The following is a 144,179-nucleotide window of genomic DNA, read 5'->3' on the forward strand; positions in this document are numbered from 1 at the left end:
CAAAACGTTCTCGTGGACAAGTTGTGACCTTCTTAGAGGAGCTTCATAATCAACTTGTTGCCGTGAGGTCAAAGGTCAAGAAATACAACATTTGTTTTTGTGTGGGATACTAATCAACCCCATATACAAACAGGACATACAGTAGGAGGGATGTGTGTCACATTCAAAAGTGTAATTTCTCATTAAATTGTGACATATTTCTTGATTCTAGGTTCTAAATGAATACTGTTAAGCCTCAGTCTATGGAGGGACACACACAGTCTGGATTCAGAACTTGGTGGAGCCAGTTAGCAAACAAAATGTGGAGCTGCAGTCTTGGGTAATTTCAACTTTTCTCATAATCCCATCTGAGGTTGTTGGTTTCTTTCAAACTTGAGGAACATGTGAAGCCAACTGTGAGGACTTCCGTGTTGTTGTTGTTGTTGTTCTGCTCGTGTTACATACAGTGGGAGCTCGTCACCTCTGTTCAAAGAGACTTGAACATGAGATCTCTATGATTTTTGGGGGATAGAAGTCTCTTTCTCAATGTGCACACAAGGCGTTGTCACATCAACAGGTCCTCATTCCTGAAACTTTTTTCCCGTAAGTAAGTGAAACATGAAATTCCTCATTTAAAAGGGAACAAAAATGCCATATTTGTGTATTGTGTCCACTTATGTTCAGGACAGCGCCTTCTTCAACTTGTTTATCAGTCACATACTCAGACACTGGTCTGAGTGATTTTCATGGGTTGTTTGTCTTTTGCAGACTGTCAACTTAGGCTCCTCAACACAGACATCGTTTCTGCTCTGAAGACATGGGAGAAACTTCCAAGTTATATTTTTCACTAGTAGAAGCAGCGGTGCAAACCTAGTGTATGGCAGATGGACTGTATGTGATCAGATCCAGATTCTAATGATGTCATCTGACAGAATCTCACTGGGATTTCAGCTGGACTTATAGAATGATCACTCAGAAAGAGAACTTAGAGGATTCAAGTTCATATTTTTCTCTCTCACACAACAGCCGCTGTATGAAATCCATAAAAGGTCCAAATTGCTGTATTTCCTTCAGAAGTGACCTTTGTTAAAGCAAACTGCCAAAGTTAACAAGTCAAATCAGGTGTTTTACTCTTGTGCTGTATGTCCTTTTTCCCCCTATACTGTAGTTGATGTTTCTGTTTCTGTTCATTCAGATCTGCTCTTTTCTTTTGTCAGTCTGTGGGGTGCAATGGTCTGGAGAATGAGCTCAAAAATAGCACAAACATAAAACTGTTTAAAAAATTATATAAAAACATGTTTCTAAAAATATATGAGAATGAGGAAAAGTAGATTGGAATATCATCTTGACTACATACTGTACTGTAGGTGATGATGAAACTGAGAGTGAGTCTGTGACTGTGTCTTCTTGTATTCTGTTTATCTGGTCTTATTGATTATGGGATGATGGAGCAGTGGTAAAGGGCTGGGAGCTGAAAAGCTCGGCTTCGTCCTGTTCCTTTTCGAGCATTCTTTGTTTATTGACTTAAACATGGGACTTGTATTATTTTATATGACTTTTTTCCCTTTCTTTATCTTTTTAATATATTCAAAATAAAGACTAATCAATCAAAAAAATAGCTTTCTGTCCTTTGCTTTGTCCTGCTCTCTCTATTCTTTGTCTGTAGTTGTTCCTCTGTCTCTTTGAGTAATAATGAAACACGTAAAGAGAAGTTTATTATTTTCCAGGTTTATGCTTGTTTGAAAAAGGAAAAAGTCTCTAATTTTAGCATCAATGTGCACACAGTAAGTCACAGTAAGCTATGGTTGATATGAGAGGGAGGGAGCAGTGTGGAGGAAACTCAGGGATATTTGCCTCTATAGGACTGACTTTGCTGTTGTAATTAATATCTTTAGTTTATTCGTTTATTAAGGGACAGTGTGCAACGACATTAATCATTTGCAGAAAATGAAGAGATGGTTGCACCAGATTTAGCTCACTGCTCATTTCCATCTGCAGTCGCAACATATAACGTACAAAAATACACAGAAAACACAGAGCATAAACTACTATACAAGGCTAATACATAGAACGACACAAATAGACAGTATAACACATAGACAACAAGTCAAGTGCAATACATCTGACAAAGGTGTATCCTATGTGATCAATGGAAAAAAAAGCTAAGTCATAAATGATACAAAATACGATAAAACATTTTAAAATACCCCAATTCCTACTTCACAAGATTTTAAGATAATGCCATAGATTGAATGCGTTAAGAGGTACTAAAATACATTTTTTTAAGAGACTAACTGAGTAACAAGTGCCTTGCCTTGAAGTGTACTGGCAACTTTGGTTATCCAGTAGCCACTGTTTAAAATTATGAGAGAAATTTAAAAAGTTTATTCTACTTTTCAGGGTTTCAGGCAGCTTGTTCCATTCTTTGATGCTGTCCATCTCCACTGATCCACTCCATCATCTTGCTCATTACTTTGTTGTCTCTCCCTTGTCTCCCCCTGTATGTCTCTACCCTGTTTCTTTGTAAGCATCTTTGGGTTATTGAAAAGCGCTATATAAATTAAATGAATTATTATTATTATTAAAGGGCAGATTGTGCAAATGAGGAGTGTCGCATGGGAATAATGCAGTCACTCCTGGAAACTGATCTTGAGACTCTTGTTCTCAATTCGGAACAGAGCTGTACAAATTTTTTTAAAGGGGGAGGGGCTGTGTTGAATATTATCTTGTGAACCAGACTCAAAAACATATATTTAGAGAGTATGTTGCAGTGATGGCGCAGTTTCCTGTCCAAGATCTTCAGGGCTTGCCCGTAGAGTGATCTTACAGGGTTTAATACAGTTCTATTTCTACTGTATGTCTTAGCAGCATCCGTTGTCAACGAGTGTCTAATATGACGAAAATCTGCAATAATTATAATGTTTCATGGATAAACATTATAAACATGGATGACTTGTAAGACTAAAACACAACTCAATCTAACAACATCCACTTCCTGCTTTGCTGGCCAGTTGTGGCCTTTTGATAAATCAACAGATCCTCAGGTTCTTCCTCCACTGAACCAGTGGCAGCCTCCGTGTGTGTGTGTGTGTGTGTGTGTGTGTGTGTGTGTGTGTGTGTGTGTGTGTGTGTGTGTGTGTGTGTGAAACCCCCAAATATCACTTAACAGCCCTCACATGCCTCCACGTGCACACAGAACAAACAGCCATCGATTAGTGGATTCAGGTGCACTAATTCAAGCGTAGAACAATGTGGGCACTCGACAGATAATAGCCGCTGATCTTCAAAGTGGCTCGACAGTTTGATTCCTTAGTCTGCACTTTGCCTGTGTCACAACACAGAGACAAAGTGAGGACTCCCAGCTGGATCTGACAACCTGTGGAATCAGGACCGAAGAAGGGGATGAAAGAGGGTTTAATCCCCTCCACTGAACGTTCATTCACAACACGTACGAGGGTCTGAAGTGAGTGTCAGATGTGGGTAATGAGGGTGGGTCATTACTTTGCCATCAATCTGGGTCGTTCCTCACACCGTTCACAGCTCGCTGTTTGGACTGGGGACGGAGAGGACACACACACACACACACACACACACACACACACACACACACACATGAGAGCTCTGTGGAGTAAGATCTGGATATTACACACATCTCAAGATAATGTGTAAAATAAGCGAAAATATGAATACTTAATTTTCAAATTTAAAATAAAGCATTCACAGAATTTACTGTTACAGCCGACACTACCCTGGTTAATGGTCAGTGCAACACTGTGTCTCCACATTTAGTTGTAATACGCTGTCATTTTGGAGCAAAAAACAAAACAAAAAAAAAAAAACATTTGGTTTCAGCTTCTCAGATGAAAACAAAACAAAACAAAAGACACTTACTCACTTATCATTATTATTAATAACAGTTATGGTTATACAATCATAACGATATTAACAGTATAATACTGTATGACACAGTAACAACAATTGGGCTACTATTTATTTATTTATTGGGTATTTTTTATATAGATTTTATTATAGATTCTATCTATCTATCTATCTATCCGTCCGTCCGTCCGTCCGTCTGTCTGTATATGCGTTAACGCAACATGCTTTTAACGGCACTATTTTTTTTAATGCGCGATTAACGCAGTGACATTTGAACCTCGGGCCACTCCGTAGCTCGGAAAATCAGGAAGCAATGCACCAAGGTCGATGCCGCCAACAAACTACAACCCTGTGAGCAGTAATGGGAAAAGATAGTATTTTGAATGGCAAGTTCAGCTACAAAGTCTTGCCAGATGGCTCTCTTGACAGGACAAAAGTCATTTGTATTGAGTCTCAAATACCACTTGTCGGCCAAGCACACAGCGATTGGGCTATTTATTTATTGGATATTTTATTATAGATTCTATCTATCTATCTATCTATCTATCTATCTATCTATCTATCTATCTATCTATCTATCTATCTATCTATCTATCTATCTATCTATCTATCTATCTATCTATCTATCTATCTATCTATCTATCTATCTATCTATTACACAGCTCTATTGAATGCTGCTCTCTGATTGGTCCATCGCTGCGTTCTGCGGTCCGTTATTTCTGTATAATGACCGCTTCAGGATGTATGAAACCATACAACCTGTCGGGGTTTACTTCTCCATAACAACCTCATAAACATTATACATTATCCCTTACATATATACTGTATATGTATGATAGTTTCATTAAAATGTATTATTATGTTATTCTCTCTATAACCTGACACCCTGAAAGAGATACCAAAAATATGATCATTGTTACATTACATTTCCATTGTTCTACCATCATCTTTATGTGATCCTTTATTCTCAGTCTTTGTGTCTTTGTAGATGTTGTGTGTCTGTGATGGGCTTCATAGTCACTTTGTGTCTGCTTCTTTGCAGTCACTTGTCCTCCTGGTTTTTTTGTGTGTCTTTGTGGTTGTTTTGCTGTGGTCTAGTTTTGTCTTTGTGAACATCTGACGCCTCTGCGGTTGTCTTCAAGGATGTTTTCTGTAAAAATTTTCATCGTTGGGATCCATTCACATGTCTTATCATCTTTGCAAGTCTTTGTTGTTGTTTTTTTCATCTCTGTGGTCAGTTTTTTCTCCTTTTACATCCCGCTGTGGACATTTTGTATGTCTTTGTGGTTGTTCTGCAGCTTTTTGTGATCATTCTGAGTTCATCTGGAGCCGTTTCATTAACTTCCAGCAGCAGTCACATACAGAGGGCTGAAGAACTGTTTCTGGAAAAGTGCTTTGGCTTTAACACAAATTGTTGAAATTTCACTGCTATCTTAGAAATAACCCCATACATATCTATCCACTCGGAATCCCAAAGATATGAAAACAGAGTTTAGACTGAAATATTGAAATTGATATTACTCTGAGACACTCAAGACATGAGACCAAAAATGCAAATATCGGTTGTAATGTTTGGCTGCACATCCAGCTCATTCAGGCTTAAAAAAAAAACACTTGTGTTTTTCAAGCTATCACTGGCTGAACAGGCAGCAATCCTTCCTTTCATATGAAGGCCAGGAAACCTCAGCAAACACACGCTTGATTGATGATCTGCTCTTATTGATACAGTCCCTCACATGTGGTTTGGCCATTGTAACACATGTGGTTAACCAATAAAGACCAGATCTAGGTTAGATGCAAAGAGGACATGTAGATTACAGGCTTTGGTTTCTGCTCTAATTCAACTCTCTGCATTGTCATTGGCTGGTAAAATGAGTCCAAAGGACAGTTATATTTTTTCAACCAGTCATTATTGTACCCCAGAGGTTTATTAATAGGTTCTGTGTTCATGCTTCATGTTTCCATAATAGCAGGAGCTATATGTGTTTCCACATACAGCAAGTGCACGTGGACAGTAAGAGTGTTGATAAAATGAATATATTACACATATTTTATTTAGGTCCTATTGGTAATACTAAGACGGGAAACATTTTGACTTGTCATAACAGGAAAAGAACATAAAAGTACAGGCGTGCTTCATGACAGTGGTGATGGCTGCATTTCAGTCAGAGAAGGTCAGGGTACTGTGTGTGCTCACTGGAAGAACTCAGTGAGACACTTACTGGAACTCCTCCATGACGTTTTCTGGTGTGATGAGATTCATTTGGTGAGATCTGGGAGCATAGCAACAGTGAAAGAAGTCAGACATGACAAGGAACAACTGTTCACACTTCCACTCTCACAGTTTATACCTGTGTCTGTTTGAAGGACTGGATACCATGTTCCGCAATGGACACCAAGTCAAACCCAGAGGAAGCTGCTTGATGCATGCTCAATGCAGAAAGTGACAGTCAGGTTTCCTGGAGCACAGAACTTGACTGGTCATTTCAGTTTTCCTGTTGTAACAGCTGGGTGAAGGGACAGGTCTGGACCAGTTTATGTTCTGTCACACAATAGAAACTGTGGCCACTAGGGTAAAATCAACTCACAGCCAAGTGGCATTTGAAAAATGTGGGTGAAAAAATGAAGCCAGTACAGAAATGGAGTCAGGCTTCACTAGATTCCCATGTTAAAATGTCTAACTATAGTTAGACAAGCAGACATCTCGTACAAAAAATATGGCCCAACTTGCCATACGTATTTATGCGCATAAAGTTATATTGAATCTAAGTCCATTTGAACCTAAAGCTCTTAGTTTGGTTTGTTTTCGTTGGTGTGAAAGCATCAATCGCACTCGGGTGCGCACTAAGGGTCGGATTTACTAAGATCCCAGATAGCGGGCACTATATTGTTTGCGTCCGCTATAATATTGCGAGTTTGGTTAGTGCACGCAAAACAGGTGATCTACTAAGAGTAACACGCTAAATGAAAACATGTGCAAACCACAATATGTAAATGAGGGTTTTGCGCGTGGTAATCGTTTCCGCCATGGAGAGACTGGACAGAGAGCTGGATGGACGAAGGGACAGAATGACATTTGATCCGATGCAGACAAAGACAGCATGTGTGTTCATCTCTCTCGCGCTCACAGATAAATAAACACAAATCGCTACAGGGCCCAACTCGTCATATAGTGACGAACAGGCAGCAGCTGCAGCGACAATCACACACCTATGTGTGTGTGTGTGTGTGTGTGTGTGCCGCCCATGATCCAGTGGATTAATAGAGAGCCCAGGTGGGACACACGGATCTAAACGCTCTGACCATTGACCAGAGGGATCAAAGACGGGTGAAGGCAGCGGTGACGTCTCTCAGTCCCGGTCGGAGCTGAGCAGCCAGGTGAGAGGAGAGGAAAGGAAAGGAGAGGAGAGGAGAGCACTGCAGGACAGACGTGCCCCGTGCGTAACGGCGCGTAAATTACTTTTAACACGGCTGAAAAACTGTTACAGAATTACCCAGACGTGAGGAAATGCAGAGATGTAAGATCACAGGTATCAAATCAATAAACGCATACGTTTTGGCAAAGTTGTATCAGTTAGTACATGGTTTTCAGACGTGGTGAATAAAGACGCAAAAACAGCCGTCGCAATCTCTTCCTGGTTTGGTAAATCACATTGCACGCGCTAAATAAATCTATTTGCATCTACTCCTCCCAGTATTCTGCACGTTCTGGCTGAAACGCCCATATTTTCATATGCATCAAGGCAAACACGATAAATGGATCGCACGTGCTATTCTGCCCGTGTGAGAGACGCAATCCTCGGTGCGTCCGGTTGGTAAATCAGGTTCCACATGTGTTTGCGCGTGCAATCACGTTTGCACACGTTTTAATACACGCAAACCTTTAGTAAATCCGGCCCTTGATCAAGCGGACCGAGACCTCTGAGAAGGGGGGGTCTCGGTGTGCTTCATTCCACACCAAATGCCGACCTCTGGTGCGGTCCCTCCGGTGAGAACGCGAACCTGGACCAACTCAGGTCTACCGGTGTATTTTCAATGAAAAGTGGGGTGTGTTTGGGCCCGCCACATTCTCTCACGGGAAAAAAGAAACTGCGTTTCACCATCTATCATCTCTGCCAGTCTGCACCTCCACCTGCCGTCTCTCTCGCGTGCGGTCACACACACTCACACACACAACCACACAGGGGGAGAGAGAGAGAGAGAGACGCATGTATAGGTTGCGCTTGGCCACTAATAAACAGTACATCTATGAGCTGTATCGCGCTATTTGTACAGTATTCTACAGTGTTCTCCATTGTGAAAGTCCAAATTGGCGCTTATTTCTACCGGAAGATGACGAAACGTCATTCAGACCAGTTTTGGTTCGTTTGCATGTGTGAACGCGGACCACTCCGCAGTCCGCAGTCATACAATGTAACAATTTTACTGTCTGGTGCGGACCAAATAATCGAACTAGCAGTGTGAAAGCGCCCTAAAACGCCTCATGGAAACAGTAAAATTTGATGAAATGTCATGAATATGGACAAAACGTTTTCAATGTCAATCTCATTGGATTTTCTCTTTATCAATAAAAGGCTTATACGACAATGCTGATGGAAACAGTTCTTTGTTTTACATCAATTGTCCTACATTTATGTCAAATTCTGGCTTGGTCATCCTAAAATGCTTCAACCACAGGCTTTCCATGAAGTGTCTTTCAACCATGAACTCCCAGATCAGTTTGGAGCGCTGGCGCTCCTAAACCACAGGTCGGCTCCAGTGTTGTGTAGCATTTAGCAAACGCTATGTGTATCTGCATCTTCATCAAAACGTCTCCTGTCTTCTGATGATAGCTTGGTATGTTGCAGTTAGTTGGCACATACCGTAAGCACTATTATAACTTGTGCAATCTTTACGATTGGTTGGTAGATGCGGTCCATGTTTGCTAAAAGCTAACTTAACTCAGTTGGTGTTGGTATCACTCAGTGGTTTCCAGGCAACGACCCCAGCGGCTTGTAACACTTGGTTTGTGCACATTCATGGAAACACCTTAAAATGCAAGAAATGTATTTGATACACCAATGTGATTGCAAGGCAGCATGCGACAAGTGGATGGATGTAAACATAGGGTGCTGGTTATCTGCTGTGCTGTGAATGTGACCACTTGGCCTTGTTTGTGGTAGAAAGTGCATTTTCCATGCAAATATCAGATAAACATGACTTAAGTGGTGAATGAATTCTTATTTATATAATAACACAAGTTTTCAGGTGTTGGTGTCAGGGCTGAGAATAAATGGTTTGTGAGATTAGCTTGTTTAGATTGGCCTAATGTTTCTAAAAAAACACAGCATGGAAAGATCCATCACAACAATAAAGAAGCTCAAGACTTAAGGTAATTGCTGTTATTACTGATGTAATGTAACATTTCTGTTGACACAGATCATGGTGACATCAACATTATGATGGAGGTGTAATTGTGATTTAAAGCTTTGCTGCCTCTGGACCTGGACTTCCAATGTTTTCCCTGTTAAGAATTTTCTTGGGAGTTTTTCCTCAGTGGATGTGATGTTGTTATGATGCTATGTAAAGTCCTTTGAGACAAACTGATTGTAAAATTGGGCTATACAAATAAAATTGCCTTTCCTTGACTAGGAAAATAAATCCAAATTCATCGTGAGCATTGAGCAGCTCTGATCAGAAGCTACTGGAAGAGTTGTTCAAAGGTTTTTGATCACTTTGCTTTAACACTGAGAATGTTTAATGGCTGTGTTCAATTAAGATACAAAAGATGAGGACTGTCTGTGTGATACTGTCTGAGGAACAGTTTGTTGCAACAGAAAAGAAGCTTCATCACCAAACCAGTGCAGGAAAGCAAATACTCACTGACTCCTTCCTCCCTCTGGGTATGCTGTATAAATCAGTCAAGTTCCACTAATGAGCAGAGCCGCACTTTGTTCTGTCTCATTCGGTGGAGACACTGTCACTGACATATTGATTTCAAAGGAAGAGCCTTTGTGTCACTGAGGACCCATTATTATGAATCCACGATGACAGACACATCATTACTGTCTAATTTGAACAGTTTGAGTCGCTCCACCCACACGCCGACTTTATAGACTTGGTAACTATCAGCTAAGACAGGAAAAACAAGATATTACAATCCTAGAGGACGCCAGCGGTTTGACAGGCGCACTGATATGTCTTGTTTTAACGCAATTAACTTATCACATATCACTCTGAAACAATTATCCTGCTACATGCAACCATGACACATGCGTTTTCAATTCACACGGGGTCCAAGCTGATAGTGTTTGTGCAAGGCCGGTCCTCCACTCTCAGCCTGTTTGTACAGTATATGGCTCAACTTCAATCAAAGACTTTTTTTTAATCCATTTTGAATTCTGTTTGACATTGTGTTCATGTTTGGGAATATTGTTCTTTTAACCAGCCACTGTAGAGAATGACATAAACATAAATACACCTTCCGATAGGTCCCAAATGTACAGACAATCAAACTTTCATGTTGTTTTTGTGTCTCCTCTCTGTGGTTAAAGATGGTGGTTACAGTTCAGAGGTGTGAAGCCAATAAAGGTTTGTTGGTGTGTGCATGGACATGACCCCAAACCCCAGATCCTTCCCAACAGGCAGTCAGGTATAGAAATTACCCATAAAGACGAAGTTGTCTTTATGGGTAAGGAAGAATGATTTTGCCATTAAATGCGTCCACAGTTTTGGAATCATCTGCTGATCAATTCAAATTTAGAAATTTGATTTGTGCCCATGGTACAATTTGGAATTCAAAATAAACAATAATACATGTTATAATGATAAAAAATAAAGAAATGTAAGAATAAAGAAGTACGGTATAGGTGTATATTTGACATGAATGAGTGGGAAAGTGAGTGGATGCATTGCAATCATGACTCAGCTGTTGACTGCTGTAGCTTGGGCCTGCTGCTGACTCATCACTGACATTAACTTTCCACTCTAAATTATTTGTAACAGTTGTCTGGATGATTGATGATGTTAAACATGTGCAGAGTCATACTAGGGACACTAATAGCTGAGATTATTTATATGACCGGAGGCTAAAGTGTTGGACAACTTTTCTTTTCATTAAATATTGATTACACATTATTGCATGAGTAATACCTTTTTTTTTTTAGGGTGCGAAAACGAAGTTTTTAATTTGCTTGTTGTTCAACAAGTTCCGTTGTAGTGACTTTTAGGTTCTGGCAGCTTTTTTTTTTTTTAAACAGTGTCTGATTCAGGTAACAAGAATGGTTAACTTGCCCTGAGAGGAGAAACACCCTCTGTCTGCACATGATGGGACATAGTTACAGTAACTAGACTTTATTTCTAGTAATGTCCTGGTGATGTTCCAGACAGCAGGTCAGAGCCAGGTGCCTGGTGCCTGGTGCCTGCAGGACCAGGATGGGCAGTGACCAGGCCAGGCCTGGCTGCTGCGTGAGAGTGTGTGTGCGCGTGCGGGCCTGTGTGTGTGTGTGTGTGTGTTTGAACTTGATGTATTACTGACAGCACCGGGCCCTGGTGCAGCAGTGAGCCATTGTTTTCCTTGGCAGAGATTAGAGGCCCCCAAGGGCCCATGCCACAAAGGGGTCTCTGTTACCCACTCGAGTGTTTTATTGTGTCCCAAATTACCCCCATGGAGAGGGGAATAAACAGCATGGCAAATATCAAGCATGCATAATGTCAACGTGCAAAGTGACAGCTGCTTAGTCCAGAGAGGTTTGCTGCAGGCTTCCTCAGTGCGTGTGGAGATGTGTCAGCTATAAATCCAGGAAATTTAATCTAAATGTGTCGAGAATCATTTTTTTTTGTTTAACACGTTCATTGATGCTTGTCAAATCGTAATCACATACTTTGTCTCCAATTTGGTTCTTGTTAAGGCATCCCATTTCATCAAAGCGTTGTAAAGAAACCATGTGGCTTTGCTCCCTCTTAAAAGCATGCTCTTTTACATCTAAAAACATGGGTAGAACATTACATCTCCAAATTCCTCTAAGACAGCTCAAACCTCTCCAAAAGACAAATGGGGTCACGTCTACAAAGAGCAATAATCTTCTTTTCTCCGCAGCCGACAACCAGGCCTGTCAATTGGCTTCATTGTCAACATCCTTAGAGGACTGTTTTTTTAAAGTGTCAAGATCAAAAGGCTTGACAGACAAAGCACGCTTTTTATTATTGCAGAGGCAACCCATAAGCTTTTAATGTTAGAAATTACAGTAATTAAGTACAAGCTGTACAAGCCTTGGATCTTGACGGAGGCTTTGAGGAGTTAACCACAAATAATAAAAAAAAAAAGAAACACACACACACACAAGCCCATAGCTGAGATAAAGAGGGTTGTGTGTAAATATGAGCCCTTTGTACTGGTGAACAGCGAGGAGCTCGCCTGCGGTGTCTCTTATCATTCCAAGCAGCATGGGACTGATCAAATTTAAAGAGATGGTTTCTTTGGTTTAGAATAAAGGGAAAGGAGGAAACGAGATGAGTAAAAAAAAGAAAAAGAAAAGAAAGAAATGACAATGAACGAGTGAGCGAGCGAGAGATTTTCAGTAGCACAGTGATAGTGGGAGGAATAAAAGTGAAACAGGACAATAGCAGATGAAACATTCTAATAACATGGTTGAATTTTGTTCATCTTTAATGACTTATTGTCTCAGGTTGTATCTGGTGAGATGAGCTGAGCAGCCACAGAGCACCCAAAGGTGCTGCTAACACAAAAAATACAAGGTTGTACTAAGGATCATACTGGGATTGCAGCTAATGTAAAGCAAAAGTAATGATCTTTGTATAAACAATATTATAATCAATCAATCAATACACAATAATGAGCCATTATCGCTGCTTCTAATGGTGGAATACAATTCATATGTCAAATCTTTGCAGTGTATCCAGTGTAAATATTTAGAATTTTATACATATTAAGGGGAGACACTGCAGGTGAATAGGGTAAAAAAAAACTTAACTAACAGATATCACCATGAAACTTCCCAAGTTTAACTTACATTAAGACAAATATGTTTTGTGTTACAAGTTGTGTCCAACCTTATGTTTAAATATGTAAATGGGGCAATATCTAATGAAATATGTGCTAATTTGCATGCATTTCCAGAACCAAAATCTGAACAATGGATAAAGCCCCATTTTGTTGACATATTAGAGTCAGAAGTTTCTACAGAGGGGATTTTGGATTTTTTTTTTATCACTCTGTAAATGAGAAAATACTGTCACCAGCCCTAAAAAAAAAAATCAAATTTTGCCATGTTTTTATGAATAAAATGTTGTATAAATCAGACTGTGAATGATATATCAACAATCCCCTCTGTAAAAACCTTCAGAATATAGACAGGAATAAAACTGGAAGGTTTGGTGTCTCTAAGTGCTGCTGAAGTGGAGATTTCAGGCCCAAAGTCTGAGGATGATACCTGACATGGGTCAGACAACAGGCACAGCACAGTGTGTCACAGTTGCATTCTAACGTTTGGTGAATTTAGGAGAAATCTAGAGACAAAAGAAACAAAATGAAGTTACATAACCATTAACAAGGTTTTTATACCATTTTTATTTTTCAACTTTTCTGAAAGAATACATGTTAAGGAAGAAAAATAGCCCAAAATCTCGAAATTGATCAGTGCATGAAAAAACAGTGTTTTTGCCTGTAGTGTCTCACCCTTGTTTAAAATGTTATAAAGTCCAGGGTTATGTTCAGTTATAGTATAGTTCTTGACCAAGTCTTTCATCAAGGCTTGGTCAAATTCCAGTGACCCTAAAAAGGTGAACTCATTCATGTGGCACTCAGTCCACTGTTGCAACCCCAATATTGCTTGAAACACATCACTGGCTGTGTGCCATGGCTGACATCTTAATAAGCAGTTGCCAACCCAATGATCTGGCGGACATGGAGCAACATTAGCATTCATATACTGTAAAGCTGCATTCCTTGTAGTAAAAGATAGAAAATACAACAATGTTCACAAGCAGCTTTGTTTTGTCAACTCTCTGAGCACAGTTACATGTTCTTTCCTCTTCCCTTTTAGTTAGTATCAGACTTGTTGAGCTAAAATCAGAAGCTAAATATTGTTTATCATCACATCGAATCTGCCCTACAAAGGCAAAGTGCAGTATCTGCATTTACATTTTTTTTTTTTTTTGACCAATCAAAAGTGTGGCATATTCTCGTCAATCTGGTAGAATTTGATATTGGTACTGCTAATATTAGAGTTATTGATCTTTTTATTTTGCTGTCCATCCAAAAAAGCACTGTGAAACCAAGACAAAGTGCAGTATCTGCAATGTAACTGTACAATTTACTCTATGATTCCATTGGAGTAAAACCAAGGCAAAGTGCCGTATCTGTAGCTAATACCAAGCCAAAGTGTTGTATCTGCACCAAAACCAAGGCATAAAACTGTCAAAATTGGTCAGAAAGACAAAGTCCAAAATACATTGAATTCAGTCCACCTTTATCTAATCAATTATAGACTTGGTAGTTATTCATAATTTGATGCTTAAACCTGACAATGAAAAACACAAAAAGCTGTTTTTCTCAGTTTGGCATTTTTTTTTTACAGATACTGCACTTTGCCTTTGTAGGGCAGAAATGCTGTTAACAAAAACATTGTTTAATAATCCAGGTTTACCTTTCTCTCTGTGGCGGAGCTTTCGGGAGCAGTGGTGAGAAAGACAGACTGGTTTTGCAGTGCAGTGTTGGTGGTGGTGGTGGTGGTGGCCCTTTGAGCGGCCAGTGCGGTGAAAGGCTGGTGAGCAGGGGTGACTCGGCCCTCTCCTCATTGTTCCCACAGTTGGTATTCCTCTCATAGCATGCCCCAGGCTCTAGAGGATGTGCTTTTAAAGATCCCAGGCCCTCCTAATGGCCCCGCTCACCTCTCCACTAGCACACACTGTTGGACAAACACACACCTTGAATTCAAGTTCCTTTATCCCTCACCTCTGAACAGAAGGTGAGTTTATTCACGGAAATGATGAAGCAATAAAAAAAAACCCACAGAGGTCCTCCCTGATTATTTCTATATGAGTTTGAATGGCACCCCACCTCCACCTTCTCTATACATCCCACTCTTCCCCTCTCTCTTTCACCCTTCCTCTCTCAGACCTCTGTCTCTGTCTCTCCTTCCTTTCTGCTGAGTGTCCCGCTCAGCTGGCCAGCGCCTTTTCACTCTTTGCCGAGGGAATTGTCCCCTGCATGTCAAGTGTAGCCATTAGAAGGAAGGGTTTGGATGAGAGGTGCTTTTCAGGTCCCCGTCCCCCTCACCTTTGAATGGAGACAATAGAGCTGTTGTTTAGGTCCAGATGACCACACACATATACACCCACTGCCAGGAAACTTTCTAGTGTCCTTCAGCTGTAAGGGCCCCGTACGCTAAAACTCACATTTCAAGGAATTGATATACTATGTAGCAAAGCAGTCGCTGCTGTTTTTGACCGTATTAACCACTGCTATATCCATGGCAACTATTCTTTTTGAAGCTAATTTCATCATAAGGTTTTACAGTAGCTGAGTTTTTGAATCAGGACCGAGGTCAGACTGTCCTGACGCAGAAAGACCATGGGTTTGGTCTGGACCTTCAAAATCCAGAAATAATCAAACAAATCAGCTGAACTAAAGGACGAACTCAAGCAGCAAACTCCTGGGACATGAATGAAGCCAATACTCAAGTGCTATAAGAACTGCAGATGCTCAAATGACCTTTACAGTCCCGCTCCAACAGTGAGTCAGTCCCCGTAGACTGCCATTTAAAATGTTCTTGAATGTCCGGCAGAAATAAACATGTTTACAGAGCGGTACAACAAACAGTTCTGGTCGCTACGGCTGATTTCCTGACAACTGTATAGTGTGTGAATATTTACACAGCTCACCTGGCTTCCAGTCAGGTATTACTGAGAGCATGGCCTCTTTAAATATGCCACACTGCACATCTGGATAACCCAAGAGTTAGGTCAAAACAGCTCCTCAGAAACATCTGGGGGATATCATGGAAGCTAAATCCATCTTTTTATACGGTTAAGTTAAGTTTAAGTTTAAGTTAAGTTAAGTTATGTGAAATCTTTCAATGTTTTATTGTCTTTGTTGTTGTTGGAGTGTGGTTTGATCTGCTTGTCTTTTGTTGTTGGGTTTGTCAGGTTTTTTTTTATTTATATGTACAAGTATGAATATTATGTTAAGTAAAGTAAAGTCAAGTTTGGGGTTCAGTAAAGTTAGATAAAGTTAGTAAACTTAGTAATGTAAAGTTAAGTTAAGTTAGGTTAAGCTAAGCTAAGCTAAACTAAACTAAACTAAGCTAAGTTAAGTTAATAGTGTTGTGTTAAGCCACAGGACTTTGACTCTTAAACATGAACTATTTCCGGGGTCTTGCTGAGATGAGTGAGGCTGTTGTTCTTCTGGGGAGTCAGAAAAACCTGGAACAACCTCAGATCACTTCAAACATCATGTTTGGCCATGCATATGATGGCTTTGGCTTCTCTGGTTGGATGGGTAACCTTTGTCACCTTGACACAGAAGCTGGTTCTTCAGATGTATTCCGTCTGGAACATCAACATTGGTTTCTTTCTTGTCTGAATCTATGCTAGGCAGTTCTTATTTTACACAGAAGTTCCTTATACAAGTAGGTTTCCTGCAATACCCAGGCCAAATCCTGTTGCAAATTTCAAGGCAGTAACGAACAATTTTAATGAAATTATACATTTTTTCTGGGATGGAAAATCAAATTAATCTCAGTCCTCAAGTGGTTTTGTACCATCCAACATTCAGTGCAAAGGAAATTATAATGAATTAATGCATGGAAAAGTTGAGACATTGCATAGAAAATGATTGGAAATAATGTAAAACATATTTGATAACCGGTACAGGTTGATTTAGATGTGGGTGACACGGGCAGCTGCGGGTGGCCAGAGCAGACGGTCACTTTCAGAGGTGGTGGGAGATGGAAGCAGCTGGGAAGTGGTTTGACCTCAGGAATCTATCTGCTGTCTCCGTACAGAACTAATGCAATTAGTAAAAAATCAACCACACCGGGGAAGGCTGCCAAGTATTTCATTCCATTCATTCATAACACTGTGAATGAGAATTTCTTTTTTTCTGGGAGTGAATTCCAAACTATAGTCTGAATGCAAGAATCTGCTCTGCCAGTTATCAGAATGGACATGTTCTAGTTCAAACAGATAAATGATAAGAGCTGTTCAAATTAATTTTGCGTTAGTTTTGTCACAGTTCAACATGACTGCTACAAATCAAGTGAAAATGGAAATCAAAAACAAACAAATCTAAGACTCCACTGACATATACTTTTTAGCTTATAGCTTTCATGGAATCAGACTTTAGTAAAGATTAATATATGACTTTTTTCTTTTTATTATATGTTAATGGATTTCATATTTTTTCCGCATTGATTCTATAGCACTGCATGTATATCACATTCAGTTGGACATGCCACAGTGAGGGGGATAATAGGATCAGGGTCCAGACATCATGTTTGGCAATCTTAAGCCCAGAAACTATGAGGAAGGCTCTGGCCTCTGGAAACTTAAAGCACACTCTCTTAAAGGATGCAACGCAAACTTGGCATTCACCGCATTCTCCACCAGCTCCTTTTAAGCCACGGGTGTCAGGACATGTTAGTCCGTCTGCAAACTTTTTCACAAGATGTGGCAGCGTGCTTTTTTTTACTGAAGAGCGGACCTTAACAGCCTTATCTAAAAAGGTCCCTTAAGTGGCCGGCTTTGGAAAGAGTGACTTATAGGAAGAAAACGAGCTGGAGGGGGATCAGAGAATGGAAGGGGGCCGGTCGTTGGAACCGTTACGACGACGGCGGCATTCCCGTTCCCACCACCACGGGTTTGCGTAAGCCCCTTAATGATAATGCGCCGTACAGTCTGCCCTCCATGTTTGCCTCCTTGACTGACAAAGTCACTCATACCAGCGGATTAGCAGGCTGCGCAGGGGCCCTGCTCCTCCAAATGGTTATGTGCCCGTGATGGACATGCTGTGGCCTGTTAGTGGCCATCTCCCCCTGTCCCCCACCTCCTATCATCCTTCCCTCCATCCTTTCTCCACCTTGCTCCTATACATCTGCGTTTTCTAGTAAAACCTTCGTCTTGTGTCAGCTTTCTGCTACCATCTATGGTGTTCAGGTCAGTTTTGACCCATGTTTTAAATCAGCTGTAAAATACACTAAAAACTTTTTTTTTTCATCCAATTTGTTTTTCTTCTCTTGGTTACATTGTTAGGCTTCCTTATCCATGAAAATATTGGTCCATTTTGTCAATACCCCTTGGCTTCAGTTGAACCTTCCTCTTGTCAGCTTTCTGCTACCACCTATGGTGTTAGGGCAGTGTTTTTCAACCTTGAAGTCGAAACCCCATGTGGGGTCACCTGGAGTTCAATTTGGGTCGCCTGAAATGTCCAGTAATTGATAAAAAAAAAAATTACTGATAAAAATATTCTCTTAACTAATTATTATTATTTTAAAAAATTATGATTAAAAACACCACACACAATCTTAAACAACTGTATTCTATACTTTCACTTTCTCAAATATAAATCAAGTCCAAATAAAATTCAGCATATAAAATATCTGAGCTGCCACATCTTGATTGATGGCCGCAATCACGATCATCACGGGATCGCCAGAAATTTGTGATGTTAAAATGGGGTCACAAGCCAAAAAAGGTTGGGAACCACTGGGTCAGTTTTGACCCGAGTCTTAAAGCAGAAGTAAGTGGAATGTTTGTGTTAATATAAGTCTTAAATAGTTCTATCTTCCGACAGCAATCACTTATATAGAGTGTTTGGTCTGAAACACGGGTCTGTCAGTCACTCTGCTCTGCTGTAAGCCGAGGATAAAACTTTCCTTGTATCCTAACCTTTATCCAATGAGGAGAGAGAACGGCATAAAGGGGCGGTCCTCTCTGTGTGTTCAGCCAAGGGATGCGCATGAATGTGGTGACGTAGGGACGAGGGCGGGGACTGCTAACTCCATCTGCTGACAAGAAGTTAGCCAAAATCACCGGATCGCTTACTTCTGCTTTAAATCAGCTGTAAAACACACCAAAACATTTATTTATCATCCCATTTGTTTCTCATCTCTTGGTTACATTGTTAGAATTCCTTATCCATGACAAGATTGGTTTTGCACTTATGATTTCAGTTTTAACTCTTATTATTGTTCTTAGCGTTATAACCGGGTCATAATTGACCCAAACACCACAAACCACATAATTTTAACCAGAGCATTTTAAAATTTTGTGAAAAAAAAAAAAGAATTTTTATTAGTTATTAGTTTTATTTTGTTTAAATAGAAGTTCCTGACAAAGTTAAAAAGCCTTGATGCTATGGTAGGCTACTTTTGAAACCTGAAAAGGGGTCAGTGGTGAGAAAGGATAACCGAGGTGGGCCCCTCCCTGGCCGGCTGCAGCTGTATGAATGTATACAGATAATCTTCAGGTGGCTGGTACACACATCAACTCAACTCTCAGTGCTGGCTGCTGACCTCTCCGGCTAATACATGCAGGGTTAAGAAAACACAGCTCCCGAGGAAACCTAATGCAACCTTAGAAAAACTCTAAAGGCTTTTTAGTGGACCCCACTGTGAAGGCACAAACAAGCCCCGCTGCTTACACGCATTCCAACCGCACATAAACACAGAACTTAGGCTTTTGCCCCGTTAACCCCATCTCCTCCTCCAAGTATTTGCCGATCATGTGTTGTCAAATGGATGAAAGCCTTTTCTGAATGTGTTTTGTATTTTGTTCCTTTTGCATGCCGACTATTAATAGCCTCCGATTTTGTGTGTATCTGTAGTGATGCAGTTAGTATGCGATGCAGCGCCCGACAGCAGAGATACACAGTCAGCAGCTGTTGAGCATGAGAAGCATTTTGTAGAGACCAAACTAAGAGGGATTGTGAGTATTAGACCTATATCTGCCAAGTGCCAAGAGACACAAGTCCAGATGAATTCTGCCTGGCTTGACTGAGAATATTCTGACAATGTAACATGTTCACCATATGTGAACAATATCCCACATACGAACTTTATTTTGTTCAGTCATGGTTGATTTCATCTCTTTCCTCTCACAGGTCCAAATAATAAGTCCAGTCCCCCAGGAGACAAAAAATACAGTTTTATCTTTTACATTTTCAAAATGACAGAAAAGGAAAAGAATCTGCAGCAAAGGTTTGTCCACCCTGTATAGTTAGTAGCTAGTAGCCCCCGCTTTGGAAACTATCAGAGTGTGAATAGTAAATATCTTGTCTGATACCTTGGTCAAAGTTATCTGAGAGCTCAAGTCTCATTTCCATTCTTTTGCTGCTGCTTTCCCTTTTTTTCACTCTATCACTGCATCCTGACATACAGCGAAATCTATCGCGAAGGTGTCCTGATATGCACCGTGATGATTTTGTCGCGAGTATATTCTATTGGTTCAGAATCCAAACCAATCAAATTATCGAGGGATGTAAACAAACGTCTATTTTTTAGATTCCTGACATTTCCCGGTTGCCGTTTTTGACATCTTTTTCTCATATTCTCCTCTCTCTGCTGACTTCTAACATCTTCCAATTGCTGAACTATTCACATTGACAGAATTTTTGACCAAACTTTTGCATGACACTGTAGCTGAGGTGGTCAAGGACACTTACGGCTTCAATCCTGGTCCATCAACTAAGAATAGAATAGAGAATACTTTATTAATCCCTAGGAGGGAAATTCAGATTGTCTTGCAGCTTACATAACAATGATATGATATAAATGACATAAAATGATATAATATAATATAAAATGATATTAAAAGTAAACGTGTATATCCTAACAAAAGAATGAATCCTTTTAAAGGGATAGTTCACCCAAAATTGAAATTTCACTCATTATCTACTCACCCTCATGTCGACTAAGGGCTGGGAGAAGTTTCAGAGTCCTCCGTGGCTTCTCTGAGTTACAGGGGGCTCGACGTAGCAGTGCATGTCCATATAACGGTTGCAAATGGATACCAACTGTCTTTGTAACAAAAGACACACCAAAAAACATCCAAATACCTCCATGCTGCTCGTATGTAATGTCCAAAAATTAAATAAGTCTATATTTCAAGCTTGTTTGTAGCAGAAGCTTCTCGAAGCTCCTCTTCCTGGTTCGTCCAATTTGGACGAACCAGGGTCTGTCCTCTTCCCAGTTCGTCCAAATTTGACGAACCGGGAAGAGGAGCTTCGAGAAGCTTCCGCTACAAACAAGCTTGAAATATAGACTTATTAAATTTTTTTCGGGACAATTTCGCATTTCGGGGCTTCAATACAAGATGGACATTACATACAAGCAGCATGGAGGTATTTGGATGTTTTTTGGTGTGTCTTTTTGTTACAAAGACAGTTGGTATCCATTTGCAACCGTTATATGGACATGCACTGCTACGCCGAGACCCCCTGTAACTCAGAGAAGCCATGGAGGACTCTGAAACTTCTCCCAGCCCTTAGTCCACATGAGGGTGAGTAGATAATGAGTGAAATTTCAAGTTTGGGTGAACTATCCTTTTAACCAATATGCTGTTTCCTGTTTAAACAATCATTTATGGAAAGTTCATATGGCTTTAAAATGTTCCACCTTGGCCTGCGGGGCAAGACATGCCCCCATCCTGACAATGCAAACTTTCCACTCCTCACAGAAAATGACATCAGATCATATACAGTCAGTGAAGTGGTGAATCCAACTGATGAAGCCGTGTCCTACAGCCGTGATGAAGCAGCTGTCTGGGTTAAACATCCTGCTTAACGCCAAACGCGGCACACCTGTGCCTTGTGTCAGGCGTGTGTCAGTCCTGTGTGTGTTTCGCAGTCATCACCTTATAAGGACTGCGCCCCCCCCCTTCGTTGGTGAGATGCAAGGCCCCGTCGACCGCCCACATCATGTATGAGTTATGAAATGACTGTCTGTGAGTTGTGAGTTGTCAGTGCAGCTTTAATTGTTCCAAACCCCTCCCTTTCCCCTCTGGTGACTTTCTGATAAAGTAGTAGTTTCCACGTTACAGCCTCATCTGCTGTGTGTGTGTGTGTGTGTGTGTGTGTGTGTGTGTGTGTGTGTGTGTGTGTGTGTGTGTGTGTGTGTGTGTGTGTGTGTGTGTGTGTGTGTGTGTGTGTGTGCGTGTGTGCGTGTGTGTGTGTGTGGAGCCAGACAAACGTCTGAGGACTTGCCTCAGCCAGCTGATGAGGTGGAGCACCTGTACAGCGCACTGACTCATTCAATCAAACACACAAAGACTTACACATATATACGCACAGTGGATTGTCTGGGTTTGGGATTACAAGTGGCTGTCAGATCATCAGGAGCATCGGAGTCATGGCGTGGGTGTTGCAGTGATAGAAATCCATAAATCACAAGTCTCTTTTGTGATATTCCATTTGTCTGATTCCATGACTGATGTGTTGCTTGTGGGTTCAACCCAGTGAAATCTGGAACAATCTGGTTCAACCCTGCTCCCTGTTCCTGTTCCTGTTCCTGCATGGGTCAGCTCACCTTCAGCCTCCCACTGCCCAAAGGCTTACAGTTAATTCTAATGTGAATAATGGTGACCATAAGATATAGTTAATGAATGCATTACAATATAGGCCTATAAAAATATATAATAAAAGATTGACATTTTTTCAAATTTCATGTCACTTCCATGGTCAGCATTCACAGGGGAGACTGAAAAGTATAAGCCCATGTATTTTCTGCACAAGCAGCTGATAACAACCAGTGCTTATATTTTATTGTTAGTTTATTTTATTGTTAAGCAAAGAAGGAAGTCAGGTGATGTGTACAGAGCACTTATTTTTGTCCTTATCAGATTACGGTTGAGCTGAATGAATGGGCCGACCAAACACGAGAAAAACAAAGTCATTGCTCTTTCTTTTACTGATGGATTCATACATGGTATTGTTGTAAACCTTAAAGGGATAGTTCAACATTTTGGCAAATTGGCCCATTGCCATAATCCCTATAGTCTTAGGAGCGGGTTTGTTACCTTTAATTGTCGGTGCAAGCTATTTTTAGAACGGTGGAGCAGAGCCGCGAGCTGCTCAGAGCTACACTACATAGGCTAATGGAATTTCTTGGTTTCCCTCATCAAACTCATCAAATACACAATCCAATATGCCAAAATGTTGAACTATCCCTTTAAATCTAACCAAACATATACAGTACTATATATATATTGTGGATATAGAATGGTCGGTGGGGGACGTACTGTGTAGGTATATGTATGTATGTGTGTGGCGTGTATGTATATGCGCCATTCCGATCAGACTGCTTATGGTTTTTTATAATGAAATGAGAAATGAGGGTGCGGCAGCTATAAGCTTTGCTTCAGCTGCAACCCTTTTCGACCAGCTATATAGTATTGTTACTATCTTGAATTTGTTTTGTTGAAATTTTGATGCTGTGATTGAAATAAACACTCATTCATTCATTCATTCATTCATTCATTCATTCATTCATTCATTCATTCATTCATTCATTCAGTACATTGTTACCAGGGTGCACTCCTACAGGTCATATCCATTGTTAGTGACAGATGACCTACATAGTTTTTGATGTTGGCTAAACCTGCTACAAGGACTTGACATGGAAAGACTCACCTTTGTCACTTGCAAGTCAAATGTCTACAGATTGTTTTGGATCAATAGACAATATTGACATTTGGCAGAACTGAAGCATAGATGATTAAAATCTCATTCTGTTACTCAGAGCTGATTCTTCACCAGATGTGAGCAACTAGAAACTTGAGCTGTGGGTATTTTCCCTCATTGACTTTGTGGTCAAAAAGTCTCACAGCCTTGACATTTGTTTTGATTTTACTTTTAATTCCATTGACTTAAAGATGAATTTGAGATGATTATAACTTGTTCTGATGGCCTCAGAATAGTCTCTCCTTCAATAACTTCAGTGACTTGTGATTTAGATGCTTTGAGACTTGACGCTTAATAAATCAAGTGACTTGAAACTAAACCTGGATTGACCGGGTTCGTGACTTTTTTTTACTTTGACCTTGCAGTGGCCTTTATTTTTTCCTCAAAATTTTATTAAAAATTACAACATCAGTATAGTGCAATGTAATTCAATACAACAACAACCGCTGCCAGGGGTTGCAGTGGCCTTTAATGGCTTCATATTAGATTTGAGACCTGATCCAAGCAATGGGTGACGTGTTACAACTCTTGACATAACTTGGATAACATGGTTTCCTGTGACCTGATGCTCAAATGTCTAGATGCTCAATTACGATGACTTTAGATTCAAATAAGTTGACACATGACTTGATTTAAAAGTATCTCTAGTAGTACGCTCTGGACTTGACTTGTTCTCGCCCTCAGTGACCTCAGATTCGACTGACTTGACCTGAGACTAGACTTGAACTTGCTTTAAAATATTTTAAAACAGTTCCCTATTGTGCTGCATGCGAGTTTGAGAATTGTGTCAGTCCATTGGTGGTTAGTGGGACACATTCTCCACGGTGAAAGAAAACCCATCAGTACCAAGTGACAGATCTGCACCGGAGAGGGTGTCAACTTACAACTAGTGCTTAATATGTTGACGATACCCCTTGTGGGGATTTTCTGTTGAATCCCTGTGGCTTTACTACCGCTTGGTTAGACTTAAACACAACCCCTTCCCTGTTATTGTAAGGGATTCTCAATGAAGCCGACCCAGCTAGAGCTACAGTTACCATTGATCCCGCTGGTGTTGGGAAAGCATGCAAAGCATCTGGGCCTGTCCCAGTGAGAGCCCTATTACTCATGGTCAATAATCCTGCTGGTCCTATAAGGACCATTTGCACGAAACACACCCAGAAAAGAGAAGAGGGGGGGGGGACATTTGGACAAGAAGGGACAGGACAGGAAAGGACATTATTAAGGAAAGGGTATAGGCCGGAGGAAGGAAAGGTATAAAAGTAAAAAAAAAAAAAAAATAGAGGTGAGATTAAAGGGATAGTTCAACATTTTGGCAAATTGTCCCATTGCCATAATCGCTATAGTCATAGCAGTAGGTTCGTTACCTTTATTTGTCAGTGCAAGCTATTTTTAGAACGGCGGGGCAGAGCCGCGAGCTGCTCAGAGCTACGCTACAGAGGCTAATGGGATTTCTTGGTTTCCCTCATCAAACTCATCAAATACACAATCCAACAACTCCAAAAAGCTCTGGTGGACAAGTTGTGACCTGCACATTCACCACACTATGAGATAATAACATAACGTTATGAGACAGAGTTGTTGTCGAGCTGAATTCATGCAAAACCGCTGATGCGCGTTGCCTTCAAGCAGTCTCTGTATTTACCTCGAAAACAACTCTGTCTGGTAACGTTCTGTTATTATCTCATAGCGTGGTGAATGTGCAGGTCACAACTTGTCCACCAGAGCGTTTTGGAGTTGTTGGATTGTGTATTTGATGAGTTTGATGAGGGAAACCAAGAAATCCCATTAGCCTCCGTAGCATAGCTGTGAGCAGCTCACGGCTCTGCTAGCTTGCACCGACAAATAAAGGTAAAAAACCTACTGCTAAGACTATACGGATTATGGCAATGGGCCAATTTGCCAAAATGTTGAACTATATGTATATGTAACTATAAGTATTGCAATTTCTGAGTCAGTAGGTGAGGAGTGGTTATGTGTGTTGTTAAGCATGTTGTGTTGTAAGTGATTGGAGACAGACCTGTTAGCATTAGCCAAAAGCAACACCATGGAACTCATCCTTATTTTTTTTCTTCACCCAGGACATCACAGCACTGCACCGTCTTATATAAGGACTTTATGATAGGGACCAACTGAGCGTATTACTATTAAAATAGAATGTCAACTCTGCACATGTGATATCCACTTTACCCCCCACCCACCCCTCTCCACTCCCCTCCACTGGTGCCACCTGACTCTAGAGGCCCAATCTAATCAGGTCACTACAGCCGGCCCTCCGCTCCAGGACCCGGGCCACGCCATCCTTACCTCAGCTGATATGCATGTGGTCAAGAGAAGGAAGTGTCTGAGATAACTGAGGCGTTTTCAGTTAGACAGGCATGAGGTAAGCCGTCAGGAATCTCTCTCAGGGCATTACCTCAGTCTGCAGGCCTACAAGTGGCTGTTGTGGTGGCCGTGTAGAAAAACACACACGCATACGCATAGAGGTTGGTACCTATTTTAGGCACCAGGCTTCGTTTCATTGGTATTATGGATGTCTGCTCTGGTAGAAGTAAATACCTTGACTCATAATTTTCACATTATGAGGTTTGTGTGTAATTAAAGGCCGTGTCTGCTCTTGTTCAGGCTTAGAGGCTGTCAGTCTGTTAAGTGATTTCACACATTGTTTCTGGTGACTGAAATAGGTCGCAGATTTGTTTTGTGGGGGCGTGTTGCAAACTGAGGTAAATGTGATGCAGGCAGCGTTGGTTTTTTTTTTTGAGTCCTTGTCTCATCTTGTCGTATCTTCAACAGCAGTTCTTGTTCGTCGTCTCCAACGGTAACCTATAACCTGCTCCGCTTCCTGGCACGGCCACAAGGAATGTTCAGAATGTACCTGGAAAAAAAGTCAACAATAAAAGTATTTAGGAGACATTAAATTGCGCACAATGACTGCTTAGTACAACAGATGCCTTTGTTGTGTGTACTGCACAGGCGGGGATCTTATTCCACCGCTGTAATCTGAGATTTAAAAAAGCAGAAGCGGAGAAGAGGGGGGGAGAGACTTTACAGGGTGGGTAACTTCAGATGGTATCTCCCCCCTTCTGCATCATCCAAGCCATCAGAGACAATCAAAGACTGTGTGTGGCACTGATCCAAGGCGCCGCAAAATTAATTCTGATCTAAGAGATACGTGCAAAAGAAGCCATGTGTCCACGCCCCGCACCATCAAGCCATCTAGATCCATTTACCTCTTGTCCTTTTATTGTGTGCCCTCGACAAGGCAGCCATTTCAACAAGAATGTCAATATGTCAAGCTCTGCCTCTATGTGAACTTGTCCCATCTGATAACGCAACGAAACGTAAACGCTCCTCTGTCAGTGTCCATCGCTCAGAGATACCACCATCTGTTTTCATCTTCGTAAAGCGATAAAAGAAGTTTGCAATATTATGAGAAATCATTAAAAAAAAAGAAGTATTTTCAAGGGGAGACACTACAGGTGAATAGGGTAAACATTTTAACTAACATATATCATCATGAAACTTCCCAAGTTTATCACTTACATTAAGACAAATAGTTTTTGTATTACAAGTTTTGTCCAATTGTATGTTTAAATATGTAAATGAGGCAATATCTGATGAAATATGCGCTAATCTGCATACATTTCCAGAACTGAAATCTGAACAATGGTTAAAGCCCCTTTCAAAATTCTTGTTTTATTTTGTTGACATATTAGAGTCAGAAAGTTTTACAGAGGGGATTTTGGATATCTCTTTTTATCACACTGTAAATGAGAAAATACTGTCACCAGCCATAGAAAATCCAATTTCGCCCTGTTTTTAGGAATAAAATGTTTTATAAATCAGGCTGTGAATGATATATCAACAATTCCCTCTGTAACAACCACCTTCAGAATATAGACAGGAATGAAACTGGAAGGTTTGGTGTCTGTAAGTGCTGCTGAAGTTGAGATTTCAGACTCAGAGTCTAAGGAAAAACTCATTTTGAGAAAATGGCCTATAAAGACTTGTACTGTAAAATTCCATTGATTGTTAATGTAAATTATACTTTTATGATTGGTTGTGGATACGGAGGAAATTACAATTTCTGGAGCCTACATCATTGTTCAGGAGAGAGAGAGCTTTACAATGATACCTGACATGACATGGGTCAGACAACAGGCACAGCACAGTCTGTCACAGTAGCTGTTAACTTTTGGTGAATTTAAGAGAAATCTACTGACGAAAGAGACAAAATGAAGTAAAATAAAAAAAACACCTTGATGTGGATTCTCTACCATTTATTTTGATTTTTCTGAAAGAATACATGTTAAGGAAGAAAACTATCTCAAAATCGAACAGTGCATGAAAAAACTGTGTTTTTGCCTGTGGTTAAAATTAAGGAAAGTATTTCATTATTCATTATCGTAGAAAAAAAAAGTTATAATGCAATTAAATACGTCCTTTTCTCTACATATGACATATTTTTGCACCCTGTAAGGACAGTTGTTCAGTCACATTAGATCAAAAGTCTATAATCCTTTGTGTATATATCTTTAAGATGCTGTTGAGACACAACTAAGACTCTCTCTCACACACATACACACATACACACAGATTAAAACACAAGAGCATCAGTTGTTTTTCTATTATAGAAACATCTGTCAACAGCTCCTTTGTTGTATTTATTCCAGACCAAAAGGACTTTCCCATGAGGTCATACAAAGACACACACACAGCCTCTCACACACAGCAGGGGTTGTTAGTGCCTTAACAACATTGTCATTTCTTCAACCACAACCCACCGACGACAACACAGGATGAAATTCATCGGTAATTACACGGAGAGACAACAAGAATACAGTCAAGTGGAGGGCAACAGGGTACGTGAACTACAAGTAGTTTGTCTCAACATGTTGTTTTTTTTCACAGTAACTTTTCCTGTGAATTTGTTTCCTTTGTAGTGGCCACTATCACCACATCCCACCGCTCTAACCCCCAAACATCTAAACCTATTCTTCTTCAGCTGGCTCTCTCTCTCTCTCTCTCAACAAAGGTTCCTCTCTTCTTTTGATGCCGCTGCGTCTCCTTCACTTTGACTCAGGCCACCACCACCACCACCACCACCACCCCCTGCTCCCTCCTCCTCCCCCTCCTCCTCCTCCTCCTCCTCCTCCTCCCTCCTCCCTGCATATTTTGGTGTTGTGTTTTTGGTATGCTCATGAAAAGGCCCGCAAAAGACGGTACAATAGGGCACCTGCCAGAATAATGAGCCCTCAGAGAGAAATGCAGCTGCAGGGCTGAGAGTCACATAGAGAGACGCTGATGATGGCCCCGCTTTTAAGTGGTCAGAGATGATCCTCAGCCACACCTTGTACCTACCAGGCCACCCCCCACCCCCTCCTCCACCACCCCATACCTCCCTCCTCCACCTCTAAGCTGGAATTTCCCCTCTGACACACACAGAAACTCAGAAGGTGACAGCAAAACAATCCCCGCTGCAGCAGCTGCTGCTGCTCGCAGGCTGCATCTTGGTATACAAGAACGAGAAGTGAAGGAAATGTTCTACACCAGAGGTCTTCAACAGGGGGTCCGTGACCCTTCGGGGGGTCCACGGAGCTGCTGCATGGGGGTCGTCGTGGAATTTTTGGTTAATTAGACAATTTTTTATATCTTTAGCAGGCCGTTGTATAGGGGAGAAAGGTGATGATAATTCTAGGGGCCCAGCACCCAGTAGGGCCCACAAAAAACCCAATAACTCTAATCTCTGTACTGATTTATTCTGCATAAGACAACTAATGACTCATAGTAATGCTGCATTAGCATCAAAACACAGTAGGCTAAATAAAAAATGATAATACATACGTAGTCTTAGAAAAAAAAAGTGGAAAGGTCTGGGGGTAGGGGCCCACTTTAGTATTCTTTCAGGGGGCCCAGAATTCCTAGCAACGGCCCTGATCTTTAGTTTCCACATTTATGTTTCAAATAAAAACGTCAATTTGAATAGCTTGTCTGCATGATTATCAGATGTAGTCAAATTCATAATCATTCTACTAGATCAGCAGATGATGGTCAAATAACATTACCATGCCCAAGATCTAACGCTTTGAAAAGGACAGTTATCTTTCGTGCCATCAAGCTTTGGAATAACTGCCCCCTCCATATACGACAATCCAACAGCAAGTCATCATTCAAATACCTAACTTTTATATTTTTACCATCTTCAAGATGTCTTGTTGATGATCCCAAAAAGAAATATTATCCCATGTATGTTTATTTTGGCTATTTTGGCTGCCACTACCTGGATTTCCTAACATGATTTTTGAACATTCCGAAATGTTTAATTTGGCCTTAAGCAGCTTGTGAGGGGTCAAACAAGGGGTTTTTCACGATTCTGAGTTGATTGCAAGCATTAGTTTTTCAACCAAAACACTCCTTACAGCCATGCCCACATTTCCCACACCTCCCACCACCAATAGAATGTATTACAGAGAACCTAGTCCTTAGCATGGCAGAGGTTATCTTTAAGGTTGTCACATGTACTGTATATTACTACTAAATACTCAATATGATAACTTATCTGTAGGCTACAATGTGTGTCAAATGAGTCAAAATCTCGAGGACAACAATATTCTATTGATCTATTGATCCTCGTCTTCTTCTTCACCCTCCATCTTCTCAATTGTTTCCTCCAGCAAGTGGATGAGTGAAGGGGGGAGGACAGGGTTCAAGGCTACCCTCAGTCTTCTCCCAGCCTTGGCCAGCATCATAGGGCTTGGGGCACCAGCATATTACCAAGCCTTTAGACATTTCTCCATTGTCTGTCTGCCCCCCTGGACTTGTTGATGAGCTAAATTTAGCTCCCTGATGGTATTCTGGGCTGATGCTGGAATTTTTTTTTTTTTTTTACAAGCTTTAAAAGGGAAAGGAATCCTGTGACTAATGTCCCCTGTGCTCTTTGGTAGAACCAGTATGTAAACAGTCTGGCTTTTGTCTCAGAGGAGCAGAGTTTCTGTCCACATTCAAGTGACATAGTGAATGTGATAGCGGGCTCACTGATAGGCCGGGCCGCCGCTGTGTGAATGAACCTAGTCACACACTCAGGAGGAAAGACAAACATGAATACTCATTTGTAACAAACATGACAAGAGGGGAAAATAATTACTCAGCGCTTTTTTTCTTTTTTTTTTCATCTCCGGTGTTGTTTCCTTGTGCGGGGGAGTGTGTGTAGGTGCGTTTCAACATTACTGGTTTCTGTCTCTCTACGTGTGTGTGTGTGTGGGTGAGATCATGTCACAATGTGCTGCTAGAGACACCTACTGTATCAGGACTGTAGCAGGTGTTTGTCCCTGTGTAGACACAGTTTGTATCATAACCTGCAAAACACACAGTCATGGAACCTGACATGCTATAGGCTCCCCTTAGCAGAAAGTAGTTTATTAAAGTGTAAGTCATTTTATACTAAAACTGAGGCAGTATACTTGGAAATGTACTTTTGTAAACTTAAAATGACCTATAAGGTATACTTTTATCAACTTAAAATGTTCCAATTTAGTCCTATAAGAAGTATTAAATTCACTTCAGTTCACATGGGTGTGGCTCAGAGTATGCACTCATGTTATACAATGCAGCAATAACCACTGTGTACTTGTGGGTCAGATTGTCAAGGTGTTGATTGACTCTTGTTTTCATTATTTCCTGTTTTTTTTATTTTAGTGACATGATATTAGAGCATCAGTTGATCTGATCAGAAACAGATCAACAACTTTGGTGACTGTTCAGCTGCTGAAGCACAAACTGTAACCTGATTGTGAAGATCGGTTGGCCGCTGAAGAATCATCTCAGACTTTGTCATGATTCATACTCCCATTCCCTAGACCATTGGTTCTCAAAGTGGGGTCCGGGGACCCCCAGGGGTCCTTGAGAGGGTTCAAGGGGATCCCCAAATTTTTCTCGAAATTGTACCAATTTTTTCTTTTCAGAAATTTTACATTTTTTCTAGAAGTTTCTTGAAATTCTTCCAAAATTCACGCCATTGGCTGTAATTTAAACTAAAAAAGTAATGTCCTTCAGTGTCCAAATTTTGTCCAATAGGAGTCCGTGGTCTAATTTGTGTCAGTTTAGGGGTCCTTGATGTAAAAAAGTTTGCCCTATGTCAAACTCATGGCTCGCGGGCCAAAACCGTTCCGCGATGGAATTATCTTTGGTTCGCATGGTATATTGCATGCACCACTAATACACTACGAGTCCTTGCCGCACTTGTTAATCAGCATCCTTACGGAGCCAGTCAAGTGGACTTTAAAAACAAAGGTTTTCAAGGCAGGTGGGAGGCAGAATGTATGTCCGCAGATATAAAGGGCAAAGCTGTTTGTCTTCTGTGTGGAGACGGTGTGGCTGTAGCAAAATGATAGAATATAACATGAGAAGACACTATGAAACAAAACACCAGGACACCAGAAAATGTTTTCCTTAGAAATGACTATGGAAAGCTACAGATAGAGCCATAAGAAATGAATGCAACTGATTTTTATTTATGTAATAATTAATGTTGTTTTATATGCAATAACTTACAGGCTTTGTTAGATTTCAGGTTCAATATTTCAGGTCATTTCAATAAGTTCTCTATAAACATTGGACCAGTCCGGCCTTCGACTTGGCCCACTGTGTATTTGAGTTTGGCACCACTGCCTTAGACTGTGTCAGCCATTGGAACAGATCTGCTGCTTTGCTCCCTGGCTGAAAAAGTATTGAATGAATGAAAGAACCCGTCACGGGAGGCAAATTTGCAAAAAAAAAAAAAAAAAAAAGAAGAAGAGGAAATATATCTATATATAACCTATTTTTTTATGCAAATCAGTTTAGGGAATACAGGAAGTGCAACTTGGATTGGGCCTTCAGCTTTTCTCTTTAATTTCTGTGCAGTTATAGAAGAATTTGACAGAAACAAACAGTAGATGAGATGAATCTCCACCTCCATGTGTTCCCAGCGTCTGGCTCCCACACAGCCCGGACCCTGTTGCTTTATTTCACCACTAAAAGCTGAGTGGAGGTGATTCTTAAACTAGCACACAGCCACAAGAGACAACACAAAATGAGGGCTTTGTGGCCCCTAAGTGTGCCGTCTGTACTCTGGGAGTCAGGAGGTCAGGATGGTGGAAGGTGGAGGTGAGGAGGTGAGAAGGTTTACAGGCTGACGGGGGAGATATAGGAAGGGAGGAGGGGGGGGGGAGGGAGATTTTGGTGACAAGGCTTCAGTTGTTGTTTTTTTCTAAACTGGGGAGGAACAACCCTGACATTATGACATTGTGGACTCACAAAAAAAAACACACACACACAGACACGCTGTGCCACTTTGACCCCGTCACCTCCTTCACTGAGGCATTCAGGAGAGAGAAAATATCATTACTGATCTGGTAACGAGCCTGAGAGGCAGCATTAATGCTGTTAGAAAACCAAAAGTCAGTGTCATTCAACTTGAATCTGTCGTCTGTGCCAACTCCCGGCACACTGCCTCCCAGTTCCCTTTGACTCAATCTGAATGGAGGATTATTCCCATGTGGTGAAGTCAATAACAAAGCCAATGGTTCAGTATGATGTTAGTAAACTGATTAGGGAAGCAGCAGAGTGAAATCTAACTCTCTCTCTGTTTCACTGCTCTTTATTTGTGGCCCGAGCTGAAAGAGCGAAGAACGAAGTGAGAAAACATTAAGGCGGCGATGCAGAGTGTGGTTATAAAGAATGTTTGGATTAATGAAGTTTTCTGCTCATTAGGGTTCAAAAATATGCTTTCAAGTTGTAAAGCCCCTTTTTTCTCCTCCAGTAATCCGCCTGAGAGAGAGAGCTTGCAGGGACCACAGTCCATGTTGCTCCAAAGGTCAAAATGTCACTTTGGCTTGTAGGAGGGAGTAAACAGGGGTGGAATAAGCCTCCTGTCTTAGGGGGCCCACACCATAAATCCTCAGAATAAAGAGTGCCTTTACATGATCTCTAGAAGCTAAAACAAAGGGTCAGGCTTTAATCACCGGTAATAGAACTCATGTTATGTTAGCTCAGTGAACAGCTGTCAGTCCAGTGTGCAGATGATTATTAAAAAATCATTTTAAAGATCCCATATTGTAGCTAGTGGGACTTTCATGTCTTTCTTGATCATAAATTGTATCTTATCCATCTGTCATACATCATATTCCATATCTGGTGTTGTATTTGAAGTGTTCCTCATCAGAAAATATATTTGTGCTTGTCGTAGAAGTCTTAACCTGAAATCTTACTGCATTTTCATTGGATCATTCACAGTCACCAACACCAACAACAACATGAACCAAATCCTGCAAGGTTAGATCATGGGTCAAGGTAGGCGGGGCTTGGAGCATGGCTGTGAGTGGTGACCGTTATGTTGTGACATCACAAAGTTACAGAAGTTCTGACGGCTGGTTTTAAACGGACAACGAGGAGGTTTTTTTTTTGGTTCTAAAAGAGTCTCATATTAATGTGGATGAATCTCCGTTACCCACACTTGTTAATGGGTCAATTTTCGATAAATATATAGTTTTGTCTTTATAGTTATTTTGTTATTATTATTTAGTGGTCTGCTCCCCCAGCATTTCCTAGTTTCAGTTTCCCGGACGCTGCCCGGCAGGTCATGGGAATAACGCCGCCGGATCGCCGCTTATGGTCGGAACTACAACGGTATCTGATCGTCTTCTAACCTCCGACTTTCATTCTTGATTAATGAAAACATTCTTGTGCCGGTCCAAGAATTTCAGCATGTGAGTGGAGGCTCATGGGAAATGTAGTGTGAAAACACTTTGCTTTCCAAAACTCCTTGTTGTCCCTTTAAGGCTTAGTGTTTGAATTCAGGCTGTGTGCATTTCTCTGTGGGCTGAGGTGTTAATACTCTGCCAGTGCTAATGTAAAACCTTACTGTAGATCTGCTTTATTACCAAAGAGGATTGGGTCCATATAGGACCTTTAATACTGTGAAAGTTTTCAGTCACCAGAGAAACGCTGAGACAAGTCCCAGAGTCCTCTCTTCTGATTGGTTGACACTTAGTTGTTATCACTCAAGCTCTGAGAGAGCAGATGTGAGACAACTTTGTGTTTGTTTCTCCTTACCAAAAAGATATCTTCTTATGGATCACAATATTATATAAGGGGCCTTCAATAGCGTTGGATGCTCATACCTGAAGAACTCTACTGGCGGAGTGATAAGAAAAATTCATTATCAACACCTCCAGGCCACTGAGCCCAAACACAAGCTGCGTGGAGCAGAGGAATGCCTGGCCCCGGGCGATGAATAGCCATAAATTCATTAGAGAGTGCCGTCCAGGCCGATTTGGAAGAACGAATGCTATTGCAGCGATAAACCAGTTGACCCCGTCAACTTGGCAGCTGTCATGACCTCAACCTGTGGCGGTATTAGATGTGGAAGGGCAGAAGAAGGGACAATATTTGTTTAAGCTGATAACGAGAGGTTGCAGAGGTTGCATGCACGCCTCTCTGTGTGTGTGTGGTGTGTGTGTGCGTGTACATATTTGTGTTTAGTATCTTGTTTATAGCTCATGTGTGTGAGCGTGACTTTAGGGAAAGAGCACATGTGTGGTTATGTATACAAGTTTGCATGAGAGTACGCTGAGCCGAAGATTTCCACCTACAACTGAGTGATTATTGACACAAAGAGTGTTGATGCAAACACACGCCACACACACACACACACACACACACACACACACACACACCTATGATGTGATTTTGTACAAGCCGGGGTGTGTGGCCCCGGCTGAACAGCGAGCGAGCTTAATGGCCTACAGCTCTCGCTCTGCACCATTAACATTCCAGCTGTGGAGATTCTGGCATGCATTGGGAAGCATGACAAGACAGCTACACATCTCTCTGCCTGCTGTCAGCACAGACCACCGTTTGTCTGCAGAGCCGCTCGCTCGCTCGCTCAAAAAAAAAAACCCAGAGAGGGGATTAAAAAACAGCCTCAGATCACTTGTGACAGATCATTTCTCTTCCCGTCAGTCACACACACTCTTATATTGATTTGTTTTCTCTCCTCTCTCTGCTGCTGCTGCTCCCTCTGCTGCTGCTGACTCATCCATCCAGCAACAGGTAAAGGAGTTATTTATACTGATCCCTCCCTAACATGCTATTTGCCCAGCAGGCAAACAAATCTCATTGCGCTCCTTGGCAGATCCACTTGGTTACATTTAAAGTAATTATCTGGCCGATATTTTACAGGGGTTACACGTGACGTTGAGTGTTTTGATGGAGAAATACGACATGAGACCGAGTCGTTGGTAGGTGTTGGCACAGGCGAGGCAGGCAGGCAGGCAGGCTGTCCGCCGGGCCCGGAGCGGTTGCACAAAGTGTTGACATGCTGCATGATATTACGCCAACCGAGGTGTTTGCAAGGGGGAAAAACCGCTCTGATGTAACAGATAAACGCCCGGAGGAGCTCTATTAACTCCTTAATACGCACACAAAAGAGACAAACTAATACACAATTACCTACATACACATGCAAACAAAAGGCCAGCAGCCAGGGAGGCATCAGGCAGGTATGAGACACTGCTTGTTGGCAGCCACTATGGATGCCAGTAAGGCTGTTAAATCATAGTTGTAATTACTGTTCTGCAGCTCCAGCTTATGAGACACTCCTGACAGACAGCAGGAGTCAGGAGAGGCAAGGTTGAACCGGTATAGACCGAATTGCCTTGTTGTGTTGTTGTATTTATTCAGTTTGGGGGAATCACAGTGTCTAGAACAGTGGTTTTCAAAGTGGGGGCCAGGGCCCCCCGGGGGGCCGCCAGGGGTTCCTAGGAGGTCCTCAGCAAATTGGTGGGAAAATGAGAACAAATGCAAATAACAAATTGTATTTGGGAGATTATTATAAAATCTAATTTATGATAATATAACATATCAAAACCTTATGCTCATCTTTCTAATTGCCTGCCAGACAAATTATCATTAAAGCAGAAGTAAGCGATCCGGTCGTTTTGGCTAACTTCTTGTCAGCTGATGGAGTTAGCAGCCCCCGCCCTCGTCATGGGTCTATTGGTCCTCGTCCCTACGTCACCACATTCACGCGCATCCCTTGGCTGCACACACAGCCCTTCATGCCGTTCTCTCTCCTCATTGGATAAAGCTTGTAGGATAAAAGAAAGTATACAAGAAGTTTTCTCCTCGGCTTACAGCAGAGCAGAGTGACTGACAGACCCGTGTTTCGGACCAAACACTCTATATAAGTGATTGCCGTCGGAAGATATTTTATTTAAGACTTATATTAACACAAATACTCCGCTTACTTCTACTTTAATGACACCATGACCAACTGTTAACTTGTTTCAAAACTCATGGAAAAGTTTGGGAACCATCAGTGGCTCGGCTGACAGGGATAGCTAACGGCGGTAGCTAAGCTACAGTAAAGGTTGTAGCTAAGCTAACATCAGGACGTCCCTCCCGTTGTCGGACACAACATGAAACTACTCCAGTTAGCTCAGTCATGTTGTAACTAAGATATCCGCTGGAGAAAATATTTGTTCATGGACCGTTTATTGAGTCACTGAGTTATTCAAATTAAACAGGTAGGCTAACCGTTAGCCCGGCTAATCTAATGACTAAAAATGTGCACACAAAAACCCAAATGTTTGTCCAATCATTGGTTTTATAAACTCCACAAACATCAGATTAGTCTAAACGGCGATATAGTGACATGAAAAATGAGATATCGAAACTCTTGTCCGTCACTATTGATGCTGGTTTTCTACCCAGAAGTGGGCTAGTTGTAAACAGCAAGGCAATTCAGTTTAGGCTATAGATGGAATCTCCAGTGTTGATGTGTCTTCCCCTGCAGCACTCTCTGTTGCTATTTCAGCCCCACCTTTTCTGACCAGGTCACAGGAAGAAAAAGGCCCCCATGATTTTTGCCTTTCTGTGTGTATGGGATTCTGATTTGAATTGTCAGCTGAATCACCTTTTCTGTCTCATGACCCCATTTTGACATCACAAATTTCTGGTGATCCCGTCAAATGAGATGCGCCAGCTCAGATATTTCTATATGCTGCAATTTATTTAAACTTGATTTAAATTCGAGAAAGTGAAAGTATAGAATACAGTTCTTCAGGATTATGTGTGGTGTTTTTAATCATATTTTCATCAATTAGGCTACTGGACCTTTCAGGTGACCCCATTTGAATTCCAGGAGACCCCACATGGGGTCCCGACCACAAGGTTGAAAATCACTGCTTTAAAGCCTCAAGCTTTTGTGGAAAAAAGTTATGTTTTTAATAGTGTGCAATATATTATTATCATGATATTATGTTAAAGGTGAGCACAGCTGATGACGGAAAGCAGACCACACCATCTTGTTTCAGTTTGGCCACACCTCCTCATACAGGACACAGTTCCTACTTCCTAAAGTTAAAAAAACATGACACTCAAAAATAATTTAAAGTTGCAAAAATATTTAAGAAAACATTTTATTTTACATAAACTGTACAGATGAAATTTATTTGACTAAATGATTCTTATACAGGAACTAAAAATAACTTTCTTATTAAATAGAAAACTGAAACAAAAATAGAATTAAAGATGAAAAAATGAAAAGTGTTGCTTATTGTACAAAACAGAGAATGAAAATAGAGCTAAGAAATGAAAATCTTATATCGTACCCTGATACAATGGTAGGCCTTTTTCGCAAATCACAAAAAAAAAAGAAAAGAAAAAACAACAGTATTGTACACAGTAACGGCCTTTGCCATCTTAGTACAGCTCAAATCTTGGCCTCTTTGGTTCCATTAATTAAAATACATTTGAAACAAAATTCAATTTTACTTCTATAAAAATAACATTTCAATGGCAGTTTTTGTTTCACTAATCCTGCAACTTTTCAGTGCAAACGTCACAACAATCATTCGCTTTGGAAAAGGAAGCGAAAGATCACATTTCAAGTATTGATAAAGAGTTGAGGACTGAAGAGGGAGAGAGAGAGAGGAGGAGAGACAGGAAGAGTAAAGAATTCAGTCTAATAGACAATGTTGAGTGTGGGTATAGATTACTATACATTGCATAGCTCGTGTGGCACTTATTTAGTGATGGGACAGGACACTCAGTACCCCTTGGAAGGCATTTCTTTATACAAGTGCTATTCAGGGTGTGCATTTTCAGTTTCTGCAAGTGCTGCACTGCACCGTGGCGACGCACTGGGCCCCCACTCTGTGTCCGTGGCCCCCACAAGCTTCCACGGAGCACTCTGGGGTCAAAGCAGTTCTCTCTGTCTCTCTCTCTCTCTTTTTCTCTCTCTGACGTTCCCAGCGCACAAGTGAAGTGCACTTATGAGATCTATCTTCACCTGGTTGTCATGGTAGCAGGAGCCTGCAGCATTCTCAACAGGCAGGACAGCCGGCGGGGGCTGAGGGCCGCGGTCAACAGTAAGGACGACGACAACAGAGACATTTTTTGCAATTTGCTGCTGCTGCCGAGTGTTTAATCCTGCAAGGCATTAAGAGCTACTGGTCTAATTCCACCAGAGAGGACAGTCAGACTGAGTCTGTCGGCATAGTAGCGAAGTGCTGGTGTTCTGAATTGTATAAGCTGATGAATTGTCAGTGCTTTATAAAAACAAAAGTCTGTCATGTGCTTAAAAAGTACTTAGGAGGAGCAGTGTGGGAGCATGTGTGTGTGTGTGTGGAAAAGGGGACGAAGGGCGGGAGGAGGAAGCCAATCATGTCGCTGGCTGATCCTGTCACGTTCCTTAAGCGCTTTTCTTTTTTCTTTTTTTTTTATCTTCATTCAAGAGGAGATGATGAGCCATTATTTTTTGACTAGAAATGGCAAAACTAGAGCAAAGTATCATTTGGTGATAGTAATCGTTCCCTTCTCATCCCAGCGCCGGCCGGATGCCGGACCCTGCATGGGCGGCGGCGGCGGCGGCGAGCTCGTCGCTGCAGTCCGACATAATAACACGCTGCTCGCACGATCGAGGCACGTGCAAGCGGGCGCGACACTGACACTTGCGTTTGCTAGATTGCGCCAGTGTGTGTGTTTGTATGTATGTATGCACATACAGTAGGTATAGTTATATTGTATATGTGTACCGTACAATAACGTCCTGTTTGTACAAAAAGGCCTTTTTTTTCTGACTGGTTGGTAGTTCAGATGATGGGAAGCGGCGGTCGGCGCCGGATCAAGCGCAGCCGCACTCCTCCACGATCATGTTGGGCACGTCCCTCTTGACGATGTTGTACTCATCGTCGAAGTAGAGCATGGACATAGTACTGAGCTTGGTGGGGATGCAGCAGGAGTTGACCGAGCCCGGGCTCATCCCTCTCATGCGGTACTGGTTGACCACCGCGGTGTGGAAGGACGACGCCGACCCCGGCACTCCGGCCATGTACGCCGGGCAGCTCCCCTCGCAGTAGTTGCCGTAGTAACCGGCCGGCGCGATGATCCAGTCGTTCCAGCCGATGAGGCGGAAGTCTATGTAAAACTGCTGCCGGCAGCACAGGCCCCCGCTGGTGCCGTCGCACTCCAGTCCCCGCTTACGGATGCGGTGCTTCCCGTCCACCTGCCGGGCGCGCACCACCAGGAAGGGCCGGTGGGACGGGTCGCCGGGGTCGACCAGCACCGGAGACACGCCGGACGAGTCGCAGCCGTCGCAGTGGACCTCCAGGTCCTGCCTCCGGCCGCCTTTCCCGAACACGGCCCGCACCGCCTCGGAGAGGGGGAAGGTGTGCCAGCCGCTGCGTTTCAGATCAACGCGCTTCTCCACCAGGGTCCAGCGAGCCGTTCCTCCCCCGCCACCGCCGCCACCACCACCGCCTCCTCCCGGGCCTCCCTCCGCGGTGCCTGAAGCCCCAGGCTCCTGGTAATGGATCTTGACCGTCACCTTCCTCCGGAGGCCCTTCTCCGGTCCCGGCAGCACGCGGAAGTAGAGCCACAGGTTGGCCTGGGACACGTACAGGTTCTGGTTCCCCTCGTTGGAAATGAGGAAGTAGATGCCGGTCTTGGAGGAGTGTCCATCTGTAAGAGACAGGACAAACACAGTACGGTTTATTATCAGTCTGATAATATAATAAACACAGAGGAAAAACACTTTTTTTGTCTCAGTTGTTATGTGCCAAAAGTATGACATCTGAGCAACGTGATATCAGATCTGGTGCCAGAAACAGGACAGTTCAGGCAGAGTTCACCACAGGTCAACGGACACTTTTAACCACATCAATGACATCATCTGCTGAAGACCATGAGACGTGACTAAAAGCACTGGAACCTGTCCAGTAAGTGGACCGTGTGTTTGATATCAAACGCATTTCTGTTATTTCAAGAGAGGGTGGTTGGCGCACACACACACAAACACACACACACACACACAGCATATGCTCAGAAAGTAGAATTCCCTCCCTCCCCTTGCCATCACCCACCGACCCCACCACCCCCTCCCTCCAAGAAGGGCACGGCTTTGTCTTTAAAGATCTGTTTTCCCCCCTTGTTTTCTCTGTTCTCCCTCAATCACTTTGTCAGGTGACCTCTGCGGGAGCTCCTGATAGGCCAGCTGTGACAGGCCAGTTCTGGGATCAGACCCAGTTGGCCCTAAGAACCAGCTTTGTAAGTGACAGGGCCAAAAAGGGAGGGGGAGGGGGGGGGAAGTGAGAGAGGGAGGAGAACAGAGAGGAAGAAGACGAAGCAGCGGAGGAGGAAGGATGCGAGGGGAAAAGGTGGGGAGAGGCGGACGGACGTGGCCAAGCGCTCCCAGCGGAGTTCACCGAGTTCGCCGCTGGTGGTGCCCAACCTGAACCCCACCCCCCCACCCCTCTCCCCCCCCCCCCCCCCCCCCTCCCACCCCCCCACCCCCCCCCCCCCCCCTCCTTCCAAGTGTAAGCACCCCTGAGAGTGACAGCACAAAGCCCCCTGTGAGGCACTGGGAGACAGCCGCGCTGCAGCCCGGCATTGAAACACGTGGCTTTGTGGCAAAAAAAAAAAGCATGTGGCAAAAAAAAAAAAAAAAGCATGATGAGGCAAAAAAATAAAAGCCATTTACATGACACTGGCCACTTTTCCACAGTGCCACAATGAAGAGATCCCGGGTGTCTAAAAGGTGGCAATGGGCTCTCCCCTAGTGCTATTTCTTTTTTCTTAAGCCCTAATGATGTCTTCCAAATTACCCTGAGGTAACTTGAAAGGTTTCTATTTCTGGAGATTTTGGGTACAATGTTGCTCAAGCGGGAGCAGCGCCCCTTTGAAAGCGGCCAAATTACTTTGTTTGCCGACTGATTAGTGTGTGTCAGTGTCAACAGGTGGCCACCAAAGACGGGTCCCCCCACCCCCCCTTTCCTCCTCCTCCTCCTCCTCTTTAAGGGCGCCTCACACCCTCTTCCTCCTGTAAACCGCGGCTTTACATTCACACAGGGACCTGTTGAGACCGGCTCTCTGTCAGCTGGCTTGCATCCACCTATGCATCGACACACGCCCATGCCCTCGGTGAGCAATACATCAAATATCAGCCTTCCGTATGCACCGAAGCCCATGGGTTGAAGTATTTACAAAAGTTTTCTTTTTACAAAAAAAAAAAAAAAAAGCTGCTGCAGCTCTTACCGGCAACTGTTGTAAAGGCCCCTCAGGGCTACAAGTAACTAACCTCACCTTCATTCAGCGAGTGTGTCTGTGTGTTCCTACTTGCCTCAACAGCTCCGAGCTTAGAAAAAAAAAGAGGCATCGCGCAGCAACGGGGCCGACACCGGCGTCACCGTGATAAACAACGCAGGGAGAATAAGACTGACCATGAATCTCAGAGCTCAGCTGCTTGTTTGTGTCCTTCTGGTTTTAGTTTCCCCCAAAGAGCTGCAGTGTAGGATGTTTGGTGATGTTATCATAATAGTATCTGCTCTCCATTTAAAGTAATGGTAACACTTTACAATAAGGGTCCATTAATTAACGTTAGTTAGTACATTATTAAGCATTAATTAACTGTTTACAATCAGTATTATGTATAACTTAGGGTTAGGAAACACATTAATTAATATAACCTATTAGTAAGCAGTTGATTAATGTTTACTACTCAAAGTTAGTTAATCAATTAAAAGTTAAATAATGTAATTAGTTATAATTATGTATGCATTACTCAGCATTAATTAACACATTAGTTTAATGCTTAATAATGTACTAACTAACGTTAATTAAGGGACCCTTATTGTAAAGAGTTACCAAAGTAGTTCATTTCAATACTGATTAATTAGTCTTTCAAATCCCTGGAAATCATGAAAGATTTCCAACTCGCTGTCATATTAAACAAACGAGGGCAGATCCTCGACTGAGAAGCTGGCACACTGAGATGTCTGGCACATGTCCTTGAAATTTAAAAAAAAAAAAATGAACAGCTGACTGCTTGATTGAACTAATTGATTGATTAATTGGTTGATTGTTTCAGCTCCAATACACCGTCACACTTGACAGGTTTTCCATGAAGCCGGGAGCAGAGAGCGGAACGGCACACGAAGCAGCGAAGTAACAAAGATGTGACGGCTTCGTAGCTAACTGGCCCTGAATGCAAAGAGAGGAGGGACATGATATATTTTGGAATTAAGGAAAGATAAGTTTCAAGTATGTTACAGCTACAGCTGATGATCTGATGTCATCTCAGCATCACTTTGGAGCTGGTTGAAAAAACACATACTATAACACTATACACCATCACATGCTGCTACTTGTGCGTATATGACACGTGCGCTTCCAGCATCACCTCTGTATGGTTTTGTAACACGTTTAATCACAAGGGCGAGTTCAGGGGGCCGAGGCCGTACATATACGTACATCAGCAACTTATTCCCAGATCCTTTTAAGGAGGGAATTGTTCTGCTCATCCAGTGTTAGCTGGCCCCGACACGCCTCGCCTGACCCCGCAGTGGAAAGGTTGCCTGTTGAGTATCAGCAGGCGAGACACCTGGGTGGGCTCGGGGAGGATAAAGAGCTGCTTCAGCGTGTCTCCACCTGCGCCACCGAGTCGGGGAAGAGGCCGTGGAAGCAGGCAGGCAGGCAGGGCAGGCAGGCAGGGCAGCTCCTCCTTTAGAGCTCATTACTCAAAGCTTCTGTCGACAAAGACCACACGGCGCGGAAAAGGACAAGGGCTCGGCGCTGAGCGTTTGTGGCTCTGGCGTGCGCACGTAACCGGCTGGGGGGGGGGGGAGAGCGGGGGCCAGCTCTTCAAGAATTCCACCGAGGGGCGATGAGGTGGAGAGGATGGGAGGGCGGAGCTGATGGAGATGATGGGAGTTTTCGGGGGGGGGCTATTGTCGTTGAGCTTTGCTACAGAGACACTTTAAAGAGACCCCAGGAGTTTGCTTTTGCTATCTACATTACCTACACGTGTTAATGGATCCATTTTCAATGAATATATTGTCTTGTCTTTATCGTTATTTTGATATTATTATTTAGTGGTTGGCTCGACCAGCATTTCCTGGACGCTGCCCGGCGGGTCATAGACCAGAGCGCCATCTTCATGCAAATGAGAATGACTGAGGCATCCTGGGTAATTTAGGGGCAGCACCTGGCATTTTTAAATTCCCTAAGGTCTGCACTCAGTGGCTTTGTGTGTTTTGATGGAGCGTAGACTAACTAACAATCAATTTGAATGTTTTATTTTTTGTTTCTTTTGTAGCACTATGTCTCATAACTATTCTGACACCCTCCTTGAAACCGACCGTTCACGCTATCCTGAAATATTACAATTAATTAATCTACGGTAAAACGGTATGCCCATTTAGCCTCCCACAGTCTAACTGGATCAGTGATCCCACACAGTGGCCAGAAGTTTCTTACCCGGACATCTACACGTATTTGGTCCAATCACCAGGTAGGTTTTGGCTAAGTGTTGTCTGTAAGTAGCCTGTTAATAGCCAACTTTTTGTTAGTTAGTTTGTCAAGCCAGTTAGACTGAACTTTTCAATGGAGGGATGCTGGGCGCTGCCCCTAAATTACCCAGGATGCCTCAGTCACTCTCATTTGCATTTAAGATGCCCCTCTGGTCTATGGGAATAACGTCGCCGAATCGCTAGTTGGCATCGTTTATGGTCGGAACTACGACGGTATCTGATTGTCTTCCAACCTCCAACTTTCGTTCTTGATTTGAAAACATTCTTGGCAAATGTTTTCGCTTTCGTCCGTCCGTCTTGCGCCAGTTCAAGAATTTCACCATGCGCGCAGAGGCTCATAGGAGATGTAGTGTGAAAACACTTCCGCCTTCCGAAACTCCTCGTTGTCCCTTTAAATGAATCATTTCTAGTATCATAAGCTACGGAGAGGAGGCAGCCAGGGCTCAGTGGGTGAAACACACACTTGTGAGTGAATGTGGGATCTGTCTGGACCCGGTCCAGCAGCACCATGACTGACAGCTCTTCATGAAAGAGTCGTGTCCTGAAGTAAACCTGCCAACCGATCCTCCGGGGGGGAACCGGGCCGGAGTTAATGACCTCCCATAATGAAGTCTTAATTCCACGTCTTGGACCACTCGCCACGGGTTCACTGGGTCCACACGGCCACGCCGAGCAATCAAGAAGCGCCCGATCTAAACTTCTCCATCGACCCCACCCCTCCTCTCTTTCTCTTTCTCTCTTTCTCTTTCTCTCTCCACCCTCCTTTCCCTTTGCCTGTGTCACCCGCTCCGCTCCTGTGGATACGGGACACCAAATCCCTCAGCGGGTACCCGTGGGACCATGTCAGGGGAGAAGGGAGATTGGCATCGACTCCCTCACCTGCCCCCGCAGCCACTTGGCAGACCGCGTACCTTTGTGGCACCGCAACCGGAGATAAGAAACCGTGGGTGCAGAAGAGGGGAGGCGGGGAGCGATGGGGGGGGGCCCGAACTGACCTCCCCGTTCATCACATACAAAAACACCTATTGGTTTGGCCCACTGTTGGCTAAACATATGCCAACCTCAACCCCCCCTCTCCCCAACCCAGCCTTGTCCTAAACTGACAACAACAATCCGAGCTCCCCATGCTTTTTTTTATATTAAGGGGGGTGGCAGCAGGGGGGGACAAGCTCCCCTGGCTTCGGAGCTTTCTGGAGACCTTGCCTCTGAGCCGTGCCCCGGCTGGCAGCATCTGATCTGGGGGGCGTGAGCCAGCTGGCCAGGAGGCAGACGGGGTCTAGGGAGCAGGGACCAGAGCCAGCTCCGTGGTACAATGCCACACAAATGCTCAAAGGTGTGAGGAAGAATGGAACTAGAGAAAGAAGAGGACGACGAAGAAGACGAAGAAGCAAAAAGGAGCCCAGCGAACCTTTAGAGCGACAAAAGCATTCTTTACAACATTGCAATATGGGCACACATACACACAAACACACACATGCATACACACAATATCAACCCCCCCTCCCCTCCTCATCCTCCTCCTCCCTCCCCTCTGCCATCGCCGGTGCCATACCCCTCCACCCACACTCCCCCCCCCCACCCCCAATCCAACCCTGCACAGACTCAAATGTCTCATGCATTATTCTGAGCAATATCTTTTGTTTTCTCTGCGTCTTTTTTGTCCTTTCTTTTTTTTCTTCTTTAACGTTGACATGTTGTGTTCAGCAGGAACACATAGTGCTCTTATAATAATTGCCTGGCTTTTGTTCCCTTTTCATGAGGGTGCTCAGATCATTCCCATTGGAAGGCAGGACCCAGCAGTCCATTCAGGCTAATTGTACCAGCAGGGCCAATGGGAAAAGACAGGATGGTGTGTATGTGTTTGTGTGTGTTTGTGCGTGCGTGCGTGTGTTTTAAGACATCCTATTTTTGGTGTCTTTAATTGTATGTTTTCTTTTTGTTAAAACTAACAGTTTGTGTCAGGGACGCGGTTCTCACAGCTCTAACTGACAATTATTGGATTCTGTCAGGCACAGATGATTTCAGGCTTGTGTTGTGTGAGTATGCGCTTGTGTTTAAGCTTGTGTATGCGTAGCGGGTGTGGGTGTGTGTGTGGAAAAGAGAGAGGAAAGGGTGTTCTCTTTGGACTTCTGAGAATTAGTTAGATACACATTCTTAGAGGAAGGGATAAATGGCCAATTGAGGGACTTTGTCCGTATTTAAAAGAGCTGCTTTATACATTGGAGTATTGAGTGTGAGCACAGCTTTAGTGATGAAATTGGATTCAGAGGTTCTTTTTATCCCCTAGACAACACATGGGGTAATTTAAGGACTCTTTCTTTGGTTTCATTTCTTTTTGATTTGCAGGAGGTTTTAACACCGACCACTGGCTGCAGATGTAGGAGCTGGGATGTAATAAAATGATGGAAATGATGATTATGGCTCCGATTAGTTTAAAATAATGTTTTCTGCCATACTGTAGGTTATCAAAGGATACGCTTAAAAAATAACTAAATAAATACAAGTCAGAGTGCAGTGAATGAATGAGACTGCTGTTTCTAACAGCGCAGTCAAAAGGTGAACGGGTTCACCCAGGGGTCGGTTTAGATGTGTGCAATTGAATTATTGATCACTACCTGATTCGGCGAAGCTGATAATCTCCGAGGTCTCCGCGTGCACCTCGTTGTTGAGGGCGGCCTGTCCGTCAAAGCTGGGGATCTCCACCCGGCCGTCCTCCCGCACTTTGCCGGCGTGCAGCCTCCGCAGCGCCGTCACCATCGCCGCCTTCGGGATGGGATGAGTGATGTTGGGTCTGTCCCTCATCTGCAACCTGTTCAGTATGTGTCTCTTCACCGCCTCCAGAAAGTCTATGTTCACCCGCTCCGACTGATCCGGCGCCCTGAGGCCGCAGGACGCGCACGACTCCTGGGGAGAGGAAGCCTGAGCCTGAGCCTGAGCCTCGGTCCCGGTCACCGAGCCGCAGCGCACGGAAGAGGAGAGGAAGCAATAAGCGACTAGACTAAAAGACAACAACCGGCTGGAGAAGCTCATGTTTGCAGTTAGAAGTTAACGTCACAGCCCAGGTGCTGTTCAGGATCGGGATGAAAACATGAAACACACTCTCTTGAAAGGTTAAAGCTACTTTTTTCTTTCAATTAAAACATGTGAAAGTTCCGGGAGGACATCCACCGGTGTTCCACCAAGTCAAACGCCTACTTACAAAAGAAAATCCACAGAAAGGCCAAGGAAAAAAGAAAAAAAGCTTTGTATTCCGCAAGTCATACAAGAGGCTAACTATCTGTGGTCATTTCACTTCATCCAGCGATGCTCTGCGCAAAACCCCCCCAAAAAAGTTCATGTCTCTGGATTGCGAGGCGCAACTCGGGAGTTTGGAATCATTGACGCGCTTCTGTCACAGCACGTTTAGCTCAGACGTGTAATCGACCAAAACAAACGAGGCGACACTGTTTTCACCGATGAGTTGAAATTAAAAAAAAAAAAAAAAAGGAAAAAAAAAAGCTGTCGGTGTGTCCAGACGCGTTCAGTCCTCCCATTCAAAAAAAAAGAAAAAAAAAAAAAGAATCACCACACACAGAGAATGAGTCCACTTGCGCACAGCTGCGGTCCCAGAGAGAGTAACAACGCTCGGTCAGGTCCCGTGGATTTATTTAGTGTGTGTGTATGTGTGGGTGCGTGTGCGTGTGTGTGTGTGTTCAGCTCGGTTACCGTGTCGCCCCCCACCACCCTCTCTCTGTGTGTCTGGCTATAAGGTGCGTCCTGCAAAGATGCTGCTCGCTGACTGAGACCCTCTTCTCTCTGTGCAATCACGACAACAGGGGCTCCGCTCACCCAAAGTTTTTATACACGAGTCGAAACCACGTGGGGATTTCCACCAACTGGACGCATCGGATTATTAGGGACTACTACGTTAACACAGCCACGACTCCACTGATGGAGCAGCAAGGTTTTATTATGGTAACGCGCGGAGAAGGGAGAAGGTTGCATAATTTACCCAATTTTTGGCTTTTTTTTTGTTTGTTTGTTTTTGCCAACATAGTGAAACAATATCATGATCGATATACTACTAATAATAACACAAGTCTAACACAACTCAGGTTCAGTGTGGATGCTGCCTGACTCAGTGGAGATCAGGTTCCATTCAAAATTCACACTTTCACAGTGTAAAAAACATAATCTAGAAAAATATTAAAGCCTCATAATCACCTCATCAAGTCAGTTGTTCAGGTTGTAACCTGATACATAATAATGTTATCAATTGCATTTAAATAAGTTATTTAATGTGTAATTACAAATATAAATGCAATATTCTATGGTTTTTTATTTTGGTTTATTTTAGTTTAATAATCTGGATGAAGTTAGAAATAAAAAACTGCAATTCCAGTTGAGAGTTCATGGCGGGTTATCATCCACATTAACAGAGCAATAGCACCATCTACAGACTGGGACCTGCCATTACATAACCAAATGGGATATTAACTTTGATAATTACTTAGCAAAGTATTTTACTGTATTGAATTCAACAAGTTGGTAAATTTTACTGTAGTCTATATGAAGGTGTAAGGCTGTTAAACTTGTACCACCACCGCCGTCATTACCTCCCTTTTACCCTGCTGTTAAACCAGCCTGCTCTCCCTGCTCATGAACCAGTGTTCCCACCAATACTCCCATTAAGCTGACCTGCTCTCCCTGTTTTCCCTGTATATGACCCAGCCTGCCCACTGGAAGCTGCCTCCAGATCCTTTTGACTCAACTATCCTATCTTCCATATTATTCCACATTACATGTTATAAACTGTTTGGTAACACTTTACAATAAGGGTCCCTTAATTAACGTTAGTTATTAAATATATAAACTAATGTGTTAATTAATGCTGAGTATAATGATAACTAATTACATTATTCAACCTTCATTATTACCTAATAATTGATTTACTAACTTTGAGTAGTAAACATTAATTAACTGCTTACTAATAGGCTACATTAATGAATGTGTTTCCTAATCCTAAAACATAATAATGATTGTTAATATATCTGTAAATTGCTTAATAATTTACTAACTAATGTTAATTAAGGGACCCTTATTGTAGTAAGTGTTACCAACTGTTTTCTTGTCTGTATACAACACCTACCGGTCCATTCTGGGTGAGGGATCCCTCCTCTGTCTCTCATCCTGAGGTTTCTCCTGTTATTTCTTTCAGTTGTTCCTCAGTGGATGAGAGGGTCTAAGGCCAGAGGATGTTGTTATGATGCTGTGTAAAGCTCTTTGAGACAAACTGCTTGTAAAAATGGGCTAATTGCCTTGCCTTATGCATATATTGATAATGGATATGTTGCTGTGTTTTGAAGAGATTGATCAATAAAGTTTTGAGAAGATAATGCTTTTTCTATCAATAATGCATCAAATTATCACAATAATTTTATGAGAAGAGGTAAAAAAAAAAAAAAAAAAACTTTATTTCAACTTTATGGGTAACAGTGTACATGTAATTATAATAACTAACTTTATGCATCTATATGCACAATGCCCAGTGGATCTGATACTAGTGTGAAGGAAGAAAAAAAGCCTAACCCTTGTCTGTTTCTTTCACAGCTGAATTCCTAATAATTCTGTTTTTTATTTTGTGCAAACAGACTGAAACAAACAAGTAGAAGTATATGATGTGGCCGAGCAGTGACAACATAAGAGAAGCCACCATTGGCTTAATTAATAATAAAAGTGTTTGTGTGCATGTGAAGCTTACAGTGTCTGCTCTCACATGAATTGCGCCTGGTTGGACTGAAACAGATCACTGTGTGGAAACACAGGGCAGCAGTTCTGTGTGGAGCGGCTGCGTGTGGTGGGACACAGCTCCATTTTTCACTTGGTCTGTCACAAGCATATGAGTCACTGCGCCTGATTTATCTCACTGCCTCTGTTGGGTGGTGAGCAGCTACTGGTGAGGTAACAGAGAGCCAACAGACCGCTCAGCTCTGCTGCCACCATGTGTTACTCTGGTCACATTACAGACAGTGATCGTCTACTTCAACTATGGAGATTAGTTCATATACAGTTCTGGAAAAAAAATAGAAAATGTTCTTAATAAATCAGCTTCTCTACATGTATGGCAGCCATCGATTCCAATGTCTATTTAACTCCAACACAAGCACACCTCACTCTACTTAGCTGATCACCTGAACCAAATCATATTTAATAAGGAAGAAAGATTATAAATAAATACATAAAAACACTGCTGCGATTAAAAATTGAGATTATTCCACCAATTTTGATTTCTAAACTCTTCCTAAGTTTAAAAAGTAGTGTTGTGTTGTTTTAAAATGAATATGAACTTGTTTTCTTTGCATTATACAAGGTCTGAAAACACCTGATTTTATTTTGTTATTTTGACCTGTTGCCATTTTCTGCAAATAAATGCTCTAAATGACAATATTTTTTATTTCCAATTTGTGAAAAACTTTGTCAGTAGGTTATAGAATGAAACAAAAGTGTTCATTTTACTCAAACGCATACCTATGAATAGTAACACCAGAGGAACTGATCATTTTGAAGTGGTCTCTTAATTTTTTCCAGAGCTATATATCAAGTCATGTAAACCATTGTCATTATTTTGTCTATTATATTGAACTGCTTACCAAATTGTCAATGACTTCACAGCGTTTCTTTTAAATCATTTATTTGAGTTTAAAAATATATGTGTAAAAATTCACAGCAAGTAAAAATGATATAAATATCTCAAGTTATTTTCTTATGTACACAGTGTCAGAAAACCATCCATCCATCTTCTCCCGCTTATCCAAGGCAGTCTGAGCAGGGATGCCCAGACTCCCCTCTCCAGCTCTTCTGGGAGGATCTCAAGGTGTTCCCAGTCACTCTAGCGTGTCATGCTATGAGATAATAACAGAACGTTACGAGACAGAGTTGTTTTTGTGGTACATTCATGCAAAACCACTGATGCGCGTTCCCGTCGGCGGCAAGGTTTTCTGCGAGCAGTCTCTGTATTTACCTTGAAAACAACTCCATCTCGTCATATATCATCACAGAGACACCCAACCTGATGTTGTTATCACATAATTTTCAAAATAAAACTCTCAAATATCTCAAACATTAATTTTGAGGCTATTTAAAACTATAGTCCCCAAAACTGAAAAGGAAACTCTGTAACACTTTATAATATGTACACACTATTAAGCATTAATAAATGCTGAATTATTCATTTATAATGCATGAATACTCATTAGTATGTAGTTTATAAATACAGTTAGTGCTCATCAATGATGAGTAAAACATTTTTAACTGTGTAAGCTACATACTAATGAGTATTCATGTCTCTGAATTTGCCTCTAAAACAACTCTGTCTGGTAACGTTGTGTTATTATCTCATAGCATGGTGAATGTGCAGGTCACAACTTGTCCACTAGAGCGTTTTGGAGTTGTTGGATTGTGTATTTGATGAGTTTGATGAGGGAAACCAAGAAATCCCATTAGCCTCCGTAGCGTAGTTCTTAGCAGCTCACGGCTCTGCTCCGCCGTTCATTGCACCGACATTTAAAGGTAACGAACCTACTTCTAAGACTATAGCGATTATGGCAATGGGCTAATTTGCCAAAATGTTGAACTATCCCTTTAAACTTTAAACTCCTCCACTTCAGGCAGGAGTTCTCCTCCCACCTGGAGGGGGCAAGCCACATTTTTCCGGTCGAGAGCTGAAAACCCTGAACTACCCCCACCACCACCTGGATGCACTACTCTCACTTTGATGCAGCTGATGGGTGGATGTTTATTTCATTTTCTTACATGACAAAAGCTTTATCCGGGCCAGTTTGTTTCTCAGAGGTGGTTACGAGTCGGTCAGAGTCATTTGCCACATGGACATGTGGCTGTGGACGGAGCAGGGTCTTCCTCCGAGGACCAGCAGCAGATCGGGCAGGTGCTGCATTATGTCTCCGTCCTCTCCGTCCTCCCCGTGCAGCAGGTCTTCCTCTGTGCAGCTCCAATGTGTTCGGAACGCTTTGTTCTCGAAAGTCAAACAGTTTCCCACCCGCTGCGCCTCCTTCCCCGGCACACCCTCCGTGCTGCTGTTGAGTTCTGACGAGTCTGTGGTTTCTCTGCTGCTGTAGCACTTGTCCGGGCTGAACGTCTCCAGCTCGATGGCTCCCTCTGAGCCCAGGAAGGTGAGGGGCGCAGGGAAACACTTGTTCTTGAAGGGCCTGGGTTTGTCGTCCGGGCCCTTGGGTCCTGAGCTGGAGTGCGGGCTGCCGCTGACGTCGGACTCGTAGCTGGGACCCAGTCCAGCGCAGCAGTGGTGAATCCTGTCTGGGGGGCTGGAGCCCGGGAGCGTGGCCACCTGCCCCCAGGTCTGAGTGGTGAAGCTGAACCTCCACAGGCAGTTGTTTGGAGAGTTCTGGCTCTCGCCTCCTCCAAAGAGAAGCATGGTGTCCTTGTAGGCCACGGCTGAGTGGCCCATCAGTCTGGAGGGGCCCGACCTGAGCAGACAAAGCAGAGGTGGTGTTGGCAGGAAGGAACACAAACTATATTTAGTCTGTCTCTCCCCTCTTCCCTACTAGTCCAGTCATTTTATGAGAAAAGGTTAAACAAATTGCAACAGAAGCAACCACAACTGATTTTGTATCCTCAACATGTCCTGAGTGAGGGAAAAAAAGCCCCGAAGAATCCCATTAGGGGAACATTTCGAAAAACACCCAAACATATCCCATTTATACGCATGTAAACATTTTTTTTCACGTGAATAGGGTAAAAATTTTAACCTTTAGATATCTCCATGAAAATTACTGAGTTGATTACTTACATTAAGACAAACAAAAAATGTATTACAAGTTTTTTTTAATTCTTTGTTAAAGGGATAGTTCAACATTTTTGAAAATTGGCCCATCGCCATGATCCCCCTAGTAATAGCAGTAGGTTCGTTACCTTTAATTGTTGGTCCAAGCTGCTTTTAGATCGGGGGAGAAGAATACCGAGCGGCGCAGCTACACTACGGAGGCTAATGGAATTTCTTGGTTTTGCTCATCAAACTCAGCAAATACACAACCAAAAAACTCAAAAACGCTGTGGTGGACAAGTTGTGACCTGCACATTCACCACGCTATGAGATAATAGCGGAAAGTTGCGAGATGGAGTTGTTTTAGAGGCAAAGTCGGACTTTACACTCTAGACGGCTGCTCGGCGGAGTGATTTCAAAAGCGCCTGTTTACTGCAGATACGTCCGGCACTGGCTGAGGTGCGCACACTGTGTCCCTCCGACCAGTGGTTCACTGAAGAAAGTAGTTCCGAGTATTTGCTTCACTTCTCTTAACTTTCCGCTATTATCTCATAGCGTGGTAAATGTGCAGGTCACAACTTGTCCACCACAGCGTTTTTGAGTTTTTTGGTTGTGTATTTGCTGAGTTTGATGAGCAAAACCAAGAAATTCCATTAGCCTCTGTAGTGTAGCTGCGCCGCTCGGTATTCTTCTCCCCCGATCTAAAAGCAGCTTGGACCAACAATTAAAGGTAACGAACCTACTGCTATTACTAGGGGGATCATGGCGATGGGCCAATTTTCAAAAATGTTGAACTATCCCTTTAACATGAGCAAATGTGCATACATTTGCATAAATCTGCATAAATTGTACCGTTTTGACGGCACATGTATATATGAAGTTGCTGTGGTGGTACCGGCATGAAAATTGGAGTGAGTTGACTCCATCGGTCAACCAACAAGTTGACCACTTTAAATTTCAAGATGACTGTAAAATCCCCTTATTTGCACAAACTGAAATACGCTGCTATGGCCGGGTTTTGGTTGTTTTTTCAAGACAGCCACATCCTTAGTAGAGCAGGTATGACATGAGCCAACAGTGCATAATCCAATAATGTATGGCTAATTTGCATACATACAGCACCTGATCTAAACATTGGGTAGAGCAGGTGAAAATGTCTTGTTCAATCTTGTTAACATATTACAGTTAAAAAACTTAAGGAATGGAACCAATTTAGGCCCATGAGCATTAATAGAGACATTTTACCTGCTCTACTAAGGATGTGGCTGTCTTGAAAAATTACAGTCATCTTGAAATTTAAAGTGGTCAACTTGTCGGTTGACCGATGGAGTCAACTAATTCCAATTTTCATGCCGGTACCACCACAGCAACTTCATATATACATGTGCCGTCAAAACGGTGCGATTTATGCAAATGTATGCAGATTTATGCAAATTTGCTCATGTTAACAAATGATTTAAAAAAACTTGTAATACATTTTTTGTTTGTCTTAATGTAAGTAATCAACTCAGTAATTTTCATGAAGATATCTAAAGGTTAAAATTTTTACCCTATTCACGTGAAATTTTTTTTTTATATTCGTATTAATGGGATATGTTTGGGTGTTTTTCGAAACTTTCCCCTAATGGGATTCTTCGGGGCTTTTTTTCCCTCACTCAGGACATGCTGAGGATACAAAATCAGTTGAGTTTGCTTCTGTTGCAATTTGTTTAACGTTGACCCCTTTTTTGGCCTAAAATTACTGGACTATACTGTGACAGAGAAAAGCTGGAAATCCTCACATTATACAAACAGAACAAACACCACAGATTGATTCAAGTATCTGCGTTCATTTAGGAACATATGGAGGGATGCAAAAGTCTGGGCAGTGGGCACCCACGGTCAAAATGTCTGTTAATGTGAACAGACTATAATAATAATAATATGTGACCTGATCCAGCAAAATGAGTCACAGTGACCTAAATTTCAAAATTGAGATTTTGGTATAAATGGAAAGAGGAGAAAATAAGCTTTAAAATGATACCATAGTCAAAGTCATACACTGGATGGTTTTCAAGACAAGGCCATTTGAATTATGGTCTTCCACTCTCTTTTTCTGATTGAAAACTGTGTTTAAACATTATAGAACGTCTCTGGTTTAAAGGCCAGCGTGATCACACGCACCCCCTTGTTGTCATAGAGGCACCGTTTACTGACCCTCGGAAAGCAGATAATCTAACAATTCACATTCATAAATTGTAATGGTTTGTTTATGTTTTACAACATATGTTGAAAAACGTGTGCAAACATTGAATCGATGCTACGCTCGGTTAAGCATCGATGCTGCGCTCAGTTTAGGATCTGTTCCCGTACTACGTGATTACATGTGGACCCTGTCCTTTGTTGTCATAAATGCACCCTTCATGGACGCTCGGAAAGCAGAGAATCCAGCGATTCAGATACAGCTCGTCTCTATCATAAACGGTTCAAAAGTTGTTTAATGTTGTGCTCGTCTGGAGGGTTAAAAGTTCCAAGTCAACTTTAAACGTCATTTACATACCTTTTCTCAATTATCTGGACTATGAAATGTTGGGAGATTGTTTTTGAATGTCATTTCTTTGAAATTAGCAAAACAATTTTTTTTTTAATTTTTATTGGTTTTCCATGTTATCAGCTGATTATCTAAAAATAGAATATTGCGACTTCAGACTTTATTTCGCCAGAGCGGGTCACATATAGCTCCTTTCAAAAACGAGTTACAAGGTGCTGTACAACAGAAATAAAAACATATCAGATAGAATTGCATGACAACAACATAATAAAACCACCAAGAGAAGTAAAATTAAAATATAATAGAATACAATAAAAAAAAAAAAATTGGACTTCACCTTGGACTAAAATTAAAATCACCAGATAAGCGAGTGGAAGATGTCACAGTGGGAGTTCTCTGGGATCAGCATCACCATACTCACCTGGTTTTAAGTAGAGTCCATGTGTGGCTGCTGCAGCTCCACTTCCAGAAGTCCTTCTGCTCCCGCAGGCCTTTCAGCCCCCCAAACAGGTACATGCAGTCCTGGTAGGCCATGGCTGAGTGACTGTGTCTGGGGCCGGGGCCTGATGAGCCCTGCTGAGAACCAGTCAGCAAGGACCAGGCCATGGTGTCTGTCACACACAAACACACACAATTTTTTCTTTTATTTATTTATTTCTATGTTCCATAAAACTTTCCGATTTTTCTTGAAGCTCTTTCTCTCTGTTTTAGTTTATGGCGATGAGACTGCATTACAATATCTGTCCTTAAAGGGATAGTTTTGGCAAACTATTCCCTATAGTCTCAGGAGTAGGTTCCTTACCTTTAATTGTCGGTGCAAGCTATTTTTAGACTGGCTGCTCGGAGCTACGCTACAAGATGTGACCTGCACATTCACCACGCTATGAGACAGAGTGTTGCTTTCGAGGCAAATGCATGGGTAAATGCAAAGCCACCGATGCACGTTCCCGCTGGGGCAGTCGTTTTTCAGCAAGGAGTCTCTTTTTGGCACAACACCAGCTTTGCATTTGGCTCAAAAACAAGTCCATCTCATAATGTTCCATTATTATTTCATAATGAGAGTGTTTTGGGGTTGTTGGACTCTGTATTTGATGAGTTTTGAGGGAAAGTCCGGAAATACCATTAGCCTCCGTAGTGTCAGCTGAGCAGCTTGCGGCTCTGCCTGGTTGGACTCAAAACAGCTTGCACCGACAATTAAAGGTAATGAACCTACTCTAAAACTATAGGGATTATGGCAATGGGCCAATTTGCCAAAACGTTGAACTGTCCCTTTAAACCTCTAGACACTGTTTACCACTCTGCTAAATGCAAAGCCCATACAAGGTAACTATGTTTATCACATCCCTCCTGGGTCATCTGGATCGTATCAGTGTGTGTCACTGCAGGTTCCTTGAGTTCCTACCAAGGGGGCAGTTGTGGGTCTGAGAAGTGAAGCTCACTTCCGCGTTCAAAAAACTGCAATCCCCCCGGCTTCCTCTGGGGGCTGGTGTCAGAAGGGAGCATTCCCCATAGACCCCCATGTTAAAATCGCCGATTTTACATCCTAAATAAACATGTTAAAAGCCTGGTGTCAGAACGTTTTTTTTTCTCAATCGATAGTTTCTACCCCCGCACACACTCTGAGGGGGGTGAATTTTTTTTTAACTCTACTGTTTTACTGTTATTAGGTTAAAACTCTGGCCAATTAGGGCGCGGAAACGTTGAGTGACAGGTCCGAGCAGCTCCGTGGACAGCTGCTTCGAGGCCAGTGGGCGGGTTCTCGGCCGGCCAATCCAACATGGCGCTGTTCAGGCCGCCATATTTGAGTCACAAAAACGACTCCCCAAAACCAATGGGTGACGTCACGGACGCTACGTCCATTCTTTTTACAGTCTATGGTTCCTACTGAATCTGAGAGTTTAGTTTCAATGCACCATCCACCATCAGAGTTAGAACTCACCAAAATCCAACCTCCAGAAGTCCTGCGAAGATCCTTTTATGTCCACTAAACCTCCATACAGCAGCATGGCCGAGTCCACCACCACAGCACTGTGTCCCTTTCTGTTGGTCGGCATCTGCGTCTACACACGCACACACACACAAGAGTGGAGAGTAAGAGTGGATCACTTACAACTTGACCTGTGCAGCTTGTGCTATGTTTCCAAAATAAATTCCTAAGTTTCTTTTTGTCCTATAACTTGACATTCAATACTTGTTTATAACATAATAAAATCCAAGTCCAGCAAAAAATCCTTTGCAAAAGGTCATTGTTTTGGTATTTCTCCTTGAGTCTGTTCTTATCATCATTATATTCAAATAAGTGAATGTTTGGAAGCAGACTGGACAGTTAGATCAGAGTGTTTTTCTAACATCTGTTGCTGTCAGATCCGTTGCTCTGTACCTGACGGGAGCTCGTCTTCCCCTGCCACTGCACCCACTTCTGCTTTGCTGAAACACACAGAGGAAAGCAAAGTGGTGTTTGGGTTGAAAATGAAGCCAGAAACAATGGGAGAAAGTTCAAGTCATAAATTTAAAAGGATAATATGTATCAGGTCACTTCAGGATACGGCTATTATCAGCTTCCCTCACACACACACACTGGACGTGCTATCTCTACATGTGTGTAGTGAGCAGGCTTATCACGAGGAAAGTCTTTCCATTTAAAAACAAACATGGAAAAGGAAAACAACTGAACGGGCGGAATATTTCCTGAACAAACTGATATAGAAGGTACAACATTTTTGTTTGCACATATGAAACAACTTAGAGTCAGCATGCAAGAACAAGTTCTATCTGTCTAGTGTGAGATTGTGTTGAGAATGGGTTTCATTCATGAAACGTTAGTAAATCTGTGTGTAGATTTGCACATACATAAAGTCCATACTACTAAAACTCTATTCCGGATTCATGAACGCTGAGGGAATATCAGATTTGATCGTAAGCACGTTTTTGTAAGATCATGAACGCCAACCCATCGTAAAATAACAGTGGGCCCCCAGTGATCAGCAATTAGCTGATCCGCCCATGAATATCCATATAAGGAGACCCCTGACCACCATATAAGGAGGTAGATACATCCTGTTCACCTGCGGCTATGACACAAAAAAGGAGAGAGGGAGAGAGAGAAAAAAGAGAGAGATAGGGGATTAAAGGGATAGTTCACCCAAAATTCTAATTTCACTCATTATCTACTCACCTACTATCGCCGTTCACTAGCAACTGACAGTGATAACAGTAAAGATGCTAAAAGTTTTAATATTCTTTAATGCGAGAAAGTCGCCGTTAAATCCCCAGCCTGTTGTCAGTTTATCCAGATATTGCCTGTTAGGAAATTTGCTTGTTTTGGGAGAAATGCAAAGGGAGCAGCGACCGGGGGCTAGTAGGCATATGCTCGTAGCTACATCCAAGTAACTTTATCCACAGGTTTTTAGAGGTTTACCGCGCTGACTGGTTAAACTCTTTTTAGGAGAATAATGTTAGTCTCATTGATGAAATCTAACAACTGTGGCAGTCTAGTTTGTTTGAATGAAAAGTGTCGCCACTCTGTCAATCGCTCTAGCCGCAGCTGACCGGACCGGATGTAGATTTACCCTGTGTGATGTCACTTCAGAATCTTGTGAAATAGGCCTATCGCGTGAGATTTGCACAGACACCGGCAGAGCAGTGAACTGAGACACTGGGAGCTTCCGCTACAAACAAGCTTACACGTAAAATATAGACTTATTTAATTTTTTTCGGAACAATTTTTCATGTCGGGGCTTCAATACAAGAGGGACATTACAGACGAGCACTATGGAGGTATTTGGATGTTTTTTGGTGTCTTTTTGTATGAAGAAAGTGAGCCCCGTTCGCAACCGTCATATGGACATGCAGTGCTGCGCCGAGCCCCCCTGTAACTCAGAGAAGCACTGATGGCTCTGAAACTTCTCCCAAACCTTAGTTGACATGAGAGTGAGTAGATAATGAGTGAAATTTGAATTTTGGGTGAACTATCCCTTTAAAGTAATTTTGGTTGAAGTGGAGTCCAGAAAAGGACAGGGTAAGGACAGGTAAATCAAAGGCCTGGAAGGAGGTAATAGATAAGTGAATAAAGAGTCCTCAGTTTTAAGAAAAAAAAGAGCCACACACTTTGCATCACATATCAGCTGCACACTTATGTAATGAAAGTTTTCCGGTTAATATGCAAACACATCATTAGATGGAGCTTTGATGCGCACATTGGTGTCCGATAAACCTCTCTCTCTCTCTCTCCAAATATTTTTAATCGTTGTTATGAAAAGATCTCAACAACTAAAAGATCGATGAATCCACAGAAATCCCATCTACACACAGTTTACACACAAATCCATGAATGAGTGCCTCTGTAGTCAAACTCACCAACGTCGAACACCCAAAGGGCACATCTAGACTTTGTGTACGGAGATTCCAACATTCCTCCAAACACGTACAGGAAGCCCTGGAAAGGTCACAGCTGTTAAAGCCCTTCTTAAAGGGATGGTTCAACATTTTGGCAAACTGAACCATATCATAACCCCTATAGTTTTAGGAGTAGGTTCGTTACCTTTAATTGTCGGTGCACGCTGTTTTTAGAATGGCAGAGCTACGCTACGGAGGCTAATGGAATTTCTTGGTTTCCCTCATCAAATACACAATCCAACAACTGGACAAGTTGTGACCTGCACATTCATCATGCTATCAGATAATAACGGAACGTTACGAGACGGAGAAGTTTTCGAGGTAAATGCAGAGACTGCTTGCCGAAAAACTGCCCCGACGGGATCATGCCATCAGCGGTTTTGCATGAATTTACCTCTAAAACAACTCCATCTCGTAACGTTCTGTTATTATCTCATAGCGTGGTGAATGTGCAGGTCACAACTTGTCCACCAGAGCGTTTTGGAGTTGTTGGATTGTGTATTTGATGAGTTTGATGAAGGAAACCAAGAAATCCCATGAGCCTCTGTAGCGTAGCTCTGAGCAGCTCATGGCTCTGCTCTGGCGTTCTAAAAATAGCTTGCACCGACAATTAAAGGTAACAAACCTACTGCTAAAACTATAGGGATTATGGCAATGGGCCAATTTGCCAAAATGTTGAACCATCCCTTTAACACACTGATGGAATGAAGGCTGAGATTAGCAGCATTTCAATGATTGTGTTTTTATACAGTTTAAAGTTTTGACAGTGAGTTTAAAAAAAGTGCATCAACAAAGTTTAGATAGGTTTGTACCTCGTGAGCCACCATAGTATGTTCCTCCAGCTCCTCCGGTGCAGCTTCTCCACTGCAGCTCAACTCTGTCCACTCGTTACACACTGACACATTGGACACAACTGTTTGTTTGATTTACGTCTCTGCAACACACCTTTAATCACATCACACATAGCGCTGTATACTCTCCATTTTATTCACCACACACACTTACCTACGCTGTACCTCCAGAAGTCCCTCAGACCGCCGCTGCCTCGGCCTCCCAGGATGTAGACGCTGCCATCGTAGCTGCAGCAGGCGTGTTTGTAGCGGTCGCATGGGGACCGGCTGCTCTGGGGGAGCTGAGTCCACAGACAGGGACTATTCTGACTCATCACTGGCAGCTCCTGTCCTACTGGACCATTTTCTAAAAGAGGAAACATGAGGAGTGTAAAGAAATGTTTCACATACAGCACACATGCCCGTAGCTTTTTCACAAGTCAGGAGGGTGGGGCGGGGGGGGGTGATGAAGCAAGTTAAGATTGTTGGTTAAAGAGTGCAATGATTATTAAAGCAGAAGTAAGTGGTCCGGTCGTTTTGGCTAATGCTGCGTTCCAGGCAGGCTTTTGAAATCGTAAATTACAGCTTCAAGTCACAACTTACGACTTTGTAGGGTTCCAGGCAACCCACTCGTGTTTTTCCGACCTGTTTTACCGGTGAAAGTCACTATAAAGGCCACTCGTAACTTCCGACCGGTGAACTCGTACCAGATCGAACTGGTACGACTTCACGGTCGGAAAAATACGAGTTTCCTTGAACGCACCATAACAGTCCTCGTCCCTACGTCACCACATTCACGGCGTCCCTTGGCTGCACACACAGCCCTGCATGCCGTTCTCTCTCCTCATTGGATAAAAACTGTAGGATACGATAAATGTTTTCTCTTCGGCTCAGAGCAGAGCAGAGTGACTGATAGACCCGTGTTTCAGACCAAACACTCTATGTAAGTGATTGCTGTCGGAAGATATAACTATTTAAGACTTATATTAACACAAATATATCACTTACTTCTGCTTTAATGCAGCAGACTGAGACACTGATTTTTATCGTTTTAATTCTTAACTTATAATGATCGTGATCAATGTATGTTTTTATTGTACTGTTGCAACGTTGTTTTTATTCTGTCTTTTATGTACTTCCAGTCACTACGGACCTCTGGTTTGTGTCCGTAATAAAGTCTTAATTTAAAGGGATAACGAGGAGTTTGTATTTAGTTATAAAAAAGTCTCAGATATGAATGTGGATGAATCTACGTTACCCACACTTGTTGGGTCCATTTTTGATAGATAGCTATATCGTTCGACTCGCCCAGCATTTCTACTTTCGGTTTTGTGGGAGTAACGCCGCCGAATCGCCGTTTATGGTCGGAACTACGGCGGTATCTGATCGTCTTCAAACCTCCGACTTTCATTCTTGATCAATGAAAACATTCTTGGCAAATGTTTTGGCTTTCGCCCGTCTTGTGCCGGTCCAGGAATTTCACCGTGCGTGCAGAGGCTCATGGGAAATGTAGTGTGAAAACAATTCGCTTTCCAAAACTCCTTGTTGTCCCTTTAACTTTTTATTCTTTTTTTCCAACCATCTTTTACTGGCTTATTACTCTCTTTTTTAAATGTACTTTAATTGTTTATAATTTGAATGTGTTTCTAAGCCTCTGTAAAGCTTTGAATTTCCTGATGTAGCCTAATAAAAATACAATTGTACCATACTATTGCCTTGTCTTGCCTAATGTGATACATGTTTCAAATCAGATTATAGCAGTGTGTGTCTGATGTCACTTGTTGAGTCAGATGAAATGTAACCTCAATTATTTATGTTACTTTGAATAAATACTATCAATTCAATATGTTTAGGCTAATATGGAATTATCTGACAGTTCATTTTGTTCCTCGCACTGCTGATATCAGCCTCAAAAAAGCTACTACTTTGCATCGCTCACTCTGAACTATGTCATCAGCGAAACAACTCCAGAGGAAAAAAAAACCCTGCACACTGTACCACAGGTAGAGTAAGACCTGATGAGTCACTGTGTGTTATAGCAGGACAGAGCTGGTTGTTATGGTTGTGGCTGTGTTCAGCTGGGTGTCAGGGGAGACCCACGCTGCTATAGAGAGAGTCAAGGTCTGCTCTGGGGAGAAACCTCCTGATAAAAAAAAAAAAAAAAACCTTTTCACATGACTGGTCACATGACGATTACAAAAAAAACAAAATAAAAGAAGAATAAATAAACAAAACTAACAAAGATAAGATGACCCAATAACTTGAGGAAACTTTTGAGGATAATTGAAGTATTAAACATTTAACACTACTGTATGACTGTAATTTGATCCAGGATTGTGACAAGGTTCTATAACAGGCTCCATTATTTATTATTGATGTCCAATTGACCTTTTCTGTTGATCAAGAACAGGCAGCAAATTCTCATATCTGACTATATTTACATCAAATGCTGAAAACTCTTTCCACTTGAGACGGATTAACCAGGGTTGATTTGGCCTCTGGAAAAATATTGGGAATGTGATGACTCACTTCAATGAGCTTTTACAATCTTGATGAACACAAGGCATCCGGCAGCTAAGAGGAATATTTCAGTCTGTAATTTTCCAGGATGCAGCAGGATCAATGAGCAGCTTTTCCACAGTGACAATAAGTTCACCTCCCTTTTCACCCCTCACAACAATCCACCACATCTTATCAGGCTGTCACATGAGCAAACAGCTCAGAGGTCATGTGACACCGCTAGCTTTACCTTGTCAACACACCTGAGGAGCAGTCATGTCTTGTTGATCATAGAAGACGTAGTACTTCACTGATAAGAGACGGGTTTAGTAACACTTAAAGTAAAACGAAGAACATATAAACAAGCACTTGACTTGGAAAACTCACATTTCCCACGGAACATAAACAGCCACAATAAGGATGGATGGTAGATTAAACACTAATAAGCTCAGTAATGATATGAACACTAAAGGTCATTAACATCAAATTCTCTGTAGCATAAAGAATTGAATGATGTCAGCTCATCAGCGTGCTCTGTGAGGCAGCAGCTCTACATTATAAGAAAACTGAAGCAATGAAACATGCAACCTCTGTGCAGGCAGCTTAGAGTTTGTGACTGTTTATTAACTTGACACATTGTGAAACTCCAAAGTATCTGTCAACAAAATTAATCTGACGAATCATAGCAACTGTCTTCTTTCAAGTCTGTTTGTCGGTGACTGCAGCAGAACTTGCGCAACAGAGCTAACAGAGGAGAGGCTGTGAGCACAATGTAATGAAAAGCTGTGGCTTCACAAAGAGCTGAATGAAAAACGGCTTGGTGAAGTCACTTTTTACCGGATTCAGAACTTTTACTTCACTTTTTTATTTTGATGTTAAAGGACAATTCCGGGCAAATTCAACCCAGGGCTGTATTTTCCTAACATTTTAGGTCTAAAAGAAGGAATCTGAAGATTTTCAGTGTAATTACTCCTGTTTAGCGGTGTTTACATCTGTTTACATTGCTCAAAGCCGCATTTTTGTTCCACAGGCAGCATCAGATGGCTCCTCAAACATGCACTGAGAAGTTTATTTACTTCAAGCAAGCCGACATGTTCTTTCTAATTCAAAGTCTCGCGCGAGACCCAAGTTGACGCTGCCGTGACGATGCGGGGACAGACACAACTACCGCAAAACAGGAGCAATTAAACTGAAAATCTTCAGATTCCTTCTTTTAGACCTAAAATGTTAGGAAAATACAGCCCTGGCTTGAATTTGGTCAGAATTGTCCTTTAACGAGGAACTTTGCAGGATTTGTAGCTTAGCTACATTTTTACCTTAATCACAGTTTTGGAGTAATTGTGATGGTTTAATAAATGGCTTAAAGGGATACTTCACCAATTTTCAACTCACCGTTATACCAAGGATTTGGTTTGGAGAACTTTCAGACTCATCAAAACGCTTTAGGAGTTCCAGGGGGGGTCCGGCTGGCAACAGATTTTCATATATTGGCGGTGTCCTGAAGCCGCCACATGAAAAAGTTGTTCAAAAATTCTTTTTTTTGATCTCTGTTTTTTAGCCTTGTTGTAGCAGTAGCTCCCAGTGGCTCTGTTGATGTTTGTGCGCGAGATTTTGCTGCAAATCTGTTGCCAGCCGGACCCCCCCTGAAACTCCAAAAGCGTTTTGATAACTGCGGAAGTTCTTCAAACCCTTCCTTGGCATGACGGTGAGTAGACAATTGGTGAATTATGGATTTTGGGTGAAGTATCCCTTCCCTTTAACTTGTTGCGAGGGAGAATGGAGGCTCTCTGCCTTGCACGTATATGTCACTTATTGTGTCTCTTGGCTGAAAAACAACTTTGCAAGATTGAGGGAGCCCCCCCTGGTGTCCCAGTCTCAGTCTCTGCGCACTGCGACACAAACGCGCCCCGTAACCTTTAATCTCTTGTTCATGACAGATTAAACTACACAAATGTGACGTCATAACATTGCATATGATGATACCCCTCTATTGATTGATTTAGCAAAACAGTGGAAAGGCGACCGGTCACTAGCAAAGGTCCTGCTTCTCATTTGCCCTGTTCACCCCTCAGCTTTCTTTTGGACAAGATGCATAATTATTTAAGCAATATCACAGGAGAGGGAGTGCTGTTGTACTGTATATCAGCACGGCTGTGATTCGGTCGTAGGCACGAGGCCGCAGGCCGAGTGCCGCAGATAATCACACCGTGCTGATATACAGTACAACAGCACGACCTCGAGTGTGATATTGCTTTTATACAACAGTGCTACCAGCGCATTTTAGAACAGTAATAAACTACAAGAGATTATGATTTGTTTGTTTATTTAATCATTTATTTGGCTCCGCCAACAGAAATAGTTCTGCAACTGGAAGGGAGACAAGGCTGTTGCCAGGCAACATATAAACATTTCATACTAGCTTGCTACTAGCTACAAGCTTCTCCACCGAGCTGCTTCCAGTGCTGGTTCTGGTTCTGAGCCCGTGTCTGATTAGCACCGGAGCAACAGGACCAGCGTGAAGACACAGAGACGTTATCGATACCGTATTACATTTGTTTATCTGCTATGTAATCAATATAAACACAGTTGAAGCTAAGTAGCTGAGCTACGTGGCTAACAACAGCTAACGCTAATATCAAAACACATCACCGTCGAAACGTAGTTGCCCACGGCGATTTTTTTCCAGCCGTGTTTAGTAGAGATGTATCGCCAAGTAGATGGACCAGGTCAGGTCCAGGTTTTAATGTTCAGGTCCGTTTATAACTGTAGTAGCAGCAGCAGCAGCAGTAGCAGCAGCAGCAGAGAGATGGGGCAGCTCCTGTATGGGGAGCCTGGCTCTGACTTAGCTTCTGTCCAGCTGAACAGCGGAGTGATTATGTCTGTGAAAAGTCCCAGTGCTGTTATACTGTATATCAGCACTATGGAATGTCTCGTTGTCCAATCAAATTGCTCGGTTGGGACCGGTCGGAACTAACTGTTGTATAAATGACAACAAAGTTGGTTGCAGCAACAACATCATTTGTATTTCCATGACTTGTTCCTCTCCAGGAGGGAGGAGGGGATCAATTTACCTGGATTATTTCTCTGCACTTTAAAGTGCTGAGAAATAATCCAGGTAGGCTAAATTCACAGGAGTTGATCTGAATATTGATTCAGATCAACTCCTGTGAACTCTGATACACATATGTGTGACCAACATTCACATTTTGAACATAAACAGGGCACTTTACGCATCATGCACTTTATAAGGGATAGCCTAATGTATAGTTCAGAGGTTGTTATGAAGAAATAAACAGGATGTAGGCTACTGTAGCTGGTTTTTACAGAGGGATTTGTCAGCATTCACAGCCTGATTTATATAACATTTATAGAACATGCATAGCAAAAAGATTTTTTTTTTTTTTTTTTTCAGGGCTGGTGACTGTAGGTGACAGTAAAAAGAGATCCAAAATCCCCTCTGTAAAAACTGACTCTGGACTACTAAAGTTGACTCTAATGTCAACAAAATAAAACAAGAATTTTGAAAGTACCTTTATCCATTGTTCAGATTTATGTTGTAGGCTATGCAAATTAGCGCACATTTAATTAGCCTAGATATTGCCTCATTTACAAATTTTAACATATAATTTGACAAAAGATACAACAAACAAAACATAATTGTCCTAATGCAAGTAGGCTAATGGCGATATCTTTAAACTTTGTAGGCCTACACCTGTAGTGTGTCACGTCAACTAGCTCCAGTTCATCATACCGTTGAGGATAAGATGAGGAGCAGCTGGACTGAGGGTTAGCTAAAGACGCAGCTTCTCCTGACGTCGCTGTCATGACGACCACTGAAGAAGAATGCGGCCCGTTACTTTACATTACGGTTAACTTTCCCACTTTGTTTACGTTCCCACACGATAAAACTAACACGGTTGAGTAAGTTGATCGATTCAACGTAACACATGCCAGTGAGTCATTCCTTCAGACACATTAGACAACCCGCAGCTCAGTTCAGCTCAATGCGGGTAACGTAACGGTTAAGTTGAAAAAGAGGAAATGAGGATAACTGTTAGACTTTTTCAGCTTCTTTATCGACAGCAACGTTATTCGATGCAAATTAGGCAAAGATAGATAATGTCTTAGTGTCGGCTTGTATTAACACTTCAATATAATGTATCAAGTATTTCATTACGAATAAAAACAGTTTAAAAGAATGAGTTGTTACTTACGTGATTCACGTTGCTCCTCTTCTTCGGATAGTTGACTCCCCCCGCTCAGAGTGAACGGAATGGTGTTGCATTCAGGGACACCTCGGAAACGGCAATGGCTAAGTTTGGAAGTCATAAACTGAAACTTGTTGCAAAAGCTCTAGGCAAGCCTACTATACTAAGTAATGTTTTGTTGTTGTTGTTGTTGTTGTTTGTTTGTTTGTTGTTTGTATTGTACTGATTATTTATAGGCTAAAACGTGAGCTTGGCAGCATCTGCTTTCTGTAAAGAAGAAAAAAAAAGATCCCTCTGGACAGTGGACACACTGAGGTGTAGCCTAGATCATTACGATTTGTCAATTTGTTAAAGCACAAATTTAGGCTACTACTGTAACCTGTTTATGTTCTAAATTAAAAGTTAACATCAGTTGTTTCAGATTCCCATGAAGATCTCAATATCACCTGAAAACCACAGTAGAAAAAGTAAGTCTTTACCTTTTAAACAGAAATCACCTAGCCTACAGTATTTGGCTTGTTGACCTTTTCGTCTTCTGCATAGGACAGTTCCCTTACCTTTACTAAGGCCCAGAGCGATTATATCTATCGCTCTGCTAGGGCCTAATGCCTGCACGGTGTTTGAAGCACTGTGATTTATACCAACAGTAGGCTAGCCTGCTCTCCTTTTAATCAGCAGCATGAAGAGGATGCTTTAATAAAAAGATGGTAGGCCTAGCTAATATTTCTGATTGAGTTATCAACATTTGGTCCATAAGTCATTTATACTTCATATTATGTCTGTATGATCTGTAGCCTACCATTTCAGACCATGCTCTTCTTGTCCTGTCCACTAGTCGTCCTCAGCTTCACCTGCTCACACAGTAGACCTGCTGTGTTTCTCTGGTTTTCCCTGTTCCCTGTGGCTGGCTTTCCTTCTCTACCTCCTTTACTTCTTTTCCCCCTCTCTTCCTGTTCCTTGTCACTTTGTCCTCTTTTTGTAGAAAACACAGAGCAGATTGAAGTCCTATCTCCTTTTCTTAAAACAATTAAATAAAATAAAGACAATGAAAAACTATAGGCTACATCTGTCTTCACAATTAGAATTAAGGTTTTATGAATATGACAATTCATCTGAAGTCTGTTTTCTGGGACAAGATTCACTCATAATGAATTCTGCGAACTTTTGTGAGACATATAGGCTATAGGCCAATATCTTATCTTACAAGGAATTATCATGTAAATATGTGCTAATCTGCATCATATTATTGACATAACTGTAAATGTGTCAGAGTTACCTATGAAATAATAATGTAACATTACGAGACAGAGTTGTTTTCGATGCAAATGCATAGCCGGAACTACATTCCAGGCATGGTAGCTTGGCGGAGTGATTTCAGAGCGCTTGTAGTTCAGAGTAGGCCTATTTGTTTCATATGTAATGTTACATAATTATACATGATTATTTCATAGCGAGGCGAATGTGTAGGCCGCAATTTCTCGGCAAGAGTTTTGAAGTTGCTGGATTGTGTATTTGATGAGTTTGATCAGGGACAGGAGACCTGTACCAACATGCACCGATAATAAATGGTAACAAACCTATGCCTATGACTATAGGGAGCATGGCAATAGGCAAATTTGTCAAACATGTTGAACTATTCCTTTAAGTCTCTGGGCTGCAAAGCTACATTTTACTGAAACTGATATAGTATCTAACAAAGTTATTAAAATAAGATTCACTTCATCTGCTGTTGCATTTAATTGTTGCATAACAGCTGTAGTAAACTAATTAAATGTTGACATCTTTATGAGGATTATTAAAAAAGAGATAAAGATAGTTGACACCACATTATCTGAGCCATACAAACACCATCATTCACAGTGTGTAGATAGTCCAGTCAAAGAATAAAGGAGTTAGATGAATGTATAGTAATTGTGCAGTTATATGATATGTTGCCTACCACATGCAGTTCACATGTTGGATCTCCATTTGCACACAGGGTGTTTCTAAATCTGATTAAATAGACAGCAGGTGGAGAAAACAGATCTTATGAGTAGTAATAATGATAGCAGACTTGTAAACTTGTGAATTCCCACTATCTGCAGCAGTAAGTGAAGGCAGCTTCAGGGAAGGAGGGGCAAGCGTGTGAAAGGAAGGGGGTGGGTGGGGCACACTGGAGAGAATCTCTGCTCAGCACTCTGAAGTGTGGAGTTATTACAGGGACGTGCAGAGCGGTGCAGACACAGCTGAACGTGTTATCACATGACAGCACTCTGTACAGGCCTGTCGCTCTGTCACGGTGGACGTGCTTTTACTGTCACTATTGCACACTGTACAACTGCAAAAGTAATTATTTTACAGTTTGGAAACAATATGTTGACCTTGGACTTGGACTACCGGACCTGTAAATGTTAACATTTTACTACATTATAGGGGACTGTGTGATTTTCAGGGTCATCACCATTCCACTTTTACGGTATATTATCTTTATTTTCTTTTGCTTTTGCATGCAAGAAAAGCAGTGAAAATAAAAGCATTAACTTACATGAATTCACATTAATATAAAACATAATAGACAAGAAAAATGTTAAAGTGTAAATTAAATACATACAGACATATTGCAATATGTACACACAGCCATTAAGAGACACATACATTGGGAAATAGGCTGAAAGTATAGGAAGCACTCACAATGAAATATACCTTTATAGCACACACTCTGAAGTGCAACACAATTGGTAATATTCAAAGTTTTAATATGTGCTATACTACAGTTATTCCAAATGGTAAGAACCAGAAACAGCTGATAGATTCTAACAACCTTACATCTCTTTGTTAGCATGAGGTATACAATGAATAAGGACCAGACAACACACACATTTTTAAGAAGTCTAAAATGCCAACATATATCTGCTACATAAGAAATAGAGATAAAGAAAAAAAGTACAGAACTTTTAAACATAAAAAACGTTCCACAGTAAAGAGGGTTTAACAACTCAATGCTCATATAATACAAATCTCTACCTTCTACACTTGAAGGCCCAAACCTTTGACTGGAACTGTACTATGTATATATAGAACAACAGTATTCCTGACAGGATGTACAAAGTTTCCTTAAATAATTATATATATACAAATGAATAAATTAATGAATAAATTAAGAGGGGTCTTATATCTTAAATGGTATAATTCAACATGAAACAAAGCAATGTGATAGTCATTGCCCCTCCTTTAAGTTAACTGCTGGTTGCACTATTGAAAATGAGGAACACATTTTTGTGTGAAACTACTTGGAGTTTGAGAGGAAGAGGAGTTGCAGTGCACTCCTCCAGCCTGCAGGGGACAGTGTGTCTTCACTGTTCATCTAACAGCTCTCTGTCCTCAGTAGTAATGCTGTGGCCTCGATGGCCACACTCAGTGTTTAAAGTCTTTGGCAGGGTTGAACTGATCACAGCTGGGTGTTCTTGTCAATGTTCCTCCCTTTCTCTCCGCCGTTGGCGTTCTCATCCAGCTCGAAGGCTCCGTTCTCCACACCGTAGCGCTTCTCTTTACCTAGTTCAGCCTCGTCGTCGTCGGCCTCAATAGCCGGAGCCTCGCTGTCCTCATCAGATGGGACACGGGCACATCTCTTTACATATAACCGATAGGCTGTGGATGGAGAAAAAGACAAAAAACACATGGCGTCAGACACAATGATCAGTCTCTGAACAAGTTTCATTTTGTTTGGCATGTTCTTGTTCATCCAGTTTTGATTTGGTCTTGCTTGTACTTGTTGTATTGCCCACTATGTTTCCCTCAACATGGGTATCATTTGCTTATCTTAGGTGTTTGGGGTATTTACTGGGCACCTACGTTTTCTCTTCTTTATTATTTATTTACTTACTGTGCTTTATACTGTACTTTGTTGTATATTTATGTGTTTTTGTTTACTGTTCCTCCTTGGCTTACTAACTGGGAGTATTACTGCCAACACTTATATCTTAAAAGAATGTATAGACTTGATATGGATTATCATGGACAGGGCCGGTCCAAGGATTTTGGTGGCCCTAAAAAAGATTTTGTTTGTGGCCCCCAAAACACTCCAAGCGCAAACAACAAATCTCACACACTGCTTACAACACATACACTCATGTTTATGTGTTAAATGGACTGAATTGAAACCTGGTCAGCACCTTTCTGATCATGTGCCCCCCATTCATTCATTCATCTTCTGCTCAGCACTACATATAAATAAGCTGGTTTTGTTGTTGAGCGATGCAGCAAAAGGCTTTTCTCCAGGTGAAAGAGGCAGATTTGTATAGATGGTATGTTAACTACCCCCCTCTGTCCTGAGACAACTGTTATTGCAAATCAATACTAAAGCCATGTTTGTCCATAAATGAGCTGTAACATGACGTTGTTATCCCCAGCACTGATCGAATCGTGCAATAAGACATGACATTTTTAACGAATGCTGATGCACTGTGGTATGTGATATGACGAATGAAGAATAAAACACAGGGTGAACGTCTGGTCTCTTCAATGTGGTTACATAGTCAGTGCTAGCAGCTAATGGGTAACAATAGCATCACACAAGGTAAAAACTACATTGTCTTATCACAGCTTGGTCACTGTCCTTGAACAAGGAGCCAGGATGCCTCTGTGCTGCTGATGTCATTTCCCCAGGCAGTTAAACAATTAGGGGAATCACAACCGCTCTCTATCTCTCTAACTGGCTGGACACTGGTGCATTGCAGGTTTGTGTGTCAAAGGTTGATCACAATCAGAAGGAAACCTCTTGTCTGCACCCTGTGGAATGATGCACACCTGTTCTAGCAGCGGCGACACAGACAGACCGGATGCAGACCTTTGTATCATAATGCACAAAGAACCGCAAAACCGGAACATAACTGCGCCCTGCCGGTTGTAAAAGTTGCATAATGAACTAACTTTATTGTTTTAGTTGGATAATTTAACACAGACTACATTGTGATTATCCAAAGAAATGCACACTGGGTTGACTGGTGACTCTAAAATTGCCTTTTTAACCTTCTACAGTATGGTGTTAGGGTCGGTTTTGACCCGTGTTTTAAATCAGCTGTAAAACACACTAAAAACAATTATTTATCATCCCATTTGTTTCCCATCATTGTTAGGCTTCCTTATCGATGAAAAGGTTGGTTTTGCTCTTATGATTTAACTCTAATTATTGTTCTTATCGTTATAACACCACAAATGTCATAATTTCAACCAGAGCCTTTTAGAATTTTGTGATTTTTTTGGTTTGTTTGTTTGTTTAAATAAAGGTTCCTGACAAAGCCAAAACGCTTTGATGCAATAAACAAATGTATGTGGTAGTTTTATGCATTAAAAACCTGAAAACGGGTCACAAGGGGGAGGTTAACTCTTACCTCCCACTGACATGACTGCCACCACCAGCTGGAAGATACTGTAGATGAGGGGGAATGCAAACATGACTTCCAGCTCGGCCGGACTGAAGGACAGCTGCACAATGGTGCTGCACAACTGGGAGTTCTGGAAACCCGTCTCTAGCGCAATGGTTCGGCATCTGAAACGGTTAGTTCAAGTCAGTTTAATGTGTTTCCATGTACTGTGTGTTTAAGGACGATGTAAAATTAAAAATGTATATATTTTGTCAGTATCAAAAAGTGAAAAGTTCATCCTACCTGGACCAGGACTGACCCGTAAAGCGGGCCAGGAGGAAACCGAGGCCGAAACCAATAAAGGGGTAGATGGTGCCGATGATCCACAGAGAGGGAGCAATGGTCCAGGAGGATTGGTAGAGGATTCCTCCAACCACAGCTATGATGATAATGAGAGCAAACCCTGCAATGGAGCCCACCTGTGCATAATGGACACATCATTAAAACTTAGAAAAAAAAGCAGAACTATCACAGTTTTAACAGTATTAGAAGCTGCAGAGGACTCCCACCTTGAGGATCTTTTTGGCAAACTTTGGCCACCTGCGTTTAACGTACATCCCCACGGTGATCGGGATGAGAAGGGCCACGAGGGTGATACCTGTGGATACATAACGACTTATGTCATCACAGTTCATTTTTATGGTCAGAGGATCAGGATATACTTTCAGTATGACTGTGGTGTTAAAGAAACCACGAGGTGATTATACAACACTATAAAACAATATGCCGTAAAATAAACTGTTGATAAGATGGACAATTCTGAAACAGCCTTACCACTATTCATATAACACTATAGCACCAGTCACATTATATGAATTTTAGGAGGTCTATGTTGTCTGCTTACCAATGCTGTCATATGGGATCTGGATGGTTTCGGCGGACGTCCAGACGGACGTGTAAATGAGCAGACAGAGCGGCATCATCCCCAAGGCCAGGATAGAGGAGCAAGCTGTCATACTGATACTGAGGAGGGAGGAACATGAGTGTGGTCAGGTCAAATGATCATTGAAATATGCATACAAGTCTGGCCCAGTGATTATGGATAAATATACAGACCAGTCCCCTATGAAGACACAAGGAGGAACCCATGAGGGTCCAAAAAGGGACCATTAGCACATGGGCATACTAATATTTGTATGCATGTGGAGCTATTCAATAAATATTGTATTATTATAATGTTACTCTATTTCAAAAAATAAAATAAAATATACTTTATTGAACATAATTAGAACTTGCATTATACATTGAGAGAAATACCACCCGACTCTCTAGAAATGTGGTTATGTGGGTGGCTATACATTATGGTAGTTTCTGTCATGCCAGACATTAAGTCAATTAACAACACAATTCCTCCAGAGTGTCAGATGGTTCTGTTTTGGACCGGACAGGAACAGATTGACTGCGTTCAATCACCCAGCATCCAACAACACATCATTATCATACATCACATTATCCAGTGAGACTGCAAACCAAATTGGTTTCTCACCTAAGGTCCATGTCTCCGTCCAGCCAGTAGCAGATGATGTTGGAGCCGGAGCCCCCGGGACAGCAGCCCATAATGATGATGACGACGGCCTGCACGGGCAGCACGCCGAAGGCCAGCGACAAGGCGAAGGCCGTGAAGGGCATGATGCCGAACTGGCACAGGAAGCCGATGACGATGCCCCAGGGCCTCTTGATGTGGCCCCACAGCTTTTCCGAGTCCACGGTGCAGCCCATGGAGAACATGACCATAGCCAGCATTATGGTGAGCACCGTGCTCAACACCAAGCTGAGGATGGCGTTGAAGTCGCTCTCGGGGACCAGGCAGTTGGAGCCGGAGCAGACGGTGGCGAAGGAGCCACAGGCAGGAGGGACCATGGTTGCATTCGGAGTGGACATTGTGGACGACTTGATGGAAGAAGAATAAACTCGAGAGAGAAGACTGGAGGTGAGGTTGGGATTCTTAAGATTCCAGGAGACTTCTCCAGTCCGTCCTGCTCCGGTATCCAAGACGACAATCACCACAATGAGAACATGCCCTCTTTTATACCTCCGCCAAATCAAACTGGGCGGGAAATCAAAAATTAACCAATACTCAATGTTTTATGGGGTCAGTGTTCAGAAGCACATGCATATAAAAAGAGAATCATTCTGAAATGTGAATGTGATTGCACCATTGCACCATCTTTTATTGCTCTTTAGCCTCTTAAAACTTTATTGGACAGCTACGCTATACAGCATCATCATCATCCTACGATGTGGGTAAGGGGAGGAAGATGCATGCATTTCTCAGACAGGGCACACCCTGCATGCACAAGGTAGTCATGCCTGTAAAAGTTAAATATATAAGACCAAATAAATGATTGTTAAAGTAAAACGTGATTTTAACATGGCTGTAGAAAAGTACATGAGAACTCCCACGGCACTGTAGCCTAATACCCATCAGACAGGTCAATCAGGGCAAAGCTTTAAATATGTATAATTGTATTAGTGTCACAGGTCACAGCTTACCGACATGGAAGACACTGAGAAAACACATGCAACAGCTGTGAAAATGGAACTTTACACATTGTTTTTTATTGGAAAACCAGTGTTAATGTCTTAGAAAGGACCAGTGAATGAGTCCATAATGCAGTCCTTCAACTGGGTTACACTGGGACTTGTACTTCTTGGTTTATAAAGGTTTTCAAAATTCCACCTTCACCTTGACTACATGTTGGAGTCTAAAACTACAAACCTAAATAAATCAAATAATCAAATTGAGCACTTTGCATTAACTCACAACACATGCCAATAAAACAAATCAATCCTAAATATGTGTCAATATGCAATGTTGCCATAATGCAAAGGTCAACATATTGGCTGCCTTTGAGATAGATAGAATATTTGTTAGGATACATACAGCCTTTGGCGTATGGCGTAGACAAGACAATAAAGGAAAATTTCACAAAAAGGATTTACATTTCTATATGTATACATATATTACATTTGTGTCTTTTTCTTAAATTTTCACCTAGAATTAATTTCTACGGTCCAAAAAAAGCTAAAGTTTTCAGGTTCTTACCTGCTCAGGGTTCTACTGAGGAGTTTACAACTAGTCTACGTCTGTGTGTGTCTCCATCTGGGGGGAATAATGCTAAACTTGGAAGTTAAAGGACAACCAACACTGACTTAATTATGTCTCATAGTCTATTCAAAACAAAAGCTATGCAGCACTTATACTATATGAAATAGTACAGTGAGCAGTCTATTATTAAGAATACGGTAAAGGTAAGGCGCTACACACCCATACACATTCTGAGCCTTAAACATGTGCAATAAAATGCCGGTGAGACAATAAAAACAGTAATATAATCTGTACAATTGAATGCAATCCTACATTACACCCTGCAAGAAGCAGGATTTTGATGACTCATAAAATGTTTTGAAGGTGCAACATAAGCTGTGGTTCAAATTTGAATCTTGTGATCAGAATTGTTCATGAGTTTTAACTGGAACCTTCAGCTAGAAAAACAACAACAACATTCAGCTATGTTGCATGAGCTACAATAAGAAACAAGATCAGGCTTTGCAACTGCACCAGAGGACTGATCACTAACTTGTTTGTGTTTTCCTCACTGGAGCCACAAAAAAAAATTGTGTTTTTAGTATCTAGTATCTAAAAACACTGTCAATACAACAAGTGCCTAGTATGTTTTTCTAACAAATTGAAATGAACTCTGTCAAATAAATTATAAAAATATTATCGATATTGATCTGATTCAAAAATGCTTGAAAACCATCTTGAAGATCTAGAGACCCAACCTTGGAGGTCTCCAACAGGTTGGCTTTTGGAACACATTCATGTGCTCTATATTTAATTCAAAGGTGCTTTATTAAAGGGACACTTCACCCAAAATCGATAATTCACCAATTTTCTACTCACCGTCATTCCAAGGAAGGGTTGGGAGAACTTTCAGAGTTATCAAAACGCTTTTGGAGTTCCAGGGGGAGTCCGGCTGGACATTTGGGTCATTACAGACGAGCAGTATGGAGGTATTTGGATGTTTCATAGTGTGTGTTTTGTACGATTCAAAAGTGAACTCTATCCACCGCCATTATATGAAATCCGTTGCCAGTTGGACCCCCCCTGGAACTCCTAAAGCATTTTGACGACTCTGAAAGTTCTCCAAACCCTTCCTTGGCATGATGGTGAGTAGAAAATTGGTGAATTATCGATTTTGGGTGAAGTATCCCTTTAATGCAATGGTTTGAGGGAAAATCAGAGTTAATCTGTAACACTTGTCATTCATACACCAATCCAAACATCCAGTTCATGAAACTGCAGAATGCATAGACTTGTATAGAACTCCATCTGTGGATCAGCTACCTTTGTCTCAAATCTTTGATAGACAGACTGCACTTTAAATGAGCTAGATGTGACCCTAACCCCCTTTACATTTGAAGTGAAGCAAAGTGCACAAAGGTCTGAGTTTATTAGTCAATTAACATTCTTAACGGAGAGTCCTGAATTTTTTTTCTTTATTGCCAATATAATTGCCACAGATAATACAGGTTTTTTCCAGCATTCACAGCTCACACACTGCAGATGCAGCAAACTCTTAGTGATCATATTTGGTAGAATTATAATGACAATATTGTCACATTGCCAAATCAAACTTGTATCCGACGCCATGCGGTGACATCTCTGTAGACTCATAATCTAGTTATTTCTGTATAGCAGGACTGTGGTATGAGGAAGGGGGCCATGAAACACTTCTGGTGGATCTTTAGAGGAAGTCTTATCAGTCTTTATCTGTTATCCTTTGATCTTAACCATCCCATCAGAATTGTCCTTCATTCAAGCTGCAGTAAATTTTAAGGATCTTTTTGCAACATCGTGTGAATAAGTGTGTGAAGGTTTGTGTCATGTCACGGCCATTATCTTAGGCGATCTGATTTCAGATAACCATCTAATCTGATTTTACACTTTGTTCCCGCTCCACTGTACAATAAGGAAACGATGATAAGACAAATTGACACTGGCTGGTTTTATTTTTCTTTTATGTAACTTGACAGAAAAAAAGTGTAAAAGAATGCAATGTGATTTTCAGATTCTGACCTTGACCCCTTCCTGCATAGCCTCCATAAAAAAAGTTTATGAGTGCTTGTCTGCTCATTTTAACCTTCAAGCATCGTCCTATGCAGAGGAGATGTTTCCCATCACATTCCCCTCAGTGTTTCTCAACAGGTGTATCTACAGCTACCATACAGCTTCTCAACATCTGGTTACCACCACATGTAACTCTCCCATGTTAAAAGTCAAGAACTGACAATTGCTTTTTTTTTTTTTGCATTTCTTTCTGTTACCACCCCCCTTACTTTTTTCTAAACCAACCACAAATGCACGCGTCCAAACACCACAGACCAGCCAACCGTGCCCGTCTTATAGGAACAAGAAGGGCACCTACACTCAGGGTGCAGTTATTTATGCACCAGCAGGCCTTCACTTGGGACATCCAATATGGCCGCTGTCAGTCAGTGACGCAAATGTGTTTTCTCATGGATATTTTTGCCAATTTGAAAAAGTTAATTTTTGTTAGTGAAACTTCAATAGGAATAGTTACTGCATTGATGCAAAGTAAAACTACTTAATATTTCATAACTTAGAACTGTGTTGAAAATGTGTGTATCAAAATATCTATGCAAATCTCATATTAAAAAAAAAAAAAAAAAAAAATTCTGACAATTATTTCATGGTTCAGGCCATAAAAAAGATTACATTAATCTATCCTTTGCTTTTTGTCTCACGAACATAAATCTTCTGAATTAGTGCAACATTTTACAAGAATAATATGTTTTATCTAATATTTACACAGTAGCCAATTTATGACACTTCCATACTTCATAAATCAGTCTGTAGCGGAAGCAGCAGTGAATCAGTGGGGAGTTTTGTTTTCCTGGTGGGTCCTGAAGAAGGTCACAGTGACTGAAAGCTTGCAATAAATTGACAGTGTTTTGAGTGTGTGGTTGCTATTTTGTTGTTTTGTAAGTTTCAAAGTTCTTTTCAAAGTATTTTGCCTACAGATGAGCACTGGCCTTTTTCACTGTCTTCCTGGTGGAGGAAAGCTTGTTTCCGATTGGAGGGATAATATAAGGTGTGTAGCATCACCTGTTGCAACCATCCCCAGTCTCCTTCACAGCTGATATTTACAACAGGTGACTTGTGGGAACCAAGTGGTAATTCTTATGAGTCATAGTGATAGTAATGTGGAGAAATGTGCACAGAAAGAAACTTTGCAGGCATGGTTAAGGTGCAAACTAACGCCTGTACACCTGCAGTGACCTGATTCCGTGAGGGGCTTTATTCAATGTTTTAGAAAAAGGGTAAAGTCTGCACACTGTTGTAGCTCCTCAAATTTAATTGTTTATTGTAGGCTATAATACTGTATAAACCTTTGGATCACATAGATCTTCATCAGGATAAAGACACCTTGCTCATATAAGTAATTGGTCCCACCCCCCAATCAAGCCAGGGATGAAGCTCAGGTGAGGCGAGGTGAACCCAAAAGACATACAAATCAATAAGAATCAATACAACCTGAGGCTGTTGCTGGGAAATAAAAAGGAAGGGCACTGAGCAGATAGAAAAACAATAAACATATGAATACAGATAAATAGATAAATAGAAGTGTTCAACAAATTTTCCCAAGATGAGTTTTTAAAGAATACCGGTATTTAGAATTTTTGAAAAAAGTCACAGTCACAATAGATGGCCAATATGCACATGGATTAAATACACTGGGTCCATCAGGTACAAAAAAATAATCAGATTAAACTGTTTGTTAGTCCATGCACCTTTGGATGTGTGTGCGCTATCCTACTACTTTAAATGTTAAAGGTACATTGTGTAGAAATTACTCCCATCTAGCGTTGAGGTTGTAGATCGCAAGCAACTCAATCGTATTTTTCATGCTGCATTCACCTGAAATTGGGCAGACGGCAGACGGACGGCAGCTGCTGCACGTAACGGCATCAACAAGCCTCTATGTAAAGAAGTGGTCCGTCAGCACGAGGCAAAACAATACACGTACCAATATGTTGTCATGGTGATGTCGTATTGTTTACCTGACCCACGTTTTACCGGCTTTCTCCCGACTTCTGTGACTAAAATGACATCTGGTTTGTTACCGACGGCCGTCTGCCCGACTGCAGGTGAATGCAGCATCAGTGTAACGCTCCGTTCCTCCTCACTGCGTTACAGCGGTGACTTTTCACAGACGCCACCTCCACCTGAGCCGACAGCTCCGGTCGATTTTTGTGAATAGATAACAGGAGAAGTTACACAATGTCCCTTTAACATCAAAATGAGGATATAAATCTCTGGCTGTGAGCCCTGTATAGCTGATTGGGTTGAGCAGGTTCCCCTAGACTTATTATGGCAATAGGCAATTTGCCTATCCCTTTAACTTTATATATTTTAGGTGAATGAAAGGTTCTCCTGTGTCTGTCAGTGTTGGAGAAAGCCAAACCTTCACCGGGTCAGTTTGTCGTGGGAAGGAGGAGACTGTGCTGGAACACCAATGCTCCTAAACCAATCACACTGAACAAGCCCTACAACCAGAGGAAACAATGGTGAAGACAAATCCTTCTATTTCCCCATGCTTCATTTAGCACTGCATGTTTTTATTGTTCTGACTGAGGGACTGGAAGCAGCAGAAGTTGCACCGTGTGCATTTAAACTGACACGTTTCTGCTGTTAGAGGTGGTGGCTGTGTCTGCCACTTGTAAAAATATGAAATTGTGACCCACACCCTCAGACTTTGGGTTCTTTGTGCGAGTCATCACATCCCACAGTTGTTTAGTTCAAGTTCAAGACACTTAATTTGTCCCCAGGGAGCAATTTAAAAGAACATAGTAGCTTAAAAAAATAAAACAGCCACTGAAACTCAGAAAATAAAATGTGAGTGGGGTCTTTCAAAACCCTGTGAGCTGATTTCAGCGTCAGTTGATCACATAAGGTGGTGAGAGTGTGAATAGGCTGCTCAATGATCTTTGAGCAAACTTTGACTGCATGTGTTTAACAGGCGGTTTCTGTTTTGCAGAGTAATAGGATGAAACCAGCAACCGAAGGATTTCCTCTTTGATAGAGGAAAACTTGAGCAGGTTGTCAAAAACTGTTCCCAGGTACTGGTACTTATTGACAACCTCTATGACTGTGTGTCCAGTTGGAGCGGGCGTAAAGACCTTTGCCTTCAGACGTGGTTTGTTTGAAGCAGACTGACCACTTTGGGGTTGATTGTCAGAGACAAGTCACATGTCCAACGCTGTCTCCTGTCCCAATAAACTATACAACAGGAATATGTCACACCCAAGTTTTTGACAAACTTAATTATAACGCAATGTCCATTTACACTTAGCTTGTAAGGTGCATTTTATTATGAAAATGACATTAAATGGTGTAATGAAAGAGGGCAAGAAGAGATAAATGTGATAAAACCTGGATTCAAAGACTCTTCTCACTTCTCCCTCTGCAGATGCCAAAAGCCATAATCTTATGTAATATTTCAAAAAAGGTAAAAGGTCTGTATTGTATAACGGTAGATGTCCATGTGTGATTATGAAGCAGGTCTAGGTTTTTCTGAGTGTTTACTTGAAACCTGCACTCAGAAAACAGACACTCAGTTTATTAGCTTGCTTGAGACATGCTGAGGCAAGTTTAAAAATCTTAGAGCAGAGGAATGAATGCCTGTGGGAGTGTTGTAATGTCCACAAGCCATCACCATATAGTGCACCTGAACATCTGTCCAGGGGCGTTCCTAGACACTCTGGAGGCCCCAGGCAAGAGGTAACTTGGAGGGCCCCCAGCCCCAACTGGGACCACAAACATTTACTGTTAATGAATCAAAAAATCCCAAACTATCGATGATTCAATTCTGCATACTATGCCAACCCCGTCTCATATAAAACGTACCTTGGCTATGTTGGTCCAAAGTGCAAAAGGGTTTACAATAACGGCTCTTAAATTGTATGACTGCTACATTTTTTCTGACTATTTCTTTTCCTATTGTTTTGCGTCCAAGTCACGTGACTCTCACGTTTCCGGCCGTGGGAACAAAAAACATTGCAAATATTTCTATAGTTTTTTGTGGAAAAATCTATATTTTGAAGTAGTTTCTGCATAAAAATGCCCTTTAATTACATTTCTAGCGAGAAATATATATTTTATTTTCATATTCGCTCAGTGAATGTACATAATCATTCGCTTGCTTGTTGTTTTTTCAGATCTAGCCAGAATAATTCGAAACGGCAATGTTTTCTGGTTACATTTTTATATATGATACTGGGTTGACTATGCACAACATTTGATGTACACAGCCAATGACAACATCAGGTTGTCACCGATATGGACCAATGCCAGCCATCCCTGGGGGCCCCCTTCCAGCATAGGGCCCTATAGGCAATTGCCTGGGCTGCTTGCCCTGTTGCAACGCCTCTGCATCTGTCTACACTTTGGAAGTAGCAATGTGATGTAGGCTATAACTGAGAAGTTAAAGGACAACCAGTCAGACAAGAGTGGCCTTTACATTTTATTCAAAAACAAATCTTCCAATAAATATCTACAGAAGCTCTTTATGGTCAATATCCCATTATCAGACACACATGTCATCAATGAGGCATAAATATAAATTTTGAATCTCGTTGGCCTCCCGTCATCTTTGCGAGGTGTCTGTCAACCTGATTCTGCCTGTGACGTGGGTGATGAAGCACCTCAGGAGGTAGACCCCCCAGAAGTGAAGGGAGCTGCCACACACACAAACAAAGACGATAAAGAAGGGGATTAGTCTATTTAGAATGCAAAGCTTGTAACACAGATGAGAAACAGTAATGTCGATCAGGCCTAGAGTTAACCAGTAAAGAAAAACACGTCTGTTAACTCTGAGTGGAAAAGAACAAATATACTGTAAAATGAACATTTTAAATACATAAAATACAGGAAACTTAAAGGTATTTTAAAGATAATGCTGTTTTTTATCTTGTCTTTATTTCTTTCAACATCAACAAATCCACAGGGGTCCTGTAGAGATTTTGGCCATTTTAAATGTAATAAAGCCAAAAATGTAATTCCATTTTTGAGCCATGTAATAATGTTACTGTACTTTACTACTGTATTTTTGATGAGCATGCTGTACAAAAACTGCAAAAAAAACCTACTATTTCTTAGAAATGTAGACTCTTATCCATGTATTATTACATTATGGGTACCGGTAATTATTACATTTCCGAAGTATTTTTTAATTCTAGGCCAGTAACATAATAAACAGCCAATAATGTAATAACTTTTTACATTGGCAAAACGTTATTGCGTCATTGGGTCAAACGTTTTATTACATTATTGGCAAGTTATTACATTATGGGCTTTATTACACTTAAGACGGACAGCCGGGGGCATTCACATTGTGGACGGACAAAAGCGATTGATCGATTGGCTGCTGATGCTTTTTTTTTTTTTAATTTACTTATGCTTTATGTTTGTCACTTGTATTGCACAATAATAAAAAAAATAATAATAAAAAAAACATTTGCCAAGAATGTTTTCATTAAAATGGCCAAAATCATGACGTTATTGGCAGTTATTACGTTTTGGGTTGCTACAGGTGTCTTATGGGTATTTCCAGTATTTCCAGCAGCACAGGAGAGGAGGAGATGAGTGTTTGGATACACACAGTGGGGAGTTGGAGGTGATGGATACTGAGAAAGAGAGAGTCTCACCTGACCAGGAAAGGCTGTGGGAAGCAGCTGGAGGTCTGGGTTTTAACCACGTCTTGGAGGTTCAACAGGTTTGTCAGGAGAGGTCCGGTACCGCATTTGTCGATCTTTGTCACCACAATCTGTGCGACACATTAACATTCTTAAAGGAGAGTCCTGATTTTTTTTTTTTATTACCACTTATAATATCATTGCCACAGATAATACAGTACAACCAGAGATAATCTATAACACATGTGATTCATACAATACAAACATCCAGTTCATGAAACTGCAGAATGCATACATTTGTATAGAACTCCATCTGTGGAGCAGCTACCTTTGTCTCAAATCTTTGATAGAAAGACACTTTCAAATCTTTGAGACTGGTGAGCTACAGCAGACAGATGTGACCCTAACCCCCTTTACATTTTGAAGTTGTCTTTGTATGTGTTTGTATATGTCATATATTAGATAGATAAAGATAAGTGATAATATGTTAGAATAAATCCAGCTAGATAAACTCATAAATTAATTTATTGTATAGATTATAATGACAAGAAAGCGTGATAGCTAAGTTATGAATAAGGGGTGGGAGTAAATAAATTTTACTTCTTCCCACCTCTTTTTGGATATGAAAAAACAAAAAAAATCTTTATTTTCAATTATTTTATTTTTGTTCATGTGTTGTCTTTGCAAAGTATTTATTTGTTATGTCTGTCCATTAGGCTACTGTATTATGTTTTATTTCTTTTAACATGTCCGAAATGAACTTAAAACTAAACTAATCTAAACTTAAAACTAAGTGCACAAAGGTCTGAGTTTATTTAATCAATTAACATTCTTAAAGGAGAGTCCTGATTTTTTTTTCTTTATTGCCACTTATAATAATCATTGCCACAGATAATACAGTTTTTTTCCAGCATTCACAGCTCACACTGCAGTGAGCAGAGTTGTTGTCAGTCAGAACACACACAGAGACACTGTGATCCTCGTGCTGCTCTCATGTATTCATCACTGCATTACCTCACTGAAGTTTGCAAACAAAAAGCACAACAGACTTATTGTGACACCTTCTGGACACTTCACATCACTGCACTACACATCTGATATATGGACTTTAAACTAAATGATGTTGGCTTTAAACAAGACTAAACATTATCAATGAATTATGTTTTTAATCTTTAAATTATATTACAGAAAGCTGAAAATGAACAGATTTTGCCTGAGTTTAAAACTCATCATCCTCTCCACTCCTGCACTGATCTGCTGGTGCTGCATCACATCCAGCCTCAGCTCATGACTTCATGCCTTCCTTCTTATTTCAGCAGTGGAAGTTAATCTTAATCTCTGTTAAAAGCTGCACTGTCACAGACTTAATAATGGTCCGAGTATTTAATAACGCGTAGGGCATGAATAATTGAGGACGGAGAACGGGGAGAGAGAGGGGGTGCTTCATTATAATGCCACGGCGGGTGGCGTTTCAGAAGGGACAGCAGTTTTTAAATAGCTGAGTGGGAGCGTTCAGCATTAATTCAGTGTGGACATAATGTTGAGGACTCGGGGAAGAAGAATGAGGAGAAATGTAAAGAGGAGGGGGGAGGTCTGGATGCTCTGCCATATGGTGGAGGCTTTCATCTGTGTGTTTGTGCTGCAGATGTTGGACAGAGTGTTACAGGCAGGTGTGGACAGGTACCGGGTGCTGTCAGCCACACGTCACAACAACGTGACGGTGACGCACACACATAATTGCTATTTGGCAAGAGCTGGTAAAGAGCTGGCTTAGGTCTGAATCACACCCATTACACTGTGAGTAACTATTGATTTTACTCATAATCCGTCCTCTGTTTTCTGTTTTCGTGAGATAAAAACCTTCATCACAGTTTAGAATCAAAGTTTTAGGCCAAAGATATTTTTTTTCGTCTAAAAACTGCACAAGACAAAGCAAAAGTCTAAGAAAGTAAAAATGTTTTCAGCTCCTACAGCTCACATTCACACATCGTTTGTTTTCACTCTGGTCTAAACGCTGCACCATTCAGTATCATGTTCAGTGGCCTAACTGTTAAGGGCAGCGATTAGAGACAGTCCTACTTGTAATGCATTCAAAAAACAGCTTAAAGAATGGTTACTGTCTCACCAAATCTGCACCCATGAATGAAATATTGACTAGCACTGTAATACAGTACTACTGTAGCCCTTATTTCTTCCGTATCGTATTCTGTATTGTAATTTTATTGTGAATCTGCTGCTAATATTCAGTTTTTTCTTATATTTATGATATGTTTTCTTATTTCTTATGTTTTACTGATATAAATGCTGCTATTACTCTGTCCTCTCTTATATTTATGCAGGTTGCTATGTGTTTTCTTATTGTTGTAACTGCTGCTAATACTATGTTTTTTAATTACTTATGCAGGTAGCTTCATATTGCTATCTTTTTCTATGGTATGTCTGTCCGTCTTTAAATGTGAGGACTATGGATGGAAATTAGCTTTGAGCTAAATCCGGCATATTTACATATGACGTGATGTGCGCGTCACTAATTGTTCATTAATGTGCACTGTCCTTGTCAAATAAACAATAAATGAAAATGAAATGAAATAATTTAAGTAACATTTTTCACCATTTTATAAAAACACAATAGTTACTTTTCCTGGTGATTAGTTACTTTTATAATGTAGTAACTGAGTTACTATGTTACTTTTTTGAGGTAATGAGTAACTATCACTAATTACTTACTAATTACTTTAAAACTAACGTGCGAGAAAAGAGGCATGGTACCACTCTCTGCAAACAACAGATTTTGAGAATGAAGCGTGGTGGCGCGAGTAAACTACAGGAGCCTTTTTAGTAGGGATGTGCACCTGAGTAGGCAATCTGCTATCTGGTTATGAATTTATTATCCGGTTAACCTAGGATTAAAAAAACGGCACGTTAGAGCGCAGTCTAGTGTCGGATCAAACTACATTATCATGCCGTGGTTCGGATTTTTGTAGTGTTAAACAGTTTCGGATCAAGCAACGTGATTTTCTGCTGTGTAAAAGCGTTTTGGATCGAGCCTCGGACTTTCAAACCTTTTAAATTAATCTGTGGTGGTTCCCTCGGCGTAAGCCGTCGGGAGGGAGACGACAGGTGTCATCAAGTCTGTTAGAAAATCTGCTTTCAGTTTACAAACATTCTGAAACCTTCCCAGTTATTTCCTGAGACGATGCGAGGCAGAGAGGACCGAAGGCACCAACATGTGTAGTGTGGACTAATAAATAAGCACTGCTAATGATTTTGAAAAAAAAAAAGAAAAAAAAAGTTTTCTCCTCCTCCGAGGCAGCCGCGGCATAAATGCGCTGCACTCAGCGCTCAGAGCGCATGCAGCGCATTTATTCCCGGCATAAAGATGCACATCTGCCCCATATGTGCATCTTAAACTCCAGTCTCTACTCTTATTATCCACCTGATATTTTGTCTGACGACGCTGTGTGTCAGTAATGCGGACTGTCTGACGGACAGAGCGCATTTATGCACCGGCTGCGCTCTGTCCATCAGACATGACGTCATTTTATTTTTTATTACAGTAATCGGTTACCCGGGTAACACCAGGTTAGGTTACTCGATTATGAAATTATTCGAAATGCCCATCCCTACTTTTTAGCCCAAACTTGTGGCGTACCCCAGGCGGTTGGAGCGGATCGAGGTAGGTGCACCCTTCTTGTTGCAAGCCCGAGTGCGACTGTTGTGTTCACACTGACCCTAACGCACCGGACTGGGGCCCAAGTTCAAGTGGGTCGACGTAACGCTGCATGTGTGAAAGCACCGGATGGTTAAATGCTCAGGAAACCTTTTCAGTTGTTTCAGTTAGCTGATTAGAGTGTGACACCATTATGTTACAATAGTGAATGTTTCACTATATTCTCATGTTTTGATTTAGTGATTTTTAGGTTTATTAAATATATTCCCAGTTATTTAGATGTGCCTGTATCTTGTCTAAAAACTATACAAGACAAAAGAAGAGTACATGGCCTAATCCGATAGCCTGACTTACGCTTCTTCATCAAGTCGACGGCGGACCTGCGTGGAGCCCTCTGCGGCGTGGAGAACCCCTGCGGCGTAACCTGACAAGCACCTCCAAAAAATTGCTAACAACACATTGAGGCGACGCAGACCACGAGGGCTGTGATTGGTCCGCTACGTCTACTACTGTGAATTGCGCAGCTACACGTTACATGGCCGCAGAACTTCAAAAAGGTTACAGCGTGGAGTTGACGCAGAGGCATTAGGGGCCGTGTCCACCGAACGGGCGCTCTCAACCTACAACCTTACTCTCTCTGGTCAGAATGCCACTGTTGCTAGGTTACAAAACCAGTCCTCCGACACTTCCGTGTTTCTGCCTGGTTTAGCTGCTGTAAACACGACAATGAGCGTGTGGTGATATGATGAGTACTGTTTCACTTCCTGTTTCTTGCCTCAGTTTTATGCTGTCAGTCATTTGGAAGTCTTTTCCAGTAAACAAGTTGGATGTAGCAACTTGTGAATAAAGTGTGTGTGTGTGTGTGTGTGTGTGTGTGTGTGTGTGTGTGATCCTACCACATATGGACGTCTGAACTCCTCACACATCTCCAGGGCGATGAGATCGGCCTTCTGAAGACCAACGCTGCCATCCACCAGCAGGAACGTCCTCATGAGACTGAAAGACAACAGAGATGCATCAGCCACTGATGAGTGTGGTGTCGTACATCTGTACACTTTATAACATGAGTCTCTGTGTATTATTATTATTGTTTCAAAAACAATAGTTAGACGATACAATAAATCATTTTGATGCCTCAACACGTTTCATCAAAGTGGCAGCAGATTGATGTTAGGTATAAAACAGACACGGTGCTGTACGGTGGCCTGTAAGGACATAACTAGGGCTGCACAGTACAACACTAAATCATATCACAGTCACTGACTCATTTGCCCCGTTTACATGAGAGCTTTAATTCCGAATTAAAATAATTTAATTCTGAATAAAAGTTAAAGCAGAAGTAAGTGGTCCGGTCGTTTTCGCTAATGCTGCGTTCCAGGCAGGCTTTTGAAAACGTAAATTACAGCTTCAAGTCACAACTTACGACTTTGTAGCGTTCCAGGCAACCCACTCGTGTTTTTCCGACCTGTTTTACCTGTGAAAGTCACTATAACGGCCACTCGTAACTTCCGACCGGTGAACTCGTACCAGATCGAACTGGTACCACTTCACGCAGAGCAGAGGGACTGAGAGACCCGTGTTTCAGTCCAAACACTCTATGTAAGTGATTGCTGTCGGAAGATATAACTATTTAAGACTTATATTAACACAAATATATCACTTACTTCTGCTTTAATTCCGCTTTAAAAAGACCATGTAAACACTTAATTCCGAGTGAAAATATAATTCGGAATTAAACTTTATTCCGAATTAAGTGGGTGGTTTATTCCTATTTTAAATCTGAATTAATTAATTCCTCGATCATGTAAACGTTTATTCTTTTTAAAATGAATTCCTGTCGTTCTACACATGCGTCGGATAGGCAATCGGAAAGGTAATCAACTGACTTGCCGCTCTGTGTTATCTGTGATAATATACATCCGTGCTCTGCGTGTGCTCTGTGTGTCCCGGTGATAACTTAACCGTGAAAAGTAGGCTACAACACACACAACATAACGTTACAGCCGCAGTGTTGTGAGTGAGTCATGTCGGGACCAGAGCGATTGCTGGTCGGGACAACCAGACTTCAAGAACCTGCTCCACAGACCCCGGTGCCCGGCCGCCGCCGCTGCTGCTGCTCTGGCGGGGAAGGCGAAGCTCACTGCCAGGATAGACGTAAATACGTAGACACGTGTACCCCCTGTCCAATCAGAACGCTTCCCGACCCCCAGACGTTAAGCAGAATTAAATAAAGGCTATTTAATGTGTTTTCCATGTAAACCCCAATTCGGAATTATTATTTCCATGTAAACTCGAAGGAGAATATTTTAATTCCGAACTATTTAATTCAGAATAATTAATTCCGAATTAAAAAACATCATGTAAACGTGGTAATTGTGATTTCAGTTGACAATGAGCTTTTTGCATTCCACTTTCACGAACAAAATTAAGTAACGACATTTTTGTTCTGTATCAAACAGACTTCATCTATGATGTGTAGATGCTAGGTGTTTATGTAGTGACACATTTTGCAGCTCCTGTGATTTGGACATTGCACTTGGCCATGTTGAGATTTCAATTATATGTCAAATATGCAGCTCTACACATGATTGATAAAAGAGTGACAGCAGAAACATAAAAAAAGTTCTAAATAGCGCAGTGAGGATGATGTGATAACCAGCACCAACACACTGACTTTACATCTACTGCTAACCTGACTTAACCTTTAATAATTTGGAACTTGTGTCTCCCCCCGCTGGTAGTGAAAGAAATTACACAAACAGAGACAATGACATACGATAACAACCCATATAATTCACCATAGATTCTTTGGTTGTTGGTTTGCAAGCTGATTAAGAAATGAAGAGAGGTTGTAGGTATTGTGTATATACGCTCTCTCATTCAGCAGTGAAGAACTCACTTTTTCCTTTCATTAAGATACGGCTCCACCATGTCCACAAAGTCTTTGGGTGCTCTGTGTCCATAGCCTGGCATGTCCACGATGGTGAAGGCTTTACCCACTCTGAAGAAGTTCATCTTCTTTGTGTGACCCTGAGAGAGACACAAGGAGACAGAGATTAGTTTAGTTTATTTGTTTCATTCACTGAAAAAAGAAAACAAAACATCTCAGAAATTAGATAATATATGTATCCGAGGAAAGAAGAAATGGAAGAAGAAGAACAACAACAACTAACAAAAATTGCATAAAATAAGTTTAAGTAATGGCTGCAGACCAGCCATCTACCCATCATCCTAGTAAATTATAGGTCTGAAACAAAAATAGAAGTACGGAAATGTACTCAAAAGGGTACAAACCCTTGTTGCTCCAGGCGTACCTTTTTTAGAGACAGTTTTGTACCCATTGGTGCCGGTATATTTTTGTACCTTTTCAAATTGTACCAGTTTAAAGCAGAAGTAAGCGATCCGGTCGTTTTGGCAAATGGGCAGGCTTTTGAAACCATAAATTACAGCTTCAAGTCACAACTTACGACTTAGTAGCGTTCCAGGCAACCCACTCGTGTTTCTCCGACCTGTTTTACCTGTGAAAGTCACTATAACGGCCACTCGTAACTTCCAACCCGTGAACTCGTACCAGATCGAACTGGTACGACTTCACAGGTCGGAAAAACACGAGTTACGAGTTGCCTTGAACGCACCATAACGTCTTGTCAGCCGATGGAGTTAGCAGCCCCCGAGGCGACGATGCTAACCGCTTCGCCAAGACGTTGACAACCGCTTGACAAATTGGTTAGCACGTCTTTTATGGGTGAGTGAGTTTACTTCCAGTACCGTTACCGCCACAACCTGTCACTTCTCCTTACTGGGTAGCTACCTCGTGACTGTGGCACACCTGCAGACCTCCGTTACATATATATTATTTTAAAAAAAATTACTAGTTGAATGTTTAATTATTATCCCTATGTTAAATCATATTAATAGTCGCCTCATAGGTTACCAGACTTATTTACTTAGGCTACAAATTTTTTCTAACACACTGTCTCTGATAATGTACCTTTAGGGGGTAAATACGTGTACCTTAGGAGTACATATATGTACCTTTTGCCATTCTGGAACATTTATGTGCCTTTTCTACCCCCCAAAAGGTACACATAGGTACTCTAGAGCAGTGGTTCTCAAACTTTTTTACATCAAGGACCCCTAAATTGGTACAAATTAGACCACGGATCCCCATTGGACAAAATTTTGAAGCAAACACCAGAAATACACAAATATTTGTTCTGAGACTGAATATGATGTTATTTTTTGCATACATTTTTGGAAATATTGTAGAGACATTTCTTGAAAAAAGTGGTAAGATTTTTTTTTTTTTTTTTTTAAACAAAACAAGTTTGACATTTTCTAGAAAAAAGTGGAAAAAATTGGGTAAAATTTCTAAAATAAATAAATAAATAAAAATAACTTCTCAAAAAGAAAAAAAGTTAAAAAATTCTAGAAAATAGTGGTAACATTTCAAGAAAAAGTTGAGGACCCCCTTGAATCCTCTCAAGGACCCCTGGGGGTCCCCGGACCCCACTTTGGGAACCATTACATAATACCTTTAAGTACAGAAATGTCCCCCTATTTTTCTCTGTAGTATGAGAGAGTCAGAGGGATCACAAGAGAGAAAAGAAGGGAGTGGGCAGGAAACAGTGGAGGAGAAAGACTGCTACTGATACTGAATCAGCAACAGGTGCTTGTAACATCAAAATTAGCATAAGGCAAAAGAAAAATAATACTTTCCCATGACTGAGGTGAAACCTGGGCTAATCTTCAATATACTGCAGATACCAAACCAAAAATATCTTGTGTTGTAGAGATTTGGCCAGACCATTCCAACACACTACTGTTACAGTGTCTCTGCTACACGTGAGGCCAGCTGAAAGGGCTAAAAATTATCAGCTTCACACTGTTTTAATTTACTTTGGGATATATTTCCCTACTGTGCTTTTCATTTAGCTTTTTGTTCTGTTCATTTTGGTCTATCTATTACCTTGAGGGGAAGCCACAATTTCTGATGTACAGTGTGTATAATGACAATAAAGTTCATTCATTCCCGTCATAAAAGCCAATAAACTGCATCGTTTGACCTGGGAGACGATGCCGAGTGTGTGCAGATAAAAGCCAGATGTTCGCACATTTTAGCAGATGTTAACTCATGTAAAAGAAAATGTCTCCTAAACAGCAGACAGTAACGTCCTCACGTTGGATCAGAGATGGACTCACTGGAGTTTTGGAGACTCTGACCTCCACCTCAGGAGTCAGGGAGAACAGAGCTCTGATGAGAGACGACTTCCCCACGTTGCTTCTGCCGATGAAACACACCTGGGAACAAACACACACACACAATAACATTCAATCTCAATGTGTTACGGTAATGATCGAGCCTCCTGATCCCTAATTCAGTGATCTGTTCTGGCAGATATACTATATAGATGTATTTTTTTCTCCTCAGCTGCATCGACAGTTCTGCTCTGCTGCGACCGGCTGCTGCAGTATCACGGGCGTAGAGTTCCCACACACACACACACACACAGACACACACATACACATACACGCACGCCGTGGTTGGGGCTCATCCATCTCTCTGACAATAGACAGATGGATGGAGGTTGGTGCTGCCGGCGAGCCGCAGATGCATCATCCTCTTGACAGGGCACGGGAGCAGAATGGTAACCGACTTGCAGCCTGTTGTCCCGTCGCCACGGCGCTCGGCGATGATGATGCCACCGGTTTAGCACCGCTGACTGTAAGGTTAGAAACCTGCTCGTTTATTATCCAGCGTCAGCTCCTGCTTAATTATGGATTTGGCTCCGGGAAAAGGGTGAAGACGCATTACACTGTCTACATTTTTCGGGACGAAGAAGGGCGACGTGAACAACCTCTGTGTGTTCGACGCAACGCCGCCGCCGCTGCTTTTTCTCTCTGCTTGAGGTCACACTGGTCAATAAAAACAACCAGGTTTTAACTCCCATGAGGCCGTCTGGGTGTCAGCAGGATGACAGTGAAGAAAAAGAGAACAGGAAAGTCATTACAAAAACAAGAGACTCCACTCATACATTTTAAATCAACAGAAACCTGCAGGGCTGCTCTCTCTATTAAGTTTATACACACTTTGATTTGCAGGGATGAATGCAGGGAAGGGTTAGCAATAAAATAAATGTCACTAATGAAAGGCTGGGGTCTTCAGATCCACATCTGGAATAATGGTACAGATGTTTTGGCACCACTTGGAGGCCTGGGGTGATAGGATTTGGGTTATTAATGGCTGTAATTGTATTGTCCAGATGCTGTGAAGGTGTCTGTTTAAAGGGAAACTAAACGCTTTTCCTCTGTGTTGCTAACCCTCCTCTCAGCCATGTGCATTTGTTTATGACAAAAAACCAATACATGGAGCGGTGGATGACGTTATATAACATATACGATGTTACGACGTGTATATTTGTGTAGTCTTAACAAAATATTGCGCGTTTGTGTCGCGGTGCTGCAGAGACGAGAGCTTGGACACCGGGGCGGCAGCCAGGTACTACACTGATGTCACAAGGTTGGTTTTCAGCCATGATTCCCACTCATAACCAGTCATGTAGTTAAAGTCCCCCTAAACCAAAAATTGACTTTTTGAAATGATTAACATGTCAATGTAGTGTTTGGGTTCTGCTACAAGACATTTCAGCAGCAAAGTCGCTAATGCAGCCACAACTGAGCATTTTAGATTTGAAAATGCAGTTTCAAAGCCAGAGTCTGAAAAAGTTGGATTCAGTTTTTCAGCAAACAGTCGGGATTAATACGTCACAATCCCTCGCAACCAGGGGTGGACTGGGACAAAAATTTGGCCCTGGACTTTTTGATCCAGACCGGCCCACTATCTTCACGCGGATATTTTGTCAACTAGCACCGTTGATACACACAAGCTCTTAATAACACCACTATTAAACGATATACTGTACAATATACAACAAAGTAGAGGAATAGTGTGGAATACATTTGGACAAGATTACATGCACATAATGAGTCTGCATGCAATCAGAACTTTGGCTAGTTGGCTAAAGTATGGAAAACAATAGTACAATGATCTGAAAAATGGACAAACACTAATTTTATCTTAGAAAGACAGTACAGCTCAACATAATGTATAGACAAGAAATACTTGTAATTTGTGTACTGCATCATGAGTAATATGTATGCAGAATGATGTTTTACTGTAACAGTAGTTAATCAGTGTTTTATTAATTTTAACTGTAATGTTAAACTGTTGAAAGGACAATAAACCATAAACACTGACTGAAAAAAATATGGAAAGCATACATATTTGTTAAGTTGTTAGCTCAATATCCTTCATGACCAAATTTGAGTGAGGGCATTTTAATAAAAGCAACTAATCAATTAATGAGGATAGTATATGAAGTGAAGAAGTGTAAGAAGGAATGAAATGAGTTATTGTTTTCCAATACTTTAGATAACTAGATTTAGCTGTAACACACCACACCATCAGAGTTATTAGCTATAGCTATTTATTATGTCAAGTAAAGTTCATAGCAACCGTTCTGGACCATTTACAGTATTTTAATGAATGTTTATCCACACCATTCTGGAAAGCACATACCTGCTTAACACGGTATCACTACCTCCTTCACATGGTGGAGAGTCTTCTCAACACTTATTTTTTCATCCTCCTCCTGCATCATAAGGGCAGTGGTAATGGGAGCCTCACTCCCTTCAGACTCACGTGAAGGACCTGCTGCTGAAGCTGCAGCATCGGTGCTTCTAGCCCTGCCCAGGCCAGGCGGCCCCTGAAGCAAACATCTGCGTAATTGTTGTACTTTCAGCAGTCTGTGCTGCTAGAGCTTTTCTTTTTCTGTTACTTTCCTCCATTTTCCCGCGCCGCCTTTGCGTTTTTTTACTTTTCTTTTCCGTTTTCGTGCGCTGGTGTGTGTTTTTTTCTCGCTCTCGCTCTCTCTCTCATCATGACTCCTCATCATCAAAAGTGATTGGACGAGGGGGGGTCTAGAACATGCGTGGGTGGGACTCCTGGGCCTCTGTAGCCTCTCATAGGGCCATTGGGCCAGGTGGACAAGCCACTAGGCCAATCGTCACCTCTCTGCTGTGTCTGCAGCTGAGCACTGTGGGCCGAGCCTATGCATGTCTCTCTCCCTGGGCCGGGAGAGTTACAATAGGCAAGGCGAGGCATGGCGAAAAAAAGTTAAATAAATATATAAATAAATATAAAACGGCCGCCTATCAGCCCATTAGTGACCGGCCCACCGGGAAAACTCCCGGTTCTCCCTATGGCCAATCCGCCCCTGCTCGCAACCAATCCCGTTGAATTAGTTTTGCATCTCATTTGTTGTTCACTGAGATGTGATCTACTTACACAGCCTGTCACCAGTCACCGCCTTTAATACGGGAGACCAGGGTTCGAAACTCAGTGCAAACCTTGTGTTTTGACTTCTCTCCTCCGTTTCCTCTGCCCTATTACCGTGCACCGCCGTTACTTAGCAACACGGTGGTAGTGGGCGGGCGCAAGTCAAGACACATTTGCATGCATGAATATTCATCGAATCTGGATTTTTCAATGAGGGGAAATTAGTAGACCTGTTTTTAGCCTATTTGGGAGCTTTTTTAAACAACTTTATGGTGGGAAAGCAATTTTAATCAAAAAATAGTCATAGCAGAGCATTTTTACAAATTTTAAAATGCCTCTTTAGGGGGACTTTAACAATTACTCCGGAGCTGTTTAATTAAGGTAAAAATGTAGCATAGCCACAGGAAAAATCCTGCTTAGTTCCTCTTTAAAGCCTATTTAACCCTTGTTCACCGCACATTGATGGACAGATTCTAAGAAAGCAAGCATACAGAGAGACTGCAGGTTGCTTATAATGATGCTTTAAGAATATTACTGATATCACTAGAGACCTAGATGGCTCAGTGGAAGTGCATGTGTCAATACTCTCCAAGCTTTTCTGAGAAATGTGATGTATCCTTTTTTCGTCAACTTCATTCCTCAAAGAACACAATTATCACCTTTTATTATGTGTAATGTGTTGTCTTTCTCTGTGTTGTGTGTCTTGTGTATGGACTTGAGTCTGTAATAAAGTTTAACATAACATATTTGCATTTGTGTATATCTTTTCACATTCCTGTTTACATCCCATTTTTCACTCACTGCTATTATCATGTTTTGTGAGCTTTGGCTTCACTCTGGAATGGAATCTGTCGAGTATGTTATTTAGTAACAATAAACTATATCAGGTGAACAGAAAGATGTTTGGTGGTATTTTCCTCACTGTCACAGGATAGAAACTTCTGCTGCTGGGCCTTCAACAACAAAACAATGCAAAAAAAATGAATTATGTTACTGGCTGACACGGCACCTCACCAGACTGTGGTAAAAGTTGAGCCTGGTTCAATTTGGTCGGTCACCACCAATTTATGAGTGCAGTGTTCCTTGTTAACGGCTCCAGCGGTTTGTGATGGTTAAGAATAAAAATAAATGTGGTCACATTCCTCAGTCTACACGTCAAATCAGTGAACAGACCAGTGTGCAGAGCTCAGAACTGAGGATCACATTAGGACAGGTGTAAAGGTACTATGTTCATCGGGTTATTCAAAAAAACCTTTACGATTAAAATGTGTTAATATTCAGAGATCTGCAAGTGTCTGTTGGACCTTTCAATAGTGAATCAACAATAAGATATTACAGGAGGGAAACAAACAGGTAAAATGTTTGTATCAGCCCGATATTTATTCCTCTTTTGTTTTAAATGTTTTTTTCTCTAGTTCTCTTCTAGTAACTTTCCTGTTTAAAAAAGCCTATCCCTTATGTCCCAGAATGTCCTTGTGCTTTTTTTTTTTTAACTTAACTTTATTTTTATTCTATTTTTATTTTCTATTTTATTTCTAATTTTTATTGTAAGCGCTTTGAGACTTGTTCTTCAGGTGAAAAGCGCTCTATAAATACAATTTATTTTAATGTAAAAAAAAAAATGAATGCAAAATATCACATTATGGAAATGAGCAACAATGTAATAATAAAATGATGGAAAAGAAAATCACAATTTACTTACACATATAAAGATACGTGTTATATTCTAGTCCAATTATTAACGTATGGATATTATTATATTATAAAAACTCAGTCGGAGCTGTCTTGTCTAGTTCATTTTAATTGTACTTATCGTTTTGTCAGTCATGGTATTGTTTCAAATGTATGTAATGTAATTATTTCATATATTTTCCAGTGTGAATGTGTACTCTTTTATTGTCTCTTTATATGTATATGTTTAACTTAAAACACCTCAGGGAAACAAAAACAGGGGCTGACTAGAGGTGTGTGATAGAAGAAACACATACATAGCTAAATTCATTCAGTGGTAAAGGATCACCCTAAATGCAACAGGCCACCCACTCACCTCTGGTTGTGTGAGTGCAGGAGCATGCTCCATCCTCTCTGCGGAGGCGTAGTAGTCGATCTTATGAGAGTGTGAGGAGCAGAAGAGCTTCTCCGCCTTAACCATGTCCTCTACACTGGGGTGGAAGAGCTGGAACGGTGTCCTGTCCACAGACCTGAAAGTTGGAACATTTTATTTTATGACTGTACAAAATCTCATGCCCTAAATGCACAAAGATCAGCAGAAGCAGCCTTTTATAACCCACTGACTGTCTGCAGTGAGTACCTGTCCAGGTATCCTTCCAGCTCATTAAACGGGTACAGGAGACTCCGGTATTTCTTGGGAGGGAGCTTGGTGGCCTGCTGCAGGGAGGACAGCCTGTGGGCGCTCTGCCGTGAAACAACACAAACACGACTCCCAGGACGGAGCCACAGCTGTGGCAGCTGGAGACCAAACATCTTTCCCTGCAGGAGTCAGAGCGGCCTGCAGCTGGAACAGAAAAAACACAGTCACTGTTAGAGTGGAAGTGGAGCAGCACCTCATGAGTGGAGGCTGCTCACATATCTGAATGTTATTATTGCATTCTTGATTTTTATTGTCAGAATGAATTTATTCCGTTGTGAGAAGTTTGATTTGAATGATCTCTGTGTCATCTGATTAGGAACTATTTTCTGCTGTGTGGTTGGACTCGAGGGCGGAGTGATCGGGTTGGTCAGAGACAGTGACCGGTGGTGTCACCAGGGCCGTTGTATAGGGGAGAAAGGTGATGATAATTCTAGGGGCCCAGCGCCCAGTAGGGCCCACAAAAAACCCCAGTAGTCTAATCTTTGTATGACTGAATTATTCTGCATAAGAAAAATACTCATAGTAATGCTGCATTAGCATCAAAACATAGTAGGCTAAATAAAAAATGATAATAGTACGTAGTCTAAGAAAAAAAGTGGAAAAGTCAGGGGGCAGGGGCCCACTTTAGTATTCTTTAAGGGGGCCCAGAATTCCTAGCAACGGACCTGGGTGTTTTGGTTTTTCTGTGGCTAATAACAATCCCGGAGAAGTGGTTTCCGTGTTTTTTTCTAACCCAACGACCCACGGTGACGCTCACACACTGTTACATTATCAAAAGTTGAGTCATAAAACGTTAACAGACGTTTAATTTCATGCCCACTCTGCCCCCTGACCTCTCTGATGGCTAACAACACAGGGACAAGACAGATGTAAAAGGACATAAACACGACCGGAGGAGACAGTTCATGTAATTATCAATAACACAACAGCTTCTAGTTGTTTCTCCCACAGCCCCACATGTCTAAACACAGCAGCAGCAGCAGTAAACAGACCAAGGACAGGTCGCTAACCAAGCTAATAAAAACATTAGCATGACGTGAACAGTGCGTTGACGTTAACAGCTTATATTTAGTGACGCAGGTTATTTTCATGTTTTACCTGAACTCCGAAATTTCCATCAGTCTGTCATAAACTGTTCAGCTTGTTACAGTTACAACTGCACTCAGTGCTGTGAACTGTTTTCATCTTCCATGTTGAGTGCAGCGCTAAAATGAGTCCGGTGGAAAACACGTCATGCTGCTTTGATGGTTCCGCCTCGAAAGCGAACGCTCTGTTAAACCAACCCAGGTGTTGACTGTGAGGATAAAAAATACTGTTAGGCTACATTATGTTACGTGGTAGGGTAGAAATGTCTGATATGGAAATAATAAACATTAAAGTAATATTTAAACAAACAGATAGCTACAACTAGCTACACCCTTCAAACCCTGGCATGTTCTTTAATTTTAACATGGTAAAATGCAAACCTCAGTTTATGAACAAACCAAAAATAATTGATAATCGTTCAGTTCTTTTATGTTATGGTGCAGCCTTGAGTCATAGCTTTCCCCCTCATTAATCAAGATTCAATCATACCTAATAAGAAAGTGAAAACAGATTTTTTATTTTATTTTTTGCCAGTGTGAAAATTCTTTAAAAGAGGGGGGGGTGACTTATTATTTTAGTAGTAGGCTATGCCTAGGCTAGTAGTAGGCTATTCAGACAGTTGAAATTTAGCCCAGCTAGGTTTTTGGATTTATTTTGATAATCTCTGAGATGTTTCTACACCCTGATTCTGCCTGTGGTTATTTTCAGATGATTGGTTGTGATTGGTGGAGAGACACACCTGTCAAGGTCTCACAGCCAACAACATTGTCAGAGCAGAAACCAGAAACGAGGAGGAAGGAAGCGACAGCATCGTGTTGAGACTCAGGTGTGGGAAAGGATGCAGACACAAACAACCAGGACTCATCCTAGAGCCAAACTGAGCAACTGGAGAATAAGAGGAGTCTTGACTAAAAAAAGAAAGTGAAGGTGTCTGAACACTTTCTTAATGCACTGTGTCCTCCCCTGAAGATCTGTCATGACAGGCTACATAAGTGTTTCCTTATGACTAAAAAGTGGAAGACTTTGAATTGAGACTCTGGGATATAATTTGGGAACATGAATCCTCTTTAACATTCTGTTACATATGTCAAACTGTTGCATGGCTGGCAAGCCACACAGAAACATTCCTGTGTTCCTGCTCCTCGGTTGGAGACGTCTCCTCAACAGGGGAAGGTAGTGTTCTAGCTGTCGCCTACATCCTCCATCACCCTCTTGGTGGGGATTATTGAGGATTATAATACTAGTGTTTTGGTGGAGCACGCCAGTGAAATGTCTTCATAAATTTGCTTATATGAGGTGGCTGTGATGATGAGCGAGGCTCCGAGCTTTCTCCCACCCTCTGCATGCTTTTTACACCGAGACTCCCACTAGGAGAGGGAGTTACATCAATAGTCCTGCTCGAGCTGTGGTTTGGGTTTCACAGGTTCATGAGCACAGAGTGGTTAGCCTCCCTCTCACAGTTTTCCCCAAGAGCATTCTCCACATTCCGATTCCTAAACTGAGGAGAAACCAGCTCCCAATATTTACCCAGCTTTGATGAATAGATTTAAAAGCTTTTTTTTTTTTGAAATGTAGAACATTTGGCACTCTTTGGGGATCCAATTTAAAGATCAGCACTTCAAAATGAATCACTGTTATCTACACAGCTCTTTCTGGTCCCCGTCCATCTCCACATGGTGGCAGTGCAGACTGCAGGAAACCTCGCTGCGCTCAATCTGATATGTTAAATATCTGCCTGCTCCACCTTGTGCCAGCTCTCCCTCTGCTCCATCTGGGTTTTATGACCTGATGTGATTCATAGTATGTTCACTGAACAAATTAATTCACAGATATGCAATTACAGCTCTCATATTCTCCCTGTCCTTTTGCGATGGAGTCTTTTATTCTTGTACGCCATGTGGTAATGCGGGCACATTTTTCATTCATCACCCATTTAAGAGAGTGCAGATTTCATATGAACAGAGTGTCTTATTAAACTAGAAAATTGAATACGTAATTGATTTACACACTCTGACTATTTTATTACATGTGTGTTTTTGTGCATCGTCAAATGTTTAGCAGTTAAATGAATATCTTCATGTGGCAGTGCACCTTTAGCAAATTAAAAGCTGCATTACTTTAACATTTTATTGTTTCACAGGGAACCAAGAAGAGAGGGAATCACCACTATGAACAGCTTGAAGGCTGCTTAATAGCTGGAGGTTTTTATTTTTTAGCCAATGGCCATTTATATGGCTTTTAGCACAATGGAGCTGTGGACAAAACCTTTAAAACCTCACAAACCCGCATTTCACCGGGGTTTTTAAGAGGCGCTTGGGTGGGAAACAAGACAGTGAGGGATATATGGCAGCAGAGAGGGGATAGATAAATGGTGGAAGGAGCAGAGAGGAGGGGATCAGAGCAACACACAGGAATGGAAAACGCGGGGAGGAGGGTGGGCGGCCATGAGTGCTCTCATGACTCCATCACCCCATCCTTCACTGTGAGCTGGAGGATCAAATACCAGACCGATCAATCGTCCGCCAAGCAGACATCTATAGCACGGGCCATGATGGCATTTACCTCCCCAGGGTGCATATCAATAAAAAAAAAAAGATATCATACAGAATTGATCGTCCCCAAACAACCTCGACATCCACACCATCAAGCCAGCCTCTCGCATCATCATCATCATTTGTTCTTCTGCTCTTCATTTGCTCTCTCTTTCTCTCTATCCGTCTATTGCAGTTCTTCCATTGTGGCTGACTGATGTCCAGCAGACAGGCTTTGGAGGGTTTTTTGTGCGGGAGGCTGGTGACAAAGAAGCATGTGGAAAAACTCCAGCTGCAACGCTGCAACCAGCCACCCACACACACACACATCCATAAACACCCACACATACATGCCGACGACACGTTAATCAGACACTAAATTATCACACAGGTTGACCTGCGTGACCTTTCTAGACCCATTAAACCCTAACCCTCATTTACATGTTAACCACCGAGGCCTCCGAGCGCCTCCTGCCAAGATGCGACAGGGCCACAATGAGACGTGCGTTGCCAGAATACCAAAGCCCCCCGACCCCCCCGATCGCTTCACGCTTTTTGGTTTGTCTGGGAGGATGAAGTGCAGAGGAGTCGAACAAGTCATGAGGTCAAATCATCAATACGCCTCATACAAACACACACGACTGACACATAAACTCGTCGGAAGGGCAAAAAAAAGAAAGACAACTGGAGATTAACGCAGGCTGGACCTGCTCTGTTCACCCATCTGGCCAGGGGCTGAGAGCTGTCAGGTCTAACACCTGTGGCAACATCCTCCATCTATCACATGGGTGCAGTTCCCGGGGGGGACGGGGGGGACATGTACCCCCCAATTTCTGAAAAACATGAATTATTATTATTTCTTGTCAAAATGTCTCATTTCTAGTCAAAACGAATCTCTTTCCACTTAAAATAAGACTCATCACCTAAAAATTTACTTTTTTTTTTAGATCATTTTCACTTGTTTCAAACTAATTTTCTACCAGTGAAAGCAAGTTTTTGGTGCTTGTATAATAAGAAAGAAAAACTTGCTCCACTATCAGATTTTTCTACTCATTTCAAGTGAAAATATACTTGAAAGAAGTAAAAAACTGTCCGAAAACAAGCTACTTTTTAATATGATGTTTCTTATTTTAAGTAGGCTATAATGAGAGATTAGTTTTGACTAGAAATTACATTTTGACTAGAAATAAGACAAATATTCTTGGTAAGATATTTGAGTCGTTGCAGTGTGCGGGAAGTTTCTTACACAGACGCTGATGACATCAGCAGGCTTAAAAAAAAAAACGACCCCCTCAATCTTAGGGCTTCATATTTTGATATTCACATTAATCATGCATAAAGTAGTCCTGGGAGAAAAGGAAGATGGTGAGAAGAATTGGAGATCTGGGAAGGTCGGAGGGAGGCCAAAGATAAGAACTTGAGTAGACATTACATGCCCGAGACCCTTAACATTATGATTTATTAACAGTTAAGTAAGCAGTGTTTCGCGCTGTTGGCTGTTTAGGACAAATAAACAAGAAAGGTAAGAACAATAAACAATTCCCTGTGCAGTACTTTTTGAATAATGTGCCGAACTTCTGCGGAATTGTGATTTATGGCGACATGGTATGAGTTGCATATGGGCCAAAAAAAAAAAAAAAAAATCACTTTTGTGCCCCCCCCCCCCCCCCCCCCCAATCCTGACATCGGATCTGCACCCCTGCTCTCTATCAGTTGGTCAGTGCAGAGAGGTGGAAGAGGTGGAGAGCTCTGCTTCGTGGAAACAAATGTTCTATCATTTATCCGGGCTCGCTCCCTCCAAGTGTTTTCTCTCTCATTAATCTCTGTCTCTGTTTAAATAAACAGAACAATCAGAGGAATAGTTGCCCTCGCTCTTGTGGAAAAAAAAAAAAAAAAAGGTGCTTCACCCTGCTCTAACCCGCACATCAATAATATTCACACTCCTCACTCCACTTGAGATCGAGAAGCCGAGCAAAGCCAGCTACACTGACTCTGCAATATTTAATAAGAGCTCGCACAAAGTATAAATCACAGGCTACCGTGATACGAGCCTCGCAGTGTTTCTACTTCAGATCCTATACCAGGCCGTCGGTTGTATCTCTCCTTGTTCTTCCCTGTCTCTCTCTAAGCATCTCCCATGAATACAGCATAAATATTTTGGCAGGTGGTGTTTGGAGGATATTAGAGCACAAGCACCGAGCGCTCGGGGATATCGATTTTGCTTTAGCGGCCAAGAACCATGGCTCTACTGGCATCAATACATCAAGGAGAGGAGGGGTGAATGAGGAGAAATGACCTTGAGCCAGGAAGCAATCTTGACAAATAAAGCCCCGGGAAAGGAAACGCAGAGAAACAAAATACTGAAGAAATCAGGGTGCGGAGAGTCAGGGGTGACTGTGAGGTCCACAGAAAGATAATAAGGCGGAACATCATCACACATCAAGAATCTGCGGCTTTTCGGAGATGGAAACATTTCCTCTTCTTCTGACTGCATTTCATTCACTCTGTTTGGTGATTTTCTTTTAGAAGATTAAATGTAAAGGGTAAATGCTTTTGGACATTTATAGAGAGAGAGAGAAGGAAGCACAGGGAAACAGAAAAACAGATGAACACAACAGCTCATCCAACATCCATGTCAGAGGCAGGCAGGTTAGAAACAGACGGGAAACAAGACGAGGCCAAAAGCAGAGGATATGTCTGAACCTGTTATGGTCAAATACCGATGTAATAACCACAACGCTGTCTGGAAATATCAAAAAATTATTAAGAACACCTGCAAAATCATCCTGAACACACACACACACACACACAGCAGCTCCATCCCCACAGTGGTTCCACAGCTTTTATTTACTCCAACTTCAGAACACAACAGACTTTTATTAGAAGCTCTAACTCTGACTGTTTGATTGAACTAGTCGTTGCAGTATTTCACTACAAAGCCTGCATGGTTTTCACTCACCCCTGTGTGTTGTGTTCAAGTTTCTGCATTACTTGTAAAACTCAAGACTTCCTACAAAGGAGAAGCCCACCAATGTCTCAGTGGACACAAACCCTTTATATCCCTTCCTGTTTCTCTGCTTGTGCTTTTATTGCTGTGATGCAGTAAATCTCATTTCCAATTGCTGTTGTTTCTCTTCATATGCTATTTACATCTGCTACTTTCTACAGATGTTACTGATGCATCCTCTCTCTCCCCTGCTCTCTCATAGCTGTTCTTCTACCTCATTTAGTCATAACGATACTAACGAAAGCTGGTAATTTGCTGTAGGCTAATGAGGGTGAGGCTCAATGTATTGGAAGTGGTGTGCTTGCTTTACAGAGCTGCCTGTACACACACAAAGAAATGCTGGGTTGTTTTTTTTCAACCCAATTCGCTAGGTTATTTCTGTTGGGAATGGAGTTTTTAGCTGTTGGTTTGTTTTGGACTACCCAACACATTGGGTTGACGTTTGGTAAGAGGAGTTTCCCAGCATGCTTTGGGACAGTTTTCTTTATGTGCAGTTTGTGTGTGTCTTCTGAGGATACTAAATAGCATTCCTCCTGTAGTCAGCATTGTATGAGGAACAGGAGCTGCTACAAGATCTAAAGTTAGTCTCTGTTTGGGTTAATATTGCTATAGCCTGCCACAATATAGTTGTTAAGATGTAAGTTTGTGACGCACTGTCGAGTACTAGTTTCAGGGATCGATTGGTACATTAGCAACCCAACTTGCTGGGTTTAACCCAGCAGTGTGGTCAATGTGAACCCTTAATTGGGTTATATGAGCAACCCAATTAAGGGAACCAACCCAATCTGTTGGGTTAAATTAACCCAGCATGTGTTCTTTCCAATAATTAACCAGTGCTGGGTTGGGAAACTACCCAAATTGGGTTGTTTTTAACCCAACATTTTTAAGAGTGTAGAGGTGTAGCCCTAAGATCCCAGTCAGCATCCACATGGTTCAGTCTTCATCCAGGGTTATAAAACAGTATACAGATAGTTTCTAAATCTAATGATGTAATAAATTGGCAACACAACTAGAAATGCATCTGACCAATGGTGGAAATATGCTCAGTCAGTCAATCAGGGACATCCTGGATTATCTAGCCTGCTATTGTGGCCCAGCCAAAAAGTATGTTCATGTTGTATGGACATTAAAATAAACACAAAAGTCTCCCAATGAGACTTGTGCATGTTTGTATATCTCCCATGGAAACTTAGCCTGCATTCCAAAACAGCTTGCATGACAGCAGTGTGACTGACACAGAGCCTGAAGATTGGGTCTCAGTTCAACAGCTAATGCAGCTTTTTAAACAAGGGTTTTTAACCTCTAGTTTTCTGAAAGAAAAGTAGTTAAAGATGCTAGGTGACAGTGACGGTGGGTGGACACAGCTGATGACACAAAGTAAAAATCCATCATAGGCCAGTGTCAGTTCGGACTCTGTGGTCCACGCTGCGAGGTATTGTTTGCAGATCATCATTACTCATGTTCTGACTACAAAACAATCCCCTTGTGGTGTGACAACACTGCACGGCAGCATGAAGGGGACAGCAGCACAGCATGAAGGAATTAAACCCTCTTTTGTATTTCAGTGGGACCACTCTGTTGAAGAGGAGCAAGTAGCAGCGGCACTGATGTAGAGAAGTAAAAAAAAAAGAAAGAAAGAATTAAATTTAAGCTAACTAAACTAAACTAAACCAAACTAAACTAAACATAAAATGAAAGAAAAACAAAAGGACATTTAGCAAAAATGTGCTTTCATCATTTGGCACAGTGATACGTTGGCTAATCAAAACTTGTAACTGCAGTTAACCTGCAAAAGTGTAATTCCGCTGTTCCCTGAGAACTGTCACATCTAGAGATAAGATGACTTATGTTGATGACTATCAACCACTGTGTCCGATAAGCCTTCAAACTAATGGACCCAAATTGCTCAAACTTGCCCCATAGGCTAACTGTACTTCATTGTCTCACTGGCATCTGAAACTACATGCTGGATCCATCCCATTGCACTTCTTAAAAGCTATACTGTTTTAGATTTGCATGGAAATGCTGAAAATGTCATTTTGTTTCCAACTGCAGTTTTTTCTTGGTGAGCTGTGACGGGCGGATATGACTCCCTCTTAGTCACACGCAGGTCGGTTGCAAGAGAGAGCAGAACAATAAGGGTTGTGTTGAGAAGTTTGCATGACGTGTTCAGAAGATATGCTGGAAGGAAAGAAAGAATATTATAATTATTAGGATTTACTGTACCAAAAGAAAAATAAAACACGTCAGATGTCCATTGGAGAGGACAGGTTACTGGAAGGGAACTGGTGAAATATTGTTTTGATTCATTCTGACTGCATTGATTTTCTAATGATACAATCATACTGCATTCTATTGATTTAAGTGCATATATATTCCTCTCAGAGGACTGAGCACACCGCTCTCTGCAGTAATGATTATCAGTAAATTTGTTGAAATAATACAAAATCTATATCCAATGTGTTTTAAAGCGCTATAGTTCATTCATGGTGCGAGTTAACCATTCATTATTGGAATAGACAGAAATAAATGTCTAAATAAATAAGATAAATAATATATTAATCCCTTCGGGTGTGATGTGGAAAGTAGAAATACAGCATTACAATATGTTTTTTTTTTGTAATTTATTTTTTATTAACATTCAGAATCAGACATTCACATCCGATACATCATACATCACCCTAAAAGCTAAAATAATAGTTTGGTTTATATCCGAGCAATGAGAAGAGAAAAAACAATATGTTTTTAGGGTTTGGATGCTGTCTTATGGTAGCCTGGTCGCGCCCACACTAGTGACGTCACGCCTCGCAAAAGCGCTGCTGACTTCTAGTCTGGCCAACCGTGCTATTAACTGGATTTCTGTCTCCCGAATTTTCGGGAACTCCACCCTCTTTTTCGAGAGCCAATCAACGTCGAGCCTCTCCAACGGCTCTGGGTAGAGGCGTGTTCAAGTAAGTGACGCAGTAGAGCAGCGGCCGGAACCTCATTGTAAACAGCAGCATGGAGCAGCGGACAGAGGAAAGAGCGGTGTGATTGGTTTAAGCTTCGACACCGCCTATTCTGGCTTCGACCAATAGCAGACTGAGGCATTTGAGGGGGGCGGGTAAACCAGGTTTGAAGGATGCACTTTGAGAAATGGATTCTCTTAACGTCTTGGCCAGACCCAATGCTGAGTATCAACATTGGAAAGTCGTGCCAACCAGGCTAGTCTTATGGTTGACCGCATGTAGATTCCTGGCTTTTTTTTTTTCTTTTTTAGCTATTATGCTTATTGTTGATGCTACAGTCTATTCCAGGTCAAGAGGAAGTGAAACCTAACTGATGTTTACATGCTCCAACAATAAATAACACCTGAAACAACAAGAGCAGACCTGATCTTTCTGTTACTGGGTCATATGAAAATGCATCCAAGACCAATTAAACACCACAGGACGCCTTTCCCTCAGAAGCGACGCTGTGTGGCTCTCAGCTGCTGTAAGAAAAGGCAGACAAACCGCATACTGAAGAGTATTACGGCTTCAGCTGATAGGCCAGAATCCATCCACCAGAGTCTGAGCTCATTTATTCATCTAATGTAGAAATGAAGTGTGAAGGCAGCGGTATATACTCCCACACACACACCGCCTCTGAGCTGGTTATCAGCGCAACAATGTATCGCGCAACTCTGTGAGGTAACCTTCAGATATATTAGGTCATGTTACAGGATTTAGACTGCTCCCCACCTCAACAAGTCCATTACCACCTCGCTTTCTCCGCTCCCTATCTTCTTTTTTTTCCTCTATACTCTTTGTCTATTACGCACACACGCACACACACAAGCTCACAATCCTCCACCCACTCCTATGTGTCTCTGTCTTTCTCCCTTTCATTCCACTGAGATGATTTATTTTGTTTCTTCCTTCTCCTCCTCCAGTCCTCACTCAGCCACCTTCGGGGTCACCGCAGAGCTCCATCACTCTGTCTGGATTCTTAATCCCCACACTGGAGACGCCCGTGCCAATACAGGAGAATAACAGATTAAAAGACACAGCCCAAGCCCCCGAGTGTCTCCCCCCTTCCTCTCTGTCTCTGCCTCCCTCCGTCCTCACAACAGATAAGTGGAAAAATAAACTTGGGGAAGCTAAAGCCGGAGTTGAGAAGGCGAGTCATCGACCCGGGGATGACAGAGAAGCTTCCAACACGGTGGTTAATGAAGGTGATGCAGCAAAGCAAGGCCCGCTCCCTGAGTTATAACACCGGAGCCTTGGGAGGTGACATGACTGCAGGCAGGAAGGTTTCCACTTCACCGCGATTGTCTAAGGAAGATACATGGTTGACCCCGAGACAAAAATATAGTAGAGAAGTAGCAGAACATAAAAATAATGAAACCTGAGGCTTCCATTTTCCCCATAACCAAAAATAATGGTTGTTTCACCCCCCATGAGGTCATTGTGAGCTTTGGCTCCAAAGTGAATGGATGGAGGACAATGGAGACAGAAAATCTAAGAAGTCTTATTAATAAGGAATCTAAAAATAAGAGCGGCGGGGAAAGAAAATCTGCCGTCTCTGGAGAGGTCAGACTCTCACAGCGTCCCACGGCGTTGTCAGACCGGCTGAGCCGAGGCGGCGTTATTATACCCATGAGGTCAACGCCGGTGTTTTGCACGGCTTCTTCGCAACCCGACCAGAGACCTTTTTAAACCACGCTCTTTAACAAAGTGGCCGCAGTCCTTTCATTCAGATATGAGAGTCCTGTCCCTGTTGTGTGTGATCTGGGTGGGAATAGGGGAGAGGAGTTGGGGGGGAGGAGGAGGGGAGCAGGGGGAGCCACAGAGCTACAAGGGAGATAATGGCTGTGTCAGTTTCACACTGCTCTCTCCTAAAAGCTGAGCCAGGAGGAAGATGAGAGGGAGGGGGGGGGGGGCAACACGAGCGCATATGAGGATGTTTGTGTATGACAGAGGTTCAGTGCACGTCGGCGTTTAGCTCAGTGTGTCGCCAGTGTTTATTGTAGAAGTCCTTGACACTTTAAAGGCCAACTTTTTTTTTTTTACGTGTCTTGCTTCACTCCAGAGTCCATGACAAGCAGATAGACACCGTCCTTTCGACTGTGCGTGCAGTAAGAAGGGAGAGCCCGTAGGCTATCGCCCGTAATTAGCTTAGCTCAAACACTGGAAGTGTATGGGTAGTGTTAGCCTGCCTCCACCTAAAGTCATCAGAGACTCTCTTCAGCAACTCTAAATGGAAACCGTTGTTCGTCTCAGAGCTGACAAAACTCTCCGGTAAGGCATCTTGTGCGGTCAAATGCCGGTAACGGGACGAGGTCGGTCAAAACGGAGGGTTCAAGCAAAGACGCTTTATTTTGGTTCAAGCTAGCTACATGGAGGGTAGGTTAGCTTCCTATTTCAAAGTAAAAGCACAAATTTTATCGTCATGGTTTTCTGTATGTAAAGGGCAACGGGTGTTTTATTTTGTGAAAGTAACCGGAAGTGCGTTGGTCACAACGGCTAGCTTGAGTAACGCCGAATTCGTCCGAACAAAATCGTAAACAGCTGGTATTTAGACAAATTAACGACACACTGCTGATCTAAACGGCTACTTTCTCACCTAAAAATGTTTGAAATGTCAATAAAGTGATATATTTACAGAGTTTAGAGCTAAAATGAAATCAGCTTCTGACTGCTGATTTCAGCTTGGGTAGGAGGCAGGCTAACGCTACCTATGCACTTCCAGCGTTTCAGCTAAGCTAAGCTAATTACGGGTGATCCCTTGTTACTGCACGCACAGTCGAAAGGATGGTGTCTATCTGCTTGTCATGGACTCGGGAGTGAGGCAAGACACACGAAAAAATGTTGGCGTATCCCTTTAAATTGAGGAGCATCCTTTTGCAGGTGTGGTAGGCTATATTGATGCGTTGATGAAAAGAAGTGATCACCACCGACATGTCTTTTCTTGCAAACAAAAAGGAGTTTATTACAAGAAAAAGAACAGTGTCAAAAGAATGTCGAATCCTGGAGCATCTCTGGTGCCAGTGTGAGATTTCTCTCTCTCTTGGCCCAAAGCTCTAACCTTATACGCTTCTAATTCTAAAACTCCACCTTCTCCAACAGAAGGATATACTGTAGTCTTGACCAAGATGAGACAAAGACAAGATCTAAACCAGAATCTAACCTATACCTTCTGACATTTAACCTCTTGACCAGGCTAACGTAAACATAGATAAGATATCAAGTATCCCCAAAAACCATGACCCATAGAAAAAGGGTGAATGACAAGGAACACATTTCTCAGGGTAGCCTACATTCCACAAGAATCACTCATTACCTCATCTATTAGACTACTAGACACCTAATCCAAACATTTTTACATTTGCTGTAAATGTATAGTGCCTTTTTCTCTCTTGTATGATCTGCATTTATTTATTCTATTTGAATATAAACTGTCACTCATCACCAATAAAGTTCCTATCCTCCTTCAGATTTGAATTGACCTGAACTAACCTAACACAGGACATAGAAAAGCAAATAGTTTACTATTTTTTACCGTCACTGTGACATTTGACGACAAAGCAAAGGGTGCTGACACTGGTGTGAAAATGTTGTTAAATTAAATCAATTAATGGAATTAAACCCAGTCTGTGAGTAGCATGCAGAAAAAAAACGTGGATCTTCATGTTCTATATTGCAGAGATATTTCATAAAAATGCAGAAGCAACACAGTGAGTATAATCCACTTTGAAGAACAGTCTCATCTCACATGCCCACATGACTCTGTGAGCCTGGAAACTACTTGATTGGAATAAATCCAGACCCCTGAGGTCTGATTTAGCTGGAAGGGAACGTATATTGAGTTTCCATCTCTTTAATTTGCCTCACACTTCTAAACAATCCCTTCACTGGCTGTGGAGAGAGGAGGAACCACTGGCTCCTCAGGATCACATGTCATATGTGAACATACAGTGAAAGACATAAAACCAAAATGCATAGTAAAAACTCTATATGAAACAATTTCATAAAATGTAATAAATGTCTCGCCTATATACATTAATGTATGCTAATGTTGTAGACACAATATCAGAATATCCTGAGGATATGAATGTGATGACAATGTAATCCCTTAGAGACATGCAGTATGGCAACATCACTCTTGATATACAGTAAAGACATACAAATATGACATTTCTGTATGCACATTTCCAGAAACTTTCCATAGGAAGTCTTTTGGATATATTCCAAATTGGAAGCTTTCCATGGGAATTATGGGAATTAACTGGAAATTTATGGGAATGAACTGGAAATTGGGGGTAATTTAAACAAAGTGTATCATATCCAAACATAAATGTAAATGTTGTTTTGTCCTTAGCAGACATCCATGCAAAATAATACAATTAAAAAAACAGATATATTTGGCAGTAGAACTTTATCAAGTTTTAATTCTTGTATGAACAATCAATTATTTTACTGAACAACAAAAACATGAATGTTGAGTAAAATATTACTAATTACTTATTAAGGGCCAACCTTCAATTTTGTAAATTTCAGATTTATTCCCGTTTATTCCCATATATTCCCGTTAATTCCCATTGAAAGTTTCCTACTTTGAAAATTCACGGAATTTTGCAAACCTAACTGTGACACACTTGCACTTTGATTCATGTTTGTTAAATGAATACATAAAAGAGACTCCTTAAACAGATACAATTTCACAAGTTAAAAATAAAGTTCTTAAAGTAACAGATCACTTTGAATGATGGAGAAAATCAAAGTCAATAAAAAATAAAATAAAATAGTACACTCAGCCCAAATACATATTTTGCTATTCATCCTTAACTGTCCTGAGTCACCCAGATGTAAGCTATTCATATTTAAAATGAAGTGACTCTTGGAGAGTTTTCATGTCCCGGTCCACCTGTTGAGAATAAACCAAAGCCCTTCACTGTAACTTCCACTTCTGCCTCCAAAAGTGTTTTGTTCCTGTCTGTGTGTGTCTTGCTTCTTACAGGCTCATTGTTCGCTCTACAACCACCTCAGTGACTCTTTGAGGGGATGGCGGGGTGCAGGCGGGGTGAAGAGGGGTGCAGTGTCCCCCAAATCACCATCACCCCCCCCCCCCCCCTCCTCCTCCCTCTGGTCCTAAAGAAAGTCTCGGGGCCCTGACAACAGGACGTCCCTCTCCCGTGGCTTCAGCAGAGCCAGTGCACACGCTGTTGGCTCTTTGTGACTCGCTGGACTCTGACAGCACAGCCGGCGCTCACAATGTGCTTATTGGACGAGGGAAGGCTGCATGTGATGCCCCCCCCCCTCCTACCACCACTCCCCTGAGTCCTCTGCTACCCCTCAGCTCTGTCCGTGTGTTGGTGATAGCAGGTGGGGGCCCCGGCTGGAGGATGAGGTCATCTATACGGGGACAATGAGGAGGCAGCGAGGCTGCGCAGAGGGAGCGTGTAGGCTGGACAGAGGAGCGGCCAAAAGACACAGGAGCAGTAACAAACAGAGCAATCAGAGGGTTTCTGCTGCACAAACAGGATCAGGATCAGATGTGTGTTAATGAAAGTGGAGAAGAACGGGAGCAAAGCCAGACCAACCACTGAATAATAAATACTGAAAGTGGTTGTATCAATATTCCATAGGGGGTAAATATATGGGGGTTCATATATTGAGTTTTAATATTTCTTGGACAGGGCTGTGAAGAAAGACAGGGAACAGAGGAGTGAATGAACAGTATCATTATTATTATTATTTTTTATTTAGTTTAAAATGTCACAGTTATTCATTTAATAACAACAGCTCCTCTAACCTGAACAACCCATACAGGTTGTTTTTGTTCATCCCTCTGATACGATGCCCTGCTGAACCTTTACGGTCATTCTTACAATAATAAACTATGCTGACAGCAGTTTACCTCCCTTTGTTGCCATGGTTGCAATAATAAAGGTCATAGCACAACACATGGTTAGGTTTAGGTAATGATTCTGATTTGGTACTTCCTTGAAATTAGGACTGTTTAGAATAGTCACTCATATCAAATGTCAGCTATAACAATAGGTCACAACAGCAGGAGAACAGACTCATGAACCTAAGTCCTTCAGCAGCTAAACATCTCAGTACAGATAGTGGACAGCAGGTTTTTAGACTTTATTTTTTTTAAACTGACAATCACAGTTTTCTGAGCCCAAGAAGGACATGAAGTGAGCAGTGAGAACCAAGATAAGCTGAAACTAACTCTATATGCTCATCACTTCATTTGATACATCGTCATCATAAGAATCATTCTTCACAGCAGCTTTAAAGGGACAACGAGGAGTTTTGGAAAAGCGAAGCGTTTTCACACTACATTTATGAGCCTCCGCGCACCGTGAAATTCTTTGACCGCCGCAAGACGGACTCATGTTTTCATTCATCAAGAATTAAAGTCAGAGGTTCGAAGACGATCACATACCGTCGTAGTTCCGACCATAAACGGCGATTCTGTGGCATTATTTTCATAACGCGCCGCAAAACCGAAAGTAAAGAAACGCTGGTCGGCTCGACCATCATTTCTGCCACCACTAATAATAACAAAATAACGATAGAGACAAAACGATATATTTATTGAAAATGGGCCCATTAACAAGTGTGGGTAACGTAGATTCATCCACATTAACGTGAGACTTTTTTATAACCAAATAGAAACTCCTCATTGTCCCTTTAAATTATGAGAGGATAAATGAACAGCTTAAAAATATATATAAACACAAGTAAATCAGAACAAAGCAGTAAGCAACTGGGCTTTAAAGGTAAAGATCACACTACTACTACTACTACTACACTGCAAAAAAAATCTTTCCAAGAATATTTGTCGTATTTCTTTTCAAAATGTCTCATTTCTAGTCAACACTAATCTCTTTCCACTTCATTTTCACTTGTTTCAAACACATTTTCACTTGAAATAAGTAGAAAAATCTGCCAGTGAAAGAAAGTTTTTTGTGTTTGTAATAAGAAAGAAAAACTCATCAGATTTTTTTCTACTTATTTCAAGTAAAAATGTGCTTGAAAGAAGTAGAAGGTGTCTAAAAACAAGCTACTTTTTAATGTGATGAGTCTTATTTTAAGTATAATGAGATTTGTTTTGACTAGAAATAAGACAAATATTATTGGTAAGATTTTGAGTTTTTGCAGTGTACTGCCCAGCTCTGATAAGACACTGATCACCCCATGATTCATGTAACTTTGTAACTTTATTAGGAGAATATTTTCCATGCAGATTAGTTCTCTTAACCTAAAAAACAGGGGCTGATAAGGGCCATACAGTATTTATGTAAGTATTTTTTTATTCATTTTTTTATGATAAGCTCCAGACAGATTGAATCACTATAAATAGATGCTGCTGTTCATCCTTGGGGGGGAATATTTGCACCGAATTTCATGACTGTCACTGAAAAATGTCACCTTCTGTCGGAACAAGATGAAGAGTCACAAAATCAAAAAATTCCACGGTAATAGCTGTTGACACATTTTAGTCTGAGGATGGTCTGACTGAACCCAAAGTGTAGAGCCATGCCGCTGGTGTGACTTTAAAAAAAAAAAGAGAGAAAGAGAGGACAATGGAGAGAAAGATAAAAGGAGAGACAGGAGAGTGGGAAATAAAACAGGACTGAAGTCTGTTTGATGAGTTCATAACCCAACAAAGCCACACAAACAAACAAGCCACAGAGAGACCATCTCTGCAAGTGCTCTCAGCCTTCTGTCTCTCTGTCTCCGCCTCGTGTGGACGTGTTTGTGGGGGGACACTCTTCTCCTATAAGAGCTGCCTGGCTGAAAAGTCTTTCTCTTTGAAATGACAACATTCTTGTTAGAGCTGTGATTGATTGAGCGAGTCTGGCGGTCCTGAGCCCCCCCTGCTCGGTTCATTTGTTATACATTTATAGTTCATAATCCATCTGCTCTCACCTCTTCATATTCCGTGTCATTTTTCATCCTCCTTTTGTATCAGCGGGGTCATTTTTCTATACGGCTGTGATAGATTGTTTAGTGTCTGCTGTCTATAATTGGCCCAGATAGTGGGAAGACTCACATGTGTTTATCATTAGAGGCCTGACTGAGCACTGCGTGGAGATCTCTTCATCATCACTCACTCACCACCGACGTCTGAACTTGGGTTATTGCGCTGAATTGATTCATTAAGTCGTCCCCCTATAGCTGAACCTGTTTGAGTGTGGCCGAGCGCTGTGTAATGGCTCTGGCAGGCGTTTAACATGAAGGCAAGGCAAATAACAACTTTTTTCCACCTCTTTATTTGTATGAATTGCAGTTGAAGCTTCCTGCGCGTGGCCAGCAGGTGGCAGTAAAGGACCACGCATGCACGAGCCGCGGCTGAGTCATTCAGAGTTTAACATCTGATGCTCTGCCAGAGTTCCCAGGAGATGTTAGACAGGAGGTAGAGCTAATGGTTGCTATCCCAGTTTTATTATTATTATTATTTTTATTTTTATTATTATTTATCTTAGCTTTGATTTTCTTGGTCTTTTTTTCCCTTTTTAAAAAAAAAAATTACACTTTGAATTGCAGAGCCTGCTGAGGTTTGCGCAGCTTTCCAACCTTTGGCTCGAGAATGAAAAGTGGAATGAAATGAAGTGCACGTGAAAAAGAAAAACCCTTCATCACACATAATTAATTTTAATGATAGCTTAGCATTATTTTGAAATGAAAAACCCAAATCAGCACATTACAAGCTGCACTCAAGCCAACGCCAAAACCAATCCGCCTGCCAACCGGTTTGACGTTTGAGTAGCTGCTGCAGCAAAGAGAGAAAAAGAGAAAGAGAGAGAGAAACAAAAAGCAACTTGACGTCTCACCTGAAAAATGGAAAACTCTAAACAGAGCAGATGCTTATTTGATGGGTTTACAGTTCTACAGACTAATAGCGCAAGGTTAAACAACATTTCTAATGTATTTCAAATGCAGCAGCTGCAGGAATTTTCTGACCTCAGTCCGTGGTCGTCTGCCAAAAGCAGTTGTAAAGATCGGGGTTAATGTTGATCTATTTCCTGAGGAGGATTTCTTTTTTTTCTTCTTCCAGATTTATCACATCTTTTACTGGCTCATTTTGTTGCTTCATGCATGGATGAATCAAAACTGCTGCACTCAGAGTTTCGGTTACAGTAGTTTAACCCCCACGTTCTCACTGTTAAAACTGACAAATGTCATGTATTCACTTCTGTTACGCTGCAGCCTCAAGGCACTAGACAAGAAGTCACAGGTCAAAAATTGATGGCCTGAAAAAAAACAAAAAAACAATTATATTATACGATTTTGTATAAATTTCAGATTTAAACGCTGCCGAAAATACAGTTGGTATATTAATCATCTGTCAGTCCACGGGATGTCTGTGAAAGAACTGACTCCAGAGTCGTAACATACATTTCACCAGTAAATTTTTAGAAGGTCTGTTTTTAAAATCCTGCTTGTCATGTCACATGTTGTCTCGTTGAGTGGAGTTGTACACGGGCGACGAGCCTGGAGCGAGTGTGTGAGTGTTACAAACAGATCCTCTGATGAAGGTGCTCCAAAAATAACAGTGTAATAGTGAGAGCTCTTTTCAGAACTGGGGAAGAACCCATCCACAATCCTCTCAGTGGGTGTTGTAATCTGTATGGATCACTGACCTCTGAATGTGTGTGTGTGTGTGTGTGTGTGTGTGTGTGTGTGTGTGTGTGTGTGTGTGTGTGTGTGTGTGTGTGTGTGTGTGTGTGTGTGTGTGTGTGTGTGTGTGTGTGTGAAAGAGAAAACGACAGGAGGAAAGACACAGAGTGAGGGCCGTTTGTAACGAGGGAGAAGGAGCTGGTGGAAAAGGTCTGATCTCTCTCTCTCTCTGCCACTGAGAAGCCCTGGTGACTCCCTCCCTCCCTCCCCCTCTCTGTCCTCAGCGCTCCACCGCTGGGAGGTGATGAGGATGCGTTTGGCTTCGTACATGGCCAGCCATGTTGGAATAAATCTGTCCTGTAGCTTTAAGCATTATCTCCTGTCCTGTACTGGCATACTGAGCCACAGCTCAGAGGCAGCAGCTGTATGCACACAGGGAGAGACTTGAAGACGGAGGGGAGGAGGGAGGGAGAGCTGAGTAAACTGATGGAGGAATTATAGTGAAGATACAGAAACACAAGTCAAACAACAGGCTCTTTAACATGTAAACATACTACTGGTGTACAATGTAGTCATGAAGAGAAGAATCATTTTCCCTGTTTTCATTCCTATTAGTGATCACCTTTGACCAGGTGCAATGTCCCAATTACTCAGGTGAAACAAATTCATGCTTAATGATGGTTTGGCCATATAATGAGCAATTTGCTATGTTGTCCTACGCAGTCAGTCCACATTTTCAGAATTGGTTGTATAATTTACCAAGGTTCAAAGGTTGAAGAACTGAAACAAAGCCCTCAATCCTATTGTTCAATACCCCACATTTTATTTAAAGCAGATATCAGTGGAATGTTTTTGTTAATATAAGTCCTAAATAGTCCTATTTTCCGTCAGCAATCACTTACATGAAGTATTTCAGCCTAAACACGAGTCTCTCCGTCACTCTGCTCTGCTGTAACCCGAGGAGAAAATTTTCCTTGTGGGATACAAGTGTTATCCAATGAGGAGAGAGAACGGCATGAAGGGCTGTGTGTGCAGCCAAGGGATGCGCGTGAATGTGGTGACGTAGCACGAGGACCAATTGATGCCTGACAAGGGCGGGGGCTGCTAACTCATGGTGCGTTCAAAGAAACTCGTACTTTGTGTTTTTCCTTCCTGTGAAGTCATACCAGTTCGATCTGGTACGAGTTCACGGGTCGGAAGTTACGAGTGGCCGTTATAGGGAACTTTCACAGACAACAGGATGGTAAAAACACGAGCTACGGGTTACCTGGAACGCTACCAAGTCGTAGTTGTGACTTGAAGCTGTAACTTACGGTTTCAAAAGCCTGCCTTGAACGCAGCATTAGCCGAAACGGCCGTGAAGCTGATATCTGCTTTAAGCCTGAATACATGTTACAAGTTTAATTGTGGTTAAATTTTCACAGTGATAGGCCTATGTTTGGAGGAGATTGATCAATAAAGTTTTGAGAACATTATACACTTTATCTATCAAGAATAAATCACTGTTACAGTCATTTCATGAGAAGAAAATATTTTATTCCAACTTTATGGGCAACAGTACATGCTGTTGCATTGTTCTGCTGTAAATTCCATAAAGAAAAAAAACAAAACAAGGATATGTCTGTCAAAATACACTTCAATTGCTGCGGCCCCATGCACAATGTTCTAAAACAGCTCCATCACATCACTATGAGGTCTTCACTCCATCCTTTTAAAGATGAAAAGTTCAGAGTAAATTTGACCGGCTAAGTTTTATCTCAGTAAATTTAGTCAAACATTATTAAAGTAACAGTATTACCTCCACCCCTGAATAAAAAAAAAAAAAAAGATTGCAATCCATGATAGCCTACACTGGCTTTCATTAGCAGGTGTGCTAGAATGTTCAATTTCATTCATGTTTATGACTACTATGCCTGCTGCAGCTACAGCTACCCCGGTGAATTCCCCATCAACCTCCACTGTGTTTATTGCTAATCAGCCAGTATTAGCATGCTAACACACCAAACTGAATGCGATAAACGTTAGGCCTATATCAATTAACATTACCTGCTAATCTTCAGTATGTTAGGGTTATTAGAACAAGGAGCCTATGTCATTCTGAGCTAGGCTAAGGCTCACCCTGGCCTCAGATCCACATAGCTGTCTGATGCTCAGAGTTGAAAAGGCTTTTTTTTATGGAGACATTTAGCTTGATGGGATTTATAGAACACACTGCACCCAATATAATAATTACATTGTTTGATTTGCAGCTATGTTATAATTTGAAATGTAGCCTTGAAGGTCATTGCTAAGTGCCTTGTACTGTAAACCCATATGGCCGGGGGACCGACGCTCGACTGATATCATTCTTTTTCATTTCACTCTAGGAAGGAGCTATTCCCTTAAAATAAAGTGAGAGATGAATAACACAGAATGCTGTATTCAGTTAATGATCAGCTGGCAGGTGTCTCTTTCCGCTCAGTTTCAATGCATCTTATGTGACCTCAACAGATGCAGTTTGCTTGGTTGTCATGGAAATAGCTCAGTTGTTTCGATGATCCATGTATAGAACTTCAGTCATGTGATAGGGGGGATGCACCTGTGTAAAAAGATGTTGCAGGTGTTGTGAATGTGCATCTTGATCTTCTCCTGCTCACCCATGACCGATGTCAGTGACCCCTTTCTAGTCCTGTCCTCTGCATCAAGACACTTCAAAAAAGAAAAAGAAATAAAAGTAATATAATCACTGCTCTCAACCACTGCTTACAGGTAACCATGGCAACAATACTTGTGCTTTCGTGCTACATTATCAGTTATTCTTATTACGCCTCTCAACAATCCTCAGAGAAAATGCCTGGCTTTGCTTTCAGGTGGAAAGAGCAGCAGTAATGGTGCAGCAAGGGCATTTCTTCTGGTTGTGTTGCTTTCTGTGGAAACCACGCCGACTGGGAGAACGTCTATCTCTCTTATCCTTTGATTTTCACACTAAAAGTCCGACATTTCCTGTTGACGTTACAGAAGTTTGCCACAACATTATGATGCATGTGTGTAAAAAAAAAGAAGTGTGCATAAACAAAATGTGGATGAAACTGCACAAAGGCTTTAAAGGGCCTATTTTAAAGTATTTTTCTGATGGGTTTCTTCATGAGACCCAGGAGGTGGTTGGTCATTGTTTCCTGATTGTTGTGTTTACAAGCCACAAAGATATGTCTGTCAAACAGCTACAGCTTCAAGGCAGATTGAAGTCTGTAACAGCTGGGTAATGCCCCTAAACTTGTTAATGCCTATGTTGACTATCAAGGCCCTTTCATACTGGGGACACATTTTTTGTACGAACATTTTTTTTTTCAAATTCTGGTTTTTATCCTTTCACAATGACTGTGAATGTTACGCAGCGAAAATACGACATGTTTCTTTTTTTGTTTGTTTCGGAGCTTTTGCCTGGTGAATGAACGCATCAATCAATCATGTAGCGTGAAAAGGAGGTACGTCACAATCCCACGTCACAACACCATGACAACAATGTAAAAAACCTGTGTCTAAAATTATGACTTTATTTTCATAAATTACGACTTTATTCTTGTAAAATTATGACTTTATTCTCGTAAATTACGACTTCATTCTCATAAATTACGACTTTGTTCTCATAAATTACGACTTTATTTCTCGAAGTTTGTGATTTTTTTTTCCCTCAATGTGGCCCTAATACTCCGTCGTATGTTTGATAAGTGAAACAGACTTTACAAAGACAAGGAAATGAAGAACACTCACACTTCAGAGGACACATTTGAAGGTTGCATTACGTCAGTGTCGCAACAAGGCCTGTCCCACTTTGAAGGCTCCAAATTCACCCGAGACAAATCCAACCTTCTCTTGCCTGTTCTAGGAGGACACCTATCCTTCTTGGCATCCCATTTCCGAAGATTCTTTGTGCGCCGTAATTATTAACCATCTGGCATGCTGGCTATCGGAATGTTGATGCGCTCTGTACTGTAGCCATGGTAGCCACGCTCTGCGGCCAGCTTGGAGGCATGGCCGTCCGCTGAACAGGTTTGCAACTGTTTGTAGCCCATTCCAAGGAGCTGAGGAGTCATTGGAAGTACAAAAAAGCCTTTCAAATCAGATGTTGATTACATTTGGACACAATCAGGAAATGCTCCAAAGGCTGGACCGTCCCATTTACCAACGGTTGACGTGACAATCCGAGGTGCCTTTGAAGGCGCTGCCTCTGTGGACCTGTATGCTGCAACTTCCAAATTGGGACATAGTGTAGTTATAGGCAGAAATATTGCTAAGCTAAGGCTAACACTGTAACCTTTTGCTTTTTTTTCCCTTTCTTTCTTCTCAAACTGACAGTTACTGGAGTAATGGCATTTTCCCTTTACTGAGAATAAAAATGCTGCTTTCTGAGGTCCTGTCACCTACTGTGTGGCAGACACAGTCCAGGTGCAGCCTGAAAGCTAGCATATTTGTTCTGCGCTCATAAATGGACCAGTTTCATCTTCATCCATGACAGGGTGTAATTCCCTATGTTATTTCATTACGCCACATTTTTACCCTCTTAGTAATACTTAATAGGTTTAGCAGATTGACAAGTAGGAGAGCCAAAAAAGCACACAGTGGGAAAAAAGGGATAAAACAGAGAAGGAGCCAAAGGTGGAGGGAGAAAGTGACAGAGACAGATGTGTATGCAGTGAGGGAGAGGCTGGAGCTGGAGAAATGAAAGAGTGATTGGTTAAATGAAAGGGACCGAACGGTTGGTCTGCTCCAAGCTCTGCGGTTGCGGGTGTCTGTCCAGGCTTAGCAGCCAGCGCATGAGAATGGGCCACAGCCGCTAAGTTGTGCTGCTAGCTTTGGCTGGCTCTCTCTGCCTCAACTCTGCCCTCCTCCTTTATAGAAGGAGAGCGCTGGCTAACGTCAGTGTGACCAACTCTCCTTATGTACAGAACAACCTCTGGCTCCAGGGACTGCTTACTCATCCCCATTTGGCACCATGCATCAAAAAAAAAAGAAGTCTCCAATCCTCCACCTCTCAGAATCCTAACAAGGTCCACTGGAAACAGTTTTCAATCACAACACTTTCTCATAGTTAAAAATCTCTCCTCAGAGGACTTGTATCCAAATCTGTTTTTTTTTTCTTTTTCCTAATCAATTCACCTGCAGCGGCAGCCTGAGGGTGATTATGACATTAAAAGAGATAAAACTGAATTAAAATAGTAATTAAGATTGAAGGACGTGGCAGACACACAATGCAGGCTATTGTGAATTTAGACCTCATGATACTTAAGGTTTCATGTAGCTGCCACATGCTCATTCAACTTGGATTTGTGAAAGTCTTTTTGGGTCATCAGCTCAATACCCGAGGTTGGCCGGCTTTGTTCAGGGCGACCACATTTGACCTCATTATGCTTTATATTAGCATTTTCCCCAACTATTTCCTGACAGTTGCAAATACATAAGAACAAATTATGTTAATATGTTATGTTATGTTGTCCAAATTCTCAAATTTTTTGATAAATATATATCATTATACATCATTCCTTTTGGTATCCTTCCTATTTTCAATTCATTATTCCACCCAGAATGTCTTTAATATTGTGGCAAAACAGAAACCATAAATAAGCCACAGAATAAATTACTGTAATAAATAAATAAAAATAAAATAAAAAAACAAAAAAGAGGCTGGTTTGTATCACATCCTGACCAACATGTTCATGTCAAACTAACCAATTTTCAGTCTCTTAAAAAAGATTGAGAAAAAGTCTGGTGGAAAACAAATGACTCTATTCCTGTGTACGCAGCAGAATACTGGCTTTATTTTTCCCTTGTAACATATAAGTACATTGATTCTGGATTCTGGACTCTTTTCCTTTCCAGCATTATGCTGGTTTACAGGAACACTAAAACCCAGGTCCCAAACCCTTCTCTTTACTTCCTAACTTGAGCTTTACTTTGGCAGATTACCTTTAGAAAGAGTGAAACAATGGACGCTGACAGTCAGTAAACAGGAGGGCGGGGATTCACAGAGCGACATGAAGCCTTTGGTTCCATTGCAGCCCATGTGTGACACCATGTGAACATGAATCAAAAAGCCCGTCTGTCATTCATCAACTTCCCAGTGGTCTGCCGTTGCCATGACTCCTTCATCACCAACAGTAGTACTTTCTCTTTTGTTCTTCAGGACTACCATCTCATTCTGGCCCGAGATATTATGGCCTGCTGGGATTTGTCATTACTCATTCTGTTAATGCACCGTGTGCACCTATTCTCCTGAGAACAAGTAGAAAGCAAAGGCCTGCCTTTGGTTTTTAATCTAACCTGCTTGTATCATCACACTTAATAAAAAATAGTAGCTTGCAGGCAGTGACGTCTCAAGTGCTGAAAATAGTTAACGCAGCATTTCTGGAACTTTATGCCACAGCTCAAGGCTTCGCCGAGTCCCTGTTGGCTAAATGTTTGCCGTCGTGCTGTGAGGCACAGCCACTCCTGAGTGAATGACAGCTTCTTGACAGCTTCATTAAGACCACAGATGGCGGGGGAAGTGGAGAGGAGCTAGAACAAATGTAACGCTGGCGAAATGTGAGGGAGGCTGCAGGACCTTTTCACAGCTTGTGTTGCTGGCCCTTGTCCAAGCAGCCTGTCTGGGCAGCCCGTCGCCTCTATCTGAAATCTGGCTTCAGATCAGATCGCGGAGCCCCTGCAGGTGAGGTCTAAAGTCACATTGGTAACTTCTCTGCTGTGGATGTGTGAAGTACAACTGCTGCCCTCTACAGTCCATGAGGGGATGTGAAGAATGAATACCTGAGGTTATGTAATCACTCATGGCCCTTTCTCATTAGTGCTACTCAACTTGACTTTTATTTGTTTTCCCATTTGTGATTTGTTTTGGTATGGCCTCTGGTGAGGTTCCAAGCAAACTGCGCTGATACTAAAATGTGATGTCAACCGACTACCAGCCAGTGATTGGCCAGAGAGTGTGTGAGTGTGACGTCCAAAACAAGAATCAAGCCAGCCATTTTTTAAGGGACAACGAGGAGTTTTGGAAGTGTTTTCACACTACATTTTCCATGAGCCTCCGCGCGGATGGTGAAATTCTTGGACATTTGCCAGGAATGTTTTCATTGATCAAGAATTAAAGTCGGAGGTTGAAAGACGATCAGATACCGTCGTAGTTCCGACCATAAACAGCGATTCGGCGACGTTATTCCCATGACCCGATGGGCAGCGTCCGGGAAACCGAAAGTAGGAAATGCTGGGCGAGTTGACCACTCAATAATAATATCAAAATAACGATAAAGACAAAACGATATATTTATCGAAAATGGACCCATTAACATGTGTGGGTAACGTAGATGTACATACAAACTCCTCATTGTCCCTTTAAAAACACAGTGACCACTGATTTGTACTGCGACTGTTGTTATTCTGTCGGCGAGATGCATATGTAGTGTTTGGTGTCTGATGAGAGGATCCAAAGAGCAGATGGAGCGACCCTTATGAGAGGGCAGCCATGCTATGTAGACCCCACCCTCGACTGTAATGGAAAATGACCAAAATCAAATAGAGTCAAGTTGACTAGAGCAGAGTAGTGCTATAACTGTGTAATGGGAAAGGGCCATGAGAGCCCATCAACTCTATACAATAAAAATCTGAATTGTAGCTGTAGGACATTTTGACAAATCAGTGGGAATAATAGATCTGACTACAGTCTTTTTTTTTTTTTTTACATACCTTCAAAGTACTCACTCTGTCAGTCCGTCATTAACCCCCGATTGTCACGTTGGCCAAAGCTCCTCTGAGGTTTTTATGAAAACCAGCCACAGAAGGGACCAAAACCACTAAAGATAGAACATAATGAGGTTGCTGTGGGAACCCACAGGGCAGGGCAGTCACATAGCATAGAAATGGCCTACGCTGGTTGACGAGTCTTAATTGTCGATTGGATGCATTTTTATTTGCTGTAAAACAATGCCTGTGTTAAATGCAATGATTTATGGGGGGATTAGAGTGGAACTGTGAGCCAGGAGGGGTGACAGAACTTTTAGTGTGGGTTACACTGCTCCTCTAAAACATAAAAATGAAATGGCCTCAGAGGTCCTATTAGGATTTCTCATTTCTGTCTGGCGAAAACAATCACTGTAGACACAGAGGCCACAGCTGACCATTCCCTAAGAAACTATCTTGGACCACTGTATTTCCTTAATGCTATAGCTAGCAGCTCATCAGTATTAACTTATTACCTCAAGTAACACCAGGCCCATGATGACTTTGGGGTAATGTCGGCCCCATGGCCTGTCATCGCTACAGATGTCCTGAAGGTTTTAACTTTTATTTTATTAGCATTCTGGAGCTGCTCTTCTAGACTGGGTCCTCATTTGGTTTATTGTATGCATGCATGCATGGGTGACACAATAAACAGTTGTACCAATGGTTCCAACATAAAAAGTAAAGTGGCGAAAGAGGCAGAAAATAAGAAGACTAAACACAGATACAACCATGTGTGAACTATTAATTTCAACATATCTCTTCCCAACAGATGTGAATATGTTTGTCATTAACTCTTGGGAGTCAACCAAGCTATGATGAAGAACTGTGTTGATACCCAGCCTGCAAACCGATCTTCCAGGGCTCTTAAAGCAGAAGTAAGCGGAATGTTTGTGTTAATATAAGTCTTAAATAGTTATATCTTCCGACAGCAATCACTTATATAGAGTGTTTGGTCTGAAACACGGGTCTGTCAGTCACTCTGCTCTGCTGTAAGCCGAGGAGAAAACTTTCCTTGTATCCTACAACCTTTATCCAATGAGGAGAGAGAACGGCATAAAGGGGCAGTCTTGTCTGTGTGTGCAGCCAAGGGATGCGCGTGAATGTGGTGACGTAGGGACGAGGGCGGGGACTGCTAACTCCATCGGCAAGAAGTTAGCCAAAACGACCGGCTCGCTTACTTCTGCTTTAATTATATTTTGATCATCAGCCAAGTGGCCGGTATGTTTCTGAAGTTACCAGCAATTCAGGATGACCACTAGCCATTTTATTTGTTAAAAATATGATAGATTATGAGTCATTCTTTTCGTTTACATTTGTTCCGCTTGGCTCGTCTCTTCATCACAGCACTCCTCGTCTACTCAGGTAAACAGGCCAGGAACAGAGGGAGAACGGCTCTAAACGATAGGCTGTACAGTTACCTCATTCATCACCAGCCAAACTGGCCTGTAAGTTTTTATTGATACCCACCAAAGTGAATTTTAACCCGCATTTGGCAAGTTGGGTTGAGTGCTGATTCCAGCTAGTAAGGATGGAACCAGTGATGGTTGTTATATGGCATTGAGCATCATTTATGCAGCCTGTGGTCTAGGTTATATCATGTGTTTGAAATTTCACACCATTTAATTGGTCTGTCATGTAATTTTTGAGCCTCCAGTGACTCGGTATCGGGAAATGACAAGACTGCGTGACAGGCCAGTTTTAGCCAGCTAGGCTACTGTAGTTAGCAATCTAATTTCAGTTGAAGACGAGATGCGATGGAGACAGAAGCATCTGAAGAGGGTCGCTGTCCATCTCTGGAGACAGTATTTAGGTTTGAAGCTGAATGCACACTGTTTTAGATGCTAATGCTAATGTTGCATACTAGACTGTAGGCTATAGCATACTTAGCCATAGGAGACAGGAAGGGAGAGACAAAGTCAAACAGAGTTCAAGTGGTTTCCGAAAACGCCAGCAACAGCTCTTTAATTTAGTGAAAAGCACAGAACAACACAGATTTAAGAGAGTTAAACAGGTGGAGCAGTAGACGAGTGTTTAACACACTCATTCGGCCCGACAACAGGTGAGATAAACCCAACCCTGAACACAGGCAGCGTGGTTCAGACATCACACATACACACCTTTGCCAGGGAATGATTAATGCCTGTAGAGGAGAACGTGCATCATTGGTCTTTTTTCAGAGGCACACGGGCACCTTCACACACACACACACACACACACAAAGGAGGGAAGGGTTATCAAACATAGAAGGAGATGAATAAACTCGTGTTGTGGAGCGGTCAAACTAAGAGGAAAGTCTCCAGGGTCTGGTAGATAGAGTTGCCAAAGGATCTGTCTGGGCTCTTTCCTACCACCTACACAGCATATGGTGCGAGCTGATAACTGAGACACGAATGAAAAGAACCGGTGCATGTTAATGAGTGAAAATGACCAGATATGCTAATGCCTATGTCCAGTAGCAGCAGCAGCAGTGCTGAGGAGTGGAGAAAGGTACGTGGAGGCTACCAACAAGTTTTCAGCATCTGTGAAGGCGATCGTCCTGCCATTTGATTCATCTCAGCCAATGTTATCTCTTTAAAGGGACATTGTGTAACTTCTCCTGTTATCTAATCACGGAAATTGATTATTTCGTCCAAAAGTATGTTTTTCATTAATCAGTAATCACCCTCATCAACAAACTGAAGTGTTCCGGTAAGCTCTGAATTTGCGGCTGTCTGCCGTCTGCCCAATTTCACGTGAATGCAGCATGAAAAATACAATTGAGTTGCTTGCGATATACAGGTGGGAGTAATTCCTACACAATATACCTTTAAAATGTATTATCTTCCGCAGAGCCAATGAAAATCACTCTAAGTTCCTGCCATCTTGGTAGAACCACTCACATACTGTGTTATTGTCCAATATGGCAGTGCAATGACTGTGTGGTGAACCTGGCATGAGCACAGGCCAAGGGCTTGTCCACTGATGTGGCCGACCACAGTCTTACAGCTGCATCGGTCCTGAAAGGACACCAAGCTCGCGCCATTAGCGGTCAAAATGAGCCGGAGTAGACATATCCAACTGTGCAAGCTATTCTCTCGCCATTATATTTTACATCTCCCCCCCCCATTACACGGATTCTGCTGACCCACTAGAAACAGGGTGAAGTACAATCACTCAAAATGAAAGAAAACAAAGCAGAGCTAAGACGAGTTCCCTCAATTTCCTTGAGTTTCCATGTAATTTCATTTCTGATTCTTTTTTTCTTTCTTTCTCAAGGAGCCTCGGTTTTCACATTTGTTACGGATTTCTTTAAGGGTTTTTCTTTTGACTAATGACAGCCTTGCTGCAAAAAAAAAGGAAGGCTAATAGCATATTCATTCAAACAAATCAGAGGCCATTGTATAACTGTGCTATCTTACTCTTGGAGTGTGAGACCTCTCACTTGTAACAGAATTGAATTCCAACTCCTTTCATGTCTGTATCTGACTGGACAGCCTGTGACTCTGTATGCATTAGCAGAATCTGCTGCATGCACAGAAATGTGCAACATCCTGGATGTCCTTGTGAGCTTCCTGATGCATTTTCTCATTTCACAGTCGACCCACAATGTTGTCCTTCGTACTCCCTCGGACGTCGACTATCATCCGCCCTCCTCCTCCTCCTCCTCTCCCCTCCCTACCTGCAGGACCTGAGCTCATTGTTTTTGCCCTGCTGATTAACCTCTCCCTGCCCCGAGGAATGTCTCACATTGGTTTCTGGATGAATGTGGGCTGTGCCGGCACAAAAACATGCCCAGCTTTTTCTAATGAGTTCCAGTCGCTTTGGGCTCCAGGCGAGTTTTGCATGCTGTGATTGGCACCTGCTTAGGAGGACGGTGTGGTTGTGAAATGGGATGAAAGCAGATGGAACACTGAGTCCATCCCACAGCAGTGGAAGGAGAGAGAGCCAGGCTTTATTTGACCGACTGAAAATATGGCAAACTTTGATGTTATTGATGGTGATTAATATAAATGATTAGTGATCATGTTGGGACAGGTTTCACTTTGTAGTTGAGGATTAAATTAAAAGTTACTAAAAATGAGCCTTTCATTACCACATGTTGTTTACATTAATCAAAGTTAGCGCCTTGAATATGTTCATCTATGACTTTATTTTTCTTATTTTATATTTAATTGGTATTTCTTGCACACTTTCCATTCACAACTGGCTCTGTGCCCATGCCTCATCTGATGTCTGCATCATTTGTTTGCATATTCCCAGTGTACATTTATCTTCTGTAATTACCTGTATATGTGTGAAAAATGGAATATGCATGGTTTGTGTCTGTACACATACACACATATGGTAGAACTGTAATATAAATATGTTGTATATTATATACAGTATGTGTTTATCTACCCTGGTGACTCAGACATTTTTCTCGACTCATGTCATGACAGTGCACAAAAAGACAACAATATTAATCAGTGATATTTTTTCCATACTTTCTTTTCACTTTTTACACTTGAGTGACAAATCCTTCACCCCTATTTCCAGCTGAGATTGACTGTTCAGCAGCCAGTCACATGCTGGAAAACCTCCCATATAATAATGGCAGCCTTTCTGTAGGAAGGGAACACTCGTGCCAACTATCATTCATCATCAACTGGGAAAATGGGTAGAATATGTGAATATCTTGAGGCCACATTGGAGTTTTGCACAAACTGCACTACTTGAAATCTCTGTAGCTTTTTCCCCATGTCTCTCTCACTATCTTTGATTATTGTATAATGTACTTTATTTATTCATTTATTATTGCCATTGTTATTATCAATTTTTCTATTATTTATTTCGCATTTTCTATTGTCCTGTCATTTTATTTTTACTTTTCCACCTTGTGGACAATTTTCCCCTGACTTGATTATGTTGTGTCAGTTTGTCACAGTAACTTTGTTCTTGGAAAAAAAAGCAAAAATAAAATATTAAAAAAAGAAAGAAAAGGCTTTACATTTGAAGCAGCAGGAAGTTGCTGTGATATAACTGTAGGAGCAAAGTCAGACTAACACCTGAAAAGAAGTAAAACTATGACTACTATGACTTATCCCTCCTTAAAGCCAGTAAACCCAGCAGTGAGTGGCTGTGCGGGCCAGACTACCACTCTCTCAACCTTTTCTCACTGTGGTCAAGCGACTTTTCTGGGGCAGACAGTGAAACAGCAGCACGTCTGCTTTGTTTTGGGAAATGAAGCACAGGATCACATCGATAGTCCCTGTGCATCGGCGCACAGCCGGTCCCGGATTCTCGGGTTAGATGGGTCTGCTCACTGCCTGGTCACCCTGACAGGACCTCCCCAGCAGGAGCGATGCCTCACATAATGGTAAATCAATTCTATTTTTGTTGCCTGGGTAGGTGGGCTTAAGGAATAATTACTCAGACAAGAAGTGGGAGACAGGGGAGCGAAGGAGGCTGTCCTCACAGCTTATCCACTGTGGTCTTCCTGCTGCCGCACTGATGTGAAACCAATACCATTATCCAGTTAAATCCGCCATGGACTGCTCCTGCTCTGTAAGAAAAACAGCAGAGTGAGGCTGCACCATTGACGTGTGCAGCTCCTTAATGAGATTCCTTGGGGTGCATTTTCGAATTGCTTGGATTTCATGATTCTTCTAGTGTTGACTTTTTTTTCTCTCTCTCTCTCTTGTCTGGCTAGTGGGTCTACAGGGAGGCAACAACTGATTACACACTTAAACATCCCAGTGCTCTTCTCAGGACACATTTGTTACAGTCATCCCCTCAAACCACAAGCCTCCTTAACCCTTAATGTGGCAAGATTTAGGCCCAATCCCAATTCTCTTGCCTTAACCTTGCCCCTTGGTTTCAAGTGCACTAGCTACTGTAGATAGGCTCCCCCTTAAAGCCCCAGTATGTAACTTATTTGGCTTTTTATTAGCAAAAATCAAACATTGCTTTCATAAATACGTATTTCACTGAAGTCGGATCACACTTGCATACAAATAAAAGCTTTCTGGTACCTTAGAATGAGTTGTTACAAGTCGTTACAAATACATAAGTGGGCGACGCACCGAACCGAGGCGGCCATGTTGCATCGCCATTTTTTACGTTGAGTGGCAGCGTGACCGTAGGTAACCACGGAAACTCAGCAGAGCTGTCGGCTCAGGGAGAAAGTTTTCCAGGTAGCGCCTGTTAAAACTGTCACCACTGTGTAGTGTGAGGAAGGACGGAGGCACTGATGTTGCATTCAGGTGCAGTCAGGCAGACGGCCGTCGGCAAACCAACCGGATGTCATTTTACTGGACGAGAGAAAGACGATAACACATGAGTCAGGTAAACAATACGACATCACCATGACAACATACTGTCACGCCTGTATTGTTTTGCCTCGTGCTGGCGGACCACTTGTTTACATAGACGCTTGTTTATCCTGTTACATGCAGCGTCTGTTGTCTGTCTGACGTCTGCCCGATTTCACGTGAATGCAACATCAAGAATACGTTCAGATATGCAACCGCACCGCTAGATGGGGGGAATTCCTACATATGAAGAGTTCATTTGCAAAAGCAGATGAGTGCCATTTTGAAAAAAATGAGCTGAGGCTTTGTAATTATTCTTTGCATAGTGTTGTTTTCAATAAAACTTTATTTTTTTGAGATATGTCTGTTTTGTTACATCTCAAAGTCACTCAACTTTGGTTTGACTGATATCACCTTATGTAAAAAAAAAAGATTCTAGAATTTTTTAAAAACGGAGTTATCTGCTTTTGCAAATGAACTCTTCATATTATACCTTTAATGACGAAGGGATAGTGTTGAGGGGTTGGGACGCCACTTCATGCAAATTAGCTAACAGACATCTTCACCTACAGTATGTCACATATATCATCAACATACGCTTCTTGCCCTCATTTCAAAAATGCCAGCTCCATGGTGGTGTTACCAATTTCATTGGCTGTTTTTATTCTCCTTCGTCTGACCAATCAACGGATGTCGATCAAAAACAAAAATTGTCACACAGTGTCATCAGCTGTTGTTGTTGCTGTTGTTACAGAATTTTAAAATCCCTTATAGAAACGTTGAAATTTGATTAAATGTCATGAATATAGTTACTAAATACAAAGTTTATGCAACAAATGCAGTTCTCAAAACTGCCACAAAATTGGACCTTTTATATGGTGTTCAGGCTAACGGCCTAGGGAGATTCCATTAACTGGGATCCACGGCCTGCTGACATTCTTAAAGCATAATTTTCTTTTTGTAATTATGTTTCACAAACCTCCCTACAGGCCCATCTACCATCAACTAGCAAAAACAAACACATCTAAACCACATTTTATTTACAATGATAAAATACACCCATCTCTGAACACCCCACGCTGATTTGCAAACTGGTGTTCGTCTCCTGGGGAAGTCTTTTGCCCGAACACCCTGCAGACAAAGAGCCTGGTTCACACACAATTTCCTTCCATGCACTCAAATTGCACAACATAATGTACATCACTTCATCACGTTATTCTACATAAGTGTTTCATCAATTAAAGCACATGGCTACACATTTCATCTCTGGCCCTTTTCTTCCAGTTGGAGCTGAGTGGCCACCACAGAACCTACCAGGAGACTTGTGGTTACATATGGAGACAATATTCAATGAATAGAGTAAATATTCCATATAATTGTGCAATTACGCATTGTCCAAAATGTATCATGCAAATCCATTAAAGTGATATTGCTTCCACTAAACTGCATGTGCCATTATTGAAGTGCATTCATATGTTAAAGAGATTGTTCAGTTTTTTTTTTAAGTGGGGTTGTATGAGGTACAAATGTCCCCTCAGTATAATATCTGCAGTAGACGGCTCTCTGCTCTTTCCCAGTTATAGCCACACCAGCTCACAGTGCTGGACAGAGACACAGGAGACAAACAGCTATGAATGGACCCAAACTAACAGTGTATTTTCTCTGCCTATGTCGCCAAGTCAAATTTTCTTATTTTAGTTTTGTTTATTTATTTTCCCTAAAATATTTCTTTTGTGTTGTGAACTTCCCCAAAATAATTATTTCCTGCCTGTAAAAAGAAAAAGAAAAAAGTATGCCCTTTGTTCCCCTGGGGTGTGGTTTTGGCGTTGCACCTCCTACTGTAGCGTCATAGAGCTGTGTGTTGTCAGAGCTGAGTGGTGGCGAGTTGCAGTGTCCCCACAGCCCTATGTTCCCACATTTCTAACTTTTTTTTTCTCCACTGAAAATTAGGCCCTATATGTTCCCACATTCTATAACAATAAAATACTTCATATTTCATTTATTTTGCACACCACACATATTAGAAGAGAAGAGAAGAGAAGAGAAGAGAAGAGAAGAGAAGAGAATATACTTTCCCTTGCGGGAAATTCTTTCGTCACAGCGCTCCAGTGTACAAAGGTAAAGAATATTATAGCAGAATAATACAATACAACAACTTAAAATAGGAGTAAAAGATAAATTATAAATTAAATATTACAAAAATTACAAGTTAAATATTACTAGAATTACAAAAGTTAAAAACTATAAGAATAAACCCCAAAATGTGCCCCTCCCTCTGCCCCCATCTTAACAATATATACACAAGAAAATATAAGCATACAATAAATAAATCTCTGTTGAGGTGATATTGCACCTAGAAATAAGCTGATTCATTGTACAGGTGACAATATCAATATGTAGATCATACTTAGGAGGTATAAGTTACCCCGTGGATATATAAGATTATATTTTAGATTTTATCGTCCTTTACAAGGATAATTGTTTCCACCTCCGTTCATTCACCATTTTGTACACATAACATCACACCCATAGACATCTTTCCACACGTATTCACACGGAGGAGTCGTCGCAGCAGAGCATGCGTCATGTGATTAATCTCAAATGTGGGAACATAGGGCTGTGGGAACATAGGGATTTATAGGCATGGACCCGACGACAGCCGGTGCATCAACTGGTTGGGAAAAAAAGCATCTGGAACTAACCAACTCAGTATTCCTCTGCACAGGAAGGCTCCATGACACAATCATAAAAAAAAGAACTACTCCTTTAATAGTTAAACGTGCATAGTGCCATATTTACAAAACCCAGGTGATGAAATGCTCTTCATCACAGATTGACAGATAGAAAGACATGCTGTGCATAGGTGCATAAGCAAATTAGCTACCCAACTTTTAATGACTAAGCTAAGGACAGTATTTTTTAAATGCACAGTATGTAACCTACTCCACTATGTCTGAATCTAATTAACAGATGATGGTGTTGGGCAATGCTGTGAAGTAAGTCTGGATCATAAGGGTTGTCTTCAACACCATCACCATCAGTTTCTCCTGCTTTAGATTCCTTCAGTGTGAGTGGTTCAGGTTGTAGCCTAGAGCTCAGTCCTCCATCCAGGTCCTCTCCTCTTCAAGTTGAAAGTCAGCGTCTGACTGGTGCTGAAAGTCAGAGACGTGAGGTGTCAGGGAGCTGAAACTGCTTCAAGTTTCTTCAGGTCTGTTTGTACTGTGTCTCTCTTAAATACACTCAGCCCTTCAGGTATTTAGGAAGCCCAGTCGGGAAGTGCAGGAGTTTCTACCTGTTTGTGTGATGAGTTTTTTTTTAAACCACAAAGGAAATAAATTCCCACCAACTAAAATCAAGTTGCCATGAGAAGCCACACATCTTTGGGGTCAGGGAATGTCACAATGAGGAGGCTGAAAAGTACTTACCTCCAGAGAAAATCACTCCAACCACTCGAGTGAGTAAGTGATAAACAGAATGAAGAATTAGCCGCACTTAGAAATGTTCTTCAGCAGGATTTACATAAAGCTGCTGGAGTTTTACAAGAGAAAAATGCTTTGAAGATGAGGACTGAATATCCTCCGACTAATGTTTCTTTTTTTCCCCCCTCCACAAAATTCTCCACTTACAGGTGTAAAGGGGCTAAAGGGGATAATAATATGTTTTCTCTGTTAATTCCCAGAGGTGAGTGTGTCATATACTCTGTATGCTCTCCTGTTTAGTTTATTTTGAAAGTCACTTTTGTCCCCCTGCCCTGTTGTCTTTCACTTCCACACCTATGTCTTATTTGTAATCAACCCCATGTCTTTTTAGTCTGTGCCCTCCCTCCTGTCCTTGCCAGTTTGTCTTGTCAGGGTCCCTCCGGTGTGTATTTCCTCCATGTATCGGTCCTGGTGAGTCATTGGTTTTCTTCTGTGATTCTTGGGTCTTTTTAGGTGTTATCTTTGTTCTTTCACACTTTTGGTTGATGTCCAGGATTTTACACTCATTTTGCCCTTTAGTCTGGACTCTTAAAGGGACATTGTGTATCTTCTCCTGTTATCTATTCACGAAAATCGATTATTTTGTTCAAAAGTATGTTTTTCATTAATCAGTAATCGCCCCATCAACAAACTGAAGTGTTCCTTTCAGCTCTGAATTAGCCGTTCATATCATTCATATCTACATGGAGCGGGTAAGCTCGGTGCTGGCTGCCATGTGGTGTCTCCATGTTTTTACGTTCAGTGGCAGCGTGACGGTAGGAAACCACGGAAACTCAGCGGAGACACCGGAGCTGTCGGCTCAGGTGGAGGTGGCGTCTGTGAAAAGTCACCGTGGTAACGCAGTGAGGAGGAATGGAGCGTTACACTGATGCTGCATTCACCTGCAGTCGGGCAGACGGCCGTCGGTAACAAACCAGATGTTATTTTAGTCACAGAAGTCCAGAGAAAGCCGGTAAAACGTGGGTCAGGGAAACAATACCACATCGCCATGACAACATATTGTCACGTGTATTGTTTTGCCTCGTGCTGACGGACCACTTGTTTACATAGAGGCTTGTTTATGCCGTTACGTGCAGCGGCTGTCGTCCGTCTGCCGTCTGCCCAATTTCAGGTGAATGCAGCATGAAAAATACGATTGAGTTGCTTGTGATATACAACCGCAACGCTAGATGGGAGTAATTCCTACACAATGTCCCTTTAAGGCAGGATCAGACTACACAAATTCAGGCCAATTTTGTTGTGGCCAACAGGAACGGCTCCACGATCGTTTTTTTCTTCCTTTTTCTTATTCATGTCTGAGCAAAAGACCGCTAGCATCATACACACAGCTACAGAAGCCATAATTGACAGTTTGTTGTGACACCTCCCCAATGGCCTATGAACCCAAGCAGAGTTGTGATCGGTTGTGATCCATTATTGGTCTGGGTCATACTGTATTAGTAGTGTTGCCAGTCTCCTGACTAAGACATGGCAAGAGTTCATGCCACTGTGATCGTTTAATCGGACATTGTGACCATCATGAAAGACAAAAAAATCCATTGATCTAAACCCGGCCTTAAGTTTGGCCTGCTGGAGACCTTTTTGTGTTTTCACCCCAATTTTGCAATAAGAAATTACTTGTACTTTCTAACCTGTGTTTGCTATTGGATCCCAGGGGCGTGTCTAGGGGTGGGCTGGGGTGGGGATTGTCCACCCAGAGATAAGCCCAGAGGAATCATCTGCCCATCCCATGAAAACTCTGACAAAATCCCCACCATAGTTTGAGTCTTCATAGTTTTCAAAAATGCAGTGCTTTCCTATTGGCCATTTTGACACATTTTGCCCACCCAAAGGTGACATCATAGTAACACCTCTGTTGGGTCCTGTGTTTCTCCTCGAACTCTGACAGAGTGGTGGTGTATGGTGTGTTGGAAAGTGTTGAGACAGACAAAATGCTACATTTAGAGCAAGGAAAGATGTAATATAAGACAGCTGTTGATGCCATGGTGGTCATGTGACATGTTTCCCCTAGGTAAGGAGTGATGTAATGTTTGTAATTCTGATAAGCAGCTTGAGATCCCTTCACCATCTCAGATCACATTTTAGTTTTAATGTATCCATGTGCATTTCAGAAACACTTTGCGTTATGATAGTGCATAATAGTCCAGATAAGTTATCCTCATAGCACGTGTTAATATCAGGTGAGAATGGGGTCAGGTAAATAAATAGTTACCTGTGGTCATGCCAAACCTCTGAGATCATTCAATCACTGTGCTGCCAAAAGCAAAAGCAGTGCTGATTGATATCTCTCCCTTTCTCAAACATACAAACCAAACAGTGAATTGAAAACCTCCTCCTCTTCATGCTGTACCTCCCCTGCTCTGTTCTCCCATCCCTCCCATTTCCTCACACTGGCAGCATTGCAGCAGGAGCAGGCTGTGCATCTTTTGTGGAAAGTGTGAAAAACACATTGAAGGTTTAAGATGACTGAACTTGGGGTCGAAATCTGGATGCATCCCTTCCCCAACCCAATTAACATGGAGTCAATAGAGAGCAAATTAAAAAGCCCCCGGGTGGCGGACCTTGCCAGAAAGTGCCAGCAGAATTGAGACGGTCAAGGCCAGAACAAAGGCGTGAACCTCCTGGTTTCTGTGCAGTCCTCCTGAGCTCCCCTGATTAGAGCATGGGGAGATTACTTAAGGCCCTTTTCTTTCACGGTGAGGGTAAGTGAGGGGAGAGGGTATCCATTCACATGGGGCAAAGGGTTGGGAAAAATGGCCGACTTTCAGTTGGGAACCATTGAGGCTGCTCACTGAGGTGTGAACAATCCACCTCCCAAAGACAACATCCACAGTGGGAAAACAACTCTGGTATGCCGGGTTAAGACAAACATTGGTAAATAACAGCATACTCAGTAAAATCATGGCAGGATTTTATGAGTATTTTTCCATGAATATCTTAGCATTTACCTATTCTCTATGGACCGTAGTCAGCACTGTATACACTAACAGCACTGATAAATATATTTATGGTTTGTATTAGCCCATTAAAGCTCCAGATGAGTGGGCTTTCTCCAGTGGAACAATGGAATGCGTGACACGGTTCTGAAAATCACATTGTAGTATTTAAGTGATTTTGTGTACCATTATTGATTGAAAATGCGTGTGACGCTGAATTGTCCTGATGTGGCTAATCCCATTCATCTGCGCTTATTAGCCTACAAATTTTCAAATGCCATATGCCAGAGTCCTGAGTACAGCCCGCGTTCTGTTTAATGGATTCTTGACCTTTTATTTCAAGAGTTATACAAGCGTGTTGCTGCTCTAAGCAGCTGAGCGGATGCCTCGCCATCCTCTCTCATACTACCTTCATTATTAGGTCCCCTCACTCATCTATCCACTCATATTGTGTCGCCCCTTGTCCAATTTAGTCACAGCATGTCAAATTGGAGGTCAGGGATCCCCTTCCATAGGAACCTTTAGTAGGTGATCCACCCTCATTTCAGTCACAGAGCCCCGTGGAGACACCTTTCACTGAGCAAAGCCCTCTCCTGGCAGGATGTGAACCAGTGAGAGAGCTAAACTAATTACAGCCGGTCCCGTCTCCCTCTCGGTCTAAGCCAGGGGCTTACCCAGCACAATGGGGCCTTTAGCAGAGTGCCTATCCTCTTTTAGCTCCACAGGTTGGAGGCTCTGGAGCCTACAAAGAGACTTCCATTAGTGTAATTAGAGGTAAAATCAAGTGCAGTTTTGTTCTGTATCTGTACTAAGTTGTTTGGCATGTGTTTTTGTCTGTATTTTTTTTTCTTTTCTTTTGTGTGTGACAGAGGGGCCTCTGGATTCTTTTAGCTTTTTGTTGAGCACTTGGGTGATAATGAAACATACCCAAGGCTGGGGAGCCATATCTGATGAAGGCTCTTTTACTGTTTGTTTTCTTTTTGTGTTGATGCTAAAAGAAAATAAGTTAATCTTATTCCCATGGCAACCAGCCTCTGGGGCAATTTGAAAGAGAAGATTATATCTTTAAAAAATGTCCTGCATTATCTTTTTCTTTCCCCTCCCACCCCCCACAATGGTTAAAATGACAATGTTGGCTATTTCACATAAAGCTTCTTAACACTTCACTTCAATTTGGATATAATTGTTTTTATTTTACAAGAACCATATGAGCTGAGACAAAGACTTATATCAGAGTTCATATTAGCTGTCTGGGTCTGCCTTGTTGTCTCCTTTTTTAAACAAAGACTTTATTTTTCCAGCAACCATCACAGCTAAAATGTTTTGGTTTTTATAATCAATTCTAATTTGTCAGGACTGGTTAATCACACGAGGGGGAGCTTATTTTCTGTTCTTTTTCTGAAAGAAATTTCAGTGTTATTTTTTTTAATATTTTCAAGGATCAAACAAATACATGTCTGTGAGGACAGGGATGCAACTAAACAAAGAAAGTGCCACAGTTTACACAGGGAAATGGACCATGAAGGCGTGCAGGGAGTGTCGGGGCACAATGTAATAAATGAATAAAGGTCCCTGACTGGACTTGACATTGTGGTTTTATGATAAGTATCTCTGAACCATAGAGGTTGGGGTCGAAAATCATTTTCCTCAGGCATTAAATCTACACCGAGCTGGTCGGTAGTGTTCGCTAAGAGTTGTTGTCAAGTGCTCTCTGACACGGCTCTGCTCCACAGCCGCCCCCACTGAAACTAGATCATGTCTCCCCACAGTACAGAGGCAGGTGTTTAAAGCATTAGCCAAACTGGAGGAGCCCAACATCCTTGAGGGGGGGGGAGGGGGTGGTGGTGGGGCAACCAAGTAACCCAACTTATCCCATCCCAGAAGGCCTGACCCTGGCTGAGTGATTGCTTCCCCTTCCCCAACCCCTCCCCGTCAGATTGTCGACCTTGGCCTGCGAGAGGGATGGATGGATTGTGAGTGTGGCTTCAGCGCTCCAGGCCTGCAGGTGTGAAAAGACGTGATCCGCGGAGGGATTTGGGGGGGGGGGCTTTGGGGGTGACGCTCCTTGTTGCTGGTATCGTCTTACTGATGGGAGATGCTGCTGTCAAACATGTTTACATTCAGCCAACACTCTGTGGTCTGTTGCCGCTAAACAGCACTTAGCTCTGCAATGCGCCCGCTGCATCTGTGTCTGCCGGACGCTAAATAATTTATTTAGGGAAAAAGAAAAATCAAAGCATCCTACAGAAGTCATGCAGTGCATATTGATTTGAATTTCACATTAATGCTGATTTTATAGAAGTTTATTTTGAGCGCTACTTCCTAAAATGTACAAACACATCTAGTGCACCAAACACCCACAAATGGAACATTTGATACACTTTGGAGGATAGAGATCTCTATCCTCCAAAGTGGAAGATTATGCACAAACCCATATTCTTATTGAAATTACTTAGTGCCTGTCACTTCATTCATATTTTCAATCAGCAAGGTGTTGCACTTGTCTAGTGACAGCAAACACTAAACTAGGGCTGACCCAAAAAAATCGAAGCTTCGAAGCTTTGTCCGTTGCCATGGTAATCGATCTTTTAAGTCTGTGATCGATTGTTTTTTTTCTTCCTTTTTGACACCGGTTCTCATCGGTAATTGTTACATTAAAATGAGTACGCGACTTGGCATCCTGGAAACCTGCCTGATTTTGGAGACATGCAGTGTTTGTTTGCCATTACTTTCATTATTTCCGCTACGATCACGCTACGATCACGCTTCGATTAAAATCGATTTTATGTCCGCGAAGCTTCGATTATCAAAATATGATAATCGGGTCAGCCCTACACTAAACACACATGACACTGAATAGCTAAACTGTGCATACAAGAGCCTACAAGAAACAATCCAACCTCAACCGTTAGCCCTCATTGGCATTGTCATGATAATTATGCTCCACAGCACAGTTAGCAGGCTAGCTGTAGCAACATTTAACAAACAAATTCAAATTAGGGCAACAAGCGTGTTAGCTAATATTAGCATGCCTTCTGAAGCCAGTCTCTAATTAAAAGTGTAAATGAAAGTTACTGAGGAGAAGAGACAGTTCTGTATCAAACAGAATCTGTTGGGTTCAGCCATCAGTGAAGTCTGAGCAGCACCACATCTGGGTTGGACTGCACAAGAAACTGAGCCTTGCTGGCCTCACAATTGTTTCTGATGGAGGCGGTAAAGACACTGCAGGAGCCAGTAAAAACTTAATGGGTATTTGAACAGATGGATGACTGTGATTTGAGCCTGAAGTCCTAAGATGCAAACTCTGAAGCCAACATGGACGCAGCTTTGAATCACCACTTGAATTGTGAGTCATATGGCAATGGCAAGATGGCAGCTTCAAAACCACTCAGAAACCTGTGCGTGACGTAATGGGGGCCATGCCAGTCAGTCTTTATTTAGCCACTATGAGTGGTCTCCATGTCCAGTCCACATGTGATCTAGTCTAATCTCCTTCTTTGTCTGCAATGCTTTATGAGATCACCTGACCTTAGGCCTGACATGTGGGAACTGGATCAAACACATTAATTCCAGAATATGCAACATAGAAGCACAATTATCCATATTCACAGCGTCGCCATCTTTGCTTACGTCATCACTCGGGGTGGGAAGACACAACACCGTCACATAACAACCGCTAATTTTAACGTTGCGGTGTTCACCACAACGTCTGATATCGGCTAAAAATACAAGCTTGTTAGCATCTTCCAGACTTGAATGACGTGAAATGTATCCAGAGTTGTACTGCTCTCCTACCTTACGTTACATTAGCAAGGGTGTCATATCAACATTAAAAGGATAGGTCACCCAAAATTAAAATTTCACTCATTATCTACTCACCCTCATGTCGACTAAGAGCTGTGAGAATTTTCAGAGTCCTCCGTGCCTTCTCTGAGTTACGGGGGGCTCCGCGCAGCAGCATTTGTCCATATAATGGTTGTGAATGGATACCACTTTTCTTCGTCCAAAAAGACACACCAAAAAACATCCAAATACCTCCATACTGCTCGTCTGTAATGTCCCTCTTGTATTGAAGCCCCGACATGAGAAATTGTTCCGAAAAAAAAAAAAAAAAGTCTATGTTTTAAGCTTGTTTGTAGCGGAAGCTTCCAGTGTCTCAGTTCACTGCTCTTCCTGTGTCGACCGGGGGAACGATTTCTCATGTCGGGGCTTCAATACAAGAGGGACATTACAGATGAGCAGTATGGAGGTATTTGGATGTTTTTGGTGTGTCTTTTTGGACGAAGAAAAGTGGTATCCATTCACAACCATTATATGGACAAATACTGCTGCGCGGAGTCCCCCCCCCCCCCCTCGTAACTCAGAGAAGGCACGGAGGACTCTGAAAATTGTCACAGCTCTTAGTCGACATGAGGGTGAGTAGATAATGAGTGAAATTTGAATTTTGGGTGAACTATCCCTTTAACATTAGCGTTACCGTTAGCAGTTGCAGCTAATTCAAATCAGTTTATCCAAATGTTGTTTACCCACCCCGAGTGATGACGTAAGGAGAGGTGACACAGGGTGACAAGATGTGGGAATGACACAGTGGAGATTGGGCTTTAATGATTCATATTCATATTTTAGATTAGCATGAACCAGTTGATCCACAGTATGTGAGCCTGTTTCCTTTTTTATCTATGTAGATGAACCCAGCGTGATGAAATGCAACCTGGCACAGACAAATGGCCAGTACAAAATGGAACAACAGTGTCATCAAGATCTCTTCATTTTTCATTGTAGTTGTGTCTATAGTTTCATCGTAATTAGCATGGGGAAGAGGGGGGGGGGGGTCCGGTTTGAGCTGTCACGGTGATGATGACAGCCCCTGCTGTCCCTTTCAGCTGTGCTGCGTCTCACACCAACACCATCGGCCTCAGGATCCATCTCCCATCTGCTAATGGGCCCGTCTTACTTCAAGGTCAGCCACCTGGATATCCGTCAGCACCGGGGTCCGGGGGCCTCCAGAGGCACAGGGCTGAGACTCCTACGCGTTAAACCTCCCAAAGGAGGTGGGGTGTGGGGTCTGATTCAGAATGTGGCATGACTGGGCCCATGTGTCCTCTCCTCCCTAGACATCTCTAGTTCCCTCACTCATCACTTGTTTCCCCAGCACCAGGCCGAGCTTCAGCGTAATGGTGATGTTGAGAGGAGGCTGCAGGCGTCAACAAATGGGAACGGCACAGGTGACACTGAGGACATTTGGCAGACTGCATGCTTTTACAAGGCTTCTATCAGTGGGGCTGGAGTTTAAAGGGACAGACAACAGACAGACTGGTTAAGTAAGACCACCATCGTTCACTTTGCTGTTAATGGAGTAAGGACAGTTAAAATAGATGTGATCATACAAATAAAAATGGTTTCAATGACCACACAATCCTTTTGTTCATTCCTCCTGATGTAAATGCCCTAGGAGCTGTTTTAGTCAGATAATGTATTATGAAGCTTGATAAACCATTATAACCATACTTATATAATGCAGTTATAGCACTGTATTACTATAGTTATAAACACTCATAAATTATCATAATGCTTTATAACAACAATCACAACACACTATAAAGCATTTTATCATGACTTATAAGGTCAGGTATTACATTGTCAGCGAGTTACTAACAATAACGTTTTACGTTATAATTGTTAGTAACTCGCTGACAATGCCCACATCGATAATGCATTATAAATATAGTTATAATGTGTTATAATTAAGCTTATAAACATGTAAAACTATTATAAACACTCATAAATCATCATAAGTCTTTATAACAATAAGCATAACACATTATAGAGCATTATAACTCTATTATAATACTTGACCATATAAGCCAAATAAATGCTGTATAATGTGTTATGCTCATTGTTATTCAGTCTTATGATAGTTTATGAGTATTTATAATGATAGTTATACAAGTTTATAAGTATTTATAATGATAGTTATACAAGTTTATAAGACAATTATAACACATTATAACTATATTTAAAATGCATTATCAATGTGGGCATTGTCAGGGAGTTATTAACAATTACCTGACCTTATAAGTCATGATAAAATGCTTTATAGCGTGTTATGGTTATTTATATAAAGCATTAGCCTATTATCATTTATGAGTGCTCATAACTATAGTTATACAGTGCTATAACTGCATTGTAACTCATTACGGTTATAATGCGTTATATAAGGCGTCAAATAAAGTGTCACCAAACATTGTATTAGTATTAGATGTTTTTTTTTTTTTTTTGGTCAGGCCTAAAAAGGAGCAGAGAGCAGTGAGAAAATATAAACACAATATCTGGTCCATATCCATGTGCGTATCAAGCATGAGCAAAATGAAAGCGCTTCCACAGAGTGTGTACACAGCTGGACTGA

The 144,179-nt window shown here is 41.8% G+C and overlaps 4 protein-coding genes across 5 annotated transcripts; all 4 read right to left on the reverse strand.

The window, feature by feature from the left end:
- Positions 1-39,698: 39,698 nt before the first annotated feature.
- Positions 39,699-47,409, reverse strand: LOC311004746 (inhibin beta B chain-like; the record flags this gene model as incomplete). Its single annotated transcript, XM_083996915.1, has 2 exons — positions 39,699-40,534; positions 46,995-47,409. 2 exons carry the CDS (start codon positions 47,407-47,409, stop codon positions 39,699-39,701), a joined length of 1,251 nt encoding a protein of 416 aa, XP_083853041.1.
- A 4,683-nt stretch (positions 47,410-52,092) lies between these two features.
- klhdc3l (kelch domain containing 3-like) lies at positions 52,093-61,271 on the reverse strand. The gene is made up of 7 exons (XM_083996317.1): positions 61,086-61,271; positions 60,893-60,975; positions 60,042-60,120; positions 58,066-58,112; positions 57,625-57,745; positions 56,107-56,296; positions 52,093-52,859 (listed from the first exon to the last, which is right to left on the reverse strand). The coding sequence occupies exons 1-7, from the start codon at positions 61,243-61,245 to the stop codon at positions 52,214-52,216; spliced, it is 1,326 nt and encodes a 441-aa protein (XP_083852443.1). The 5' UTR covers positions 61,246-61,271; the 3' UTR covers positions 52,093-52,213.
- Positions 61,272-71,044: 9,773 nt separating this feature from the next.
- Positions 71,045-74,900, reverse strand: slc10a2 (solute carrier family 10 member 2; the record flags this gene model as incomplete). The annotated part of the gene is made up of 6 exons (XM_083996916.1): positions 71,045-71,244; positions 72,987-73,144; positions 73,263-73,438; positions 73,529-73,617; positions 73,864-73,982; positions 74,506-74,900. The coding sequence occupies 6 exons, from the start codon at positions 74,898-74,900 to the stop codon at positions 71,045-71,047; spliced, it is 1,137 nt and encodes a 378-aa protein (XP_083853042.1).
- A 7,762-nt stretch (positions 74,901-82,662) lies between these two features.
- gtpbp8 (GTP binding protein 8) lies at positions 82,663-99,325 on the reverse strand. 2 transcript variants are annotated; one of them, XM_083997488.1, is made up of 8 exons: positions 99,219-99,325; positions 98,061-98,264; positions 97,797-97,950; positions 92,614-92,712; positions 90,311-90,441; positions 88,308-88,407; positions 83,754-83,872; positions 82,663-82,784 (listed from the first exon to the last, which is right to left on the reverse strand). In XM_083997488.1, the coding sequence occupies exons 2-8, from the start codon at positions 98,231-98,233 to the stop codon at positions 82,694-82,696; spliced, it is 867 nt and encodes a 288-aa protein (XP_083853614.1). In that variant the 5' UTR covers positions 98,234-98,264; positions 99,219-99,325; the 3' UTR covers positions 82,663-82,693. The 2 variants fall into 2 exon arrangements, with proteins under 2 accessions (XP_083853614.1, XP_083853615.1); XM_083997489.1 differs by having other exon boundaries at positions 98,061-98,258; positions 99,219-99,318.
- Between the last annotated feature and the right edge of the window lie 44,854 nt (positions 99,326-144,179).

The sequence above is a fragment of the Trachurus trachurus genome, assembly GCF_905171665.1.
Source record: "Trachurus trachurus genome assembly, chromosome: 21".
NCBI lineage: Eukaryota > Metazoa > Chordata > Actinopteri > Carangiformes > Carangidae > Trachurus > Trachurus trachurus.

Bases quoted from the DNA above. Each gene is read 5' to 3' on its own strand.
- gtpbp8 (XM_083997488.1), bottom strand. From the start codon at position 98,233: ATGTTTGGTCTCCAGCTGCCACAGCTGTGGCTCCGTCCTGGGAGTCGT. The intron at 97,951-98,060 runs GTACTCACTGCA...TCCAACTTTCAG, and splicing joins CTGGAAGGATACCTGGACAG to GTCTGTGGACAGGACACCGT. The intron at 92,713-97,796 runs GTGAGTGGGTGG...GTTTGTTCCCAG, and splicing joins CTGCACTCACACAACCAGAG to GTGTGTTTCATCGGCAGAAG.
- klhdc3l (XM_083996317.1), bottom strand. From the start codon at position 61,245: ATGAGTCAGAATAGTCCCTGTCTGTGGACTCAGCTCCCCCAGAGCAGC. The intron at 60,121-60,892 runs GTACAAACCTAT...TGACCTTTCCAG, and splicing joins ATACTATGGTGGCTCACGAG to GGCTTCCTGTACGTGTTTGG. The intron at 52,860-56,106 runs GTGAGTATGGTG...TTGTCTGCTCAG, and splicing joins TGGACTCTACTTAAAACCAG to GTCGGGCCCCTCCAGACTGA.